We start from the raw sequence: 117722 nt of genomic DNA on the forward strand, positions 1-117722 counted from the left end.
AATACTGTCCAAACACAAGATATACAATACTTTGACGGTCCTACATCGGAAAAAAAATGTAACCTGGCTCTGGCCGGATCGTAAAGGAGGTCACCGCAACGCCACAACTTCATACCTGAAAATGGGTCTTGTGGTGCTTACTATTCCTAATGGACACAAAGGCACCACTCCAGCCTTCTCATTCATAGCAAACCTCCAAGTCATTACAGTCCCTCCATAAACTCATAATAATATTAATACAAAATAAAACATATAGAACCTGGTCCAGGGTGCTCTCCTCAGCTCAGACACACACAGAAGTATAGATTCAATGGACAGAGCAGGAAATCTGCAAAGCCTGACTCTGCTCACACCTCTAGAGTTTTCTGAAAAAACATATCAAAATGCATGAGGTGCTACTTCCGTCCCTTTTTTTAATCTTAGGCTACAACAAAATGGCCGCAACTCTTGTGAGCTGCGACCGTTCGCCAGCAGAGGGCAGTGAAAGCTTGTAGTATGCTGACATCCGCCATGTAGTATGCAGCGATAGCTTATAGTATGCGGACATCCGACGCCAGAGGGCGCCATTACACAGTGCCTTCTCATTTATGTCCCCGGAAGTGGAGCATAGTAGAGGCTAAACCCGGAAGTGGGGCATAGTAGAGGCTAAACCCGGAAGTGGGGCATAGTGGAGACTAAACCCGGAAGTGGGGAATAAGGAAGTAGATTTCAGACCAGGTAGGCAGGTGAGTGGTAGAATATTAATGAGAAGTAATGAATATTTATAGAGAGGAACTGTGGAAGATGGTTGAATCCCCATTGACTGCCTCTGTAGAAGGGAAAGCAGATACAGAAATGGTAGTATTATGAATACACTTGTAGAATCATTGATCAGAAATCATTGATCAGAATACATTATAACCATGAGGTTGTGACGTTATCGTGAGTTTTCCCTTTTTACGTAAGTCGCCCCGATGGGATTTTTCCTAGTGGTGAGTCCCTTGCGATGAGTCACCTCTACTGGAAACAAGGAAGGGGGGAGGGGGTGGTAGAACGAAGGTCCCATGATGGGGAGATCTTACCGCTGGGGTCTGCGGCTGATTCAGACCAGGAGCCATAAACCAATCATCAGTGAAATATACAGTTTGATTGGCGAGCCTCTTATCCTATCCAGAGGTTGGGTCAGATCCTTGGCTACACCGATCACCCATAACCCAGCCAGGCATGGACTCCACTAACTAATGTTTATACTCATACAATAAAAGTATGGGAATGCATGTAGACGTGTATTGGAAGGCTCTGGATGGAGCAGGGTGGTTGCGGGGGAGGGTTGTGGACTTTCCGCCTAAGTGGTCCTGTAGGGAATGAGCTTTGGGCTGGAGATCTCTTTAGGAGGCTGTGGGTTTTGCAGGGTAAATGTGAGACTGGAGGCCACTAAAGGGGCTGGGGGCACTTGTTGGAGGTTGGGGATGAGCCTTTTGAGGGAAGCTAGGGAGCTCTCTGGGGGATTGGGTGGCACTGTGGAGACTTTGGTCTCTCGGAGGGCCCCTATGAGAGGTTGGGGGTCATGGGAGCAAGGAGACGCTGTGTGAGTTTAAGGGATCTGCATCTGGCTGGAGGACCAGGAGAAGAGAGGCCATGGTGTGGCAGTGGGGCAAGGCCTGGTGGTTGAGACCACTGCCATAGAGCAATGTTTCTCAACTCCAGTCCTGAAGTACCCCCAATGGGTCATGTTTTCAGGAGAAACTGTGAGTTTAAGGGATCTTCATCTGGCTGGAGGACCAGGAGAAGAGAGGCCACGGTGTGGCACTGGGGCAAGGCCTGGTGGTGGAGACCACTGCCATAGAACAATGTCGTTCAACTCCAGTCCTGAAGTACCCCCAACGGGTCATGTTTTCAGGAGACACTGTGTGAGTTTAAGGGGTCTGCATCTGGCTGGAGGACCAGGAGAAGAGAGGCCATGGTGTGGCAGTGGGGCAAGGCCTGGTGGTTGAGACCACTGCCATAGAGCAATGTTTCTCAACTCCATGTTTTCAGGAGACACTGTGAGGTTAAGGGATCTGCATCTGGCTGGAGGACCAGGAGAAGAGAGGCCATGGTGTGGCATTGGGGCAAGGCCTGGTGGTTGAGACCACTGCCATAGAGCAATGCTTCTCAACTCCAGTCCTAAAGTACCCCCAACGGGTCATGTTTTCAGGAGACACTGCGAGGTTAAGGGATCTGCATCTGGCTGGAGGACCAGGAGAAGAGAGGCCGTGGTGTGGCAGTGGGGCAAGGCCTGGTGGTTTAGACCACTGCCATAGAGCAATGCTTCTCAACTCTAGTCCTCAAGTACCCTTAACGGGTCATTGCTTTCAGGAGACACTGTGAGGTTAAGGGATCTGCACCTGGTTGGAGGGCCAGGAGAAGAGAGGCTGGAGGACCAGGAGAAAAGAGGCCACGGTGTGGCAGTGGGGCAAGGCCTGGGGGTTGAGACCACTGCCATAGAGCAATGTCGTTCAACTCCAGTCCTGAAGTACCCCCAACGGGTCATGTTTTCAGCAGACACTGTGTGAGTTTAAGGGATCTGCATCTGGCTGGAGGACCAGGAGAAGAGAGACCACGGTGTGGCATTGGGGCAAGGCCTGGTGGTGGAGACCACTGCCATAGAGCAATGTTTCTCAACTCCAGTCCCCAAGTACCCCCAACGGATCATGTTTTCAGGATTTCCCTCAAATGAAACAGCTGTGGTAATTACTAAGGCAGTGAAACTGATCAAATCACCTGTGCAAAATAATGGCAAGCCTGAAAACATGACCTGTTGGGGGTACTTGAGGACTGGAGTTGAGAAACATTGTCCAAGAGACTACTCAGACATCTAGATATGAAAGAATGAGCAGAGGGCAGTCACTAGTTTTAAGCACTGTCACATGGGGAACCTAAAGGAATCTCCATTGTTTCTAGCTTTGATAAATTTTATATCTCTATTGCAGAGAGACAGGAGTCTGGCCTTCATCCCTAGCCACACCCCCTTCTATACACGACACACAGACATCAAACTGGGTAGCAGAACAGACACAAGGATCCATAGAAGGACGTCATGATGGAGAAGCGGCCGACCCTCACATCACCGGGTAAGAGGAGACTTTCATTTCTTGTAAAGGAGAGAAGAGTATTGAGGATCCCCCTAGATACACACATCCTCTGATATAAGGCCTGGTTCACACCTTTGCATTTTTTTAGTGCATTTTCAGTCATGTAGAAACACACTACCGTCTATGTAACATGGTTTTCTATGGGTCACGTTCACATCTGTGCATTGTATGGAAACGGCCAGGAACTATTTTCTGGTTTTCGGTTCTGTAGACTTCAATGGATTAAAAATGTGTATTGAAAAATGCAACTGGAAAATGCAAACTGCAACCTGCATAGGTGTGAGCCAGGCTTAAAGACAAAACAATGTATTCAGTCAGTGTGTGTGTTCCCTACAGATGGATCCAGTAACAGAAATCCCCCAGAGAGATGTCCCCGTCCTCTGTATTCCCGGGACTCCACACAGGAACATCAGGAGATCCCTCAGGAGGATCAGGTAATGGAAACAAAAGTTCTTAGCAATACTTTGGGGTTGTTTACTGAGAGCTGGTTCACACTAATCCAACTCAAAGTCGCCCCGACTTTGGGTGACTTTGAAATCGCCCGTGCAGCGCGACTTTATTGCGGCTTGCAAACGACTTCTCATAATAGAAGTCAATGCAAGTCGCTCCGACTTCGCCACAAAAATAGTGCAGGAACCTTTTTCTAAGTCGGAGCAACTTGAGTCGCTCTGATTAGAACGGTTCCATTGCACAGCATTGGGAGCTACTTTTCAGACGACCAAGTCGCCTTGACAAGTCGGAGTAGTGTGAACCGGCTCTAAAACTGAAGAGTGCAAAATCTGGTGCAGCTGTGCATGGTAGCCAATCAGCTTCTAACTTCAGGTTGTTCAATTAAAGCGGTTGTATACTGCAAAAAAAAAAAAAAAATCCTGCAAGAAAAAGGCATAATGAGCTAGTATACATCGCATACTAGCTCATGATGAAATACCTTAAAACGAAGCCCCAACAAGGACCCCCGGACACCGCTGTGGGAGCTGACATGCTACCTCGGCGTCTCTTCCTGGTTCGGTGGCTCCGGCGCTGTGACGCGATCACGTCACTCCCGCGCATGCGTGCGGGAGTCATTTTCTGGCAAGTGCAGAGTGCATGCGCCGCTAGCGTCAGCGGCTGCATGCAGGGCAAATATCTCCTAAACCGTGCAGGTTTAGGAGATAGTAATTGTACCTACAGGTAAGCCTTATTATAGGCCTTATTATAGGCTTACCTGTAGTTAAAAGTCACACAAAAATCAGTATACTACCACTTTAAGCCTTGACAAAAAATAAATAAAAAACTGGAAGCTGATTGGTTTATTTTCAGAGCTGCACCAGATTTTTCACTCTCTAGTTGAAGTAAATGAATCTCTTCATTTCATTTTGATTTTTGCTAAGTGGATCTCTCATAATAAATGTAATGGGCCTTTTGCATTTTAAGAGTGAAAGTCCAATTAAAGTTGAAGTTAAAGAAGAAGAAGACGAGGAAATTCCTCCAGAGATCAGCACAGGTGAGTAATAAACACTAAGGTGTACGTTTATTAAACTGAGGAGTTTTATTTAAGTTTCGTTCTCGGCCATTCACAGAGGAAAATGATCTCCTCTGCAGCCTGTTTATGAAGCCCAGAACTTCTGTTCTCACAGGGAGAAGTTTTTCCTCTGAAAATGGCTGAGATCTGAGTAGAGGGGGGGGGGTTAGGGGGGGGGGGGGGGTTGGCGTGCCTGTAATTTTGTGAGCTATTGTGAGATTACAGTGCAACCAAGTTTAAAAAGTGAATCCAAAGTTAAAAATAATACATTTTTACATGCACTGTGTGTAGATAACAAAAAAAAAAAAAAAAAAATATATATATATATATATATATATATATATATACATATATATATATACACACACACACTGTATATTTATATGTATATACTTACAAATACATATACAAAGTGTGTGTGTGTGTATATATATATATATATATATATATATATATATATATATATGTATGTATGTGTGTGTGTGTGTGTGTGTGTGTGTGTGTGTATAAATATATATATATATATATATATATATATACACACACACACACACTGCTCAAAAAAATTAAAGGAACACATTTTAATCAGAGTACAGCATCATGTCATTTTAACTCCTGGGATATTGATCTGGTCAGTTAAGTAGCAGAGGGGATTGTTATTCAGTTTCAGCTGCTTTGGAATTGATTAAATTACCAACAGGTGCACTCCATGGGCAACAATGAGACAACCTCCAAAACAGGAATGGTTTTACAGGTGGAGGCCACTGTTGTTTTTTTTTTTTCCCTATTCATCTTTTCTGAGTGTTTGTCACTAGTTTTGCATTTGGCTGGGGTCAGTGTCACTACTGGTAGCATGAGGCCATACCTGGACCCTATAGAGGTTGCACAGGCAGTCCAACTCCTCCTGGATGGCACATCAATACATCCCATTGCCAGAAGGTTTGCTGTGTCTCCCAGCACAGTCTCAGGAGCATGGAGGAGATTCCAGGAGACAGGCAGTTACTCTAGGAGAGCTGGACAGGGCGGTAGAAGGTCCTTAACCCATCAGCAGGACCGGTATCTGCTCCTTTGTGCATGGAGAACAGAATGAACACTGCCAGAGCCCTACAAAATGACCTCCAGCAGGACACTGGTGTGAATGTCTCTGACCAAACAATCAGAAACAGACTTCATGAGGGTGGCCTGAGGGCCCGACGTCCTCTAGTGGGTCCTGTGCTCACTGCCTGGAACCATGGAGCTCGATTGGCATTTGTCATTGAACACCAGAATTGGCAGGACCACCACTGGCACCCTGAGCTTTTCACAGATGAGAGCAGGTTCACCCTGAGCACATGTGACAGACGTGAAAGGGTCTGGAGAAGCCATGGAGAACATTATGCTGCCTGTAACATCGTTCAGCATGACCGGTTTGGTGGTGGGTCAGTGATGGTCTGGGGAGGCAAATCTATGGGGGGGGGACACACAGACCTCTACAGGCTGGACAATGACACCTTGACTGTCATTGGAGATCGGGATGAAAACCTTGGACCCATTTTCAGACCCTACACTGGTGCAGTGGGTCCTGGGTTTTTTCTGGTGCATGACAATGCCCGGCCTTATTTGGCGAGAGTATGCAGCCAGTTCCTGGAGGATGAAGGAATTGATGCCATTGAATGGCCCCCACACTTGCCTGACCTAAATCCAATAGAACACCTCTGGGACATTATGTTTCAGTCCATCCGACGCTGCCAGGTTGCACCTCAGTCTCTTCATGAGCTCAGTGATGCCCTGGTCCAGATCTGGGAGGAAATACCCCAGGGCACCATCCATCGCCTCATTAGGAGCATTCCCCGATGTCAGGCATGCATACAAGTATGTGGGGGCCATACAAACTACTGGGGACCATTTTGAGCTGCCGAAATGCATTTCAGCAAAATAGACTGCATCATTTTTTCACTTTGATTTTTGGGGTGTCTTTGAATTCAGCCCTCTGTAGGGTGATCGTTTTGATCTCCCTCAAACAATGTGGCATCCTTTCCTTCCTAACACATTACCCAGTCCATACCAGTATAGATCCTAACACATTACCCAGTCCATACCAGTATAGATCCTAACACCTTACCCAGTCCATACCAGTATAGATCCTAACACCTTACCCAGTCCATACCAGTATAGATCCTAACACCTTACCCAGTCCATACCAGTATAGATCCTAACACATTACGCAGTCCATACCAGTATAGATCCTAACACCATACCCAGTCCATACCAGTATAGATATCCAGCATGGGATTTTTCCCCATTGAGATCTGATGTGTTTTCAAAGTGTTCCCCTAATTTTTTTGAGCAGTGTGTGTGTGTATGTGTGTGTATATATATATATATATATATATACATATATATATATATATATATATATATATATATATATATATATATATATTATTTATATTAATGTTTAACCCGCTGGTGCTGATATGTAGGAAGAAAGAAGTCTTCTTCCTCTAATCACACCAGCTTCTCTCCCATATTCTCCGCCCCTGAATCTGGGAAGTAGATATTTCAGAGTAATGGCCAATGAGATCCTCAGATTTCACTTTCATAAACTGTTTATTTGTGACAGAACGGTCATGTACTGTGATGAGAAGCCAAGAACATGTTCTCCGCTCCACATATCAGCTACATAAACCGGTACCCATGAGGATCACAGCTTTTCTCTGCTTCATAAATGGACACCTAAATCCAGAGAAGAGTCCCAGATTCTCCTTGTTCAGTCACTACAACAATCTCTTCTCCTCCCCCCTCCTCTGTCAGTAGACAGTAATGGGGGGACAGTATGTGCCCAGTGGGGGAGTCAGGAGCCATCAGCCTCTATTAGACTCCGGTTCTCCTCCTCACATCATGTCATTGTGTGTTACCAGCCAAGAGAAGTGACCAGTCTCCCCCCACACACACCCTCTGGGGGTCTCTCATACATCTCAGTACAGGGGGCTTCACTCTCATCTTTATTCACAGACCCCGGAGACTCCAGAGACACTCCGAGAGATGTCAAACCTGAAAAGGAGGAAGAAGGTAATGCCAGGATTAAAGAGGAGGAAGTCCCTATAGAGATCAGCACAGGTAAGAAAAATGTATATATAAGACATTCATAGCTGGCCTTAGCTCAGATAACATTTATTAATGGTTATTTGGTTCTTTACGTTTGCCCTGTTGTGTCTCGCTTATCCAGGTTGTTGAGCTGGCCCTTTAAAACTGATCTAAACCTGTCAATTTAACAGTTTTCAGAAAACAGTTACGTTCCTGGCACGTGCCAGGAATGCTAACTGTCACATTGGTTGTTCTGTCAATCAAACCCGAGTTCCTTTTGTCAGAGTCCCTTTATTTAGTATGACTAAGCTGGCCATAGACTGGCAGTTTATTTTTTGTTCAGCCAGCGCTGATAGAGGAATCCCCCATCAGGATATTTTATTCAGACCGGGGGGAATCCCCCATCAGGATATTTTATTCAGATCGGGGGAATCCCCCATCAGGATATTTTATTCAGACCGGGGGAATCCCCCATCAGGATATTTTATTCAGACCGGGGGAATCCCCATCAGGATATTTAATTCGGACCGCGGGAATCCCCCCATCAGGATATTTTATTCAGACCGGGGGAATCCCCCATCAGGATATTTTATTCAGACCGGGGGAATCCCCCATCAGGATATTTTATTCAGACCGGGGGAATCCCCCATCAGGATATTTTATTCGACCGCGGGAATCCCCCATCAGGATATTTTATTCGGACCGCGGGAATCCCGCATCAGGATATTTTATTTGGAACGCGGGAATCCCCATCAGGATATTTATAGGGACCGCGGGAATCCCCCTTCAGGATATTTTATGCGGACCGCAGGAATCTCCCATCAGGATATTTTATTTGGACCGCGTGAATCCCCCATCAGAATATTTTATTCGGACCGCGGGAATCCCCCATCAGGATATTTTATTCGGACCGCGGGAATCCCCCATCAGGATATTTATAGGGACCGCGGGAATCCCCCATCAGGATATTTTATTCGGACTGGGGGAATCCCAGTATATTTTATTCGGACCGCGGGAATCCCCCATCAGAATATTTTATTTGGACCGCGGGAATCCCCATCAGGATATTTATAGGGACCGCGGGAATCCCCCATCAGGATATTTTATAGGGACCGCGGGAATATCTCCCATCAGGATATTTTATTCGGACCGCGGGAATCCCCCATCAGAATATTTTATTTGGACCGTGGGAATCCCCATCAGGGTATTTATAGGGACCGCGGGAATCCCCCATCAGGATATTTTATTCAGACCGCGGGAATCCCCATCAGGATATTTTATTCGGAACGCGGGATTCCCCCATCAGGATATTTTATTTTGACAGTGGGAATCCCCATCAGGGTATTTATAGGGACCGCGGGAATCCCCCATCAGGATATTTTATTCGGACCGCGGGAATATCTCCCATCATAATATTTTATTCGGACCGCGGGAATCCCCCATCAGGATATTTTATAGGGACCGCGGGAATCCCCCATCAGAATATTTTATTGGGACCGTGGGAATACCCATCAGGATATTTTATTCTGACCGCGGGAATCCCCCATCAGGATATTTAATTCGGACCGGGGGAATCCCCCATCAGGATATTTTATTCGGAACGCGGGATTCCCCCATCAGGATATTTTATTTTGACAGTGGGAATCCCCATCAGGGTATTTATAGGGACCGCGGAAATCCCCCATCAGGATATTTTATTCGGACCGCGGGAATCCCCATCAGGATATTTTATTCGGACCGCGGGAATCCCCCATCAGGATATTTTATAGGGACCGTGGGAATCTCCCATCAGGATATTTTATAGGGAACGCGGGAATCCCCCATCAGGATATTTTATTGGGACCGCGGGAATCCCCCATCAGAATATTTTATTCGGACCGCGGGAATCCCCATCAGGATATTTATAGGGACCGCAGGGATTCCCCATCAGAATATTTTATTTGGACCGCGGGAATCCCCCATCAGGATATTTTATAGGGAACGCGGGAATCTCCCATCAGGATATTTAATAGGGACCGCGGGAATCCCCCATCAGGATATTTTATTCGAACCGCGGGAATCCCCCATCAGAATATTTTATTCGGACCGCGGGAATCCCCATCAGGATATTTATAGGGACCGCGGGAATCCCCCATCAGGATATTTCATTCGGACTGCGGGAATCCCCCATCAGGATATTTCATTCTGACCGCGGAAATCCCCCATCAGAATATTTTATTTGGACAGCGGGATTCCCCCATCAGGATATTTTATTTTGACAGTGGGAATCCCCATCAGGGTATTTATAGGGACCGCGGGAATCCCCCATCAGGATATTTTATTCGGACCGCGGGAATCCCCATCAGGATATTTTATTCGGACCGCGGAAATCCCCCATCAGGATATTTTATAGGGACCGTGGGAATCTCCCATCAGGATATTTTATAGGGACCGCGGGAATCCCCCATCAGGATATTTTATTGGGACCGCGGGAATCCCCCATCAGAATATTTTATTCGGACCGCGGGAATCCCCATCAGGATATTTATAGGGACCGCGGGAATCCCCCCATCAGGATATTTTATTCGGACTGCGGGAATCCCCCATCAGGATATTTTATTCGGACTGGGGGAATCCCCCATCAGGATATTTTATTCGGACCGCGGGAATCCCCCATCAGAATATTTTATTTGGACCCCGGGAATCCCCCATCAGGATATTTTATAGGGACCGCGGGAATATCTCCCATCAGGATATTTTATTCGGACCGCGGGAATCCCCCATCAGAATATTTTATTTGGACCGTGGGAATCCCCATCAGGATATTTTATTCAGAACGCGGGAATCCCCATCAGGATATTTTATTCAGAACGCGGGATTCCCCATCAGGATATTTTATTCAGAACGCGGGATTCCCCCATCAGGATATTTTATTTTGACAGTGGGAATCCCCATCAGGGTATTTATAGGGACCGCGGGAATCCCCCATCAGGATATTTTATTCGGACCGCGGGAATCCCCATCAGGATATTTTATTGGGACCGCGGGAATCCCCCATCAGAATATTTTATTCGGACCGCAGGAATCCCCATCAGGATATTTATAGGGACCGCGGGAATCCCCCATCAGGATATTTCATTCGGACTGCGGGAATCCCCCATCAGGATATTTCATTCGGACCGCGGGAATCCCCCATCAGAATATTTTATTTGGACAGCGGGAATCCCCCTTTAGGATATTTTATAGGGACCGCGGGAATATCTCCCATCAGGATATTTTATAGGGACCGCGGGAATATCTCCCATCAGGATATTTTATTTGGACCGTGGGAATCCCCATCAGGGTATTTATAGGGACCGCGGGAATCCCCCATCAGGATATTTTATTCGGACCGTGGGAATCCCCATCAGGATATTTTATTCGGAACGCGGGATTCCCCCATCAGGATATTTTTATTTTGACAGTGGGAATCCCCATCAGGGTATTCATAGGGACCGCGGGAATCCCTCATCAGGATATTTTATTCGGACCGCGGGAATCCCCATCAGGATATTTTATTCAGACCGCGGGAATCCCCCATCAGAATATTTTATTTGGACCACGGGAATCCCCCATCAGGATATTTTATAGGGACCGTGGGAATCTCCCATCAGGATATTTTATAGGGACCGCGGGAATCCCCCATCACGATATTTTATAGGGACCGTGGGAATCTCCCATCAGGATATTTTATAGGGACCGTGGGAATCCCCCATCAGGATATTTTATAGGGACCGCAGGAATCCCCCATCAGGATATTTTATTGGGACCGCGGGAATCCCCCATCAGAATATTTTAGAGGAACCGCGGGAATCCATCAGGATATTTTATTGGGACCGCGGGAATCCCCCATGAGAATATTTTGTAGGGACCGCGGGAATCCCCCATCAGGATATTTTATTCGGACCGCGGGAATCCCCCATCAGGATATTTTATTCGGATCGTGAGAATCCCCCATCAGGATATTTTATTCAGACCGCGGGAATCCCCCATCAGAATATTTTATTTGGACCGCGGGAATCCCCCTTTAGGATATTTTATAGGGACCGCGGGAATATCTCCCATCAGGATATTTTATTCGGACCGCGGGAATCCCCCATCAGAATATTTTATTTGGACCGTGGGAATCTCCCATAAGGATATTTTATTCGGACCGCGGGAATCCCCCATCAGAATATTTTATTTGGACCGTGGGAATCCCCATCAGGGTATTTATAGGGACCGCGGGAATCCCCCATCAGGATATTTTATTTGGACCGTGGGAATCCCCATCAGGATATTTTATTCGGACCGCGGGATTCCCCCATCAGGATATTTTATTTTGACAGTGGGAATCCCCATCAGGGTATTTATAGGGACCGCGGGAATCCCCCATCAGGATATTTTATTCGGACCGCGGGAATCCCCCATCAGAATATTTTATTTGGACCGCGGGAATCCCCCATCAGGATATTTTATAGGGACCGCGGGAATCTCGCATCAGGATATTTTATAGGGACCGCGGGAATCCCCCATCAGGATATTTTATTCGGACCGCGGGAATCCCCCATCAGAATATTTTATTCGGACCGCGGGAATCCCCATCAGGATATTTATAGGGACCGCGGGAATCCCCCATCAGGATATTTCATTCGGACTGCGGGAATCCCCCATCAGAATATTTTATTTGGACCGTGGGAATCCCCATCAGGGTTATTATAGGGACCGCCGGAATCCCCCATCAGGATATTTTATTTGGACTGCGGGAATCCCCCATCAGGATATTTTATTCGGACCGCGGGAATCCCCATCAGGATATTTTATTCGGAACGCGGGATTCCCCCATCAGGATATTTTTATTTTGACAGTATCAGGGTATTCACATCAGGGTATTCATAGGGACCGTGGGATTCCCTCATCAGGATATTTTATTCAGACCGCGGGAATCCCCATCAGGATATTTTATTCAGACCGCGGGAATCCCCCCATCAGAATATTTTATTTGGACCGCGGGAATCCCCCATCAGGATATTTTATAGGGACCGCGGGAATCTCCCATCAGGATATTTTATAGGGACCGCGGGAATCCCCCATCAGAATATTTTATTTGGACCGCGGGATTCCCCCATCAGGATATTTTATAGGGACCACGGGAATCCCCCATCAGGATATTTTATTCGGACCATGGGAATCCCCATCAGGATATTTTATTCGGACTGCGGGAATGCCCCATCAGGATATTTTATTCGGACCGTGGGAATCCCCCATCAAGATATTTTTTATTAGGACTGCGGGAATCCCCCATCAGGATATTTTATTCGGACCGCGCGAATCCCCCATCAGGAGGTTTTATTCGGACCACGCGAATCCCCCATCAGGATATTTTATTCGGACCGCGGGAATCCCTCATCAGGATATTTAATTCGGACCGGGGGAATCCCCCATCAGGATATTTTATTCGGACTGCGGGAATGCCCCATCAGGATATTTTATTCGGACCGTGGGAATCCCCATCAGGATATTTTATTCGGACCGTGGGAATCCCACATCAGGATATTTTATTCGGCCCGCGGGAATCCCCCATCAGGATATTTAATTCGGACTGGGGGAATCCCCCATCAGGATATTTTATTCGGAACGTGGGATTCCCCCATCAGGATATTTTATTTTGACAGTGGGAATCCCCATCAGGGTATTTATAGGGACCGCGGGAATCCCCCATCAGGATATTTTATTCGGACCGCGGGAATATCTCCCATCATAATATTTTATTCGGACCGCGGGAATCCCCCATCAGGATATTTTATAGGGACCGCGGGAATCCCCCATCAGAATATTTTATTGGGACCGTGGGAATCCCCATCAGGATATTTTATTTGGACCGCGGGAATCCCCATCAGGATATTTTATTCGGCCCGCGGGAATCCCCCATCAGGATATTTAATTCGGACCGGGGGAATCCCCCATCAGGATATTTTATTCGGAACGCGGGAATCCCCCATCAGGATATTTTATAGGGACCGTGGGAATCTCCCATCAGGATATTTTATAGGGACCGCGGGAATCCCCCATCAGGATATTTTATTGGGACCGCGGGAATCCCCCATCAGAATATTTTATTCGGACCGCGGGAATCCCCATCAGGATATTTTATAGGGACCGCGGGAATCCCCCATCAGGATATTTTATTTTGACAGTGGGAATCCCCATCAGGGTATTTATAGGGACCGCGGGAATCCCCCATCAGGATATTTTATTCGGACCGCGGGAATCCCCATCAGGATATTTTATTCGGACCGCGGGAATCCCCCATCAGAATATTTTATTTGGACCGCGGGAATCCCCCATCAGGATATTTATAGGGACCGTGGGAATCCCCCATCAGGATATTTTATAGGGACCGCGGGAATCTCCCATCAGGATATTTTATAGGGACCGCGGGAATCCCCCATCAGAATATTTTATTTGGACCGCGGGATTCCCCCATCAGGATATTTTATAGGGACCGCGGGAATCCCCCATCAGGATATTTTATTCGGACCGTGGGAATCCCCATCAGGATATTTTATTCGGACTGCGGGAATGCCCCATCAGGATATTTTATTCGGACCGTGGGAATCCCCCATCAAGATATTTTTTATTAGGACTGCGGGAATCCCCCATCAGGATATTTTATTCGGACCGCGCGAATCCCCCATCAGGAGGTTTTATTCGGACCACGCGAATCCCCCATCAGGATATTTTATTCGGACCGCGGGAATCCCTCATCAGGATATTTAATTCGGACCGGGGGAATCCCCCATCAGGATATTTTATTCGGACTGCGGGAATGCCCCATCAGGATATTTTATTCGGACCGTGGGAATCCCCATCAGGATATTTTATTCGGACCGTGGGAATCCCACATCAGGATATTTTATTCGGCCCGCGGGAATCCCCCATCAGGATATTTAATTCGGACTGGGGGAATCCCCCATCAGGATATTTTATTCGGAACGTGGGATTCCCCCATCAGGATATTTTATTTTGACAGTGGGAATCCCCATCAGGGTATTTATAGGGACCGCGGGAATCCCCCATCAGGATATTTTATTCGGACCGCGGGAATATCTCCCATCATAATATTTTATTCGGACCGCGGGAATCCCCCATCAGGATATTTTATAGGGACCGCGGGAATCCCCCATCAGAATATTTTATTGGGACCGTGGGAATCCCCATCAGGATATTTTATTTGGACCGCGGGAATCCCCATCAGGATATTTTATTCGGCCCGCGGGAATCCCCCATCAGGATATTTAATTCGGACCGGGGGAATCCCCCATCAGGATATTTTATTCGGAACGCGGGAATCCCCCATCAGGATATTTTATAGGGACCGTGGGAATCTCCCATCAGGATATTTTATAGGGACCGCGGGAATCCCCCATCAGGATATTTTATTGGGACCGCGGGAATCCCCCATCAGAATATTTTATTCGGACCGCGGGAATCCCCATCAGGATATTTTATAGGGACCGCGGGAATCCCCCATCAGGATATTTTATTTTGACAGTGGGAATCCCCATCAGGGTATTTATAGGGACCGCGGGAATCCCCCATCAGGATATTTTATTCGGACCGCGGGAATCCCCATCAGGATATTTTATTCGGACCGCGGGAATCCCCCATCAGAATATTTTATTTGGACCGCGGGAATCCCCCATCAGGATATTTATAGGGACCGTGGGAATCCCCCATCAGGATATTTTATTCGGACTGGGGGAATCCCCCATCAAGATATTTTATTCGGACCGCGGGAATCCCCCATCAGAATATTTTATTTGGACCGCGGGAATCCCCCATCAGGATATTTTATAGGGACTGCGGGAATTTCTCCCATCAGGATATTTTATTCGGACCGCGGGAATCCCCCATCAGAATATTTTATTTGGACCGTGGGAATCCCCATCAGGGTATTTATAGGGACCGCGGGAATCCCCCATCAGGATATTTTATTTGGACCGTGGGAATCCCCATCAGGATATTTTATTCGGACCGCGGGATTCCCCCATCAGGATATTTTATTTTGACAGTGGGAATCCCCATCAGGGTATTTATAGGGACCGCGGGAATCCCCCATCAGGATATTTTATTCGGACCGCGGGAATCCCCCATCAGAATATTTTATTTGGACCGCGGGAATCCCCCATCAGGATATTTTATAGGGACCGCGGGAATCTCGCATCAGGATATTTTATAGGGACCGCGGGAATCCCCCATCAGGATATTTTATTCGGACCGCGGGAATCCCCCATCAGAATATTTTATTCGGACCGCGGGAATCCCCATCAGGATATTTATAGGGACCGCGGGAATCCCCCATCAGGATATTTCATTCGGACTGCTGGAATCCCCCATCAGAATATTTTATTTGGACCGTGGGAATCCCCATCAGGGTTATTATAGGGACCGCCGGAATCCCCCATCAGGATATTTTATTTGGACTGCGGGAATCCCCCATCAGGATATTTTATTCGGACCGCGGGAATCCCCATCAGGATATTTTATTCGGAACGCGGGATTCCCCCATCAGGATATTTTTATTTTGACAGTGGGAATCCCCATCAGGGTATTCATAGGGACCGCGGGATTCCCTCATCAGGATATTTTATTCAGACCGCGGGAATCCCCATCAGGATATTTTATTCAGACCGCGGGAATCCCCCATCAGGATATTTTATTCGGACCGCGGGAATCCCCCATCAGAATATTTTATTCGGACCGCGGGAATCCCCATCAGGATATTTATAGGGACCGCGGGAATCCCCCATCAGGATATTTCATTCGGACTGCGGGAATCCCCCATCAGAATATTTTATTTGGACCGTGGGAATCCCCATCAGGGTTATTATAGGGACCGCCGGAATCCCCCATCAGGATATTTTATTTGGACTGCGGGAATCCCCCATCAGGATATTTTATTCGGACCGCGGGAATCCCCATCAGGATATTTTATTCGGAACGCGGGATTCCCCCATCAGGATATTTTTATTTTGACAGTGGGAATCCCCATCAGGGTATTCATAGGGACCGCGGGATTCCCTCATCAGGATATTTTATTCAGACCGCGGGAATCCCCATCAGGATATTTTATTCAGACCGCGGGAATCCCCCCATCAGAATATTTTATTTGGACCGCGGGAATCCCCCATCAGGATATTTTATAGGGACCGCGGGAATCTCCCATCAGGATATTTTATAGGGACCGCGGGAATCCCCCATCAGAATATTTTAGAGGAACCGCGGGAATCCCCCATCAGGGTATTTTATTGGGACCGCGGGAATCCCCCATGAGAGTATTTTGTAGGGACCGCGGGAATCCCCCATCAGGATATTTTATTGGGACCGCGGGAATCCCCCATCAGAATATTTTATTTGGACCGCGGGATTCCCCCATCAGGATATTTTATAGGGACCGCGGGAATCCCCCATCAGGATATTTTATTCGGACCGTGGGAATCCCCATCAGGATATTTTATTCGGACTGCGGGAATGCCCCATCAGGATATTTTATTCGGACCGTGGGAATCCCCCATCAAGATATTTTTTATTAGGACTGCGGGAATCCCCCATCAGGATATTTTATTCGGACCGCGCGAATCCCCCATCAGGAGGTTTTATTCGGACCACGCGAATCCCCCATCAGGATATTTTATTCGGACCGCGGGAATCCCTCATCAGGATATTTAATTCGGACCGGGGGAATCCCCCATCAGGATATTTTATTCGGACTGCGGGAATGCCCCATCAGGATATTTTATTCGGACCGTGGGAATCCCCATCAGGATATTTTATTCGGACCGTGGGAATCCCCATCAGGATATTTTATTCGGACCGTGGGAATCCCACATCAGGATATTTTATTCGGCCCGCGGGAATCCCCCATCAGGATATTTAATTCGGACTGGGGGAATCCCCCATCAGGATATTTTATTCGGAACGTGGGATTCCCCCATCAGGATATTTTATTTTGACAGTGGGAATCCCCATCAGGGTATTTATAGGGACCGCGGGAATCCCCCATCAGGATATTTTATTCGGACCGCGGGAATATCTCCCATCATAATATTTTATTCGGACCGCGGGAATCCCCCATCAGGATATTTTATAGGGACCGCGGGAATCCCCCATCAGAATATTTTATTGGGACCGTGGGAATCCCCATCAGGATATTTTATTTGGACCGCGGGAATCCCCATCAGGATATTTTATTCGGCCCGCGGGAATCCCCCATCAGGATATTTAATTCGGACCGGGGGAATCCCCCATCAGGATATTTTATTCGGAACGCGGGAATCCCCCATCAGGATATTTTATAGGGACCGTGGGAATCTCCCATCAGGATATTTTATAGGGACCGCGGGAATCCCCCATCAGGATATTTTATTGGGACCGCGGGAATCCCCCATCAGAATATTTTATTCGGACCGCGGGAATCCCCATCAGGATATTTTATAGGGACCGCGGGAATCCCCCATCAGGATATTTTATTTTGACAGTGGGAATCCCCATCAGGGTATTTATAGGGACCGCGGGAATCCCCCATCAGGATATTTTATTCGGACCGCGGGAATCCCCATCAGGATATTTTATTCGGACCGCGGGAATCCCCCATCAGAATATTTTATTTGGACCGCGGGAATCCCCCATCAGGATATTTTATAGGGACCGTGGGAATCTCCCATCAGGATATTTTATAGGGACCGCAGGAATCCCCCATCAGGATATTTTATTGGGACCGCGGGAATCCCCCATCAGAATATTTTATTCGGACCGCGGGAATCCCCATCAGGATATTTATAGGGACCGTGGGAATCCCCCATCAGGATATTTTATTCGGACTGGGGGAATCCCCCATCAAGATATTTTATTCGGACCGCGGGAATCCCCCATCAGAATATTTTATTTGGACCGCGGGAATCCCCCATCAGGATATTTTATAGGGACTGCGGGAATTTCTCCCATCAGGATATTTTATTCGGACCACGGGAATCCCCCATCAGAATATTTTATTTGGACCGTGGGAATCCCCATCAGGGTATTTATGGGGACCGCGGGAATCCCCCATCAGGATATTTTATTTGGACCGTGGGAATCCCCATCAGGATATTTTATTCGGACCGCGGGATTCCCCCATCAGGATATTTTATTTTGACAGTGGGAATCCCCATCAGGGTATTTATAGGGACCGTGGGAATCCCCCATCAGGATATTTTATTCGGACCGCGGGAATCCCCCATCAGAATATTTTATTTGGACCGCGGGAATCCCCCATCAGGATATTTTATAGGGATCGCGGGAATCTCGCATCAGGATATTTTATAGGGACCGCGGGAATCCCCCATCAGGATATTTTATTCGGACCGCGGGAATCCCCCATCAGAATATTTTATTCGGACCGCGGGAATCCCCATCAGGATATTTATAGGGACCGCGGGAATCCCCCATCAGGATATTTCATTCGGACTGCGGGAATCCCCCATCAGAATATTTTATTTGGACCGTGGGAATCCCCATCAGGGTTATTATAGGGACCGCCGGAATCCCCCATCAGGATATTTTATTCGGACCGCGGGAATCCCCATCAGGATATTTTATTCGGAACGCGGGATTCCCCCATCAGGATATTTTTATTTTGACAGTGGGAATCCCCATCAGGGTATTCATAGGGACCACGGGAATCCCTCATCAGGATATTTTATTCGGACCGCGGGAATCCCCATCAGGATATTTTATTCAGACCGCGGGAATCCCCCATCAGAATATTTTATTTGGACCGCGGGAATCCCCCATCAGGATATTTTATAGGGACCGCGGGAATCTCCCATCAGGATATTTTATAGGGACCGCGCGAATCCCCCATCAGAATATTTTAGAGGAACCGCGGGAATCCCCCATCAGGGTATTTTATTGGGACCGCGGGAATCCCCCATGAGAATATTTTGTAGGGACCGCGGGAATCCCCCATCAGGATATTTTATTGGGACCGCGGGAATCCCCCATCAGAATATTTTATTTGGACCGCGGGATTCCCCCATCAGGATATTTTATAGGGACCGCGGGAATCCCCCATCAGGATATTTTATTCGGACCGTGGGAATCCCCATCAGGATATTTTATTCGGACTGCGGGAATGCCCCATCAGGATATTTTATTTGGACCGTGGGAATCCCCCATCAGGATATTTTATTCGGACCGTGGGAATCCCCCATCAAGATATTTTTTATTAGGACTGCGGGAATCCCCCATCAGGATATTTTATTCGGACCGCGCAAATCCCCCATCAGGATATTTTATTCGGACCACGCGAATCCCCCATCAGGATATTTTATTCGGACTGCGGGAATCCCTCATCAGGATATTTAATTCGGACGGGGGGAATCCACCATCAGGATATTTTATTCGGACTGCGGGAATGCCCCATCAGGATATTTTATTCGGACCGTGGGAATCCCCATCAGGATATTTTTTTCGGACCGTGGGAATCCCCCATCAGGATATTTTATTCGGACCGCGGGAATCCCCCATCAGGATATTTTATTCGGCCCGCGCGAATCCCCCATCAGGATATTTAATTCGGACTGGGGGAATCCCCCATCAGGATATTTTATTCGGAACGTGGGATTCCCCCATCAGGATATTTTATTTTGACAGTGGGAATCCCCATCAGGGTATTTATAGGGACCGCAGGAATCCCCCATCAGGATATTTTATTCGGACCGCGGGAATATCTCCCATCATAATATTTTATTCGGACCGCGGGAATCCCCCATCAGGATATTTTATAGGGACCGCGGGAATCCCCCATCAGAATATTTTATTGGGACCGTGGGAATCCCCATCAGGATATTTTATTCGGACCGCGGGAATCCCCATCAGGATATTTTATTCGGCCCGCGGGAATCCCCCATCAGGATATTTAATTCGGACCGGGGGAATCCCCCATCAGGATATTTTATTCGGAACGCGGGAATCCCCCCATCAGGATATTTTATAGGGACCGTGGGAATCTCCCATCAGGATATTTTATAGGGACCGCGGGAATCCCCCATCAGGATATTTTATTGGGACCGCGGGAATCCCCCATCAGAATATTTTATTCGGACCGCGGGAATCCCCATCAGGATATTTTATAGGGACCGCGGGAATCCCCCATCAGGATATTTTATTGGGACCGCGGGAATCCCCCATCAGAATATTTTATTTGGACCGCGGGAATCCCCCATCAGGATATTTTATAGGGACCATGGGAATCTCCCATCAGGATATTTTATAGGGACCGCAGGAATCCCCCATCAGGATATATTATTGGGACCGCGGGAATCCCCCATCAGAATATTTTATTCTGACCGCGGGAATCCCCATCAGGATATTTATAGGGACCGTGGGAATCCCCCATCAGGATATTTTATTCGGACTGAGGGAATCCCCCATCAGGATATTTTATTCGGACTGGGGGAATCCCCCATCAAGATATTTTATTCGGACCGCGGGAATCCCCCATCAGAATATTTTATTTGGACCGCGGGAATCCCCCATCAGGATATTTTATAGGGACCGTGGGAATTTCTCCCATCAGGATATTTTATTCGGACCGCGGGAATCCCCCATCAGAATATTTTATTTGGACCGTGGGAATCCCCATCAGGGTATTTATAGGGACCGCGGGAATCCCCCATCAGGATATTTTATTTGGACCGTGGGAATCCCCATCAGGATATTTTATTCGGACCGCGGGATTCCCCCATCAGGATATTTTATTTTGACAGTGGGAATCCCCATCAGGGTATTTATAGGGACCGCGGGAATCCCCCATCAGGATATTTTATTCGGACCGCGGGAATCCCCATCAGGATATTTTATTCGGACCGCGGGAATCCCCCATCAGAATATTTTATTTGGACCGCGGGAATCCCCCATCAGGATATTTTATTTTGACAGTGGGAATCCCCATCAGGGTATTTATAGGGACCGCGGGAATCCCCCATCAGGATATTTTATTCGGACCGCGGGAATCCTCCATCAGAATATTTTATTCGGACCGCGGGAATCCCCATCAGGATATTTATAGGGACCGCGGGAATCCCCCATCAGGATATTTTATTCGGACTGAGGGAATCCCCCATCAGGATATTTTATTCGGACTGGGGGAATCCCCCATCAGGATATTTTATTCAGACCGCGGGAATCCCCCATTAGAATATTTCATTTGGATCGCGGGAATCCCCCATCAGGATATTTTATAGGGACCGCGGGAATTTCTCCCATCAGGATATTTTATTCGGACCGCGGGAATCCCCCATCAGAATATTTTATTTGGACCGTGGGAATCCCCATCAGGGTATTTATAGGGACCGCGGGAATCCCCCATCAGGATATTTTATTCGGACCGCGGGAATCCCCATCAGGATATTTTATTCAGAACGCGGGATTCCCCCATCAGGATATTTTATTTTGACAGTGGGAATCCCCATCAGGGTATTTATAGGGACCGCGGGAATCCCCCATCAGGATATTTTATTCGGACCGCGGGAATCCCCATCAGGATATTTTATTCGGACCGCGGGAATCCCCCATCAGAATATTTTATTTGGACCGCGGGAATCCCCCATCAGGATATTTTATAGGGACCGCGGGAATCTCCCATCAGGATTTTTTATAGGGACCGTGTGAATCCCCCATCAGGATATTTTATTCGAACCGCGGGAATCCCCCATCAGGATATTTAATTCGGACCGCGGGAATCCCCCATCAGGATATTTTATTCGGACCGCGGGAATCCCCCATCAGAATATTTTATTTGGACCGTGGGAATCCCCATCAGGGTATTTATAGGGACCGCGGGAATCCCCCATCAGGATATTTTATTCGGACCGTTGGAATCCCCATCAGGATATTTTATTCGGAACGCGGGATTCCCCCATCAGGATATTTTTATTTTGACAGTGGGAATCCCCATCAGGGTATTCATAGGGACCACGGGAATCCCTCATTGGGATATTTTATTCAGACCGCGGGAATCGCCCATCAGAATATTTTATAGGGACCGTGGGAATCTCCCATCAGGATATTTTATAGGGACCGCGGGAATCCCCCATCAGGATATTTTATTGGGACTGCGGGAATCCCCCATCAGAATATTTTAGAGGAACCGCGGGAATCCCCCATCAGGATATTTTATTGGGACCGCGGGAATCCCCCATGAGAATATTTTGTAGGGACCGCGGGAATCCCCCATCAGGATATTTTATTCGGACCGCGGGAATCCCCCATCAGGATATTTTATTCGGATCGTGAGAATCCCCCATCAGGATATTTTATTCAGCCCGCGGGAATCCCCCATCAGGATATTTTATTCGGACCGCGGGAATCCCCCATCAGGATGTTTTATTCAGACCGCGGGAATCCCCCATCAGAATATTTTATTTGGACCGCGGGAATCCCCCTTTAGGATATTTTATAGGGACCGCGGGAATATCTCCCATCAGGATATTTTATTCGGACCGCGGGAATCCCCCATCAGAATATTTTATTTGGACCGTGGGAATCCCCATCAGGGTATTTATAGGGACCGCGGGAATCCCCCATCAGGATATTTTATTCGGACCGCGGGAATCCCCATCAGGATATTTTATTCGGAACGCGGGATTCCCCCATCAGGATATTTTTATTTTGACTGTGGGAATCCCCATCAGGGTATTCATAGGGACCGCGGGAATCCCTCATCAGGATATTTTATTTGGACCGCGGGAATCCCCATCAGGAGATTTTATTCAGACCGCGGGAATCCCCCATCAGAATATTTTATTTGGACCGCGGGAATCCCCCTATAGGATATTTTATAGGGACCGCGGAAATATCTCCCATCAGGATATTTTATTCGGACCGCGGGAATCCCCCCATCAGGATATTTTATTCGGACCGCGCGAATCCCCCATCAGGATATTTTATTCGGACCGCGCGAATCCCCCATCAGGATATTTTATTCGGACCGCGCGAATCCCCCATCAGGATATTTTATTCGGATCACGCAAATCCCCCATCAGGATATTTTATTCGAAACGCGGGAATCCCTCATCAGGATATTTAATTCGAACCGGGGGAATCCCCCATCAGGATATTTTATTCGGACTGCGGGAATGCCCCATCAGGATATTTTATTCGGACCGTGGGAATCCCCATCAGGATATTTTTTTCGGACCGTGGGAATCCCCCATCAAGATATTTTATTCGGACTGCAGTAATCCCCCATCAGGATATTTTATTCGGACCGCGGGAATCCCCCATCAGGATATTTTATTCGGACCGCCGGAATCCCACATCAGGATATTTTTTTCGGACTGCGGGAATGCCCCATCAGGATATTTTATTCGGACCGTGGGAATCCCCCATCAAGATATTTTTTATTAGGACTGCGGGAATCCCCCATCAGGATATTTTATTCGGACCGTGGGAATCCCCATCAGGATATTTTTTTCGGACTGCGGGAATGCCCCATCAGGATATTTTATTTGGACCGTGGGAATCTCCCATCAGGATATTTTATTCGGACTGCGGGAATGCCCCATCAGGATATTTTATTCGGACCGTGGGAATCCCCCATCAAGATATTTTTTTATTAGGACTGCGGGAATCCCCCATCAGGATATTTTATTCGGACCGTGGGAATCCCCATCAGGATATTTTATTCGGACTGCAGGAATGCCCCATCAGGATATTTTATTTGGACAGTGGGAATCCCCCATCAGGATATTTTTTATTAGGACTGCGGGAATCCCCCATCAGGATATTTTATTCGGACCACGCAAATCCCCCATCAGGATATTTTATTCGGACCGTGGGAATCCCTCATCAGGATATTTAATTCGGACCGGGGGAATCCCCCATCAGGATATTTTATTCGGACTGCGGGAATGCCCCATCAGGATATTTTATTCGGACCGTGGGAATCCCCATCAGGATATTTTTTTCGGACCGTGGGAATCCCCCATCAAGATATTTTATTCGGACTGCAGTAATCCCCCATCAGGATATTTTATTCGGACCGCGGGAATCCCCCATCAGGATATTTTATTCGGACCGCCGGAATCCCACATCAGGATATTTTATTCGGACCGCGGGAATCCCCCATCAGGATATTTTATTCGGACTGCGGGAATGCCCCATCAGGATATTTTATTCGGACCGTGGGAATCCCCCATCAAGATATTTTTTATTAGGACTGCGGGAATCCCCCATCAGGATATTTTATTCGGACCGTGGGAATCCCCATCAGGATATTTTATTCGGACTGCGGGAATGCCCCATCAGGATATTTTATTCGGACCGCGCGAATCCCCCATCAGGATATTTTATTCGGACCACGCGAATCCCCCATCAGGATATTTTATTCGGACCGCTGGAATCCCTCATCAGGATATTTTATTCGGACCGCCGGAATCCCACATCAGGATATTTTATTCGGACCGCGGGAATCCCCCATCAGGATATTTTATTCGGACTGCGGGAATGCCCCATCAGGATATTTTATTCGGACCGTGGGAATCCCCCATCAAGATATTTTTTATTAGGACTGCGGGAATCCCCCATCAGGATATTATATTCGGACTGCGCGAATCCCCCATCAGGATATTTTATTCGGACCACGGGAATCCCTCATCAGGATATTTCATTCGGACCGCTCCCTGTTGAACTGGTTGAATTAGTCCATGGCCAACCTTAAGGTTGAACTATAGGCAAAACTTTTTCGTTTTCATTGTGGATAGAGAAAGGAAGGGTTATAACCCCTGTCAGATTTTTTTTTTTTTTTCCTCCTCTGTATCCCATTGCGGAGGTTTCCCTGTCCCATAGGCAAACAGGAAATGAGAGGAAATCACTGCAAATTAAGGGAATTCTTCCCCTGACCTCTGCGTAGCGTATATGAACGCTGCACTTTGTATGAAGCGCACCCCCGAACTCTGCACTCTGTGTGTAACCTCTACCAAACTCCGAACTCTGTATGCAGCGCACCCCTGAACTCTGCACTCTGTGTAGCGTATATGAACGCTGCACTCTGTATGCAGCACACCCCTGAACTCTGCACTCTGTGTGTAACCTCTACCAAACTCCGCAATCTGTATGCAGCGCACCCCCGAACTCTGCACTCTGTGTGTAACCTCTACCAAACTCCGAACTCTGTATGCAGCGCACCCCTGAACTCTGCACTCTGTGTAGCGTATATGAACGCTGCACTCTGTATGCAGCACACCCCTGAACTCTGCACTCTGTGTGTAACCTCTACCAAACTCCGCAATCTGTATGCAGCGCACCCCCGAACTCTGCACTCTGTGTGTAACCTCTTCCAAACTCTGCACTCTGTATGCAGCGTACCCCGGAACTCTGTGTAGCGTATATGAACGCTGCACTCTGTATGCAGCACACCCCCGAACTCTGCACTCTGTGTGTAACCTCTACCAAACTCCGCACTCTGTATGCAGCGCACCCCTGAACTCTGTGTAGTGTATATGAACGCTGCACTCTGTATGCTGCGCACCCCCGAACTCTGCACTCTGTGTGTAACCTCTCCCAAACTCTGCATTCTGTACATAATTCACTCCTGGTAATACCCCTTTGAGACCCTCCCACTGTTAGTGAAATTTGGCCACACCCACTATTTGATGCGGTTTGTGTGTTTGGAGGCGGGGGGGGGGAGGGTTTTGGGGGGTCGTGGTTGAGTTCCTGTACCTATTTTCTGAGAACAAAAAGGCCTGGTTTTGCTGGTGTAGCATTAACAGGATCCTTCACATGACACTCAATCATTTGTAGGGGTGTACACATACTTGTGGCCATATACCAGTGATGGCTAACCATGGCACGCCAGATGTTTTGGAACTATATTTCCCATGATGCCCATGCACTCTGCAGTGTAGGGGAGCATCATGGGAAATGTAGTTCCAAAACCTCTGGGGTGCCAAGTTTTGCCATCACTGGTATATACAGTAGTGTTTGACACTCTGTGTGTTTCCTACAGATGGATCCAGTAACAGAAATCCCCCAGAGAGATGTCCCCGTCCTCTGTATTCCCGGGACTCCACACAGGAACATCAGAAGATCCCTCAGGAGGATCAGGTAGATTGAAGTTCTTGAAATGATACAGAAAGGAGAATTTGTAAAAACAAGAAATGGTGGCTCGGATTCTAACTAAGCGCCAAATGTCATTTATTTCTGGTGGGTTTTGAATTCATGGCTGGTGAGCCATTATTTTCGAACACGGCGGCAATATATTATCATTCTCTTTGTTGCGATTTTTTTTCCACTTCTAATAGACTGATATATCCAAGGGAGACACATGCAGACCTAAAGAGGATCTTCACTTTGTAAAAAAAAAATGTAAAAGTCGGCAACTACAAATACTGTAGCTGCTGACTTTAACCACTTGCCCACTGCTACTGCGGCAAAGTGGCTCGATAACGTCTGAGGACGTAGACCTACAACGCCAGACATTGCCCTCTGTGCCAATGGCTCCTGCTGCTATTAACCACTTTACGACCAGTCACTGTGCCTCTACTGCGGCACAGTGGCTCGTTCCTGTACAGCGACGTAGACCTACGTCTCTGGACTCCTCCCCTTGTGGGCGGTGCTCGCACGCCGCCGGAGGCTCGCTCCCGCTGTATTCAGTCACAGCGGGAGTCGGGCCAGGGGAGGAGTGGCGGTGATCACCGCCGCTCTTCCCCGATCGTCGGGGAATCGAGTGTGGAGATCCGCCCACTTGTGTAAACAGAGCGGGCGGATCTCCTAAGTGACAGGCAGGGTCAGATTGTAGTGTTCAGCATAGCTGAACCTGCGATCTGTCCCTGTGTCACTCAGTCACCTCCCCCACACACGTCAGTAAGCACCAGGCATACATTAACCCCTCCCTCTCCAATAAAAATTAACCCCTTCCCTGCCAGTGTCATTTTTACAGTAACAGTGCATATATATAGCACTGATTACTGTAGTAATGTCACTGGTACCCCCAAAAGTGTCAAAAATGTCAGTCAAGGGTCCGATCTGTCCGCCGCAATGTCGCAGTCCCGCAAAAAAAAATCGCAGATCGCCGCCATTACTCGTTAAAAAAAAAAAAAAAAAATGACAGAAATCTTTCCCTTAGTTAGTAAACGCAATAACTTTTGCGCAAACCAATCAAAATACGCTTATTGCGATTTTTTTTTTTACCAAAAATATGTAGCAGAAAAGAAATTGGCCTAAAATGATAAAAAATTTATATTTTTACATTTTTTTTGGGAGGAATTTCTTTTTAAAAATGTGAAAAATATTATTTTTTCAAAATTTACGCTCTTTTTTGTTTATAGCGCAAAAATTAAAAATTCGCACAGGTGATCAAATACCACCAAAAGAAAGCTCTGTTTGTGGGAAAAAAAGGACGTCAATTTCGTTTGGGTATGGCGTTGCATGACCGCGCAATTGTCAGTTAAAGTTGCACAGTGCCGAATCGCAAAAAGTGGCCTGGACGTAAGACAGCAAAATCCTCCGGTGGTAAAGTGGTTAATAAACACCTGTCCCAGAATCCAGCAAATTCTTTTCACCTTTTGGGTGAAGTTCTGCTTTAAAGTGATTGTAAAGTCTGTTTTTTTTTTTTTTCTTTAAAAATAATAAACATGTTCTAATAACCTCCCCTGGGCAGTTGGTTTTGCAAAGGGCAGCCCAGATCCTCCTCTTCTCAGGTCCCTCTTTGCTGCTCTTGGCTCCTCCCTCCTGTTCAGTGCCCTCACAGCAAGCAGTTTTCTATGGGGGCACCCCAGCCGAGCCACAGCTCCCTGTGTCCATTTAGACATGGAGCCTTGGCCCGCCCTCGCCCCCTCTCTCTCTGTTGGGTCACTAAATAAGACTGACAGCAGCGGGAGCCAATGGCGCCACGCTTCTCACTCTGGCCAATGAGGAGCAGCCAAGGCACTCCTGCAACATCGCTGGATCGAGATGGGCTCAAGTAAGTATTAGGGAGGCTGAGGGGGGTTGCTGCGCACAGAAGGCTTTTCATCTGAATGCATAGAATGCATTAAGATAAAAAAACCTTCTGACTTTACAACCCCTTTCACCGCTTTCGGACCACCCGCTGCAGAAATACTGCGGCAGGCTGGCACTCCTGCGCGAACCGCTGTAGGTATACGTCGGTACTCGTCGGTCGCGCGCCTGCAGCTAGGGGGCGAGCGCGCTACCGCCGGCGCTCTCCCGCCCCCACTCGGCAGCGGGGACTCCGATGCACGGGGCAGGCGGCTCCAATTGCTGCCTGACACCCGCGATCGCTCCCCGCTGAGAGAGAACGGCAAACACAGCTGACCATTCTTCTCTCTGGAATGATCACAGAGCGCCTGTGATCCTTCTATATAGGAACACAGGTCTCTATGGTCATTTCACAAGCTCAACCCCCATACAGTTAGAATCACTCCCCTAGGTACACATTTAACCCTTTGATCGCCCCTGAGTTAACCCCTTCCCTCCCAATGGCATTATTACAGTAACAGTGCATATATATAGCACTGATTACTGTAGTAATGTCACTGGTACCCCCAAAAGTGTCAAAAATGTAAGTTAGGGGTCCGATCTGTCCGCCGCAATGTCGCAGTGCCGCTAAAAATCGCAGATCGCCACCATTACTAGTTAAAAAAAAAAAACAATAAAAATGACATAAATCTTTCCCGTAGTTAGTAGACGCAATGTCTTTTGCGCAAACCAAAATACGCTTATTGCGATGGCAGATATGGCAGATATTCTATTTAGTCTCAGTTATTATTAAATATAATTTAATATTATTTTTTTTTTTTTAGGATGATAATGAGATCAGAGTTAAAGTTGAAGTGAAAGTGGAAAGAGAGGAGCCATATGTGAGGGGTAAAGAGCCATGTGAGGAGGAAATTCCTCCAGAGATCAGAACAGGTGAGTAATAAATAAAACATATACTGTAACATGAATATGAACATTAAAATGATATTAAAGCTTAATTTTTTAAATTTAAAACAAGAAACCTGTCTGTACAATTGTTTTGCACAGAGCAGCCCTGATTCTCCTCTTCTCAGGATCCCTGCCAGTGCTCTTGGCTCGCAAAGCCACTTTCTATGAGGGCACTCGTACGGGCTCGCTCCTGAGCCACCCTGTCTACATCTATTGACACATCATAGGATTGTATTGACAGGAGCAGGAGCCAATGGCTCCTGCTGCTATTAATCTGCTCTCAGTAAGTAGGGAAAAAGATCTGTGGGGAGCCACTGCTCTTGTACACAGCGCTGGATCAAGGCCGGACTCAGGTGTGCTGGGGGAATAAGGGGTGCTGGGGGGATCTTCTGCAACACAAGGTTTTATACCATAGAATGCATTAAAGCAAAAAGCCTTAAAGCTTTAGAAGCACTTTAATGCCTTCAGCAGCTCCTAAGGCTCGGTTCACACTGCTGCGACCCCCAAAGTCATGCGACTTGCTTGCAACTTTTGTGATTTAACAGCTGCCATAAACACGGTATTTCTGTAAGTGGTCGGTGGTCCTCCTTCACATAAAAGTGGTCTCAGCGGCGGATTCGCCATGGGATCACTTGTTTGGGTGGCAGGAGAGGTGCCCACCCCTCCTCTCGCCGCTTCCTGGTCATTTTTCCTGCTTACCAGAGCCGTCGATAGCAGGAAAAATGATCCGCTCCTTCCGGGTCCCAAGCAGGAAGTTGAGAGAGGGCAAGATGGCCCCCACTCTACTATATGGCCTTGGAGGACTGGAGCAACGTCATATGTCCCTTCCGCCCACCACCAGAGAGGGCAATTGTTTTTTTTTGTACTTAAAAAAATTACTTTTTTTTTTTTTTGCTTTTTAACATAGATGTGAGATCTGATGGGTTTTTGACCCCAGATCTCACATTAATGAGGACCTGTCCTGATTATTTCTATTACAAGTGATGTTTACATTCCTTGTAATAGCAATAAAAGTGATCAAAACATTTTTTTTTAAAGAGACAGTGTAAAAATAAAAAAAGAAGGTAAAATAAATAAGGAAAAACAATTTAAATTGCCCCGTTCCTCAGAGCTTGCGTGCAGAGAAGTGAATGCATACGCAAGTCGCGCCCACATATGTAAACAGTGTTCAGACCACAGATGTGAGGTATCACCACAATCGTTAGAGCGCGAGCAGTAATTTGAGCCCTAGACTTCCTCTGTAACTCTAAACTGGTAACCTGTAAAATTTTTTAAAGCATCGTCTATGGAGATTTTTAAGTAGCAATGTTTGTCGCTATTCCACGAGCGTGAGCAATTTTGAAGCCTGACAAGTTCAGTATCAATTTTTTTGTAACATTATCTTTCACATTATAAAAAAAAAATTGGGTTAACTTTACTGTTTGTTCTTTTTTTTTTAAATCCAAAAAGTGTATTTTTAAAAAAAAAAAAAATGCATTTGTAAGACCGCTGCGCAAATACGGTGTGACAAGGTATTGCAATGATCTCCATTTTATTCTCTACGGTCTCTGCTAAAAAAATATTTATAATGTTTGGGGATTCTAAGTAATTTTCTAGCAAAAAAATACTGATTTTAACTTGTAAACAACAAGTGTCAGAAATAGGCCTGGTCCTTAAAGTGGAAGTAAACCCTCCTATCATTTTCAGCCAAGGAAGCTGCCATCTTGGCCTCTGTTTGACCTTCAAATGCCATGGTGCTGCACATGTGATCAGTTATGACACCAGCCATTGGATAGTTACATTCACGGCACATACCGGGAATTTAACTGTTTTTTTAAACTGTCAAATTGAAGGGTTTACTTCCACTTTAAGTGGTTAAAAGGGTACCCATTGATATGAATGTGTTTTGACTTGCAAGATGACTTTGTGTCGCAAGTTGCATGATAAGGCGCAGCAGTGTAAATCGGGGCTAAACTTGAGAAATTATCCTGTATATTTAGACCAGGGGGTTAAACATTCTTATTTCCATTGACTTTTTATTTCATGCAGATGAACAATACAGATGTTGGAACACAAAGAAATGTACCAAGATCTCTCCAGATGGTGTAATAGAAGATAAGAACATCACATCTGATTCTTCAGAAGAAAACCATATTACCCCAAATCTCTGTCTAATAGCGTATAGGACAGATCCATCATCTGATCCCTCCACTCAGGGAGAGAGTCTTCTTGATCAACCGCCATCCGTAACAGCTTTTAGAGGGGCTGAAAAGTTCTTTAATTCTGAGTGTGGGAAAGGTGTTGCTGAGTTAACAGGCCTCGCCACACATCAGGGAACCCACACAGCAGAGAAGCCATATTCCTGTTGTGAGTGTGGGAAGCATTTTTCCTCTAAGAGGGTTCTTATTAAACACCAGAGGATTCACACCGGGGAGAAGCCATATTCATGTTCCAAATGTGGGAAATGTTTTACACAAAAGTCTTCACTTATCACACACAAAAGAGTTCACACGGGGGAGAAGCCATATCAGTGTTTGCAATGCGGGAAGTGCTTTTCTTTGTCTGCACATCTTATTTTACACGGGAGAACTCACACGGGAGAGAAGCCCTTTTCATGCCCTGAATGTGGGAAATGCTTTAAGCAAAAGTCAGCTGTACTCGTGCACCAGAGAACTCACACTGGAGTTAAGCTGTTTTCGTGTTCTGAATGCGGAAAATGTTTCTTACGGAAAACAGCCCTGATCACACATCAGCGGGTGCACACGGGAGAGAAGCCATATTCCTGCTTGGAATGCGGGAAATGTTTTGCAGATAGATCACACGTTATCCATCACGAGAAGACTCACATGTCTGAAAAGCCTTTTTCTTGTCTGGAATGTGGAAAGTCATATACTCAGAGAGGAAATCTTATATTACACCAGAGGACTCACTCGGGGGACAAACCATTTTCATGCCCCGAGTGTGGGAAATGTTTTTTTCAGAAGAACCATCTCATTAGGCACCAAAGATGCCACACGGGAGAGAAGCCATTTTCCTGTACTGAATGCGGGAAATGTTTTTCTGAGAAACGATATCTTCTTTCTCACCAGTCAGCTCACACAGGGTTGAAGCCGTATTCATGTTTGGAATGTGGCAAATGTTTTACTGACAAATCGTATCTTGTCAAACATGTGAGAGTTCACACCGGCGAAAGCCCGTATTCGTGTGCCGAGTGTGGGAGAAACTTTACCGATAAATCATCCCTGAATAAACACGAGCGAGGTCACACAGGCATCCTGCCGTACACATGTACTGATTGCGGGAAATGTTTTACCGAGAGGCGGTATCTCATTTCCCATCAGGCAGCTCATACCGGAGTTAAACCCTATTTGTGCTCAGTGTGCGGGAAGTGTTTTACTGATAGATCATATCTTGCCATACATCAGAATATTCACACCGGTGATCGCCCGTATTCCTGTTCGGAGTGCGGAAAAGGGTTTACACAAAGATCAAATCTGATTAGGCACGAGAGAGTCCACACTGGCGTTCAGCCATATTCATGTGCTGAGTGCGGGAGACGGTTTACCCAGAAAATTGATCTGGTTAGGCATGAAAAAGTCCACAAACGTGTCCGTCCTTACTAGTGTTCAGAATGGGTGGAGAGTTTTATCCACAGAAGAACTCTCATCTCACACCAGCTGATCCACATTGGGCAAAAATCATAGTACTGTTCCAGCTACAGGAAATGCTAACATTCTGGTTAGTACCCAAATGTAGGCAGAACTTCTGAAAGCGACTGCATTCTGTTATAGTGCAATTAGTAGCTGGCTGTTGCAGAGTGTGATCACTGGGTGCAGCGGAGTCCATTCAGATCAGACATTGTGGAGTAAACAGGAACTGGCTTCTTTATTGGAACATAACACAGAAAGCAAAGATGTCACCTCATTGTAATAAGAACAACAGACAGGAAGAGATAACCAACAAGTTCAGTACAGTGTACAGGATATTACAACACATCATAGAAATGCATAGCATATCACTGAGCATTAGCGACATCTAGTGTCCTATTTATGAACTGCAGTTAATCTAAGCTGAAAGTTGTTGTATCTCCAACACTGGCCACACATTCCTTAGTGCAGCTCTTCATCAGATAAAAGGACTATCTGTAATATAGAAGAGCAACACAAGAGGGCGCTTCCAAGGAACCAGTGTGAGTTGTGGGGGACTCGGGAGACTGGCACTTCCAGAAGTTTTGAGAAACACAAGAGAACACTTCTAAATTCAACATGTAGTCGAGTAAATTAGTGCATATCGTGTAAAAACAAAGCCTTTATCTATGATCACAGGCAGCACAGAGATGCATCCAAGCAATAGACACAGAACCGGCTGGTATGGAATGGAGTCATAGGAGCCGAACTGTCAGCAATCTGACAGCGTGGGAATCCCTATGATGACGTCAGGGGTATGAAGGGGTGTGGCTACACATTTCGAGGCGGTAATGCCTCTTTCGCAAGCCTGCCTACAGTTGGGGAAAAAAAATTATTTGATTCCCTGCAGATTTTGTAAGTTTGCCTACTTACAAAGACATGAAGGGTCTATAATTTTTATCATAGGTGTATTTTACATGATAGAGACAGAATATCAAGCAAAGATCCAGAAAAAACACATAAAACAAATGCTATAAATTAAGTTGCAGTTCAGTAAATAAAATAAGTTTGTGATCCCCAAGCAAAACATGACTTAGTACTTGGTGGAGAAACCCTTGTTGGCAAGCGCAGAGGTAAGACGTTTCTTGTAGTTGATTACCAGGTTTGCACACATCTCAGGAGGGATTTTGGTCCACTCTTCTTTACAGTTCATTTCTTAATCCTTAAGGTTTCTTGGCTTTCGCTTGGAAACTCGAGGTTTCAGCTCCCTTCATAAATTGTCTATAGAATTAAGGTCTGGAGATTGGCTAGGCCTCTACTGACATGGGTGGAAGTCAGGAGGAACCAGTGACAGCTTCCTGTCTATTTTACAGGTGTCGGGCAGAACAGGAAGTATAAGAAAATCTCCCAAACGGACATAGCAATAAAAAATAAATACACTTTTGTACATGAGCCTCAGATTTCAATGCAGGTTGAAAAAACAATATTTATATTTTAACCTCCCACTGCCCACATAACGAATTTGTGTGGTGGTAAAGAGGATGGGCTTTAACATCCACAAGTTGCACACATGCGTCAATGGGCGGCAGAGTTTTCTATGCCGAGAGCAAACTTCCAGCACAGAGACCAAGCTGGCAAAGACAGCTGTTGGTCCGTGCTAATGATTGGGAGCTGGCAGGACCGACTCCCAATCATGACAGCACTGTGGTCACGTGATTGGATGTTCCTTCCCCTGCCCCCCCCCCCCAGTGTACAGACCCTGTTAAAGGGCAGAAAGTGGTTATGTTTTGAGTTGATTTCAAATCACTTTTTGAGTTGTTTCTAAGACACTTTCAACATATCGACCAGCATGAGCAAGGAGAAAAATTCAGTAGCAGACAAACACTGTATACACAAATTCAAGTGCTGCTTGTACATCCCGAAAGAGCCGAACACTTTACCGCATTGCTAATGTTGATGCAATCATCACGTTATGTTTGTAAAAGTAGACATCGCTACAACTTTAGGCTGTAAACACATTTTTAATGGAATTTTGTTTTGGGGTAAAAACCTTTACCCAATTTTTTTTTTTTTTAGTGTAAAAATAATAATTAAAGTTCTATATACAAAAACAAGACAAAAGTAAATAAGCAGTTCATGGGAAATTTGACAAATTCACAAAGGCAAATCTATTCCACTTGCTGGCCTTTGGAAGTAGACCCTCCTGCACTTGTGCCTCCCCTGCTAGGCCTTCCCCTATTTCCCGTTGCCCTAGCAGTCTTGGGGGCACGCAATAACTGAGCAAAGACCTGGAGTTGGCTGGGTTCCTGTGAGCTCTCCCCTCCAAACATGGCAACCAGATGACGGACAGCGCAGGTCAGCCCAGCTGCTTCCTCTTCCATACGGGCATGGTGACGGATTGACTCCTGCTCTACATGAAGGTGATGGCGACGATTTTCCCGCTCAGTGGCGAGATGGTGGCGCCTCTGCTCCCTGTACAAGAGGTTGAGGGTGCGTCGTGCCCGACGGTGTTCCTGAATAAGCTGAGGTTGAGTTTCTATGCAGCACTGATGGAGGTCTTCCCCTTCCAGCTGCTGAGGCAGGGTCTGAGTTGGGGGAGCAGGGGAAAATATGGAGGCATCCTCCCTGCCATAGTTGGGAGAAAACACTGGAATTGGTTGTGAGGCTAGCTCTGGGATCGGTGGTGTCATATTCTGAGGCTCTAAACTTGATGAAGCCTGGCTCAGGTCCATCAAACCCTCCCCGGATGGGCTGGAGGATGAAGCCTCTCCAGGAGTCTGGACCGGAGCAAAATCCAGAACGGTCTCCTCATGGCCTAAATAAAAAATAAAAAAAGCCAAATTTACCTATGAACATTAACATATTTAACTAACATCTTATATATCCGTGTACTAGATAACCAGAGTTACTAGAGATTTATCATTTGAGATATATTTTTATATATAATCTTCCTTGGGGAAAACCCTCTTTTGAGAGTTAGGAAGAGTTTGGGGCAATCATTTTGTTTTATCAAACATCTTGAATTGGCCAAGGCAACAAGCATTTTAAGAATGGGGTCAGCAACAACAGACTACAGCTTTTAAGAGGTTCCCCTTAAAGCGAAGTTCCAGCCCCAAAATCATGCCTTCCGATATTATGGCATCTGCTTCCTTATCCTTTCCTGAGCCCAAATTGGATATTCCCGGCATTTTTATTTGTTTACTTACCTTTTTAGAGAGGATAATATACTCACCTTACCATCCACTTCCTCCTTCCGCGGCCCGCGCCGTCACTTCCTGTCCCGCAATGCGTCCTGGGAGCTCTTACTCGTGGCTCCCAGGATGCAATGGGCGGTGACTAAGGCGGCCGTCCGCTCCTCTCATCGCGTGATTTCCAAACAGGAAATGACGCAATGTTAGGCGGAGCACAGTACATAGTACTGGGCATGCGCTAAATTTCGCGCTGGATTCACCGGCCTCCGCCCACTACAACCAGGAAGCAGGGCAGGCATTTCTCCACAACAGACTCGGCGATCAAGGACAAAGATGGCGGCGCTCACAAGAATTTTTATAAAGTAAGATTTCATGCTTGCAAACATATTATTACAATGTATGAAACAGGATTAGCGGATGTATAGAGGTCTAAGGGTCACTGTTTGGGGGATATTAAAAAAAACAAAAAACGATTTTGTGGCTGGAACTCCGCTTTAAAGGGTCGGTCTTTAAAAGTTATATTTTAGTAATACTGTAGATGGAGCCTAGTGGGCTGATGCAGCCTCTGGCTTCTTATATGTCTGAAGCCCGCTACACATGGGCTAAAAATCAGCCAGTTCTACGCTCCCTGTTTTTTGACTGCTCAGACAGAACTTTGAATGGATGTAGACAAGAGAAGACTGCAGATAAAGAGGTACAACTTATGTATCACATGAGGCCAGTCACTTTCCTGGGTATGTGTAAGGGTTTACAACCACTTTAAAGTGTGTACCCAGCTTTAGATGTGAAATGTCCTTGCCATAATTCCTGGTTCTGTTTCTGCCCACTTGGAAGTTTTAGGTGCTCCCATCCCGTTTTGTGTGTTGCAGCTCCTCCTCCTGTTATATTCTCCATACAATGAATGCAACATTTGTGGACCTACCAGGATTTAGGACATCACCAGACTGTGTGGTGGATGAAAAGGTGTCTGCTACTCCCCTTTCATCTATCAGATGTTGAACTTAAAAAAAACAAAAAGAAAATGTTAATACATTATATTACTTGGCATAGTCTACCAAATTATGTGTTAAAGCGTGCATACTGTAAAAAAATATATTCACAAATAAAAATTAGGCTTTCTTTTCAAATATATATTCCACATGAATAGTTTCTATTTTCCTTTCACAGTGCTTAAGGCCCGACCTCTTTCCCCCTAGCTGAAAACAATCCTATTGTTTACGGAAGTCAATAGTTAAAGCTGATATTACAAATACATGTAAATGAGTAAGAGTAGTGACTCCCTTCCACCTCCCTTCCTTCAGATGGCTCTGTATGGCATTTCAATTAGAGAGAGATTTTCTAAAAGCTGATCTCCGTGAAAACCTATAAACCTCTGTAAATCTTGTACCTTACATTCAATGATCAATTTCTACTATTGATATTATATATTAAATACATATATAACAAATGCTTATACTGCAGTGCCATGTGTTTCTTTAATACATGACATGTATCCACATGTTAAAAAAAAAAAAGAAAAAAGAAAAAGGAAAACTATTTTTTTTTCTTTTTTTTGGCATGGGATTGCCCCTGACATCCATATCAGACCCTTATCAAGAATAAAGGACTTCTGTGTATTTTTAGGGGAAAGTCAAAACCTTACCAAACCTCAAACCATTCTTAAAACTATGTTTGCAGTGTGACAGGGTTCATTATCCTGCTGAAAGACCATTTCCATCAGGAAATACAGTTTCCAAAAAAGGGGTGTATATGGGCAGGAACAAAAGAGAGATGGGATAGAAAAGGGAGAGAGATGAAGAAGAGAAGGGAGAGAGATGGAGTAGAGAAATTAGAGATATCGAGTAGAGATGAGATAGAGAAGGGAAGGTATAACGCAGAGAAGTGAGGGGGATTGGGTAGAGAAGGGAGGGGGATGGAGTAGAGAAGGGAGATGGGGTAAAGAAGGGAGAGGGGATGAGGCAGGGAAGAGCAAGAGATGTGGTAGATAAGGGAGGGACATGAGATAGAGAAGGGAGATAAATGGGGTAGAGAAGGAAGAAAGATGGGGTAAAGAATGGAGAGAAATGGGATAGAGAAGAGAGAGAAATGTGGTAGAGAAGGGAGAGGGGATGGGGTAGAGAAGGGAGAGAGATGGGGTAGAGAAGGGAGAGGGGATGGGGTAGAGAAGGGAGAGGGGATGGGGTAGAGAAGGGAGAGAGATGGGGTAGAGAAGGGAGAGAGATGGGGTAGAGAAGGGATAGAGAAGGGAGAGAAATGGGGTAGAGAAGGGAGAGAGATGGGGTAGAGAAGGGAGAGAGATGGGGTAGAGAAGGGAGAGGGGATGGGGTAGAGAAGGGAGATAAATGGGGTAGAGAAGGAAGAAAGATGGGGTAGAGAAGGGAGAGAAATGGGGTAGAGAAGAGAGAGAAATGTGGTAGAGAAGGGAGAGGGGATGGGGTAGAGAAGGGAGAGAGATGGGGTAGAGAAGGGAGAGGGGATGGGGTAGAGAAGGGAGAGGGGATGGGGTAGAGAAGGGAGAGAGATGGGCTAGAGAAGGGAGAGGGGATGGGGTAGAGAAGGGAGAGAAATGGGGTAGAGAAGGGAGAGAGATGGGGTAGAGAAGGGAGAGAGATGGGGTAGAGAAGGGAGAGGGGATGGGGTAGAGAAGGGAGAGGGGATGGGGTAGAGAAGGGAGATAAATGGGGTAGAGAAGGAAGAAAGATGGGGTAGAGAAGGAAGAAAGATGGGGTAGAGAAGGGAGAGAAATGGGGTAGAGAAGAGAGAGAAATGTGGTAGAGAAGGGAGAGGGGATGGGGTAGAGAAGGGAGAGAGATGGGGTAGAGAAGGGAGAGGGGATGGGGTAGAGAAGGGAGAGGGGATGGGGTAGAGAAGGGAGAGAGATGGGCTAGAGAAGGGAGAGGGGATGGGGTAGAGAAGGGAGAGAAATGGGGTAGAGAAGGGAGAGAGATGGGGTAGAGAAGGGAGAGAGATGGGGTAGAGAAGGGAGAGGGGATGGGGTAGAGAAGGGAGAGGGGATGGGGTAGAGAAGGGAGAGGGGATGGGGTAGAGAAGGGAGAGAGATGGGATAGAGAAGGGAGAGAAATGGGGTAGAGAAGGGAGAGAGATGGGGTGAAGAAGAGAAAAATATACAGAGCTCAGCAAAGATCGTACTCTAAACTTGCAAAACTGCATTCCTTAAAGCTTTGAAAACACAATTACCTGGACGATCTGTGTCTAAATCGCCCCCTAATCCGGTAATAAGCTCCTCTCCTATGACGCTCATCATCTCCTTCTCATATGGGAGGAGGACCAGGGGTCTTGGAGGGTCTTCTCCTCCTGCCCTCTCAATGGCATCCCGATGTTGTATATATTTGAATCGGATTTGCCTGTCGTAAAAAAAAAGAACTATTTCAACTAGTTGTGGTGGCATGAGGAACAACTCAGACAAGTATGGATATACAGTATAGTGTATATACAGTATATAAAAAATTACACTATAAGAAACGTACAGATAGAGAGCACATTAAAACCAACCAAAACCATGATTACAGTCCCCTTCTCCCTTGCTGTCCTCTATACAAAAGTAACATTTAAACGAACCTTTTACCAACTTAAATGTGTGTATAAGACAGCAGTGTGATCCGGAGGAGGGGGGGGGGGCAGAGAGCCAGAGCATTGTGTGCATAAGGTATGTAAAATTCATGTTGGAGGGCCCACTAACAGGCCAGGTTTGCAAGATTACTGAAATACATCTCAGGTGATATCATTTGCTGCTCAGTGATTGCAGTATTCTAGTCTGCATCTCCCCAAGGTAATACTTAAAATCTGGCCTGTTAGTGGGCCCTGAGGACCGGAGTTGAGGACCACTGCTCTAGACCACCAGTTCTCTGCCACTCCCCTGTGATGATGTCAGTCCTCTTCTCGAGAGAGAGAAAGAGGACCCTCCCACCAGTCTTCCAATAGGAAGTGTCTACGCCACTCAGGCAGTGACGTGGACACCTTAAGTAGGACCCCATGCAGGAAATGAACAGAAGCAGAGAAGGCACGGGGCTGAAGTATCGATTTAGATAGGGCCTTATTTTAACACAGAAATCAGTTAGAGGAGATCCATGGTGTGCTGGTGACATTCTCTTGCCTTGCCAGTCAAAGGGTAATATGAAGGTGAACCCCCCCAACCTTTTAACTATAACATCCTCTGCTCTTCTGGGAAGGCTTTCCACAGGATGTTGAAGCTTGTCTTTGGGAACTTGTGCCCATTCAGCCAAAAGAGCATTTGTGAGGGCTGATGGTGGACGAGAAGACCTGGCTTATGATCGGTGTTCAAAGTCATCCCAAAGGTCCACCTGCTTTCGGCCATTTGATAGGTGTGATGCCAGGTGTCTAAAAACTTTTGGCCATATGCTGTACCTCTGCATTGTAGAACTAATAAATTAAGTGCAATCCTAAAATTCTTTACCGGACCTATCTCACTCCACATAGGCCCCACAGAATGAACCAGGATGTCTCCTCAGCCTGTTGGAGATGCACACACCCGACGGGACATTTATTGTATATATTCTGGACATGCCCAGCAATTGCTTTATACTGGACAAATGAGCTTGATGTTATCGCTTTCACGACTGAAATACAAATACCCAGTGAAGTTACTGGCCTCAGGTGATACACAGAGATGGAACACATCCTCCCGCATAAGATGTACCTGTTTATCTGCAGTTGTCTTTCTCCTACATCCATTCAAAGTGCAGAACTTACACAAGATCTCCGAGCTCTGAAAAGCAGGGGGCAGAAAGCTAAAGTTACATCAGTAAGGAGAGCTCTGATAGCTGACTGGAGGAAAGAAACACACCTCCCTTTACACAGCACATAGGAACAGAGCTGAGGCTGTCAATCTGCTTGAGGTCCCTCCCCTGTCACCATGTTTCTCTTGGTGTCAGGAAGTTTCTGCGTCGCTACTTTATTTAAAAGTCCTGAGGTTACCCTCCTGAAGGGTATGATCATTTTTTGCTTCCTTTACAATGTGTGCTCGAGCCATGAACTTTATAATTTTCTATTTTTATACTTTTAGATTTGGGCTCTGCCCCTGCGAGGGCCATGTGCCTGTGTCTTTTCTTGCATTGTAATACATTGCTGGCATTACAATGCCTTGAAAAAGTATTCATACCCCTTGACATTTTCCACATTTTGTCCAACCAAATGCGCAAATGTATTTTATTGAAATTTTATGTGCAATCTGTGCCACAAGATACATCATTTTTGGATAGCACAAAAAAAAAGATGCCCAAGGTCCAACGCTGCGTTGCTAAATTATACCAGGAAGAACCAACAACAATAAAACACAATAAAAGTGAACGATAATTACCTTTTGATGACCGACACCCGTTTGCGACAATGCTGAGCTGTCCTGATTTGGCGTGAAATACTGTTGACAGCTGCTGCCACTTGTTCCCACATGGCTGCCTTTTCGACAAAAGTGTGGTAGGGCGCCCGTTCTCCGTACAGATCGGGCCAGAAAGGCACCACCGCATGAATGAGCGCCATATTTTCCACAAACGAAAACGTCAGGTTTTTCTTGCGACTGCCTGCCCCTTTCCTTCTCCGCACCCAAGTAGAAGGCTGCTGGTGTGCTGCCGTTTTCCACAGCAAACTGCCGTCACTCTGGGGGACAACAACAAAGAAAATTTTAGGTGGGTAGTATAGGCCAGTGTTCCTCAACCTTTTTTCAGTCGAGGCACCTTTAACATTATGGACAATCTCAAAGCACCCTCTAAAATTATGGACACTCTCGAGACATCCTCTAAAATTATGGAAACTCTTGAGGCATCCAATAAAATTATGGACAATCTCAAAGCACCCTTCAAAATTATGGACACTCTCGAGGCACCCTCTAAAATTATGGACACTCTCAAGGCACCCTCTAAAATGATGGACAATCTCAAGGCACCCTCTAAAATGATGGACACTCTTGAGGCACCCTCTAAAATTATGGTATGGACAATCCTGAGACATCCTCTAAAATATGGACAATTCAAGGCACCCTCTAAAAATATGGACACCCTCGAGGCACCCTCTAAAAATATTGACACTCTCGAGACATCCTCTAAAATTTTGGACAATCTTGAGGCCCCCTCCGAAATTATGGACACTCGAGGCACCCTGTAAAATTATGGACAATCTCAAGGCACCCTCTAAAATTATGGACACTCTTGAGGCATCCAATAAAATTATGGAAACTCTTGAGGCATCCAATAAAATTATGGACAATCTCAAAGCACCCTTCAAAATTATGGACACTCTCGAGGCACCCTCTAAAATTATGGACAATCTCAAGGCACCCTCTAAAATTATGGACACTCTCAAGGCACCCTCTAAAATGATGGACAATCTCAAGGCACCCTCTAAAATGATGGACAATCTCAAGGCACCCTCTAAAATGATGGACAATCTCAAGGCACCCTCTAAAATTATGGACACTCTCGAGGCACCCTCTAAAATTATGGACAATCCTGAGACATCCTCTAAAATATGGACAATCTCAAGGCACCCTCTAAAAATATGGACACTCTCGAGGCACCCTCTAAAAGTATTGACACTCTCGAGACATCCTCTAAAATTTTGGACAATCTTGAGGCCCCCTCCAAAATTATGGACACTCGAGGCACCCTCTAAAATTATGGACACTCTCGAGGCACCCTCTAAAATTATGGACACTCTCGAGGCAAGAGAAAAATGGGGACAGGGGAGGGACCTCAAGCTGATTGACAGCCTCAATAGCCTCCTGTGTTCTGTGTGGAGGGGGGTGTGTCCCTTCCCTCCATTCAACTCTCAGAGCTCTCCTCACTGAGCTCTGCAGTGTGTAACTTTAGCGCTCCTTCCCCTTTTTTTCTCACAGCCCAGACAAGCTTTATAATTTCTGGACTTTGAATGGATGTAATGAAGAGAAGACTGCAGATAAACAGGTGCAACTTATGTAGGAGGATTTGTTTAATCTCTGTGTATCACCTGAGGCCAGTCACTTCACTAGGTATATGCAAAGGTTTACAACCACTTTAAAGTAAAACTATGTTTTACTCTGCAGTGCAAAGTAACAGCTTCTCTTTAATGCCTCTGTTCCCAGCAGCACATAGTCACCTTTCACTTTGCTTTCCATCACTCTTACTTACTGTTTTTAGTTTTTTATTGGAAACTTGACCAATGGGCACACAGGCTTTGATACAGTCCCAGTGATTGGCAGAGACCGGCTGTCTCTGTGCATTATGGAATACTGTATAAAAGCTAGCAGCACATGTGCTCGGGGTCTTTGGCTGGTGAGCAGAGTCCCGGAGGGAGCGTGGCAGCTGCCTCCTTCTCTGTAGTGGTGGCACGTGGTTGCAGGCGGTCGGCCTGGGGATCAAAGGAACGGAACTGAACCCAGAGGTCCAGGAGAACTGACTAAAGGGGGAGAGACACTGGAGACCCTCGAAAAACAGTATCGGGAGTAAAGGGATTCATATCAAGGGGCCTGACCTGAGGGGGGGGCTGCCCCAGGAGTAGGATAGTCAGAGGATGGGTGTCAGTGTGTCAAGTGAAAGGGGATACTAGGAGAGTATTCTGAAGAGAATTTAGTTCATCAAGTCTGGATAGAGACTTAACCCAAAATCACCTAGTAGCAGTGTGAATCAGAAGCCTGGCTGCATCATCAGACAGGAGTCCTCATATCTTGTGAATAGTTAATCTGGAGTATCCCACTATTCCCTTCTCCTATCCCTATTTAAAATAAAACACCAAAAAACAACTACAAACCCCTGGACTAGTCATTGACTGAGCCAAGAAGTGTTAAATTGTGAATACCAGAGATGCTAAGGGCAACCCAGGGGGACCCGAAAGTGTATTATCCAGCAGTCCTCTTGGGGGCAGTGCTACATTTAGAAATGCCAAACATTATATACTCCTGGAGTAAAAAATCTGTTTATTATTTCTGGTATTAAGATTTGAACATGCACTACAGACACAGAATTAGTCATTGTGATATAATACGCTTTTATAAATAAAACTGAGTTTCATAAACAAACGAAATTATTGCTTTTTGACAAAAAGAAGTACAACTTGAAAATATTAAAAACTCAAAAAACTTCAAACTTTATTGGCTGTAATGTCATTGCGCATATTACCTGAATATATTACCAACATTAAATATTAAGAAAAAACATAAGAAAAGCCTTTTTATTTTCTTTCAGCAGCTTAGTAGATAACCCCTTCATATTCGTAGTCATAGTCTTTTGACTAAAATGCCATTTTAGTTTTAGTCGTATTTTAGTCATCTGAATTGTTTTCGTTTTAGTCGTAATTTAGTCGACTAAAATAGTATTATTCAGCAGACGAAAATATTTTAGTCAACAAAATTAACACTGGTACCAAGAGACACAAAGTGAGTCCTTGCCTTGAGTACACTCCACATGGTGGGCTTCCTTCCCTCGATCCTAATGGTTAAGAGACGTGCTGGAAAAGGAAAGCAGAACTAAACCCTCCTATCCTTTACAGTTGCCATGATACTGCCAAGTGTGATTAGGCTGACAACATTTCCAAACTGCCATTCAGGGAAACCCCCCCCCCCCCGCGCGGTTAGTGACGTCACAAGGGGCGGTGCCACTGTGTGACGTCGCCGGATGGATCCGCCCCTTACCCAATTAAGAAATATCACTCGGCTTACAATGCAGTCGGCGGGTGCCCGTGCTCGAGAGCGGAGGGGGGTTTTTAAACAACTTTAGTGCCTTAGATAGAAAAAGCATTTGTTTGATGTATGCCTAACATTGCACTTGCAGGCAGCCACTCAGATTCAAAGAGTGTAATTGTTCTTTCAATGTTAGCCTAACATACATTAAACCAGTGGCGGCCCGTTCATTGGGGGCGCAGAGGCGCTGCCCCCCCCTGTCCGTGCGTCCAGCCCCCTAATCTACATGCAGGGTGCCGGACGCATGGATTCCAATATTCCAATGGGGGTTTTTTTTTTTTTTTTGAAGCACGTGATTAGAGCCAGAGGCTCTAATAGGCTTCAAAAAAAGGGTGGGCTCGGGGCGCAGAGCACTGCGCCCTGAGCCCACCCAGTTGGGTGACAATAGCGAATGAATATTCGCTATTGCCACACTGATTCTCCTCTTGGCCAATCAGGAAGCGGGTCCTGAGACCTGTTTCCCGATTGGCCGAAAGAAGAAGCCATGCTATTGGCCAAGGAGGAGGAGGGAGGAGACGCAGGGGAAGCCCACGGAGGAGACTGAGGGGGAAACTGCCGCCGCCGCTGCCTGCCCAGGGTGAGTGAGCCGGCGATCGGGGGTGTGGTTCGTCTGCCGCCCCCTCGGCCCATGGAGCACCAGCTGCCACTGCATTAAACAAATGCTCTTTAGATCTAAGGCACTAAAGTTGCATACAAAAAAAAATAAAAACATACTTTACACTACAAAAGGAATACAAATGACCTGAGGGATCTGGGGTAAAAATTGGAAAAAATGAAGCCTCAAGACAAATCTAAAATGAGCTTCCCCTACTTAATATGTACAAATTCATGCACAATGCAGTGAATGCACAAAACTAAATTCACCCATAGGGAACTACTAATACTTGATGTACCTGATGTATGTAACACACAGAGGAGGAGGATTGAGCACTGCAGAATCCAGTATTCCATCCGGGAGACGGGGCGCTCGGGGCTCCACAGCTGTAGGACACACCGAACACCGGCGGCTGGGGGTCAGGTCAGCGGTGGGAAAACAGGGCTGGCTAACGCCCACAGCTCCTCCTTTGTGAAAGCGCCCAACTAGGAAGAAGAGGGGGCTTTATCCACCTCTAGCTGTGTTTCTCTAGGAGAGGCAGGGTGGCACGAGCCGGGATGAGGTCATCGGCAATCAATGCAGCCATTCTCTGCATCAATGGAAAATCCCAAATGGCTGGATCAGCTTCATTCGGGGACACTGTATTGTCCTGGAATGAAAGTGCCGAAACCCAGGACAGACCTGCAAAATTCGAGACTGTCCCGGGTAATCCGGGACACGTGGTCACCCTATGGGTGATCAGTTGTGACACCAGCTGGCTGAGAGCATACATAAGCACACTGGTCATTTTGACCGTTATCAAGGCATTCCCTGAATGTAATTGTTTTGTGAAACAGCCTAAAGTGGAACTTTAGTCAGAAAATGAAGTCCCGCTAGATCACTTCAGGATGGCCCCTTTTGCAGGTTAAACATTAAAACGAAGTATCTATACTGTTTAAAATCCAGTAATACACTGTCTCACCCTGCTCTGCTCATGCTCAGTTGCTCTCTTTTTTTCCGGCACTGTGCCAAATCTGTAGAGGCCGATCTGCTGACAGCCTAAAGACTAAAGCGCAACTAAACCCATCGATTTAACGGTTTAAAAAAAAATTCACATTCCCGACATGCCAGGAATGCTAACTGTCACATTTGCTTGCGGTCTCAACCAAACTGCCAAACCATCAAATGGTTGGTGTCATAGCTGATCACATGTGCAGCACTATGGCCGTTGCCGATCAAACAGGAGCAGCTTCCTTGGTTAAAAAGGTTAGGTGGGTTTAGTTCTGCTTTAATTGCTGCTCAGTGCTCTGGGCTTCAACAAAATGGCAGCCTCCAGCAAGAACAAACAGGAATAATGCTTTATCAATTGTTCCACTTGAACTAGTAATGGTCCAAATATATAAACACACAATCTCATATATACTGTATAACAATACAACAACCGACAAATCTGGGACTTTTTAGGTTTCAAGTGTATTCACAATAATCTCCAAAAGATATTTTCATAAAAACAAGTGGTCTTGGGTCTGTTGATGGTTGTTCAGAGCTCAGGAAACATGGCGGGGGCGCACATGTAAGGAGAAACGGCAGTTACCACCAGCTCCACAGCCAACTCCCTCATTCCACCTGACAGCTGGCTTGTCAGATTTATACACACCCTTGGCAGCTGCTGCCAGAAATGTATGTAAAAGCCCCCTGCCACATGGCATACGGCAGTGGCGCTAAGAGTTCCATCTCAAAGAAATCTCAGCTGGTGATTGTGCAAGCTAAAACCTTCCCTTCTCCGCTTTTGTTTCTAAAACCCCCAACCACTATCATATGAGATCCCCCAATTCCGCTTACTTGATGTTGGTATGGGGTCCTGTGATCTTGTTGTGTAGAATCCCAGGAATACAGAGGATGGGGACATCTCCCTGGGGTACTTCTGTTACAGGATCCATCTGTAGGAAACACACAATAAAGTCTTATAATAAATAATGTTTAATTTCTTAAATAATATCTAAGCCAAAACGGACGGCAATAAAAACCTCCAGAGTTAGGGTCCTGAAATGTAGGACTTGAAGCTTGGCGGAGATTCCAAATACATTATTGCTATAGTGTACCAACTCTCAATGGCCCAATGGAGTCCCTGGGAGACTCAGTTTGGTCTGAGTTAAAGGATTAACGTGTTAGAAGCCTTCTTCAATCAATTATCTGCTTATTTAACAATACTAATAAAATTATACACTGCCTGGCCAAAAAAAAAAAAAGTTGCCATCTGGAATTAACTAAGCAACTAACTATACTAAGGGGAGAGGGGAAAAGTCTGGTGACGCCAGACCTTAACGAGCCACTTTGTCGCAGTAGCAGCCCAGTGACCAGTGGTAAAGTGGTTACAATGACAGCATTCTATAAGTACCTGTAATAATATTACTGACCTGTGTGGGTCTCTGGAAGAATGTCCTCCTTACAAAAGTCATCACCCCTCAAAGACGTCTCTTCCGCTTCCTCTTTCACTTCAGCTTTAACCACAATCAGATCTCCATTCTTAGAGACACAAAATGACAAAGATATTGCATTTATTAACTAAGGTCCACCAAGCCACTTTACAAATAATAGTATTGGTAAAGAGCAACTTTAGCAATTTCCAATCAGTGGTAGGCGACTAGAGGAAGCAAAGGAGCCACACATGTCGCAATGTAGAACTTTTTTTAAATGGCAGTCACTGGATTGGAGACATGGATCACCAGCCTATGATCCAGAGATTGAAACTTGCTCTTTTAATCCCTAAGTGCCATCTACCTGATCCTCCTGAGGGATCTCCTGATCTTCCTGTGTGGAATCCCGGGAATACAGAGGACGGGGACATCTCTCTGGGGGATTTCTGTTACTGGATCCATCTGTAGGAAACACACACACTGACTGAATACATTGTTTCTATGTCTTTATATCAGAGGATGTGTGTATCTAGGGGGATCCTCAATACAAGAAATGAATGTCTCCTCTTACCCGGTGATGTGAGGGGCGGCCGCTTCTCCATCATGATGTCCTTCCACAGGATCTTGTGTCCTTCTACATATTCCCTCTCCTCATTGGTGTAACACCTGCCCTGTAAAATGTGTTTGCAGTATGATAATCATTAAAGGTCAAATAATACTCAAAATGTACAGTGCATACGGAAAGAATTCACAGCGCCTCACTTCTTCCACATTTTGTTATGTTACAGCCTTATTTCAAAATGGATTAAATTCATTATTTTCCTCAAATTTCTACAAACAATACCCCATAATGACAATGTGAAAGAAGTTTGTTTGAAATCTTTCCAATTTTATTAAAAATAGAAAACAAATCACATGTATGTAGGCATTCACAGCCTTTGCTCAATACTTTGTTGAAGTACCTTTGGCACCAATTACAGCCTCAAGTATTTTTGAGTATGATGCTACAAGCTTGGCACACCTATTTTTGGGCAGTTTCCCCCATTCTTCTTTGTAGGACCTCCAAGCTCCATCAAGATAGATGGGGAGCGTCGGTGCACAGCCATTTTCAGATCTCTCCAGAGATGTTCAGTCGGGTTCAAGTCTGAGCTCTGGCTGGGCCACTCAAGGACATTCACAGAGTTGTCCCATAACCACTTGTTTGTTATCTTGGCTGTGTGTTTAGGGGCGTTGTCCTGTTGGAAGGTGACCCTTCGCTCCAGTCTGAGGTCCAGAGCACTCTGGTGCAGGTTTTCACCAAGGATGTCTCTGTACATTGCTTCATTCATTTTTCCATCAATCCTGACTAGTCTCCCAGTTCCTGCTGCTGAAAAACATCCCCATAGCAGGATGCTGCCACCACCATGATTCACTATAGGGACTGTATTAGCCAGGTGATGAGGGGTGCCTGGTTTCCTCCAGACATGATGCTTGCCATTCATGCCAAAGAGTTCAATCCTTGTTTCATCAGACCAGAGAATTGTATTTCTGGTGCCTTATGTCAAACTCCAGACATGCTGTCATGTGCCATTTACTAAGGAGTGGCTTCCGCCTGGCCACTCTACCATACAGGACTGATTGCTGCAGAGATGGTTGTTCTTCTGGAAGGTTCTACTCTCTCCACAGAGAAACGCTGGAGCTCTGTAAGAGTGACCGTCGGGTTCTTGGTCACCGCCCTGACTTAGGCCCTTCTCCCCCGATCACTCAGTTTGGCTGGGTGGCACGCTCTAGGAAGAGTCGTGGCTTTAAACTTCTTCCATTTATGGATGATGGAGGCCACTGTGTACATTGGGACCTTCAATGCTGCAGAAATGTTTTTGTACCTTTCCCCAGATCTGTGCCTCCATACAATCTTGTCTCAGAGGTCTACAGACAATTTCTTGTACTTCATTGCTTGGTTTGTGCGCTGACATGCACTGACAACTGTAGGACCTTATATAGACAGATGTGTGCCTTTCCAAATCATGTCCAAGCAACTGCATTTACCATAGGTGGACTCCAATCAATTGTAGAAACATCTCAAGGATGATCAGTGGAAACAGGATGCACCCGAGTTCGATTTTGAGTGTCGTGGCAAAGGCTGTAAAAACTTATGTACATTGGATTTTTTTCATTTTTTATTTTTAATAAATGTGCAAAAATTTCAAACAAACTTCTTTCACATTGTCATTATGGGGTACTTTTTGTAGAAATTTGAGGAAAATAATGAGCTGTATCCCCTGAGGACCTCAGACATAGGCGGATGCAACGGCGTTGGGTAGTGTTTGAGATACGTCATTTCCGGTCAGCTGGAACGCAGGTGGAGCGCAAATCGGCAATTCCTATACAATACATGCTGATCCCTATCTTCTTTGATGTAAGTGCAATACAACCTTATTTTTTAAATAAATGATTTGAAATACTGCACCATGAGAGTGTTTCCTCCTCTCCCTCGCTATATGTCAACACTGGAGCTTTGAATACACTATTTATATACAAATTAAAAGGATGACAGCAGCGGTTTGAATTCATTTCTGTGACCTCATGTATGACATCTTGGATTTTCCCATATGCATAATTTGACTCCCTGTAATAGGGGTCAATTAAGTCTGGTGAGTGCATAGTGTGTCTGCATGTTGGTGGAGAGGAACCTTTCCTATACTCACTGAGGATGTTGTTTTTTACATGTGGGATTATATATGGACTTCGCAATTTTTATGAATTTTCTATAATTTTAAATGAAGATGTATTTACAGTATTTATTTGTCTATTCACTATTGTTTATTCACTACAGTGATATGTATTTTATGGTATAAGAGCGCAGTCCTTTTGTTTCTGTTCACGGTATAGGGTTTTTTTACACTTTACAACAGGCAGCTCTTTATTGTAATTCGTTTTTTGGCTATTGATTTGCGCGGGTTTAGAACCTATTGGGTTCCTATATTTTCTTTTATAAGCTTTTTTTTCTCACTTTGGATGGAGTGGACTCCTGTCTGGTTTTATCGTTGTGTCTCCGATGACTCATTTGCCTGTCCTGGTAACAGATGGGGCAGGAAATAAGAGGTAATCCTCCCAACGGGGACAATGTTGTCTTGACCCCTCCATGAAACCTTTTATAGTCTGGTTTTGTTGGCCATTGCTCAACGGCACAACCATCTTCTGTGTTTAGGATCCTTCCGCTTTTTTTAGTGGAGCTCAGACACAGCTGGCAGGTGGAGATAATATGGTAAGTGGAGTGAAGGTAGGGTTGCCATCTGTCCGGGATTCACTCGGACAGTCCGGGTTTTGAATCAAGTGTCCGTTTGACAGTCTGCCTGAAAACCGGACACATAAGTCAGACTGGACTGTGGCTTTCTAAGATAGCTGGAGAGAGAATTGGGTGTTCTCCTCTCTCCAGCCTGCAGGAGGCGATACAGAGCGGGCGCAGCTCAGTGTCAGGGCGGCACTGCGGGGGAGTGAAGACTGGAGAGAGGAAGGAGGAGCTGTGTTGTTTTCAGTTTTTGATCCGTGAGTGCAGGGGGGAGTACAACTTTGATCTGTGGTGGGATACCTGGGGGTACCTGTCTGATGTAACAAGGGACTGTGATGTGTAGAAGGACTCTGATGGGGGCACCTGATGTAAGGGGGACTCTGATGGGGGCATTTGATGTAAGGGGACTCTGATGGGGGCACCTGATGTAAGGGGGACTCTGATGGGGGCATCTGATGTAAGGGGGGGCTCTGATGGGGACACCTGATGTAAGGGGGGGCTCTGATCAGGCACCTGATGTAAGGGGGGCTCTGATGGGGACACCTGATGTAAGAGGGGGCTCTGATGGGGACACCTGATGTAAGGAGGGACTGATGGGGGCACCTGATTTAAAGAAGTCAACGCCTACGGTGAGGCGCCGACGTCACGCGTATAGGGGGCGGAGCCTGCGTGCTGGATGCCGTCTCTTCCTGTATATGCTGACTGCTATGCGCTGTGGAAGCGCCACTCTTGTGAGTAATACTCTTCTTGTTTGAATAAAGTAGCTTGCTGAACTATACAGAGAGCACTAGATTCTTTCATTTGTTCCCTATATGTGGTAATCGCTGGTAATCGCTCTGGAGAAGACATGCTTCATATAGCCTATGTGATCCGAAGATCTCTGTGCTTTACTAACGCTGGTACTGACCCATGATTGGGTCTGTAGTGGAGGTGAGAGACTAATGCCTCGTACACACGCAAAGATTATCGGCCGTCTTTTGTCCAGTGTTGTTGTGTTGGTTGAAATGTGCTCTAGACTGCACACGAATTTTCTCGGCCAACAAAAACCAACTTCAGAAGTGATGTCATGTTCTGGTTTACTTTCCGTGTGTTTTTTCTTCTCTGAACATGCCCAGTCTTGCTCATCAGATTTTTGTCTGCCGAAATCTGTACTGACTGACGGAAAATCGGCCGTTGTGTTGACGGCCAACAAAAATTTTATAGCATGCACACCAGATTTTATTCGGCCGAAAAGTCGGAGTCGGTTGTCGAAAGCATCATACTAACAAGCCGAAAACCGGCCGATCGGACGTTGGCCGAAAATTCACGGCCAATAATCGATGCGTGTGTACGAGGCTTAAGTCACCTGGTGGTGGGATTGCACAACTCACAGAAGCACTTATTTAAGTTTGCACAAGATCATTTTTTTGGACACATGGGAGTGGATTTACCTTTTGATTGATTATATGGACACTTGGGATGATTGCATTATTCATGGACACGGACTTTTGAGTTTGTGAATCACCATTTGTGCACTTTTTGATTGGCGCATCAATATATTTTTTTGTTTATTTATGCTTGTTGTGAGGTGTAGGCACATTGAGTGTATGCTGCCGGTCTTGTTATTTATTTATTGGTTGCACTATTGAATTATTGCACAGTTTATTATATGCACTTTTATTAGTCACAATTTTTTTGCGCTGATAGTTTTTTGTTATAACTCTGATGGGGGCACCTGATGTAAGGGGGACTCTGATGGGGGCACCTGATGTAAGAAGGACTCTGATTGGGGCACCTGATGTAAGAAGGACTCTGATGGGGGCACCTGATGTAAGAAGGACTCTGATGGGGGCACCTGATGTAAGAAGGACTCTGATGGGGGCACCTAATGTAAGAAGGACTCTGATGGGGGCACCTAATGTAAGAGGGACTCTGATGGGGGCACCTAATGTAAGAGGGACTCTGATTAGGGCACCTAATGTAAGAGGGACTCTGATAAGGGCACCTAATGTAAGAGGGACTCTGATAGGGGCACCTAATGTAAGAGGGACTCTGATGGGGGCACCTGATGTAAGGGGGACTTTGATGGGGGCACCTAATGCAAGGAGGATTCTGATGGGGGCACCTGATGTAAGGGGGATTCTGATGGGGGCACCTGATGTAAGGGGGATTCTGATGGGGCACCTGATGTAAGGGGGACTCTGATGGGGACACCTGATGTAAGGGGGACTCTGATGGGGACACCTGATGTAAGGGGGACTCTGATGGGGACACCTGATGTAAGGGGGACTCTGATGGGGACACCTGATGTAAGGGGGATTCTGATGGGGGCACCTGATGTAAGGGGGACTTTGATGGGGACACCTGATGTAAGGGGGATTCTGATGGGGGCACCTGATGTAAGGGGGACTTTGATGGGGACACCTGATGTAAGGGGGATTCTGATGGGGGCACCTGATGTAAGGGGGACTTTGATGGGGACACCTGATGTAAGGGGGACTTTGATTGGGGCACCTGATGTAAGGGGGACTTTGATTGGGGCACCTGATGTAAGGGGGACTTTGATTGGGGCACCTGATGTAAGGGGGATTCTGATGGGGGCACCTGATGTAAGGGGGACTCTGATGGGGGCACCTGATGTAAGGGGGACTCTGATGGGGGCACCTGATGTAAGGGGGACTTTGATGGGGCACCTGATGTAAGGGGGATTCTGATGGGGCACCTAATGTAAGGGGGGTTCTAAAGGGGGCACCGGATGTAAGGGGGGTTCTAAAGGGGGCACCGGATGTAAGGGGGGTTCTGTTGGGGGCACCTGATGTAAGGGGGACTTTGATGGGGGCACCTGATGTAAGGGGGATTCTGATGAGGACACCTGATGTAAGGGGGATTCTGATGGGGGCACCTGATGTAAGGGGGATTCTGATGGGGGCACCTGATGTAAGGGGGACTTTGATGGGGACACCTGATGTAAGGGGGATTCTGATGGGGGCACCTGATGTAAGGGGGACTTTGATGGGGACACCTGATGTAAGGGGGATTCTGATGGGGGCACCTGATGTAAGGGGGACTTTGATGGGGACACCTGATGTAAGGGGGACTCTGCTGGGGGCACCTGATGTAAAAGGATTCTGATGGGGACACCTGATGTAAGGGGGACTTTGATGGGGGCACCTGATGTAAGGGGGCTTTGATGGGTACACCTGATGTAAGGGGGATTCTGATGGGGGCAACTGATGTAAGGGGGATTTTGATGGGGACACCTGATGTAAGGGGGACTTTGATGGGGACACCTGATGTAAGGGGGATTCTGATGGGGACACCTGATGTAAGGGGGACTTTGATGGGGGCACCTGATGTAAGGGGGATTCTGATGGGGACACCTGATGTAGGAGGGCTCTGCTGGGGGCACTTGATGTAAGGGGGATTCTGATGGGGGCACCTGATGTAAGAGGGACTTTGATGGGGGCACCTGATGCAAGGGGGATTCTGATGGGGACACCTGATGTAAGGGGGATTCTGATGGGGACACCTGATGTAAGGGGGATTCTGATGGGGGCACCTGATGTAAAATGATTCTGATGGGGACACCTGATGTAAGGGGGACTTTGATGGGGACACCTGATGTAAGGGGGACTTTGATGGGGACACCTGATGTAAGGGGGATTCTGACGGGGACACCTGATGTAAGGGGGGATTCTGATGGGGACACCTGATGTAAGGGGAAATCTGACGGGGGCACCTGATGTAAGGGGGATTCTGATGGGGACACCTGATGTAAGGGGGATTCTGATGAGGACACCTAGGGTTGCCACCTTTTTTTTTATATTAGTTTTGCATACTACAAAAAAGAATTGTTGTAAGCCGTGCAGCGGTGTCAAACTGGTGGCCCTCCAGCTGTTGCAGAACTACAAATCCCATGATGCCTCTGCCTGTGGGAGTCATGCTTGTAACTGTCAGCCTTGCAATGCCTTATGGGACTTGTAGTTCCACAACAGCAGGAGGGCCGCCAGTTTGACACCTGTGCGAGTGTTGGGGTCAGGGCCGGGACAAGGGTTGAGGGACGGCTTCCCTGGGTGCAATGGTTTATTTCAGGGATAGGGGGTGCCCTGACCCTAACCCTAAGGGGAAGGGGGGGTGCAGTTTGGCATCTTCGCCCTGGGCGCTGGATGACCTTGTCCCGGCACTGGTTGGGGTTCGGTTTTAAGAAAAGATGGCGCTCCTAAATTAAGAGGCTGGTGGCTGCCGAAAACTCCAACTCACCAAAATCTCCAACCACGTCACTCCTGGTGACTCTACAGCAGTAATAATGGGAGAATTCAACCAGTTGGTGTTTTCACACCGGGAGCATATAAACTCCGGTACACGCTATAATGAGTGGACATTGTTAGTCCGCCCGCTAGTTGTCACCACCTTGGAGGCGGCCATGTTGTTGGTTACGAGCGGGCAGTTTAACAATGTCCAGCGTGTACAGGAAGATATACGCTGCAGCCTGTTCCGTGAAAACCGCAACCGGTGGAAATCTCCAATCATTGCTGCTGGAGAGTCACCGGGAGCGACGTCATTGGAGATTTTGGTGAGTTCGGAGTTTTCGGCAGAACACCGCCATGATCTCTACAAACATTGGGAAAAACTTTGCTTTGTTTACATCGCTATAACCTTAGAAGCCCCGGTCTCTTCTCTATATCGGCAAACCTTCTTGTGCTGGGGGTAAACCCTGGTGCTCTTTGCATGCCGCCCACCATAGAGACTTAGGTGCCATCTTCCCTCTTCAAGGGGCACTTTGTACCATGTCGGGGGATGGGATAATATACAAATCAAACAGGATTGGAGAATAGGAGACATATTACAACTATTCAGCAGTGGGTGATGAGCAAAGGTTGCAGAGCTTCAAAGACAGACAAGGAAAAGGGTTACAAATTTAATTCCAGCCCCTCCCCTCCCCCTATTCCAATTAAAACAGGTTTAGTCTAATAATTAAAAATGGAATATTACCTCCTCCTCACTGGACACACACTCTCCAGGTCTGCCACCCCCTCCACACTGCTAGAGCTCCTCCTTACTGCCCCCAACTCTGGGCTACAACAAAATGGCCTCCCCCTTCCCCAGGCAAAGTGAAGATAAAAAAAAAAACCTCTATATAAAAATCACATTGTTTCTAAAACACAAATCAGGAACGCTTCTGATTTTTAAAAGGGTTTCTAAAACCTTTAAAAATAGGTTCTAAACGTGAGAAAAGCATACCCCGTGAGAAATCCATACTCACGTCACTTCCTGTTAGAAACGAAATGTGAAACCTATTGGAACGCATAGCGGTGAATTGTTCTAGTCCAACGTCACTTCCGGTTTCAGATTCCGCTAGTTAGCGGTAATCTGATAGAACACTGTATGAATGAGTGCAGTGGGGCGGGGATTTCTTTGGCGAGCGGAGGGAGGAGCCTCTCAGCTGTGGTTCTTGTGTGCGTTCCACGGCCGCACCGCCCAGCGGCTTCCTTGTGCGCAGCGCATGCGCAGTGTGAATAGTTGGTATATCTCATTGGGGACCAGTCTTTTAACGCTGAAGAAGTGGGAATTGAAGCTCCCTGTGTTTTATCGCGGCTGCTGGAGGGGGTGTGAGTGTGGAGAGTGTGTGCCCAGCGAGGAGGAGGTAATAATGTCTTCTTATTATGGGAGAAGGGGGTCCTCTCTCTGATATGTGGAACATTACACAGTGAGCTCCGCTGGGGCGGAGACTTTTTTTGGAGGCGTGTCTGGTTAGAGATAAGTGAACCTCCCTCTGCTGTTTTGCTGCTGGTGTGAGTGTGTGCCCAGTTAGGAGGAGGTAATAATGTCTTCTTAAGAGGGGGTGGACTGGATTGGGGGGGGGGGGGGGTTGTCACCCTATAAATGACAAAGTCCTCTCTCTGATGTGTGGAACATTACACAGTGAGCTCCGCTGGGGCGGAGACTTTTTTGGAGGTGGGTCTGGATATATTCTGTCACTGCCACTGTCTGATTCCTCCTGTATTGGATTGCATGGTAACGGTCCTGTCTGCCCCAATGTTGTAAAGTGCTGGGCTAACTGTTGGCGCTATATAAATCATGTATACTAATATAATATTAATTATTATTAGTAGTAGTATAAATCCTGTATACTAATATAATATTATTATTAGTAGTAGTAGTATAAATCCTGTATACTAATATAATATTATTATTAGTAGTAGTAGTAGTATAAATCCTGTATACTAATATAATATTAATTATTATTAGTAGTAGTATAAATCCTGTATAGTCATATAATATTATTATTAGTAGTAGTAGTAGTATAAATCCTGTATACTAATATAATATTATTATTATTAGTAGTAGTAGTAGTAGTAGTAGTAGTAGTAGTAGTAGTATAAATCTTGTATACTAATATAATATTATTATTATTATTAGTAGTAGTAGTATAAATCCTGTATACTAATATAATATTATTATTATTATTAGTAGTAGTAGTATAAATCCTGTATACTAATATATTATTATTATTATTAGTAGTAGTAGTAGTATAAATCCTGTATACTAATATATTATTATTATTATTAGTAGTAGTAGTAGTATAAATCCTGTATACTAATATATTATTATTATTATTAGTAGTAGTAGTAGTAGTAGTAGTAGTAGTAGTATAAATCTTGTATACTAATATAATATTATTATTATTATTAGTAGTAGTAGTATAAATCCTGTATACTAATATATTATTATTATTATTAGTAGTAGTAGTAGTAGTAGTAGTAGTAGTAGTAGTATAAATCTTGTATACTAATATAATATTATTATTATTATTAGTAGTAGTAGTATAAATCCTGTATACTAATATAATATTATTATTATTATTATTATTAGTAGTAGTAGTAGTAGTAGTAGTATAAATCTTGTATACTAATATAATATTATTATTAGTAGTAGTAGTATAAATCCTGTATACTAATATAATATTATTATTATTATTAGTAGTAGTAGTATAAATCCTGTATACTAATATATTATTATTATTATTAGTAGTAGTAGTAGTATAAATCCTGTATACTAATATATTATTATTATTATTAGTAGTAGTAGTAGTATAAATCCTGTATACTAATATATTATTATTATTATTAGTAGTAGTAGTAGTAGTAGTAGTAGTAGTAGTATAAATCTTGTATACTAATATAATATTATTATTATTATTAGTAGTAGTAGTATAAATCCTGTATACTAATATATTATTATTATTATTAGTAGTAGTAGTAGTAGTAGTAGTAGTAGTAGTATAAATCTTGTATACTAATATAATATTATTATTATTATTAGTAGTAGTAGTATAAATCCTGTATACTAATATAATATTATTATTATTATTATTATTAGTAGTAGTAGTAGTAGTAGTAGTAGTATAAATCTTGTATACTAATATAATATTATTATTATTATTAGTAGTAGTAGTATAAATCCTGTATACTAATATATTATTATTATTATTAGTAGTAGTAGTATAAATCTTGTATACTAATATATTATTATTATTATTATTATCAGTAGTAGTAGTATAAATCCTGTATACTAATATAATATTATTATTAGTAGTAGTAGTATAAATCTTGTATACTAATATATTATTATTATTATTATTAGTAGTAGTAGTAGTATAAATCCTGTATAGTAATATAATATTATTAGTAGTAGTAGTATAAATCCTGTATACTAATATATTATTATTAGTAGTAGTAGTAGTAGTAGAAGAAGAAATATATTATTGTTTGAACCTCTTCCCAACCACCCGCCGCCCGCCGACCTATTTGCCGCGGCAGTGCGACCCCCCCCCCCTGAGCAAACCGGTGTAGACCTACGTTGGTCGCACACCTGCAGCTAGGCGGCGCGCTCCCGCCCCCGCTTGGCAGCGGGGACTCCGATGCCCGGGGCAGAAGAGGCTCTGATTGCCGCCTGACACCCGCGATCGCTCCCCGATAAGAGAGAAGAACGGTCAGCTGTTGTAAACACATCCCGACCGTTCTTCTCTCTGGAATGATTATAGAGCCCATGTGATCCTTATATATAAGATCACATGTCTTTATCATCATTTCACAAGCCACGCCCCCCACAGCTAGAATCACTCCCCTAAGTACACATTTAATTCCTTGATCGCCCACAGGGTTAACCCCATCCCTGCCAGTGTCATTATTACAGTAGCAGTGCATATTTTTAGCACTGATTAGGCCCCGTTCACACTGGGGCGATCCGACTTCCAGGGGCGACCTCCGAGGTCGCGGTGCGAGCAGCGTGCCGCGACCTCGGAGCGGCCGGCACGGACTTCATAACATTGAAGTCTATGACGGTCGCTCCGGGTCGCCCCAAAGAAGCCCCGGACCCTTTTTCTAAGACGGTCGCTCCTATTAGAACGGGTCCGCAGCTTCCCTATGGAAGGCGACCTACGGCGACCTGTCAGGCGACCAGGTCGCCTGACAGGTCGCCCCAGTGTGAACAGGGACTTACTGTAGTTATTATTATTATTATACAGGATTTATTTAGCGCCAACAGTTTGCGCATCGCTTTACAATGTGGGGGAAGACAATACAGTTACAATACAATTCAAAACAGGAGGAACTAGAGGGCCCTGCTCGTTAGAGCTTACAATCTAGAATGTCACTGGTCCCCCCCAAAAGTGTCAAAAATGTCAGTTAGGGGTCCGATCTGTCCGCCGCAATGTCGCAGTCCCGCTAAAAATTGCAGATTACCGCCATTACTAGTAAAAAAAAAACAATAAAAATTACATAAATCTTTCCCGTAGTTATTAGAGGCGATAACTTTTGCGCAAACCAATCAGAATATGCTTATTGTGATTTTTTTTTTTTTTTTTACAAAAAATATGTAGCAGAAAACAAATTGGCCTAAAATGTTAAGAAAATTTTGATTTTTACATTTTTTTTTTTTTTTGGAGAATATTATAAAGCAGAAAATTAAAAATATTGTATTTTTGTACATTTGTATATTTTTGTATTTGTATATATTTTTTTTTTTAGAATTGTCGCTCTTTTTTTGTTTATAGCGCAAAAAAAAATAAAAATCGCAGAGGTGATCAAATACCACCAAAAGAAATCTCTATTTGTGGGAAAAAAGGACAACAATTTTATTTGGGTACAGCGTCGCATGACCGCGCAATTGTCCATTAAAGTAACGCAGTGCCGAATCGCAAAAAAATGGCCTGGGGAAAATCATCCGGTCCAGAAGTGGTAAAAAAAAAAGCAGTGATTCAGAAATCTATAAGCTTCTTGTCCCGCCTCTCTAAAATAATAATAAAATTATTAATAATAATAAAAAATTATTTTTATTATTTAGACAGAAACGCAGATGTTTAGCGCCCAATCATTTTTAAATAATCTATAATTATTATTTTTTAATTTGCAATCGTCTCCTCTCTTCACCCATAACTCTCTAATGACTTCCTTTCTTTGGCTCCCATTCTTCCGCTCTGTGCGTTCCACGGCTATCCAGCTGCTTCTTGATTTACATATATGGAGGTTGGGCAGCTAAGAAAACTGATGTTATTTGCTTGTGATGACAGTCCTATAGTTTGGTTACTAAAATGAAGAAAACTGAATTTTACCATAGCACTACAATCCTTTTTCTCTGGCTGAAAAAAAAAGATAGGGAAAATAAATTCAATGCTTATCTATTTTATCCTTGATGCAGGAGGATCGGCAGCCATTTTGTTGTAGCCCAGTGGAGGCTGAGGATTTCCAGCAGTGGGAAAATCCATATGGAGGGGGTGTAAAGCTGGAGAGTGAATGCCCAGTGAGGAAGAGGTAATAATGTCTTCTTATTGTGAGAGAAGGGGGTCCCAGCACTCTGTGTGGACTGGATGGAGGATTTATGTCACCGTAACAAATTATCATTTCCCTGCAAGTCCTCAGATGAACATTAGATGGGGGGGGGCTCTGCTGGATTAAATATGATTATACTAATATTGATTATATATGTTTTAGATGTTTGTAATGGCATAAATTTATGTGTGAGCAATATCCGCTTTTTTTAATCCAAGTATAGTTAACATTGGGAGCTGACGAAAAGAACGTCATGATGGAGAAGCGGCCGCCCCTCACATCACCGGGTAAGAGGAGACTTTCATTTCTTGTAACAGAGAGAAGAGTATTGATGACCCCACCTAGATCAGCCTTTCTCAACGTTTTCAAAACAGAGAAAAATGTAATCCCAGGATCTAGTACCCAGTACTAGTGGCCATCATCCCAATTGATATGTGGGCAGAGGCGGCCTTGTTCCAGTACGAGAAGACAGACAATCATACTTTTTGATACTCCAGATACTGGTCTGATACTCATACTTCACCTCGTATGACCCTCTGTCATCACAACTACTCACCCTTCACAGGTTGTTAATACTTACTTATACAAACCAGTAAGGTTTCCTTTGGAGTGGTCCTTACTGAGCAATTTTGGATCATCGTGGCACCCCTGTGGCCAGTGCAGCTACTCTTCCTTAATCTTCCTCTACATTTGCCCTTGACGGGTTCTATTGGAACTGGGCTTTCCTCTTTCATTGGTCATTTTTACAGTTTTTAACAACAGATCATTCCACTCTCCTATGAAGACTTCGAGGGCACATTGAGTGTTTGGAACTTTGGTTGACCCCTGAAGAAGGGTTTGATACCCGAAACGCGTAGGGTCATTTTCCGGTTCACTCCACCATGTGTACCTGAGTGTCTTCAATGTTGATTGGTATATGATCTGTCATTGCATGCAGTTTTTAACCAGCCTCTCCGTTTATGTACAATTGTTATATATATAGTTCTGTTTGTTTTTTTGTCTTTGTATAATAAAGTTTACTATTTTATTTTGACGTTCAGTGTCTAGTGGCATTCATAGTCCCACACCATTGGGGATTCTTTTTGTGTACATTTTCAAAACAGAGAAACCCTTAAAATAACTTTCCAGTTGCAGGGAACCCCTGTTAGTGACGGTTCACATTTGTGCAATGCGGGAACGCTGCGAATATACAGCGTGTTCCCGCACTGTTCACACTGTAATATGCGATACGCTGGGGGGTGTCAATTAAGAGTTAACGACACCCCCAGATCAGATCGCATATCGCAGTGCGATCTGCAAGTTCGCACAGAATCGGATCGCATTATTTTGAACCACCATGTGATCCGATTCTGCTGCGGACCACAAAAAGGGTCCTGTGCGAGTTTGATGCAAATTCAGCCATACAAACTGTATGGCTGATTTTGCACCGCACAGACATCACATGTAGTTTTAGGAGCAGTGCGCTCCGAATTAAATGCAATCTCTGTGATCGCACAAATGTGAACCGGCACTTAAAAAGGATTTTGTCTACAACTCATGATACATTAGTGTGATGGTCAGTGTGAAGAATGCTCCTTAAGCCTAGTACACACGCAACGATTATCGGCCGACCGATCGTCCGTCTTTTGTCCAGAGTGGTGTCTGTTGGTTGGAATGTGGCTAGACTGCACACAAATTTTCTCGCCCGACAAAATTCTACTTCAGAAGTGATGTCATGTGTTGGTTTGCTTTCTTTGTGTTCTTTCTTCTCTGAGCATGCCCAGTCTTGCTCATTAGATTTTTCCCTGTCGAAATCTGTACTGACTGCACGAAAATCGGACGTGTTTTGACGGCCAACAAAAATTTTATAGCCTGCACACCAGAATTTTTTTCGGCCCGAAAAGTCGGGAGTCAGTTGTCGGAAGCATCATACTAACAAGCCGAAAATCGGCAGATCGGTCGTCGGACAAATATTCCCTGCCGATTTTCGACGCGTGTGTACGAGGCTTTACTCTTGTGGTGATTGGGGAGAATTCCCACCTGACAGATATCTAAAATGATTAGTGGTGTCAGTGGGAACTTATCTAAAAGAAAAAAAATCTCCCATTGCTCAAGGAATCCCTAGCAACCTCTGGAGGAACCCTAGGATCCACAAAACCCTGGTTGAGAAACCCTGACCTACACACATCTTTTGATATAAAGACATAGAAACAATGTATTCAGTCAGTGTGTGTGTTTCCTACAGATGGATCCAGTAACAGAAAAACCCCAGAGAGATGTCCCCGTCCTCTGTATTCCCGGGACTCCACACAAGAAGATCAGGAGATCCCTCATGAAGATCAGGAGACCCCTCGCGAAGACAAGGAGACCCCTCGCGAAGACAAGGAGACCCCTCGCGAAGACAAGGAGACCCCTCGCGAAGACAAGGAGACCCCTCGCGAAGACAAGGAGACCCCTCGCGAAGAGCAGGTAATAAAATTAAGAGTTCTAGTTAAACCTGATTCTTCTGCTTTGTAAAAAAAATCATAATACCGAAGTTGGCAATAACAAAGTTACTCTACTACCTAGTATGAAGGCTTGATTGACATTAAAGTTGAAGATGAAGAAGATCGACATGTGAGGGGTAATGATCTTTGTAAGGAGGAGAAAGATCCTGCAGAGATCAGCACAGGTGAGTAATAATCAATAAATCCAGAGAAGAGTCCCAGATTCTCCTTGTTCAGTCACTACAACAATCTCTTCTCTCCCCTCCTCTGTCAGTAGACAGTAAGGCCTCGTTTACACTGTGCCCAAAGGGGGAGTCAGGATCCTCTATTGCAGTGCTCCCCAACCTTTTTATCGTCGCGGACCGGTCAACGTTTGATCATTTTTCCGTGACCCGCTGAGGGGGGGGGGGGGGACGTCAATGCAGAGTGCCACAGCGTGCCCCCAATCAATGCAGAGTGCCACAGCGTGCCCCCAATCAATGCAGAGTGCCACAGCATGCCCCCAATCAATGCACAGTGACCACAGCATGCCCCCAATCAATCCACAGTGACCACAGCTTGCCCCCAATCAATCCACAGTGACCACAGCATGCCCCCAATCAATGCACAGTGACCACAGCATGCCCCCAATCAATGCAGAGTGCCACAGCATGCTTCCAATCAATGCACAGTGACCAGTGCACTTACCTGATTTGCAGCGGCTTCTCCTGAGTCTCCCCGCGTCTCCTCGAGTCTTCCCTCCTCCTCCTTGGCCAATGGCATGGGTTCGCCTTTCGGCCAATCAGGAAACGTGTCTCGGACCCGCCTCCTGATTGGGCAGGAGGAGGATCCGTGTGACAATAGCGAACATTCATTCGCTATTGTCACACAAATTGGTGGGCTCAGGGCGCACTGCTCTGCGCCCCAGGTCCACCCTTTTCTGAAATTTTTTTTTTTCTAAAATGGAAATAATCAAATGTTCTTTGGGCGGACCGGTACCATTTGATCCACGGACCGGTACCGGTCCGCGGCCCGGGGGTTAGGGAACACTGCTCTATTGGACTCACATCATGTCATTGTGTGTTACCAGCCATGAGTTGTGACCAGTCTCCCCCCCACACACACTCTCTGGGGTCTCTCATACATCTCAGTACAGGGGGCTTCACTCTCATCTTTATTCACAGACCCCGGTCACACTCAGAGAGACATCAAAACTGAGGAGGAGGAAAAAGGACATGTGAGGATTAAAGAGGAGGAAGAGCCATATTTGAGTAGTAAGGAGCCATGTAAGGAGGAGAAAATTCCTGTAGAGATCAGCACAGGTAAGTAGTAAACCACTGGATATATTTTATTGAGAAAGGTCCATTTGTCCTGACAATAAGGAGAAAAAGTACTATAAAAATGTTCTGTCGACATCTTAAAGAGGATGATCGCCGCTCTGCGCGCCCCAGGGGGCGTGCGAGAGAGGCAGTTCTGGTCCACTGACATATGACGGCACCCCAGAACAATAGATGCACCGCTCTACCGTCATTTGACGGTGGGCGTGTAGCATGTGGTTAAAGAGGATTAATGCTGTGGAAGCATTGACCAAAAAGGGGAAGAGGGGGATAGAGGGTTTGGATTATGGCGTAGGTCTCATCCCTCAATGCATAAGAACATAAAAGACAGGTTCCTCACTAAATAGGACTAGATCAACCTACAGTTGGCATCAAGGAATAGGTATATAAGGGTAATATAAAAAGTATGCATTTATTGAATGGATCGTTTAAAATATCAAAATAAATTGAGACATAACAGCAAAACACAAAGAAAAACAATCTGGTTGTTGACATGGCAGAGTCATAATGCACATACAAAATTCATGTATAAAATACAGTGGCTCACAAATAGACAAGTGTAATACAAGGCGAAAAAGACCCAACGCTTTTCGCAATTAACTTCTTCACATCCGCGCTATAGCCGAAGTACGGCTACAGCGCGGACTCGAATTTCCGGGAGGCCGTCTTTAAACGGCCTCCCAGAGACAGGCTCCCTGCGCGCTCCCGCGAGCGCGCATCGGGGAAAATCTGTGTTGGCCGTGTCCCTTGGACACAGCCAATCACAGATCGTGGTAAATGGCCAATCACAGCGGCCATTTACCACGTGATCGGCCCATGCAATGAGAGATGATCTCCTATGTAAACATAGGAGATCATCTCTCATCGCCAGCACTCCTTACTCACACAGAGACTGCAGTGTGAGGAAGGAGCAGAGCCGATCAGCCGTCGGGGACACAGAGGAATGTAATCAGGGCACTGATCACCAGTGCCCTGATTACAAAAGGTAAATAAAACACACTAAGTGCCCACAGTGCCCACAATCAGTGCCCATAGTGCTGCCAGTCAGTGCCCATCAGTGCCGCTCATCAGTGCTCATCAGTGCCACCCGTCAGTGCCCATCAGTGCCACCCGTCAGTGCCCATCAGTGCCACCCATCAGTGCCCAGCAGTGCGGCATATTAGTACCTCCTCATCAGTGCCCCCTCATCAGTGCCCATCAGTGTCGCCTCATCAGCGCACATCAGTGAAGGAGAAAAATGTATTTATTTTCAAAATTTACTCGCAGAAAATAAGAAAAACTTTTTTTTTTCAAGATTTTTCTTTTTTTTTATAAAAAATAAAAAACCCAGAGATGATTAAATACCACCAAAAGAAAGCTCTATTTGTGTGAATAAAAGGACGAAAAATTCATATGGGTTCAGTGTTGCATGACCAAGCAATTGTCATTCAAAGTGTGAGAGCACTGAAAGCTAAAAATTGGTCTGGATGGGAAGGGGGTTTAAGTGCACAGAAGGCAAGTGGTTAATAAATATTCCTTCTTCAGGGGTAACATGCGTCTTGTAGTCCCATAATGAAAGCCAATAAAGATATACTTACCAGCCAGAATTTAAAAACAAGGACCAGATAGTTGCCAGCAGGGAGAAATGAACACACGAGAAGAGATTATCCCAGAGTTCCCCTCAATCAGCAGTTCCTCCAACAAGATCCAAAAGGCCCGAAACAGGATCAGCATGTGGGGATAAGCAAGACTAAATTTGAAGGTCTATATTTTGTCCAAGACTCCGATAGAATCCAAAAATAAGGAGTCAGAGTCTCCGTGGTTCGTGCTCACAGCCAAACACAACCGCATCCTCCAATGATTATCCCACCCTGCAACCACGTGCATTGCATAGCATTGTGGTGTGGGTCTTTTAAAGGTTATAATTCCTCTTCACTATCTGTGAAATGCCCAGTATGTGCCCAAAGGGGGAGTCAGGATCTTCTATTGGACTCCGGCTCTCCTCCTCACATCATGTCATTGTGTGTGACCAGTCTCCCCCCACACACACTCTCTGGGGTCTCTCATACATCTCAGTACAGGGGGCTTCACTCTCATCTTTATTCACAGATCCCGGAGAAACTCAGAGTGACATCAAAACTGAGAAAGGGAAAGAAGGACTTGAGAGGATTAAAGAGGAGGAAATCACTCCAGAGATCAGCACAGGTGAGGAATCAACAGTAAATCCAGAGAAGAGTCCCAGATTCTCCTTGTTCAGTCACTACAACAATCTCTTCTTCTCCCCCCTCCTCTGTCAGTAGGCAGTAATGGGGGGTCAGTATGTGCCCAGTGGGGGTGTCAGGAGCCATCAGCCTCTATTAGACTTCGGCTCTCCTCCTCACATCATGTCATTGTGTGTTACCAGCCAAGAGATGTGACCAGTCTCCCCCCACACACACTCTCTGGGGTCTCTCATACATCTCTGTACAGGGGGCTTCACTCTCATCTTTATTCACAGACACCAGAGCCACTCAGACAGAGGTCAAAAGTGAAGAGGAGGAACTACAAGTACTAATGAAAAAGGATGAAGAACAGGAAATTCCTCAATATATCAGCATAGTTGAGTATTAAACACTGAATTTAGAAAAGCTACTTTGGCGCCAAACACGTTTCGTCCCTTGGGTGTGCATGCAGTCTCAATCCAGAAAAGAGTCCCAGATTCTCCTTGTTCAGTCACTACAACAATCTCTTCTTCTCCCCCCTCCTCTGTCAGTAGACAGTAATGGGGGGGGACAGTATGTGCCCAGTGGGGGGGTCAGGAGACATCAGCCTCTATTAGACTCCGGCTCTCCTCCTCACATCATGTCATTGTGTGTTACCAGCCAAGAGAAGTGACCAGTTCTCACCCACACACACTCTCTGGGGTCTCTCATACATCTCAGTACAGGGGGCTTCACTCTCATCTTTATTCACAGACCCCGGTGACACTGAGAGAGAAATCAAAACCGAGGAGGAGGAAAAAGGACATGTGGGGATTAAAGAGGAGGAAGAGCCATATTTGAGAAGTAAGGAGCCGAAAATTCCTGTAGAGATCAGCACAGGTAAGTAGTAAACAATAAATGCACAAAGAATTTAAAGTGTCATTGTTTAGCTGGAAGAAGGAGGGCATGATATTAAAGCTGAGGAAGAAGAATGTGTGAGGATTAAAGATGAGGAAATTGCTATAGAGATCACCATAGGTGAGTAATAAACACTAAATTCAGTAAAGATCGACAAATTCTTCTTGTTCACTGGATATATTTTATTAAAAAAGGTCCATTTGTCCTGACAATAAGGAGAAAAAGTTCTACAAAAATGTTCTGTCATTATCTTTAAAGAGGACTAACGCTGTGAAAGTATTGTCCAAAAAAGAAAGGTAAAGGGCTAGTCACCAGTATTGCCTGTAGCGGTTGTTTTCCCCATTATGACTTACCATAATTTGTTCTACACTGTGTGCCCAAGTGGAGAGGTCCATCTTGGGTACAAAAGCAGGCCTTTGCATTCTCACATCAAACACCCCCCCCCCCTCCATGAATGGTGGAGGAAATAATCGGAAGGATGCAGGAAAGGTTGAGGATGAGTGAAGCAGAAGCTAGGAGATTCTTGCATTGCAGGTACAGCTTCCTCTCCAGCAAGGATAATAGTGATTAGCACAGTTAATGACAGCACCGATTCTCACTCGAAATCTGGTGAGACTAGCAGTCAGAATCAACAGTGCCTTAAATCCCATACAGCAGATATACAGCTATGAGGCTACAGAACAATAGGAAGTGCACTGCTATTTCGGGGACATTCAAGACAAAATGTACAGGCATTATTAACATGTGCTCAGGCATTATTAACATTTCTAGGTGTTCCTTTTACCATAGCAAATCTTCCATTTTTGAGTTCAGGTTCATTTAAAACCATAAAGTAACAAATTGATGTCTTTTCTTACTGATAAAAAATAGACTGTTAGAATAGTATACTTTAATCAAATGTGATACATGTCCTACAGATGAATCCAGTAACAGAAATACTCCAGAGAGATGTCCCTGTCCTACCAGAGATTCCACACAGGAACATCACAAGATCCCTCAGGATAAGCAGGTAGATGGATTTGGGGATCTTGTTGTGTGATACATTTGAGGAGAATTTGTAATCAGGCTGCTATGGTCTATGGCCGATGGCTTATGGCAGTGATGGTGAACCTTGGCACCCCAGATGCTTTGCAACTACATTTCCCATGATGCTCAACTACACTGCAGAGTCCATGAGCATCATGGGAAATGTAATTCCAAAACATCTGGAGTGCCAAGGTTCACCGTCACTGATCTAGGGTCTCTGCTTCTCTCCCTACAACTCCCCTCCCACGATCTCCAGCAGGTTGACCTGACCAGCAAGCCCAACCGTCATTGGTTGGTAGGATTGTTGGCATCATAGCAAACAATAGTGCGCTTGCCCCAGAATTAACAGGAGGATGGAACTTCCTCTGTCCAGACCTGCTTTGCTAACCAGCTCCCACCTACTCTGCAAACCTTAAAATGGTAAGAGGGAATCTGATGGTCACCTCAATGTAAGGGGGTACTTATTCATTTATATAACAGTTTTTTTTTTGGCCCGTAAAATTTTTGTAAAGCATATTATGTGGCCTTCGTACTGAAAAGTTTAGAGACCCCAACTGTAGAGTGTTGTCACTGCGCCTCAATGCCAGATCCCGCATAAGTTGTGGAGCTTTAATCCAGTGAGAAGATCCTCCAGCACTGTGCAGAATGACGTTCTCATAGGATCTTGGATTTTCATGATTCATAGGATCCTTCAAGAAGGTCCAGTGATGAGTTAGTTTTTTTCACATTTTTCTTCTGATGTTTATTTTAATTAGCTTTTTCTGAGTGTTTTTTTTATTCGGGGCACCGTGACCTAGGAAGACCTTACATTTTCATGCAGGGTCCCCTTAACCTTTTTTTATTTTATAACCCTTGCATTTTTGTATGCTGGTAACTTATTTGTTATATTTTTGAGATGATCTTATAATTGTGTTTGTGGCTTTTTTTTATATTAATTAAACAAGTACACAATTTAGACTAAGACTCGATTCACACTAGCGCGACTTGTTAGGCGACTTGTCAGCCTGACAAGTCGCGGTCCATTGACTGCTACAGGACCCGTTCTAATAGGAGCGACACGACTTAGAAAAAGGGTTCTGTACTACTTCGGGGCGACCTCGGAGCGACTTGCATAGACATTCATTATATGAAGTCCGTGCAAGTCACGCCAAAGTCGCGGTGCACTGGACTTCACAAGTCGCCCCCGAAGTAGTACAGAGTCGTGTCGCCATAGTGTGAACCGACTCTAAGACAGAAAGTGATATAAGGAAAAGCAACTCACATCTACCCAGATATGTTGGATAAGTATGGAGGATTGATGCTATGGCTAAAGTTCTGTAAGCTGTATACATGAAATGAAAGATGAAAGCCGGCACTCCACCAAGGAAAAGTCACAAAGACTTTATTAGAAACGGTAAAACTTCCACCAGTGCAGTCTGCTTACACGTTTCTCCCCATAGGGGCATACTGTAGAAACGTATAAGGCCCCATTCACACTAGTGCGACTTGTCCCGCGATTTTGGACCACAAAATCGCATGACAAGTCGTTTTCCATTATTTTCAATGAGCCCCATTCATATCAGTGCGTTTTGAAGTCGCACCGACTTCAAAGTAGTTCCTGCACTACTTTGCCATGATTTTAATGCGTTTTGAGGCATATAGCCTTGCCATTGCTTTCAAAATCGCTGCAAAATTGTGCCGCAAAATCGCGGCAAAATCGCTGTAAAATTGCGTCGCATAAGTGTGAAAGGGGCCTAAGCAGATTGCACTGTTGGATGTTTTACCGTTTCCAACAAAGTCCTCTGTAGAGTCCGGCGGTGGACTTCCAGCTTTCATCTTTCGAGACAGAAAGTGTAGTCAGTTGTTTCTTGAATGGCTCCCGCTGCTATTATTCTGCTCCGTGAAAAGGGAGAGAGCCAAGAAGGCTGCTGCTCTCGTAAAGAGCACTGGATCAAGATCGGGCTCAGGTAAGTATAAGCATAGGTGGGGCTCAGGTAAGTATAAGCATAGGTGGGGCGAGGGTAGGGGAGCTGCAAAGACTAGGTTTCTTGCCCGAATGCAGAGAATACGTTGGGATAAAAAAAAAAAAAACCTTCAGCCTTTAGAACCAGGTAAACGTAATTGTTTTTCATTGTATGTAAATCAGGATGAAGATCTGATGTATGGTAAAATTAAGGAGGAAGTAGAAGAGTCGTTTGCGATCGGTAATGAGCCATGTAAAGAGCAGGATATTCCTCCAGAGATCAGCACAGGTGAGATATCAACCCTGAATCCAGAAGAAATATCCCAGATTCTGCTTTCTCAATCACTGCAACGATCTCTTCTCTCTTTCGTCAAAATGACTTGGTTTCTAACCGCTAAGTTAATGCTTAGGGTTTTGGTGTTGATGATAGTCTTTGATGTTGAGGGTGTTGATATCTTCTACTGTCAGCTATGAATTAATAATCATATGCATACTGGAGGCTTCATGCATGAAATAAGTCTGCAGATGCTACTGCATTTTAAGGCCCCTTTCACACAGGTGATCCAATCAGGTCTGTCAGTTTTTTAGGTGGACCTGATCGGAAATGCCCATGCTTTCCTATAGACAGGCAGGTGTAAACAGACTTGTGTTCATTTACAGAAGCCTACCTCCGGATCTTATTCAGTACACTAAAAACAAAATGGAAAGGGGATCCCTCCTCCTTCATCTAGGAGGATTTGATCGGAGGGTACATGGACAGAGTAGTCGGTTTTCTCCTGGCTGCCCATAGAGCAGAGCAGGCTCTATCTGTGTTCAAACTGGAAAAAGACAACAAAAAAAGGGGCGCACCAACCTAGTGCATTACCACTAAAAACATTTATTAAAATAGTAAAATGCATAAAATATACTCACAAAAATGGTGTGAAAATACACACATCAATAAAACAGTCTCCAAGGTAGCCCGGCACTGCGTAAAGCTGGATGGCATGCAGCGAACCGCATGGAGCTGCTGTGGCTAGGCTGACGCGTTACGAGGGCGAACCCCCTTCCTCAGAGCCAAAACCTGCTGCAGCTTTACGCAGTGCCGGGCTACCTTGGAGACTGTTTTATTGATTTATTGATTTGTCGATATGTGTGTATTTTCACACCATTTTTGTGAGAATATTTTATGCATTTTACTATTTTAATAAATGTTTTTAGTGGTAATGCACTAGGTCGGTGCGCCCCTCTTTTTGTTGTCTTTTTCCAGCTTGTATCGGATACCCTTGGTCCTGAGGTGGCAGCAAGACCTTCAGTCATACCCATCCAAATTTGTTGGAAACTTTCCTCTTTCTTCCCATTATTGCACTTGTGCGCAGGAGAAGTGAACTACATTTTGGAGATTTTCTATCTGTATTCACTCTGCAGAAACTTAGTGGATACGTATGTGTCATCTGCCTGCTCTTCTCTGATCAGCAGGGGTTTAGCTGAAAAACCGTCACATGTTAAAAGGGCCTTAAGGCAGCAATGGGTCATAAGGTGGCTATCGCGTACCTGGTGAAGACTGGAATGCTGGACACTCCTGAAGGTGGGGACATAGAGTGTAAAGGAAAGGAGTGGCATGAGTGCCATAGCAGCTAGCTGGTGATGTCCACTCTGTAGGTGGGTAGAGCTGGTAGTCGCAATCCTCGGAACTGGATGCAGTAGCAGCTTGGCACCAGAGCGAAGGACGGGAGCAGAATTGGGAGACGAGCAGTAGTCAGCGGCAACTGGGCAGTGAGGTACCGAATCAGCAGGCAAGCAAGTCCAGGAGCTAGGCCAAGGTCGTTAACAGCCAGGCAATGCGGTACAAAGTCAGCAGGCAGATCAGATCCAGTAAACAAGCCAAGGTCGGAGTAGTAGGTAACAGAGCTAGAGAACGAGCACAGGCCAATTCTAAAGGCAAGCTGGGTCCTACACGGGTAAGCAGAAACAAATGATCAGATCTGAGGAACACAGGAATGAGCTGAAGACCATTCAGCAACTGCTCACAGTAATAGAGCAGTTTAAATAGGCCACTGGGTGCCAAGTGCTAATTGGTATGTGCACAATGAACTGGCAATGCAGAAGTGACATTGGTCTTTCGCTTATAAATATTAGCACATGTGCAATGTGCATGAGCATCAATCTGCACTGGCCTTTTGGTGGTAGAAATCCGGTTTACCTTACAGCGGCAGTGGGTCTCTAATTAAAATTCTAATTTTTCTGTTTTTTACCGGGCATCTAGGTTTCTTTGACCTCTGGTCACAAAAAGTTTAAAAATTTTTTCCATTGTCCTGTCTTTTTTTTTTTTTTTTTTTTATCTCCAGATGGACCATACAGAATGTCCATACAGCATCAATAAACTTAATACAGCATTGATACACATTAATACAGCATTAATTAATAATTAATTAATTATAATTAAATATATATATATATATATATATACATATATATATATATATATATATATATATATATATATATTTATAATATATATTATATATATATATATATATATATATATATATATATATATATATATATATATATATATATATATATATATATATATATATATATATATATATATATAATTTTTTTTTTTTTTTTTTTAATATATATATATATATATATATATATATATATATATATATATATATATATATATTTATTTATTTATTTATTATATATATATATATATTTATTATATATATATATATATATATATATATATATATATATATATATATATATATATATATATAAATATTTTATATATAATAATTAATTAATTGACACAGCATTAATACAGCATTGATACACATTAATACAGCATTAATGAATAATTAATTATAATATATATATATATATATATATATAGTTAATTAATTGACACAGCATTAATGCAGCATTGATAAACTTTCTGTTCTCTCTTCAGGTGGAGAAATAAAACATGGTATCCCATCCAGTGCTTCAGAAGAAGTCCCTGTGACTGGCAGTCTCCATTCAGTAGCCTTTCAGAGAGGAACCCTTACCCCACTCCAGAGACCTCAAAACCCATATTCGTGTTCCGAGTGTGGGAAATGCTTCTCCTGCAGAAAAATTCTTAACAGACACCAGAGAATTCATACAGGCGTGAAACCATATTCCTGTTCAGAGTGTGGGAAATGTTTTACTCAGAGATCAACTCTTATCAAACATGAAAGAGTTCATACAGGGGAGAAGCCCTATTCCTGTTCGGAGTGTGGGAGATGCTTTTCGCAGAAATCCGTCCGCGACAGACACCATAAAGTCCACACAGGCGAGCGCCCTTTTTCTTGTTCTGAGTGTGGGAAGTGTTTTGGAGAGAAATCGGACCTCGCCAAACATGGGAGACTTCACAGGGCTGAGAAGCCGTTTTTCTGCTCTAAATGTGGGAAGTTTTTTACGCAGAGAAGTCACTTTATATCGCATCAGAGTTCTCATATGGGAGAGAAGCCATTCTCCTGTTCTGAGTGCGGAGAGTGTTTTACCCAGGGAGAAACTCTTGTCGCTCACCAGAAAAGTCACACAGAGAAAACTTTTCCCTGTTCTGAATGTGGGGAATGTTTTGCTACTTTATCAGACCTTTTGGGGCATGAAAAAGTTCACACATTTCCCTGTCCTAAATGTAATGAATGTTTTTCCCAGATGGAGCTCCTTATTTCCCACCAGGCAGTTCACGCCCGCAAGAAGTCATTCTCGTGTGCTGAGTGTGGGAAAAGTTTTTCTAGAAATAAACTATTTATCCGGCATCAGAGAATTCACACGAATGAAAAGACTTTATCCTGTTCTGAGTGTGGGAAAAGTTTTTCTGGAAACAACCAATTTATCCGGCATCAGAGAATTCACACAAATGAAAAGACTTTATCCTGTTCTCAGTGCGGCAAAAACTTTTCTCGGAAGTCGTCTCTTATTCGGCACGAAAAAGTCCACACAGGGGAGAAGCCATACAAGTGTTTAGAGTGCGGGAAGTGTTTTAGTGAAAAGTCACACGTTGTTATCCATGAGAGATCTCATAGAGCTGAGAAGCCATATTCCTGCTCTGACTGTGGGAAGCAGTTCTCTGGGAAGGATAAGCTTGTCATACATCAGAGAATTCACACTGGGGAGAAGCCATTTCCATGTTCAGAGTGCGGGAAATGTTTTCGGCAGAAGTCCGATATGGCCAGACATAAAAGGACTCACACGGATGAAAAGCCGTATCCATGTTTGGAGTGTGGTAAGTGGTTTTCCTGGAAAGTAGTGCTTATTACTCACCAGAGAATTCACACAGGGGAGAAGCCATTTGCATGTACAGAGTGCGGGAAATGTTTTACTCAGAGGGGAACTCTTATTGCACATCAGAAGACTCACAGGGTCCAGAAGTAGTCATGAGGGAGATGCAGGAAATCTGTCTTTAGGGCCATTTATTGAGACAACACATAGGCATTGGGGACATGTGTCTGTTTTCAATAGGGTGCCTAGTTTTGCTAAAGTTTGGAACTTGTGACATAACAAAGAAATCAAAATGTGGAAATCCATATTGTTGTTCTTAAAACAGGATTTAAGTTCTTTCATAACCATTTAAGGACCGAGCCCATTTCTGACACGTGTTGTTTACAAGGTAATCAATCAAACCCAAAAACATTATATATAATTTTTTTTTTTAGCAAAGACTCTGGAGAATAAAATGGTGGTCATTGCAATATTTTTTGTCACGCGGTATTTGCGCAACGGTCTTTCAAACACCTTTTTTGGGGGAAAAATTAAATTTCACTGCATTTTAAAAAAAACTAAACAGTAAAGTTAGCCCATTTTTTTGTATATTGTGAAAGATGGTGTCACGCCAAGTAAATAGATACCCAACATGTTACGGTTTAAAATTGTGCACACCCGCACAATGGCGACAAACTACAGTCAATAAAAAGTCGCTTTAAAAGTTTTTAACGGTTAACAGTTTAGAGTTAGAGAGAAGCTCTTCTTCTTGTTCTTTTTTTTTTTTTTTTTTTTAATTATTGCTCTCGCTCTGGCGATCGCGGGGATACCTCACATGTGTGGTTTGAACAGCGATTTAATTTGCGGGCGCAACTTCCATATACGTTTTCTTTAGTATGCGAGCTCACGGCGACGGGGTCGGTTAATTTTTTTTTTTTTTTCCTATTTATATTATTTTTTTTTTTCATTTTAGCTCAGGTTAAAAATCTGATCACTTTTATTGCTGTCACAAGCAATGTAAACATCCCTTGTGACAGCAATAGGCAGTGACAGGTACTCTTTATGGAGGGAACGGGGGTGTAAAAGACCCCATATCTCTCCTCTGCACTTCAGTGTATTCAAAATGCCGAAAATGGCACCTCTGATTGGCGAAGCCCTCTCTAACCTCAACGTGCTGGACTCCTTCCAAAGACAGGCTCTCGCTCCTACCACACCGACGAAGGTGCCGAAAATGGCACATCTGCTTGGTGAAGCCCCCTCTAACCTCTAAACCTCTGGACTCCTTCCAAAGAAAGGCTTTCTCCTCTCCCTCCTACCACACCGACGAAGGTACCAAAATGCCGAAAATGGCATTTTTGAATATTGTCACTTTTTAAATTTGGCGCCTTTATCAGCCGTGTAACCCGGACGTGATGTCATGGACACCGCCTCCAGGTTACGTCATTGGAGACCCGATCAAAGCCGCATCCGGCTTTGATTGGGACTCCATCCAGCCGGTGGATGCGCCAGCTGGTTGCTCGGGTCCCCCGGTGGGACGGGAGACCCGGGCAGAGCCGCAGGAGGGAGGGGGAGTCCCCTCCTGCTCGCTGGGGTAACGATCGAGTGGCTCCCGAGCTGCATCGGTCATTACCCGCTGAAAGCCGACCACCGGCTCTAAAAAATGGTATCAGGATGAAGCCTCTAGCTGCAGGCATCACCCCGGTACAACCACTTATTGCAACCGACGTACAGCTACGGCGATTTGCGGTAAGTGGTTAAATCCCCCCTTCACCCTTGCCATATATAAAAAAAAATGTCAATGCACTACTCACTCCACATCCTCTTCAACTTCTAGTCTTCTTTAAGGTTGAATGACACCCAGCATGATTCAACACGCTTCCCGTGAGCCAGGCTGTCATGGACACCCTTTGGAAGTGCATCATTATGCTGACCTGAGCTCATAGAAGAATTCATCGGGGGGGGGCAATCACCGTTGGACACTGCAGGAGGAGAAGAAAAATTGACCCTTGTATGTCATGTGACTGACCAGAAGACTGATGGATTTCAGATATGTATGAAGTGTAGTTAAAACGTGTTAAAGGTGGAGATCTGCTTCAATGTAGATCGAAGTCTTAACCTCCAGTAACACCCCTCATCTCAAGTGTTCTTACACATGACCAGTGCAAGGGAAGGTATGGGGCATATTTGACCATGGAAGGGACTTGGAGAGGGGTGATTCTGGCTAGGTCTATTAGGGTACAGAATGCACTGGGCAGAGAGGTCCTAATCTGAACTCTGACAACTGCTAAAACAAAAAGGTGAAAATGAGGGCTGTCTGTACAATGACGATCTGACTGAGAATCTATTTCTGTGACTCCAAGTGGTTGTAAAACTCAGACATTAAATATGAACAAAGCATATCCCTCTGTAGTGCGTATGTTTCTCTATCTTTTGCACTAAATGTCATTTCTGTCTGCTGCCTCTTTCCTCTGCAATTAGCATGAATCACTTCCTGACACCAAGAGAAAAATGGTGACAGGGGAGGGACTTTCAGCTGATTGACAGCCTAAACTCTGCTCCTGTGAGCTGTGTGGAGGAGGGGGGGTTCTCATCCCTCCAGTCAGCTCTCAGAGCTCTATTGTGGGCCATCAGTCTTTCTGCATCAGCTATTGCCATTGCTTACTGCTGCCTGATGCCACCAGCCATGGGTTTGCTGTTCCTGCCAACATCCGCTGTCCAGCTATCCGGTCTATCCTGGTGAAGCACCCGCTACATGAAAGACTGTACAGGCACCCTTACATCACTGCACTCTCACGGTCACTGTTACAACTTCGGTGGTCTCTGAGTCGGGGCTGTACGAGAGGCATTCCCTCTGCTCATCAGGCTCACCCGTCGGGTACGTGACAACAGTACTCAAAATTAAATATTCAAAATATGCGGCACTAAGAAAAACACTCTATAATAGTACTTCTGTTAATGATAAATACAATGTCATATGAATTTACACATGTGAAAATAAGAGCCCGCTCACACTGAAGCGACCTGTCAGTCACCGTAGGTCGCCTTCAATAGAGAAGCTGTGGACCCGTTCTAATAGGAGCGACACAAGTTGCTCCGACTTAGAAAAAGGGTCCGGAGCTTCTTTGGGGCGACCTGGAGTGACCTGCATTGACTTCAATGATATGAAGTCCGTGCCGGCCGCTCCGAGGTCACGGTGCGAGCAGCGCGCCGCGACTTCACAGGTCGCCCCGGGAAGTAGCGTCGCCCCAGTGTGAACGGGGTCTTAAGGTGAGATACTCCACCACAAAGTATCACTGTAAAAATAAAATTAAAAAATATTTGAACTAATTAGATAAATTATTCAGTCCCAAAAAAGAGCCGAGAAGAAGAGTGATCTTCGTAAGAGATAGGAGAGAAATAAACTTGGTCCCAGAAGCCTTCATATTGCAAAGAAGACCGTACAGCACACCACCCTAGTGCAACAGGTCAACAGGTGAGGGGCTTACCTCATTGGAATGACCCCCAATCAAAAGTGGTGAAACAGCGCTTTATATATTCCACACCATATGGTGACTTAACTTCAGCAATAGTCCAGCTTGTAAAACCCCAACAGCATTATTTCTACAAACTGGCTCTTTCGTAATGGATCTGATTCATTAAATAACCAGATTTAAATACACAGGCATCATGGAAGAAACAAAAGACTGCCCATAGCGAAAAAACTGTAGGATACAAAACATTTATTTGGTATATACACTTACATAAGACAAAAGATAAGCCAGCAGTTGATAAGTGCAAAGGATTTCCTAATGTCAGAATCCAAAATGGCCACAGCAGTTCACGCATGCATGGAAGCGTGCATTTCAATTTCAATTTGCTCTGCCATACGCATTTCGTCATAGGTGACATCATCAGGGGCCAGGATGTTGAGCTGTAGGTGACAATGTTGCAGCTCAAAAGATACCGTGTGAATGTTGCCTCCTATGACAGGAAGTGTGTTACTGGCAGGGTTTCCAGGTAAAAATAAAGGAAACAAGCCTAAAAAAATCTAATGTATCCACATCTATGGACTAGTAAGCAGAAATGTTACATTTTTGTTCTTCAGTTTAGATACACTTTAATGAATGGCCAGGCAGATCTAGCTTCTTAGACCCATTATTTTGTTCTTTAGCATTGGCTTGAGAAAGAGATAATCAGAAGCCTCTGACCACCTAAAGCACTTATCACCACCCTAGTGGTCAGAAACAGCTTACAAGTGATGTTCAAAGTCAGTTGCATTGCTTATAATTATTATCTTATTGATGGCAACCCTAAACTGCATGTTTCATGATAGATCTACATAAGGATGCCTTTGCTGGATTCCTTCTAAAAATACTTTGTCTGGCTTCAGTACTTTTAGGTAATTTACCTAGACCAAGCATACAGCAACTGGGTGTCCAAAAGGTTTAGGAAATCCCTATCCATGTAACCATTCAGAGTCATTGAATGTTAAAGCGTTGAAACCATGTATCAACCCGGTCCCCCCTCCCCCAACCACCCATACTTACCTTGACCGTGGCTCATGGGAAGCCACGTGTAAGCTCCAAAACAGCTAAGGATTTTTTTTCCACCCCCATGTAACAGCACTGTGTGTCTGACTGGCCAATTGGAAAGCACCATCAATGTCATGTGGAAGGAAAGGGAGTGAGTTACATACCAATTATTTCTCTTCAACTTCCTGCAGCTGATTGGAGGGGCATGAAACCAAGGGAAGATAATCAAAAATTCCTGATGGGGCCACCATTAAAGAGAACCTGTTGCTTTGCCTTGCGTGGAGGAGACAAGTTTGGTTCTGTCATGTAATACTTACAGGGTGCTATTTATGCTTTTAATCATATATCAGATCCTCTTACAGCTCTGCTGGTGTTCAAATTATCTGTGACCTCTACAATGTATATTGGAGTCTACAATTTCCTTCCTACATTACCTCCAAAAGTTGTAAAAAAGACTGGGCAAGTTTCACTTCTTTTTCAACACGAAAATTACAAAAAGCGAGTGAGCGCCCCCAGCCTCATGAATCACCTTTGGCACCATTTTATTTTTAAAAATCCAATAAAATACAGAAGTGTTTGGCCTTGTTCACTTGGGTGTACTATAGGGTATGCCCATGCAAGGGATGAGTTTGCCCACACAAGAATGCAAAGGTGTTTGAACATCAGTAACAAAGAAATGGCCCCTGCCCCCATCTATAACTGGCCTTCACAGCAAGGAGCACGTGGATGGGCAAATGCATGAAAGACAAAAACAGAGAAAATTCCCAGCTCAACTCACCAACCAGTCTGCTTACCAATCGAATTAACCTGTCCAACCGTATGCGTTAAAAACTGGGGTTTATTTAGCACACATTTGCAAACGCATGTGTAAGCTGCAAGGCCCCTTCACGGCACCCTGTATTACTTGCAGTCCTAACCCTACTTATTTATGAGAGTCTCCACAATGGAAGCACATGCATTTAATAGATAGATGAGGGGCAGGTGGGCCTGGAGGTAGCCCAGTCCTTCCCAAAGGGGGAGGGGCACCATGGACACCCAGCACATAGCACAATGGCAGCCAGTGTGTCCGCCCACCACCAATATTACTCCAGTAACAAAAAAATGGCCCCTGCCCCCATCTATAACTGGCCTTCACAGCAAGGAGCACATGGATGAGCAAACGCATGAAAGACAAAACCAGAGAAAATTCCCAGCTCAACTCACCAACCAGCCCCTTCTCGGCACCCTGTGTTACTTGCAGTCTTAACCCTACTAATTTATGAGAGTCTCCACAATGGAAGCACATAGGGTTAGGACAGCAAGTAATACAGGGTGCCGTGAAGTGGCCTTGCAGCTTACGCATGTGTTTGCAAATGTGTGCTAACTAAACCCCTGTTTTTAAAGCATACTGTTGGACGGGGCAAACTGGTTGGTGAGTTGAGCTGGGAATTTCCTCGGTTTTTGTCTTTCATGCGTTTGCCCATCCATGTGCTCCGTGCTGTGAAGGCCAGTTATAAATGGGGGCAGGGGCCATTTCTTTGTTACTGGAGTAATATTGGTGGTGGGGGGACACACTGGACACCTTTGCTGCCATTGTTCTATGTGCTGGGTGTCCATGGTGCCCTTCCCCCTTTGGGGAGGACTGGGCTACCTCCAGGCCCGCCTGCCCCTCATCTATCCATTAAATGCATGTGCTTCCATTGTGGAGACTCTCAAAAAAAAGTAAGGGTAGGACTGCAAGTAATACAGGGTGCTGTGAAGGGGCCTTGCAACTTACACATGCATTTGCAATTGTGTGCTAACTAAACCCCTGTTTTTAACGCATACTGTTGGACAGGTTAATTTGGTTGGTAAGCAGACTGGTTGGTGAGTTGAGCTTGGGATTTCCTTTTCCTACTTGTCTTTCAAGTATTTGAACATCCCCATGCAGGCAGCCCTATTATTTCCATTGGGACACAGCGGCGGCATGGACACAGCCACAGCTCCCAATTTGACAGCTGTGAGAGTGCAAGTTCAGCAAATTGCAGCAGATACATGCTTTGACCGACAAGACTTATTTCAGTGCCTTATTTGCTTTAGGAGTATTTCCCTTGATCATTTTTTTAGATAGTTGTGTGCCTGTTATTTTGTGAGTTCTTTTTTAGATTTTTTTAAATAAAGTGGTGACAGTGGTGATGCAGGTGATTTTAGTACTTTAAAGATTTCCCCGATCTGAAGGGCGCTGCAAGGCTGTGACTGATTTCATGACTTCATGGGAACTGAACCAGCGTATGAGAAGAGTTTCCTATTTTGCACTTGACCTATGTTCTTTAACCACTTAAGCCCCGGAAGATTTGACCCCCTTCCTGACCAGGGGGTATTTTGCGATTCGGCACTGCGTGACTTTAACGGACAATTGCGCGGTCGTACGACGCTGTACCCTAAATGAAATCGATGACCTTTTTTCCCACAAACAGAGCTTTCTTTTGGTGGTATTTGATCACCTGTGCAATTTTTTGATCATACGCTATAAACAAAAAAAGAGCGACAATTTTGCAAAAATAACAATATTTTTCACATTTTTTCATATGAAATTCCCCCAAAAAAATGTAAAAATCAAAATTTTTTAACATTTTAGGCCAATTTGTTTTCTGCTACATATGTTTAGTAAAAAAATCCCAATAAGCGTATTTTGATTGGTTTGCGCAAAAGTCATTGTGTTTACTTACTAAGGGAAAGATTTTTGTCATTTTTATTGTTTTTTTTTTAATGAGTAATGGCGGCGATCTGCGATTTTTTTTTTTTGCGGACTGCGACATTGCGGCGGACAGATCGAACCCTTGACTGACATTTTTGACACTTTTGGGGCACAGCGGCGGCATGGACACAGCCACAGCTCCAGGTACCAGTGACATTACTACAGTAATCAGTGCTATACATATGCACTGTTACTGTAAAATTACACTGGCAGGGAAGGGGTTAACTTTATTGGAGAAGGAGGGGTTAAGTGTGTCCCTAGGGGCGTGCTTCTTACTGTGCAGGGATGTGGCTTTTCATGTAACAGCACAGATCTACGATCCTACATAGCAGGACCGTATGATCTCTGCTGATACACAAGGGAGGATGACAGGCGGCTTTGTTTACATTAGCCGCCTGCCTTTCTCCCTCTGTAACTGACGATCGCGAGTGACCGGCGGACATCGGGTCTGCCGGTCACACGCGGGGGGATCCCAGTGAGCAAGCGGGGGCGGGAGCGCGCCTCTGGCGGCGCGCGCTCGCCCCCTATTGGCTCACAGGCGAGTGATGTACGGGTACGTCACTTTGCCTGCACGGGGCTGACAAGCGGTTAACACTCGAGGGCTGGCAGTGTGTTTGTTTCATATCATCTTTTTGATCAAATTGTTACATAAAATTCTTTAATAAAAATGATTGACATGAAAATACATCTAATAATAATAAATACATAGCAGGTTTAGATTGATGATATTTTACATCTGCCTAGGGTTTAGCTTCACCCCTGACGAGAAAGGTTTAGGACTACAGGAGTGACAAAGTCCACAATAACATTTCCAAACCGTAAAATCTTGATTCTAAAATAGTGATAATTCAGAAACTGTACAGCAGTTGTTGAAAAGGTACAACCTGGTTTCAAGGTTCCCCTCCATTTGGATAGATTTTTTAAATTTGTGATATCTAGTTCACAGTCTTTTTATGCCAGTTCCACAAGGATTCTAAATGTTTGTGAAAAACATATCCATGCTATTGAAAAAATGAGAAAATCCAGCAGCGATAATGAAACAAGCGTACTTCTAATCGAATCAAGACTGAAACAATGGCAAGTAAGCCGCTTAGGTGGGAAGATGTAATCAGGTGCAGGTCAGATCCGTAGTCTCCAGCAGTATCCTCAAACACAAAATGATGACCGTACTCCGATGTGAGTGAACATGCGAAGTTTATTCACCACTGTAAATCTAAACTGGACATCAATACATCATGAACAAGGACAAAGGTTGACGCGTTTCACGAGTTTACACTCGCTTACTCATAACCATGGTTATGAGTAAGCGAGTGTAAACTCGTGAAACGCGTCAAGCTTTGTCCTTGTCCGTGATGTATTGATGTCCAGTTTGGATTTACAGTGGTGAATAAACTTCACATGTTCACTCACATCGGAGTGCGGTCATCACTTTGTGTTTGAAGCTCTAATCGGATCAGCCTGACGTTGTTTCAGTTGGATCTAAATATAAGCTCAGTGTTAGGCTATGGGCAGGCGGATGTAAACCAACGTGCATACCTTTACATCCAATTATGTCCTTCTATGGCCAAAAAAAAGAAGGAAAAAGGTTTTGCTTGCATTTTTTCATTTTTTTCTTCACACTTAAACGTGACAGATTGCAGATAAAGGGATGTGAATGGGCACACGTTTGTTTACATCCACCTGACCATAGACATGGGTCTATATAAAGCTCCATAAAGGCTAAACAAAAGTGACATCTGTTCTGTTTGGCTCCGACTCTGTCCTAGAGTCCCCTGCATATCGGAACAGAAGCCGCCTGTGTGAAAGGGCCCTTAGTCCAAAAGTTTGTATAAACCCGACCATCACAAATGTATGAGTTTGTTGGACACCCCATACCAAAACCATGAATATGCAGTCCACCCCACTTTTCAGCTACAAGAGCCTCCACTCTTCTAGGAATGCCTTCCACAAGAATTTGTGACCATTTCGCCATAAGAGCAATTGTGAGTTCAGGTACTGATGTTGGACTAGAAGACCCTTGGTGTTTCAATTAAGAGGTATGGACTGCAGAGAGAGAGATATCATTTGCCCTGTACAAATCATTAGTAAGACCTCATCTGGAATATGCAGTTCAGTTTTAGGCACAAGTTCATACAAAGGATATCAGGGAACTGGAGAAAGTGCAGAGAAGGACAACCAAACTGATAAGAGGCATTAATGAGCTCAGCTATGAGGAAAGATTAGAGGAACTATTCTCTCTTGAGAAGAGGAGATTAAAGGAGGAAATGATCAACATCTATAAATACAAAAGTGGTCCATATAGCGAACTCGGTGTTGAGTTATTCACGCTAAGGTCATCACAGAGAACAAGGGGGCACTCTTTAGGTCTGAAGAAAAAGAGATTTAACCTCCAAATACGAAAAGGTTTCTTCACAGTAGGAGATGTGAAAATGTAGAATAGACTCCCTCCAGAGGTGGTTCTGGCCAGCTCAGCAGATTGCTTTAAAAAAGGCCTGTATTCTTTCCTGTGTGTACATAGGTAATATAAGTGGATACTAATATTTATAGGTAAAGTTGATCCAGGGAATATCCCATTGCCTCTCAGTGGATCAAAAACGAATCCCCCCCCGCTGCAGCAAATTGGATCATGCTTTATTGGAGGTTTTTTTTTGCCTTTCTCTGGATTAACTGTGGGTATAGGATAGTGTAAATGGAGGTTTTCTATTTGTGGGTGTTTTTTTTTTTTTTTTCGTCGATATTGGTTGAACTGGATGGACTTGGAACTGGACTTGAACTGGATGTATCTGTTTTCAACCAGATTAAATATGTAACTATGTAATTCATCCCCTAGGTGTTCAGTAGGGCAGAGGTCTGTGCTCTGTGCAGGCCACCCCAGTTTCTTCTCACCAAACTAGTCAAACTATGTCTTTTTGGATCTAGCTTTATAAGTGCAACCATGCTGGAACAGAAAAGAACCTTCCCCAAACTGTTGTCACAAGTTTGTATGTGCAATTGTTTTAAATGTCTTTTTATGCTGTGGTATTAGCATTTCCCTTTACTGGAAATATCAGGTGTGAACATGACTTTGGTTACATGGTAGATGCAGGGGCGCAACTACAGGGGTTGCAATTGCAACCGGGCCCCATTCTCCAGGGGGCCTGTGCAGCTCCCCTGAACACCTGGATAGGAGGGGCAGCGGGGGCAGCATGTAGAGAAATCACTGTCCTCCTTTTTCCTCCTGCAGCTGCAGGAGGAAAATGGAGGAGATTGGTTCCTCTGTATGTTGCCCCCGCCACTCCTCCTATCCTGTTCACTTGTGTTCTGCTGCCTCTGGGCCCCTTTGTGCTCCCCTGGTCCCCCGCCGCCCCTCTGTGCTCCCTCCCCTCTCCTGCCGGCTGCTGCAGGGGATGTGTCACAATAGAGAACCAGGAAGGGGTCAGTAAATATGTAAATTACCAGCTCCTTCCTTTTCTGAATGGACAGAGTCATAGTCAGTGACATTGTAAAAAAAAAAAAAAATGCATTTTAAATGATAAAAAATAATACAATTAAAATACCAAAAAATAAAAACTGACACCAGTGGGTGCCCTTCAAGGTTTCTTGCACCAGGGCTCTGAAGGTTCTAGTTATGCCTCTGGATATATGTGTGTGTGATCCATTGTACACAAATATTTGCCCATGTATAATCATGGGCGTCCGCAGAACCTTTTTCAGGGTGAGGCAACATTTTAAGGTCACCCATGCTCCGCGTCCTTTTCAGCAATGTCATGCAGGGGAGGGGCTTAGTCATTATTCTATTTTTGAGCATTTATTTTTAAAGAGCAAACAGCAGCATTTATTTTTAAAGCATTCGTTAACCTAAAAAAGAAAATTGATCTTGTTCCCTTAAAGCATGTTATACAACACAGTGCTTTGCTGTAAAATTTGGCCCCTTCTATCACCTAAAATTCCTGGCTGATCCTGCCTGGCTATGTCCTACCCTCTGTAAACTGACCATGGTATACCATGGGTGCTGAGCCCTGACACTGAGGTCAGTTTAAGTGCCTCCATCATCTGCAGCCCTCCTGTCCTCTCTCCCCCCTCCCTCCCTGCCTGTCTTCTCCTGTGTCAGTCCCCCCCCCCCCCTCCTGCTGCTGTAAATTTAAAGTTTCCTATCCTGTCTACTGTCTGTTTAATAATTCTGTGCGCTCCTGTGTCTGTGTATTATAAAAATAATCCATTCTTTACAAGTTTTCAGGGCTCCAATCCCTGCTCACGTGACCCGCCGCCTCTCTGCTCCTCTCCCCCTCCAATCCAGACTGACATCAGTGAGGAATCCTCGGCCCCGCCCGCTGCAGGCAGCTGTCAATGGGGAGAGGAGAGAGCCAACAGGTCACGTGAGCCCTCTGAAAACTGGTAAAGAATGGCTTATTTTTTTAAAACACATACACAGGCACACAGGATTATTAAACAGACCAGACAGGATGGTATAAAGTGGCTTAACAATCACTTGAAAGGGGGAAGTTGAGATTTCAGGGGGGGGGGGGGGTTTGCCCCTACCTGCGGACGCCCATGTGTATAATATGTCTGCTGTACATCCCAACTTAATTCATAAGATATTTTCAAGAATTTTAAAACCTTTCCCATACTCAAGGAACTGGCTTCTCAGTTATGTGGGTCCTTTTATGAGCCACAAAAACCGACCTCTGTCTAAAGCATTTCCCACATGTGGAGCATGAATATGGCTTCACCCCTGTGTGAGTTCTCTGGTGCTGAACAAGAGCAGACTTATGAACAAAACACTTTGCACATTCGGAACATGGAAATGGTCTATCCCCAGTGTGGCTTTTTTGATGTCTCCTGAGGCTACTTCTGTCAGCAAAACACTTCCCACACTCAGAACATGGAAAAGGCTTCTCCCCAGTGTGACTCATCCGGTGCCTTGTAAGCCTGTCCTTTACAGGAAAACACTTCCCACATTCTGAACAGGAAAATGGCCTCTCCCCAGTATGAATTTTTCTGTGAGAAATAAGATACCATTTATGGGAAAAACATTTACCACATTCGGAACAAGAATATGGCTTTTTCCTCGTGTGAACCACTTCATGCCGAATGAGGGTGGATTTGTCCGAAAAACATTTCCCGCAATCAGAACAGGAGTAGGGCTTCTCCCCCGTGTGAACTCTTTCGTGAGTGATAAGTGTTGATCGCTGCTTAAAACATCTGCCGCATTCTGAACATGAAAATGGCTTCTCCCCCGTGTGAACTCTTTCGTGTGTGATAAGAGTTGACTTCTGTTTAAAGCATTTTCCGCATTCGACACATGAGTACTGCCTCCTCCAAGTACGACGCTTCTGGATTGGGTTGCCTTCTGCTTTTTTGGTAGATCGTTTAACTGAGGCAGAATGTATGAGTACTTTATTCCCTTTGTGATGAGTGTCAGGACTGGGGGTGATCCCTCTGTATGTAAAGGGATTGTATGATGGCTCTACATGGTGAGGTGCTGGATGGATATTTGGGGTAATGAAGATTTCTTCTGAAGAATCAGAGGTGGCTTCATTGTCTTGCATTTCATCATCTGGTGAGTCAACTGTTTCTTGTTCCATGTCAAACCTAATGTATTGTCCACCTGAAAGAAACAAGCCGTAGAGGGAGAAAAGGACTTACTGAACTGATTTTCAGGAATGGAAAATTGCATGATCCTATATGGAATACAGAAAAACGTTATTCTTCTAGTTCAAGAAAAAATTTTGTTTTAACCACTTTACCACCGGAGGATTTTGCTGTCTTACATCCAGGCCACTTTTTGCGATTCGGCACTGTGCGACTTTAACTGACAATTCCGCAGTCATGCAACGCTGTACCTAAACGAAATTTACGTCCTTTTTTTCCCACAAACAGAGCTTTCTTTTGGTGGTATTTGATCACCTGTACGATTTTCATTTTTTGCGATATTAATTAAAAAATGCCACAATTTTGAAAAAATAACAATATTTTTCTACTTTGACAGTTAAAAAATATCCAATATATTCAATTTTTGTCATATATTTAGGCCAACATGTATTTAGCTACATGTCTTTGACAAAAAAATTCTCAATGAGCGTATTTTTAACCGCTTTATGACCGGAAGGTTTTACCCCATTCCTGACCAGGCCATATTTTGCGATTCGGCACTGCGTTACTTTAACGGACAATTGCGCGGTACCCAAATTAAATTTATGTCCTTTTTTTCCCCACAAATAGAGATTTCTTTTGGTGGTATTTGATCACCTGTGCAATTTTTACTTTTTGCGCTATAAACAAAAAAAGAGCGACAATTTTGAAAAAATAACAATATTTTTCATGTTTTTTTATATGAAATTCCCCCCCAAAAAATGTAAAAATCAAAATGTTTTATCATTTTAGGCCAATTTGTTTTCTGCTACATATTTTTGGTAAAAAAAATTGCAATAAGCGTATTTTGATTGGTTTGCGCAAAAGTTATTGCGTTTACTAACTAAGGGAAAGATTTCTGTCATTTTTGGTGTTTTTTTTTAACGAGTAATGGCGGCGATCTGCGTTTTTTTTTTGCGGGACTGCGACATTGCGGCGGACAGATCGGACCCTTGACTGACATTTTTGACACTTTTGGGGGTACCAGTGACATTACTACAGTAATCAGTTCTATACATATGCACTGTTACTGTAAAAATAACACTGGTAGGGAAGGGGTTAATTTTTATTGGAGAGGGAGGGGTTAATATATGCCTGGTGCTTACTGACGTGTGTGGGGGGAGGTGACTGAGTGACACAGGGACAGATCGCAGGTTCAGCTATGCTGAACCCTGCAATCTGACCCTGCCTGTCACTTAGGAAATCCGCCCGCTTTGTTTACACAAGCGGGCGGATTTCCACACTAGATCCCCGACGATCTGGGAAGAGCAGCGGTGATCACCGCCGCTCCTCCCCTGGCCCGACTCCCGCTGTAACTGAATACAGCGGGAGCGAGCCTCCGGTGGCGCACACGCGCCGCCGAGAGAGGGGATTGTCTGGTGACATAGGTCTACGTTGCCAGACAATAACGAACCACTTTGCCGCAGTACAGTCAACGTGACTGGTCGGCAAGTGGTTAAAGAATATGCACAGCGAGGGAAAAAAGTATTTGATTATTTGATCCCCTGCTGATTTTGTACGTTTGCCCACTGGCAAAGAAATGATCGGTCCAATAATTTTAATGGTCGGTTTATTTTAACAGTAAGAGACAGAATAACAACAAAAATATCCAGAAAAACGCATTTTAAAAAAGTTATAAATTGATTTTATTTTAATGAGTGAAAAACGTATTTGATCCCCTATCAATCAGCAAGATTTCTGACTCCCAGGTGCCTTTTATGATCTGAGATTAGAAGCACTCTCTGAAAGGGAGTGCTCCTAATTTCAGCTTGTTACCTGTATAAAAGACACTTGTTCACAGAAGCAATCAATCAGATTCCAATCTCTCCACCATGGCCAAGACCAAAGAGCTGTCCAAGGATGTCAGGTACAAGATTGTCGACCTACACAAGGCTGGAATGGGCTACCAGATCATTGCCAAGCAGCTTGGTGAGCGAGTGACAACAGTTGGTATGATTATTCGCAAATGGAAGAAACACAAAATAACTGTCAATCTCCCTCGTTCTGGGGCTCCATGCAAGATCTCACTGCGTGGAGTTTCAATGATAATGAGAACGGTGAGGAATCAGCCCAGAACTACACGGGAGAATCTTATCAATGACCTCAAGGCAGCTGGGTACATAGTCACCAAGAAAACAATTGGTAACACACTACGCCATGAAGGACTGAAATCCTGCAGCATCCGCAAGGTCCCCCTGCTCAAAAAAGCACAGTACAGGCCCGTCTGACATTTTCTAATGAACATCTTAATCATTCAGAGGAGAAATGGGTGAAAGTGTTGTGGTCAGATGAGACCAAAATCAAGCTCTTTGGCATCAACTCAACTAGCCATGTTTGGAGGAGGAAGAGGAATGCTGCCTTTGACCCCAAGAACACCATTCCAGCTGTCAAACATGGAGGTGTGATCCACCTGTGGTGGAAGGAAAGAAAATGTAATCTATAGCTTGCCTCACTCTGCTCTTTTCCCCTATCAGCATCTCCCTTGCAGCATATTTAACACTTGATTGACTCCTGGGCATGCCCTCCTTCTTCCAGCTAAACAATGACACTTTCAATTCTTTGTGCATTTATTGTTTACTACTTACCTGTGCTGATCTCTACAGGAATTTTCTCCTCCTTACATGGCTCCTTACTACTCAAATATGACTCTTCCTCCTCTTTAATCCTCACATGTCCTTTTTCCTCCTCCTCAGTTTTGATGTCTCTCTGAGTGTCTCCGGGGTCTGTGAATAAAGATGAGAGTGAAGCCCCCTGTACTGAGATGTATGAGAGACCCCAGAGAGTGTGTGTGGGGGAGACTGGTCACGTCTCTTGGCTGGTAACACACAATGACATGATGTGAGGAGGAGAGCCAGAGTCTAATAGAGGCTGATGGCTCCTAAATCCCCCATTGGCCACATACTGTCCCCCCATTACTGTCTACTGACAGAGGAGGGGGAAGAAGAAGAGATTGTTGTAGTGACTGAAGAAGGAGAATCTGGGACTCTTCTCTGAATCTAGTATTTATTACTCACCTGTGCTGATCTCTGGAGGGATTTCCTCCTCCTTACATGAATCACCACCCTTCCCATACAACTCTTCTGCTTCCTGTTTCATTTCAGCTTTAACGGCAATCATATTTTCATCCTAAATATTAAAAACATACATCGGCTACTATATATTGCCTGGGGTGGGCCTGTATAAAATTTTGGTTAAATATATTAAGACAATAAGTAGATCAGATCATATACAATAGATTAGTTACCATACCAATTAACCACTTAAGCCCCGGAAGATTTTACCCCCTTCCTGACCAAGGCCTATTTTGCGATTCGGCACTGCGTTACTTTAACGGACCATTGCGCGGTCGTGCGATGCTGTACCTAAACAAATTTGACGTCCTTTTTTCCCCACAAACAGAGCTTTCTTTTGGTGGTATTTGATCACCTGTGCGTTTTTTTGATCATGCGCTATAAACAAAAAAATAGCGACAATTTTTCAAAAATAACAAGATTTTTCACATTTTTTATATGAAATTCCCCAAAAAAAAAAAATGTAAAAATCAAATTTTTTAACATTTTAGGCCAATTTGTTTTAGGCTACATATGTTTGGTAAAAAAAAAAAAATCGCAAAAAGTGTATTTGTTAGTTTGCACAAAAGTTATTGTGTTTACTAACTAAGGGAAATATTTTTGTCATTTTTGTTGTTTTTTTTTTAGTAATGGCGGCGATCTGCGATTTTTTTTTTGCGGGACTGCGACATTGCGGCAGACAGATCGGACCCTTGACTGACATTTTTGACACTTTTGGGGTTACCAGTGACATTACTACAGTAATCAGTGCTATACATATGCACTGTTACTGTAAAAATGACACTGGGAGGGAAGGGGTTAACTTTATTGGAGAGGGAGGGGTTAAGTGTGTCCCTAGGGGCGTGCTTCTAACTGTGATTGGATGTGGCTTGAGGTGTAAGAACAGAGATCAACGGTCCTACATAGCAGAACCGTATGATCTCCATTCTTACACAGGGAAGAATGACATGACTGTTAGCCGCCTGCCTTTCTCCCGCTGTAACGGACAATCGCGAGTGACCGGCGGACATGGGGTCCGCCGGGCACACGCGCGGGGGGGTCCGTGAGCAAGCGTGAACACTTCCTACTCTTACAAGGAAGACGGCCTCCGGCGGCGCGCGCTCCCTAGAGCCTCACAGGCTAGCGACGTAGTCCTACATCGCTTTGCCTGTGAGGGGCTGACCGCCGCAGTAAATAGTCGTGCGGCGGTCGGCAAGTGGTTAATAAGACCCCTTGTACTATCTACCTGATTATCCTGAAGGAAGTTGTGATCCTCCTGTGTCATGTCCAGTTCTCCACAAGGTCCACCTGGACGGTAACCTTGTCGGGGGAAAACTGTATAAAAGTATGTTTCTTGTTCAATAAAGAGTTATACTTCACCCTCAATCTAGAGTCCTGTCTTGCATTGGGGGAACCTGCTACAAGGAATTGCTATGTCCTTCATACTCCCCTGGATAATCACTAAGCTCTTGTAAGAGCTTGTGTAAGAGCTTGTTCTGCTGCACTCTCTGGGGAAAAAGAGGTTCATCCATGGGAACCTGGAGCCTTCTCGTAGGTCCAGGGTGGGTAGGAGACGGCGAGACTCCAACCAAGCTGCAGCAGTTCATGGGGTCTGACGTGGTTATGGTGTCAGGTGGAGTGCTTGGAACCCTCGGGAAGCACTAGAAGCATCTGTCAACGGGGGTGCCCGGTCGGGGTGCCGGTTGATCTGTTACAAATTGTACCTAGAGGTAAGCCTTATTATAGGCTTATCTGTAGGTAAAAATTAAAAAGCAGACTATACTACCGCTTTAAGGGGGTAAAACCTTCCGGGGCTGAAATGGTTAAGTTGGGCATGTCCTGCCCCTATGGGACCCCCCCACTTTGTGTTGTCCGAGTGTCAAACTTCCATTCGAGAAGAACAAATACCAATCTGCATTTTAAGATGACCAACCATCAAGCCCAGAACCTCTACTTTATTTTAAAGCAGAATTAAACCCATCCATTTACCAGTTCAAAAAGAAAAATCTGTTACATTGCCAGCATGCCGGGAATGCTAACTGTCACATTTGCTTGTGCTCCCAACCAAACTCTTAAACCATCAACAGGCAAATATCATAAATGATCACATGTGCAGTACCATGACAACTGAAGATCAACAGAGGCTAAGATGGCAGCTTCCTTGGCTGAAAAGGATAGGAGGGTTTAGTTCCACTTTAAGCCATGAAATGGCTGGTGTCATAGCTGATCACATGTGCAACACTATGGTAATGGCAGATCAAACAGAAGCTACGATGGCAGCTTCCTTGGCTGTAAAGGAGAGGAGGGTTTAGTTCTACCACATTCCTAAAAAGCAAAAACTATGCATAGTAGAAGACCTCACGTTATTAGATCAAGATTAAAAAAGACTACCATACAATCCAAATGTAAAATGTGAGACCACTATAAGCCCCCCATGAGAAGAAATTAACTGTTTGCCTATATCATTAGGTCAATCTATAAAACATGGGTTGTGGCTTTCTAATAAAGTCTCCATCTGACCATCTAATGTTCTACACATCAGAGGACTTGCAGGTAGATGATGGTTTTTGGAGGTGACATGATCACCCCCCCCCCCATCCAGTTCACACAGAGTGTTGGGATCCCCTTCTCTTAACCTACTTTCATAATAATAAGAAATTATTCTTATTACCTCTTCCTTACTGGGGAACACACTCTCCAGTCTCACACCCCAACCAGGAGGATTCTTGAGCTGAAATTCCCCCTCCTTCCCCCATCTATGGTCTACAAGAAAATGGCCGCTGCCTCTTCCAGCACTGAGAACACTTCCTACTCTTACAAGGACGACGGCCGCCCTCTAGTGGTGGATTTGGCTCTACATTGAAAAAACAGCTTTTCATCACCAACGGTGCTCTGACGAAAACTCCCAACTTGCTAAAAATCTCCAACCACGTTACTTTCGGGCGACTCTACAGCAGGAATAATTGGAGATTTCGACATGTTGCTATTTTCACAGACCACAGGCACGCTTATTTTGTGTGGCCACCAGTGTTGCCAACCGTCAGTATTTTTACTGGCAGTCAGTAAAAAAATGGGCACTTTTCTCCTGCCAGTAAATGCCAGTGACAGGAAAAGGTTGCCATTAAACAAATATCTCTGTGATGCTCGGCCCAGAACTGCGCATGTTCAGCTCCGGTACAGGGCTGACCAAGACCATCCGTGTGCCTGCTATGGTTGCCACCTCATCCCTTTAAACAAAGGACACATATTAATTACACAGGTTCTGTGGCTGATTAAGCTGGTAATTAAACTCACTTGGTGCCTTATGTGCATATATATCAGCCTCAGAACCGGTGTAATTCATATGTGTCCGGGATTAAAGGGATGAGGTGGCAACCCTAGTGCCTGCTCTAGTGTCCTCAGGCGGCACCGGTGGGGCGCAGGTCTGGCGTAGACAGTACCTTAGCATGTCGTGTGATGTCATGGTGCAAGGGAGCTGAGGGCAGCGGCCGGAGCCTCATGTGTGGGTCTGTGGGATGGAAGAAAGGCAAGCTGGGAGCAGGACTGTCAGTGCTTATTGGACTGGAGTGGACTGAAAGGACCACCTAGCGTGGAGAGAGACTGTCAATGTGACTCAGCAGGGGACATGTCGTGTCGGTGAGGTGTCATCATCATCTGTGCTGCTGCACACTGCTGTCAGTGTCATTGTGACAGTCAATTGCATATACAGTGCATTGCGAAAGTATTCGGCCCCGTTGAACTTTTCGACCTTTTGCCACATTTCAGGCTTCAAACACAAAGATATAAAACTGTAATTTTTTTTTGAAGAATCAACAACAAGTGGGACACAATCATGAAGTGGAACTATATTTTTGGGATATTTCAAACTTTGTTAACAAATAAAAAACTGAAAAATTGGGCGTGCAAAATGATTCAGCCCCTTTACTTTCAGTGCAGCAAACTCTCTCCGGAAGTTCAGTGAGGATCTCTGAATGATCCAATATTGACCTAAATGACTAATGATGATAAATAGAATCCACCTGTGTGTAATCAAGTCTCCGTATAAATGCACCTGCACTGTGATAGTCTCAGAGGTCCGTTTAAAGCGCAGAGAGCATCATGAAGAACAAGGAACACACCAGGCAGGTCCAGGATACTGTTGTGGAGAAGTTTAAAGCCGGATTTGGATACAAAAAGATTTCCCAAGCCTTAAACATCCCAAGGAGCACTGTGCAAGCGATAATATTGAAATGGAAGGAGTATCAGACCACTGCAAATCTACGAAGACCTGGCCGTCCCTCTAAACTTTCAGCTCATACAAGGAGAAGACTGATCAGAGATGGAGCCAAGAGGCCCATGATCACTCTGGATGAACTGCAGAGATCTACAGCTGAGGTGGGAGACTCTGTCCATAGGACAACAATCAGTCGTATACTGCACAAATCTGGCCTTTATGGAAGAGTGGCAAGAAGAAAGCCATTTCTTAAAGATATCCATAAAAAGTGCCGTTTAAAGTTTGCCACAAGCCACCTGGGAGACCCACCAAACATGTGGAAGAAGGTGCTCTGGTCAGATGAAACCAAAATCGAACTTTTTGGCAACAATGCAAAACGTTATGTTTGGCGTAAAAGCAACACAGCTCATCACCCTGAACACACCATCCCCACTGTCAAACATGGTGGTGGCAGCACCATGGTTTGGGCCTGCTTTTCTTCAGCAGGGACAGGGAAGATGGTTAAAATTGATGGGAAGATGGATGGAGCCAAATACAGGACCATTCTGGAAGAAAACCTGATGGAGTCTCAGTCTGCAAAAGACCTGAGACTGAGACGGAGATTTGTCTTCCAACAAGACAATGATCCAAAACATAAAGCAAAATCTACAATGGAATGGTTCACAAATAAACATATCCAGGTGTTAGAATGGCCAAGTCAAAGTCCAGACCTGAATCCAATCGAGAATCTGTGGAAAGAACTGAAAACTGCTGTTCACAAACGCTCTCCATCCAACCTCACTGAGCTCAAGCTGTTTTGCAAGGAGGAATGGGCAAAAATTTCAGTCTCTCGATGTGCAGAACTGATAGAGACATACCCCAAGCGACTTACAACTGTAATCGCAGCAAAAGGTGGCGCTACAAAGTATTAACTTAAGGGGGCTGAATAATTTTACACGCCCAATTTTTCAGTTTTTTATTTGTTAAAAAAGTTTGAAATATCCAATACATTTCGTTCCACTTCATGATTGTGTCCCACTTGTTGATTCTTCAAAAAAAAAATTGCAGTTTTATATCTTTAGGTTTGAAGCCTGAAATGTGGCAAAAGGTCGAAAAGTTCAAGGGGGCCGAATACTTTCGCAATGCACTGCATGTGCCGCTCATTCTTGCCCTCTTGAGACCTGTCCTTGAGCTACTTACAAAAATAAGAAATATGTTTTTTTGCCTTAATATCTACCTTAAATCACAATTATGTATTGTACTTGTTTGTAGCCTAAATTCTGAAATTTGCACTTAAAACTGTAATTCAGTAACTTTTGGAAATGCCAGTAAATTTTGGGTGTCGTGTCAGTAAATTTCAATTTAGTAGGTTGGCAACGCTGGTGGCCACCATTATTTTCCAACACTGCCTTAACCTTCTTGGGCATGGAGTTCACCAAAGCTTCACAGGTTGCCACTGCAGTCCTCTTCCACTCCTCCATGACGGAGCTGGTGGATGTTAGAGACCTTGCGCTCCTCCACCTTCCATTTGAGGATGCCCACAGATGCTCACTAAGATTTTGTTCTGGAGACATACTTGACTAGTTCATTATCTTTACCCTCAGCTTCTTTAGCAAGGTAGTGGTTGTCTTGGAGGTGTGCTTGGGGTCGCTATCTTGGAATACTGCCCTGCAGTCCAGTGTCCGAAGGGAGGGGATCATGCTCTGCTTCAGTATGTCACAGTACATGTTGGCATTTATGGTTCCCTCAACGAACTGTAGCTCTCCAGTGCCGGCAGCACTCATGCAGCCCCAGACCATGAAACTCCGCTTTACTGTAGGCAAGACACACTTGTCTTTGTACTCCTCACCTGGTTGCCGCCACACACGCTTGACACCATCTGAACCAAATACATTTATCTTGGTCTCATCAGACCACAGGACATGGTTCCAATAACCCACATCCTTAAGCTGGATACACATTATTCAACTTTTGTGGTTAGATCTCCTTCAGATTTACCTTTTCTATGTAGTGCAAGGGCCTGCCAGATTGCATACAAATTGAAAGTGTTTAGGTTTGACCTCATATTATATGGTTTTGGTAAGTCTAAAGGAAAAAGTCTTCAGAAAATCTTATAGTGTGTATGGCCCATTAGTCTGCTTGTCTTCAGAAAACTGTTTGCGGGCTTTCTTGTGCATCATCTTTAGAAGAAGCTTCCTTCTGGGATGACAGCCATGCAGACCAATTTGATGCAGGGTGCGGTGTACGGTCTGAGCACTGACAGGCTGAACCCCCACCCCTTCAACCTCTGCAGCAATGCTGGGACCACTCATATGTCTATTTCCCAAAGACAACCTCTGGATATGACACTGAGCACGTGCACTGAACCTCTTTGGTCGACCATGGCGAGACCTGTTCTGTAATCACTTATGGACAATGATAGGCAAAACGGATAGGCGGGACTGATTGGCAGCACTTATGGGCAATGATGGGCGGCACTGAAAGGCATCACTGATAATTAGGGGTCTCTCCTGTGAGAACAACATTTTCTGACAAACTTTTTTTTTTCTTCAAAATTTTCAGTCTTTTTTTATTTTTTTAGCAAAAAATAAAAACCCAGTGGTGATTAAATACCACCAAAAGAAAGCTCTTGTAACAGCGTTGCATGACAGAGCAATTGTCAAAGTGTGACAGCGCTGAAAGCTGAAAATTGGCCAGGGCAGGAGGGGATAAAAGTGCTCTGTATTGAAGCAGTTAATATCAATAAAGGTTTCTTAGGGGTTGAATAGAAACATGTTTTCTAACTGAAGACGTTGGGTGACGAAACACGTACAGCGCCGTCGCATCACTTCCGGTTCTGGTAGTCGTGTGGAACGCATTGCGTTCCAGAGGTTTATACCACGCTTGTTTTATATCTGATCTTTGCGAGTACCTATTCATCTGTTTATATGCAAATAAAAAGGTTTTAGCAATATTACACTATTGGCCTTTTCTTCCATCTAACCACACTTTGTCCCGCTATACCTGGCTGTTACCGGAGTATACACCTTATATGAGAGCGGACCCCCCTGACTCCTGGGCTTACCTGTAGGAACCATTCCAGAGCCCTACTGGGCACTCCAGAGATACCCCTACCCCAGGACCCCCGGAGAGGATCAGGATCCAACTGAGGGATTACCTGCCATATCCATATACCCACTCTATACCCCTGTGTGGGGTGGGTATTTCTGGTGAGTGGGATACCTTCCTTAGGGGTCACTGAGAACCTCACCTACCACCCACCACGGGGTTGAATTCAGCATTTTTTATATACAGTGGGTATGAAAAGTATTCAGACCCCCTTAAATTTTTCACTCTTTGTTATATTGCAGCCATTTGCTAAAATCATTTAAGTTAATTCTTCTTCCTCATGAATGTACACATAGCACCCCATACTGACAGAAAAACACAGAATTGTTGACATTGTTGCAGATTTATTAAAAAAGAAAAACTGAAATATCACATGGTCCTAAGTATTCAGACCCTTTGCTCAGTATTTAGTAGAAGCCCCCTTTTGATCTAATACAGCCAGGAGTCTTTTTGGGAAAGATGCAACAAGTCTTTCACACCTGGATTTGGGGATCCTCTGCCATTCCTCCTTGCAGATCCTCTCCAGTTCTGTCAGGTTGGATGGTAAACGTTGGTGGACAGCCATTTTTAGGTCTCTCCAGAGATGCTCAATTGGGTTTAAGTCAGGGCTCTGGCTGGGCCATTCAAGAACAGTCACGGAGTTGTTGTGAAGCCACTCCTTCGTTATTTTAGCTGTGTGCTTAGGGTCATTGTCTTGTTGGAAGGTAAACCTTCGGCCCAGTCTGAGGTCCAGAGCACTCTGGAGAAGGTTTTTGTCCAGGATATCCCTGTACTTGGCCGCATTCATCTTTCCCTCGATTGCAACCAGTCGTCCTGTCCCTGCAGCTGAAAAACACCCCCACAGCATGATGCTGCCACCACCATGCTTCACTGTTGGGACTGTATTGGACAGGTGATGAGCAGTGCCTGGTTTTCTCCACACATACTGCTTAGAATTAAGGCCAAAAAGTTCTATTTTGGTCTCATCAGACCAGAGAATCTTATTTCTCACCATCTTGGAGTCCTTCAGGTGTTTTTTTAGCAAACTCCATGCGGGTTTTCATGTGTCTTACACTGAGGAGAGGCTTCCGTCGGGCCACTCTGCCATAAAGCCCCGACTGGTGGAGGGCTGCAGTGATGGTTGACTTTCTACAACTTTCTCCCATCTCCTGACTGCATCTCTGGAGCTCAGCCACAGTGATCTTTGAGCTCTTCTTTACCTCTCTCACCAAGGCTCTTCTCCCCCGATAGCTCAGTTTGACCGGACGGCCAGCTCTAGGAAGGGTTCTGGTCGTCCCAAACGTCTTCCATTTGAGGATTATGGAGGCCACTGTGCTCTTAGGAACCTTAAGTGCAGCAGAAATCTTTTTGTAACCTTGGCCAGATCTGTGCCTTGCCACAATTCTGTCTCTGAGCTCTTCAGGCAGTTCCTTTGACCTCATGATTCTCATTTGCTCTGACATGCATTGTGATCTGGAAGGTCTTATATAGACAGGTGTGTGGCTTTCCTAATCAAGTTCAATCAGTATAATCAAACACAGCTGGACTCAAATGAAGGTGTAGAACCATCTCAAGGATGATCAGAAGAAATGGAAAGCACCTGAGTTAAATATATGAGTGTCACAGCAAAGGGTCTGAATACTTAGGACCATGTGATATTTCAGTTTTTCTTTTTTAATAAATCTGCAACAATGTCAACAATTCTGTGTTTTTCTGTCAGTATGGGGTGCTATGTGTACATTCATGAGGAAGAAGAAGGAACTTAATTGATTTTAGCAAATGGCTGCAATATAACAAAGAGTGAAAAATTTAAGGGGGTCTGAATACTTTCTGTACCCACTGTATGAATAATTTTTTATATATGAAGAATTTTGTCACATGGACTAAATACCTCACCCTGTCTCCACCTTATTGTTGGACCACCAGCTTTTTTTGTCACTTAGTTATATTGTTTGATGCACTTGTTATATACAGCACTTTATATATGCTGTCACTGAGACATCTCCTCTGACACCCGCTGCTATCCGATCTTGTCTGTGAAATCCAGACGGATGGAAACCCTATTTTCCATCCGTCTGTCAGATCGGATCGGATGAGAATGGACAGGCGGTCCATTCTCATCCGATCTCCCCATAGAAGACAGCGGGGATCTGATAGCTCCGTCTCTGCACACAGAGTGGAGACTTAAGCCCCGTACACATGTACCGATTGTCGGCCGTAAATATTCGGCTGACAACCGATCGGCCGATTGTAGGCTTGTTAGTATGATGCTTCCGACAGCCGACAGCGCATTTTCGGCCGAACAGAATCTGTTGTGCAGGCATTAAAATTTTGGTATGCCAACACCAGAACGGCCGATTGTTCGCCAGTCAGTACAGAATTCGGCCGACAAACAGCCGATTAGCAAGACTGGGCATGCTCAGAAAAGAAAAAAGACAAGGAAAGTTAACCATCACATGACATCACTTCTGCAGTCGGCTGTTGTTGGCCGACAAAATTCGTGTGCAGTCTTTAGCAGTTTTCAACAGACACGACAGCCCTGGACAAAAGACGGCCGATCGTTCGGCCGACGATCGGTACGTGTGTACGGGGCTTTAGCTGTCATCCACCTGCTCAGCGGGGATCAGAGGATTGATCCCCCCGCTGAGCAGAATAGACCTCGTCGGGCGCACCGCCCGTGTGACAGGAACCTAACAGAGCGCTGCTTAGACCGAAAATTTTGGAAAAAGGAGGAGACAGAGCCTTTGAAAAAGTTCACCTTAATGAAAAAAAAAAAAAAAAAAGATTGAGGGCCAGTTCTCACCACATGCAGTCAAATGCATTTTTTATGCATCAAAAACGCATGGATAGTAGGTTATATGGTTTTCAATGGCATAGTTCACACTAGTGCTTGCAGATCCAGAAAAAAAAAAAAAAGTAGAACATGCTGCTTTTTCCTGCACTGGACTGTACTGGAACGCTGTAAAATGCATCAGAATGCACCAAAACACACGTCCTTTAAGGTTAAGAGAAAAGAGGGGGTAAAATGTACTGGAACGCATCAAAACCGCGCACGCAGAAAAGCATATGGAACGCACCTGGACTGTGTTTCTATGGTGTGAACTGGCCCTAAAAAAAAGGAAAATAATAAAAAAAATAAAAATAAATAAATAATAAAACTAATAATAAAATAAATAAATAATAAAAAAATATATATTATATTATATATATATATATATATATATATATATATATATATATATATATATATATATATATATATATAATATATATTGTTGGAGATTAGCTCGGTGGCGGGCGTGGATGACCCCTTGGGGGGATTCGTTATACAGGGAGATAGCCAAGAAGTGGTTGCAAACAACAGTTTGGTTTATTCTTGCAGTTTACTTCACACAAGTGCAAGCCTCAAAAACAGCAAAATAAAAATAAAACACAAAATAAATCCTTGCCACTGTGGGCGGCTACCTTCACACATACAGGAACCTATCTAATGAAGTCTGTCCCCAACCTACTGTTGGGCAGACTTGGCTGATCATACAGCAGACTCTCAATAGTCCATGTTTTATCTCTTCACACAACAAATGTCCATTGAACATGTCCCTTTTCCTCTTCACATAGCAAACAGTTCATTTATTTCTTCCACATAGAAATAGTTCATTTTCTCACCTTGAGAAGTCTTCACACTTTTTTACCCTCCTCGGCGCCCATCGCTTCAGGAGGTCTTCCCCTCCCATGCTCACACAGCTTCAGGGGGCATTCCTTCTCCCCTGCCCACATGGCATCGGGAGGTACACATCTGACTGTCCTCCTCTCCCCAGCTTCACACAGTGTCAGGAGGCAGCAATCCTTAGATTTCCTTTGGAAAAATTATAGAGGCCTTCATTTCCTCATTCTGAACAGCTGGATGGTTTTCAACTTCCTGCTGGCTATCTCTGCAGCCGACACCCTATAGTAATTGGTGAATTTTCTAAACCAGGTGGAAATGTATCTCCTGTCTGTGACTACATCCACAGATTTACCTGACTATATATATATATATATATATATATATAGGGATTTCCTTAGTGTGTTGTGCTATGTGTGGAGGGAGGGAGCGTTCCTTAGTGTGTTGTGCTATGCGTGTACAAAACTCATGTTATACGTGGATGAAGTAATATCGCAATCATAGAACAATGTGCACAAGTATTGTAACATATACTGTATACATGATCACCCCCATTTTGAAATCGAATATTAGAAGGATAATATACAGAACTACGAGCTCATGATAATAACACAAAGAGTCGTACTATTTTTTCTCTCCTGCTTCCATCCTCCTGGAACAAATTAAAATTCCAAAAGTTTATCACGTTTGTTGTTTTCTTACACAGGTTTAAAAAATGCACAGTGTGCATTAAAAGCTGCGACAAGTCCGATAAAGTCCACCTGATTTCCTAGCTGGAGCTCCTTCCTCCCCAGCCTGACTGTCCCTGGCCTTTCATTGGTTGGATTCCAGTTCTTTCAATCATGAAGGCTCAGCGTCACATGTTGGGGTTACCTGGGATGCTCTGCATGCAAATACAGTCCTACCCAGAAACGCCGACTCCTCACGACTGACACCGCCCATCAAGACATTTTCAGATTTGCAAAACTCCTCCCAACAGCCAGCCCTGCGCTTGAACCCGAGAGAAGGCTGCATTCACACCTGAGTGTTTTTACGGCATTTTTTAATACGTTTTTATGCGCAACTTGCGTATTTTTATACAGCGTTTTTAGCTTATTAGCCAATACAGAGAACTATTATCTATTGCATCATTTGTTGCTAGGTATTTCAGCTTTTATTTCTTTTTATGCATTTATTTTTTCATTAGTGTAAGGGGTTAGAGTTAAAGCGGAGTTCCACCCAAAAGTGGAACTTCTGCTCATTTGCTTCCCCCCCCCCCCATCAGTGCCACATTTGGCACCTTTCAGGGGGGAGGGGGGAACGGGTACCTGTTTTTTTTTTTTTTACAGATACCCTTCCCCACTTCCGGGAGACGGCGCCATGGCACTGTCCCACGGAATTTTGGTCCCCTCCTCCTTCCCCCCGCCGCCGAGCCAATCCGAATGCACAGCTTCACGCTGCGCAGTAGGGACCCGCCCGCCAGGTTCCCTTGCCGGCACTGGCGGCGGCAGCACCCGACAGCCGATGGAAACATCCAGGACAGGTAAGTATCCTAATATTAAAAGTCAGCAGCTACAGTATGTGTACAGTATGTGTAGCTGCTGACTTTTCATTTTTGGAGGGGGAGGCTGGAACACCACTTTAAGGTCAGGTTAGGGATGGAATTAGGAGTTGGGGGTTATCTACTTATTTATTTTTTGTTAGGGTGTTACAACTCCAAATAATACCACATGAACAAAAATGTATGTGGTGTGAATGGGGCCTCAGGGCTCTGGAGAGGATTACGGAGGGCGGGGGAGCACCTTGTTGGCCCCTCTCAAAAGTCATGATCCAACATAGACCCAATGATGACAGGCAGACTGGGATCAGCAGTGGTGGGACTCATAAGTGTTAGAGCTGCACGATTCTGGATAAAATGAGAATCACTATTTTTTTGCTTAGAATAAAGATCACGATTCTAAAGAATTTTTTTTATTTTAAAGATTCACAACCCCTGAACATCAAACAGGATGGCAATAAAATAAGACATAATACTCTTTGCTTCAATCAAACAAGATGGCTGAAAAGATAATAATAATGTGGCAGTTAACACACACAAAGGCCAATAATATCCAACATTCAATTACAAACACTTGCACCCAAAGTGTTAATGGTAAGCTATTCAAGCCTTGAGCTATTTCCATAGAACCTGGTGACATCATACCCAGAACTGTAGGGGGTTAAGAGGACTTCACGAGGAACCTGCGATAGATGGCCACCGCTCCTGCCACGAGGTTGCGGTGGCAATGATGTCACCATGTAGGCCCCTCCTGACACGTTTTGTGCGCATGCATGTTCTCAAGGGATCCCGCCAAACAGGCCATCTATTGCTGGTTCCTCATGAAGTCCTTTTAACCTCCTACAGTCCTGGATATGAGATCACCAGATACTATGGCAATGGCTTATGGTCTGTTGAGTGTAGAGAATGGTGGAGGGTTATCACGGATAAGGAGCACCGTGCAACACTTTAGGCGCAGTAACCGGTGGCTCATGGAAAGTTGGGCAAGCAGCCATCGGGACTTTTCCAATCATGTGAGCACCGTGATTGGCTGACCATAAGCCCCGCCCTAACTCCTATCATAGCAAACCGATTAAAGGGCTAGTGGCAGCCGGCGCCAAGGGGTTACCCAGAGCTGTGGTTGATTGGGACTGTCATGGGGTGAAGTCCCATGTTCATGGGAATTCGTTTCTTCATCTTAGGGCCCGTCTCCCGACACTTCTTTCAGACCACCCCTAAAGAGCCTCTTCTCCCTTTCCTTTTCTTGTTTTTTTTTTTTTTTCCTCTTCTACTGAAGTTACAAATAGTTTGTATCCTTAGGAGGACAAGTAGGCACAACTGAACTGTGGAAACCCAGTCCGACTGTCCATTTCAGGAGAAAGCAAGAGAGGGTGGCTATGTTCCAACATACAGAAGGACCATAAAGAATGAATGTAGCCATCCTCTAACAGAAGGTCAGATCACAGAAGCACACATAAAAAGGAATTTGGAGATTTAGAGGAGGCTGAAAGCAAGAGAAGAAACTTTTCTGAGTTTGGAATACATACTTCAGAATAGATTTTTAGGTTTTTAAACCAGAGTTAATGTCCCTTTTTAACCACTTTATTAAAGTCAGCCATTGCCATCCACTGCATTCATAAACCCGTGCTTTTTCGAGAGCAGTAGGCCAGTCCTATTCAGAGCTCTTGATATTGTTGTCTTGTGCACCCTCACTCCGGACTCAATCATCGTCTTTTGTAGCTCCTCCAAAGTAACAGATGGTCTCTCGATGACTTCCCTCACAAGCCTTCTTCTGGTTTGCTCTGACAGTTTCGAGGGGCGACCTTTTCTAGGTAGCGTCTCAGTGGTCTGATGGACCTTCCACTTCTTTATGATGGAACGAACGCTATACACTGGAACATCCAGACACTTGGATATTGCTTTGTACCCTCTTCCTGAAGTATGCAATTCTATTACTTTGTCTCTTAGTTCTCTGGAATATTCCTTGGGTTTTCTTTTCACAGCTACAAGACAGTAATGCTCTTGTCAGACAATTGCTTTTACTTTTGCACTAATAAATATTTAAAATAAAAAAAATGATATATATATATATTATATATATATATACATACATACACACACACACCCTAGTGACACTCACATTTTTGTAAATATTTTATATTATTTTCATGTGACAACACTGAAGAAATGACACTTTGCTACAATGTAAGGTAGTGAGTGTACAGCTTGTATAACAGTGTAAATTTTCTGTCTCCTCAAAATAATTCAACACACAGCCATTAATGTCTAAACCGCTGGCAACAAAAGTGAGTACACCCCTAAGTGACAATGTCCAAATTAGGCCCCAAGTGTCAGTGTTTTGCGTGGCCACCATTATTTTCCAGCACTGCCTTTACCCTCTTGGGCATGGAGTTCATCAGAGCTTCACAGGTTGCCACTGGAGTCCTCTTCCACTCCTCCATGATGACATCACAGAGCTGGTGGATGTTAGAGACCTTGCACTCCTCCATCTTCTGTTTGAGGATGCCCCACAGATGCTTTATAGGGTTTAGGTCTGGAGACATGCTTGGCCAGTCCATCACCTTTACCCTCAGCTTTCTTAGCAAGGCAGTGGTCATCTTAGAGGTGTGTTTGGGGTCGTTATCATGTTGGAATACTGTCCTGTGGCCCAGTCTCTGAAGGGAGAGGATCATGTTCTGCTTTAGTATGTCACAGTACATGTTGGCATTCATGGTTCCCTCAATGAACTGTAGCTCCCCAGTGCCGGCAGCACTCATGAAGTCCCAGGCCATGACACTCCCACCACCATGCTTGACTGTAGGCAAGACACACTTGTCTTTGTACTCCTCACCTGGTTGCCTCCACACATGTTTGACACCATCTGAACCTAAAAGGTTTATCTTGATCTCATCAGACTACAGGAGATGGTTCCAGTAATCCATGTCCTCAGTCTGCTTGTCTTTAGCAAACTTCTTGTGGGCTTTCTTGTACATCATCTTTAGAAGAGCCTTCCATGCAGACCAATTTGATGCAGTGTGCGGCGTATGGTCTGAGCACTGACAGGCTGACCTCCCACCTCTTCAACCTCTGCAGCAATGCTGACAGCACTCATACGTCTATTTCCCAAAGACAACCTCTGGATATGATGCTAAGTACGTGCACTCAACTTCTTTGGTCAACCATGGCGAGGCCTGTTCTGAGTGGAACCTGTCCTATTAAACCCCTGCATGGTCTTGGGCACCATGCTGCAGCTCAGTTTCAGGGTCCTGACAATCTTCTTATAGCCTAGGCCATCTTTATGTAGAGCAACAATTCTTTTTTTCAGATCCTCAGAGAGTTCTTTGCCATGAGGTGCCATGTTGAACTTCCAGTGACCAGTATTAGAGAGTGAGAGTGATAACACCAAATTTACCACACCTGCTCCCCATTCACATATGAGACCTTGTAACACTAACGAGTCACATGACACCAGGGAGGAAAAATTGCTAATTGGGCCCAATTTGGACAATTTCACTTAGGGGTGTACTCACTTTTGTTGCCAGTGGTTTAGACATTAATGGCTGTGTGTTGAGTTATTTTGAGGGGACAGCAAATTTACACTGTTATACAAGCTGTACACTCACTACTTTACATTGTAGCAAAGTGTCATTTCTTCAGTGTATTCACATGAAAGATATAATAAAATATTTACAAAAATGTGAGGGGTGTACTCACTTTTGTGGGATACTGTACTAATATATATATACACACACCCTATTACCAAAAGGGTTGGGACACCTGCCTTTACTCACACGTGAACGTGTAATTGCACCTGAGTCTTAGTCCATAGGGTTCAATATTGAGTTGGCCCACCCTTTTGCAGCTATAACAGCTTCAAGTCTTCTGGGAAGGCTATCTACAAGGTTTAGAAGTGTGTGTATGGTAATGTTTGACTATTCTTCCAGAAGCCCATTTGTGAGGTCAGGCACTGATGTTGGACGAGAAGGCCTGGCTCGAACTAACGGAGGGCAGAAAGTGGGACTTTAAATGGAGCACCGAATATAGTGCCCCCATCCCTGGTTACATGAAAAAAGGAAGGCATGGGACTTTGAATGAGGTGGAGACCAGAACGCTGGGAGACATGGGTAATAAAAACAATTTATTACTGTACAACCTCAATAAACACAGTACAACATGTAAAATAGCAATTAATGTAATAACAGCGTATTACAAACATCATATTACAAACATATCGGTCAGTTTGATGCATTTGCAGGTACACACATATACATAAAGAATATAAGGACTATGGCACTTCGTCTTGGCCACACAGTCCAAAGTTGCTACATTATTGTTGTACTGTAGGCGGTCTGCAGGGTGCACCATGGTAATGAATGTTAAATCAAAACCTACTGCAGCATTCATGGACCTAATATATATCATGTGTTGAATCACACAGAATTGCAATAAGCGTTCAATAGGTAAGTAACTGTTTAAAATTGATAAAGTAGCGATTATTATCTGTAATGTAGAAAAATTGATGACATCCTTGTAGCTCTACGCGTTTCATGGCTAAATACCACTCTTCAGGAGCGGATGCCAAACAACTCTGTAAAAAAGTATAAATGTAAAAAAGTATAATTGTAACTATCGATCGACTAAAATCACATGTATGAAAATACGAAAGGAGGAAAGGGTTATCCAATCCTATGGTTACTTACAAGATGGCTGTCATTAACAAAGTGCGGCACTGTGGGCACAGGGCATCACATGCGCCTCCCCCGGGAGCTGTGGTGGTAATCCCCGCAGTCCCGCACAACACATATCACCATAAAAACGAAGTGCAGAGTAATGAAAAAATGTGGGTTGCGGCTGTGTTGCTGTGAAAAAGCAAAAAAACAACTAAGAGTCTGAAATAACAAAAGTATGGAAAAAATGGCATGTGTAAAAGTGGTGGACCAAAAAAGAAGAACTCTTGTGGCAGAAGGTTTGCCACAATTGGGAGACACATTTTACCAATTAGCAATCAACGTGACGCTGGGAGGCACCCGTAGTTGTGCTGATGCACATATATATCCCCCAGTTTGCCACAGATCATTCAGACTCAGGATTTGAAAGACTACACATGTCTATTACTATAACACTTGATGCAGTCATTTAAGGTAACCACATTTTTAATACTTTGCAGTATACTTTTTATTCTTGGATATACTGCACCTACTTACTATTTGGTTATTCTGACTGATTCTCTTGGAGTATTTTCTATCGCTACCTATATTTTATTCATTTTGCAATTTAATTTTTTTTTTTTTTTCCTCCTTTTTATTTCTTTTGGGCTGTGGAGAGTTCTTCTTTTTTGGTCCACCACTTTTACACATGCCATTTTTTCCATACTTTTGTTATTTCAGACCCTTAGTTGTTTTTTTGCTTTTTCACAGCAACACAGCCGCAACCCACATTTTTTTCATTACTCTGCACTTCGTTTTTATGGTGATATGTGTTGTGCGGGACTGCGGGGATTACCACCACAGCTCCCGGGGGAGGCGCATGCGATGCCCTGCGCCCACAGTGCCGCACTTTGTTAATGACAGCCATCTTGTAAGTAACCATAGGATTGGATAACCCTTTCCTCCTTTTGTATTTTCATACATGCGATTTTAGTCGATCGATAGTTACAATTATACTTTTTTACATTTATACTTTTTTTACAGAGTTGTTTGGCATCCGCTCCTGAAGAGTGGTATTTAGCCATGAAACGCGTAGAGCTACAAGGATGTCATCAATTTTTCTACTATACAGATAATAATCGCTACTTTATCAATTTTAAACAGTTACTTACCTATTGAACGCTTATTGCAATTCTGTGTGATTCAACACATGATATATATTAGGTCCATGAATGCTGCAGATGGTTTTGATTTAACATTCATTACCATGGTGCACCCTGCAGACCGCCTACAGTACGGCAATAATGTAGCAACTTTGGACTGTGTGGCCAAAACGAAGTGCCATAGTCCTTATATTCTTTATGTATATGTGTGTACCTGCAAATGCATCAAACTGACCGATATGTTTGTAATATGATGTTATTACATGAATTGCTATTTTACATGTTGTACTGTGTTTATTGAAGTTGTACAGTAATAAATTGTTTTTATTACCCATGTCTCCCAGCGTTCTGGTCTCCACCTCATTCAAAGTCCCATGCCTTCCTTTTTTCAAGGCCTGGCTCGAAGTCTGCACTCCAATTTATCCCAAAGGTGTTCTATCAAGTTCAGGACAGGACTCTGTGCAGGCCAGTCAAGTTCCTACACCCCAAACTCACTCATCCATGTCTTTATGGACCTTGCTTTGTGCACTGGTGCGCAGTCATGTTGAAACAGGAGGGGCCATCCCCAAACTGTTCCCACAAAGTTGGGAGCATGAAATTGTCCAAAATTTCTTGATATGCTGACACCTTAAGAGTTCCCTTCACTGGAACTAATATTGCAGGAGATCAAGGATCTCAAAAATCTATCTGACATACTGGTGGATGGATGTCTAACACAGATTGAAGAGTATTTTATGCTTTTATCCTGCAATATGACTGGTGGTCTCTGCATGCACTTGAGGGTCCCGGTGAATTGGGAGTTTACTTGCATGGATCCGGACTTTCAGTTTTCCATATAGGACTGGTGCCACAAATTATAGTGGTATCTTATCCCTGAAGAAGATAATGGTTATAAATATTTCGAAAAGGGGTTGGGAGTCCCTAAGCGGAGTAAGCCAACCAGTAATCCAATACCTGAAAGCTAAATCATCAGCTGTGGGGGGATACCCTTTGGATTACACTTATGGATGTTGTAACCCACTTTTGTACAATATTTTTATACTATGTGACATGTGATGTAATATATGTGGCTCAGACCTTTTAAATCAAGAAAATAAAATGGTATTATACCTTATTTTTATTTTTTTAACAAGCTATAAGCTTTATTAAAGTGACCTCTACTATTAATGACGGTCAGTTTTAAATTTAAATAAGCAGCCCGATCCCTCCATAATATGTGGGCCCATTCAACATATTGGTCACGAAAACATATTCAAAAGGCTAATGGTCATGCTCGTGCTCTTCATAGCTGTCTGGAAGAGGATTTAAGTGAGCGTTGTGGAAAAGACTCTTTGTTCCATCTCTCCAGGGAAATTTCTTGGTCCGGATCCTCAGGTGCTCATAGGCCACAAGTTCAGGTCTCTCCTCCTCGTGATGTTGCTTGGCCTTCAGAATGGCGTTCAGCATGCAGGCGGCTACACCGGGCACCGCTACCACAAAGTTGAGGATCTTCCATGTCCGGGCTGCATCTCCGTGCTCGGCGTGAGCATCTGCAGAATACAAGCAGCCCCGGCGGACCAGGGAGCGGCCAAGAACACCGGAGAGCCTGCCGAACTAAGCCATCATGTCCTATCTATGGGCAGCTGTGGACGTGACCTCATACCTTATTTTTTAGTTCCAAGTTCCCTTTAACCACTTTGCCGCTGCTCACTAGAGCTCTACTGCGGCAAAGTGGTTCGTTATCGTCTGACGACGTAGACCTACGTCGCCAGACACTCCCCCCTTCTCGGCGGCGCGCGCGCGCCGCCGGAGGCTCGCTCCCGCAGTATTCAGTCACAGCGGGAGTCGGGCCAGGGGAGGAGCCGCTGCTCTTCCCCTGATCGTCGGGGAATCGAGTCTGGAGATCCGCCCGCTTGTATAAACAAAGCGGGCAGATCTCCTAATTGACAGGCAGGGTCAGATTGCAGGGTTCAGCATAGCTGAACCTGCGATCTGTCCCTGTGTCACTCAGTCACCTCCCCCCACACACGTCAGTAAGCACCAGGCATACATTAACCCCTCCCTCTCCAATAAAATTAACCCCTTCCCTGCCAGTGCCATTTTTACAGTGACAGTGCATATTTATAGCACTGATTACTGTAGTAATGTCACTGGTAACCCCAAAAGTGTCAAATGTCAGTCAAGGGTCCGATCTGTCCGCCGCAATGTCGCAGTCCTGCAAAAAAAAAAAAAAAAACACCAAAAACGACAGAAATCTTTCCCTTAGTTAGTAAACTCAATAACTTTTGCGCAAACTGATCAAAATACGCTTATTGCGATTTTTTTTTTTTACCACAAATATGTAGCAGAAAACAAATTGGCCAAAAATGATAAAAAAAAATTTGATTTTTACATTTTTTTGGGGGGGAATTTCATATAAAAAAAAATGTGAAAAATATTGTTATTTTTTCAAAATTATCGCTCTTTTTTTGTTTATAGCGCAAAAAGTAAAAATCGCACAGGTGATCAAATACCACCAAAAGAAAGCTCTGTTTGTGGGAAAAAAAGGACGTCAACTTTGTTTGGGTACGGCGTTGCATGACCGTGCAATTGTCAGTTAAAGTCGCACAGTGCCGAACCGCAAAAAGTGGCTCAGACGTAAGACAGCAAAATCCTCCGGTGGTTAAAGCCCTATAAAGAGCATTTGTGGTTTTTCAGCTATAATTAATAGGGATGGTGGAACCACACCCATAGTCACAAACAATAACTGTAAGGTTGGTCTCTCTGGGTGCCTAATGTTTATGACTTCTACCAGTGGGCTGAAAGCAGAATGCTGCCCAAACAAGTGCTAAAAATGCTCTTCTTGCAATGAAGTGTGAACAAAGTAGATAAGTTGATTGTGGCTGAACAAGGAAACTGGGACTTATTTCAGCATTAGTATTTATTACTCACCTGTGCTGATATCTGGAAGAATTTCCTCCTCCGTACACGGATGACCCACTACATACGTCTCTTCTGCTTCCTCTTGGATCCTCACACGTCCTTCTTCCTCATCCTCAGGTTTGAGGTCTCCTTGAGTGTCTCTGGTGTCTCCGGGGTCTGTGAATAAAAATGAGAGTGAAGCCTCCTGTACTGAGATGTATGAGACCCCAGAGTGTGTGTGTGGGGGGAGACTGGTCACACACAATGACATGATGTGAGGAGGAAGTCTAATAGAGGCTGATGGCTCCTGACTCCCCACTGGGCACACATTGTCTTCCTATTTCATCACAGATACGTGATACTTTACATTTTTGGGGTTCTATTCGATATGTTACATAGCTAGTCTAGTTGAAAAAGACACAAGTCCATCTAGTTGAAAAAGAGTGCAAAGAGAGAGCACACAAATACTTATATAAGTATAACATTTATTAAAAGTAATGACAGATACAGATAATATTAGAAAATGTAACTAAAGATGCTGTTTTTACCATGGGTCCCTCCCATTATATGGCATGGCACACAGATGATCACAGACGCATGCCTGATGGCAGCTCTGGGGTGTCACATACACATGCCTGATGGCAGCTCTGGGGTGTCACATACACATGCTGATGGCATCTCTGGGGTGTCACATACACATGCCTGATGGCATCTCTGGGGTGAGGTAGTTATTACAAGCTGTGTGAGTGTTATATAGAGGAATTGAATGTAAAGGAAATGGGCAAAACCCATCCCCCTTGGAGCAATATGACCTTTTAAGCAAAATGGCACATTCCTGAAAGGATAGTGGGCTGGCTTGTCCATATAGTCAGTTTATAATCACATTCCTATACCATGAAGTCATTTAAGTTAACCAGGATATTAGAGACTTTTAGATATTTGTGAGGCTAACATTAATAAGGAATATTAAATATGCAATTTCCCCAAAACTTCCCATTACTGTCTACTGACAGAGGAGGGGGAGAAGAAGAGATTGTTGTAGTGACTGAACAAGGAGAATCTGGGACTCTTCTCTGGATTGAGACTGCATGCACACCAGAGGGACGCAACGCGTTTGGCACCAAAGTATCTTATGTACCTTTTTTGGCACTGAGCCAAGTGCGTTTTTGCAGGTTTTTGTGGGGTTCCATTAGGTGCCATCAAAAAATAAGAGATTGTTGTAGTGACTGAACAAGGACAATCTGGGACTCTTCTCTGGATTCATGTTTTTTTTTTCTCACCTGTGCTAATTTCCGGAGACATGGCCTCCTCCTGACATGGCTCACCACCCATCACAGAAGGACCTTCTGTCTCCTCTTTCACCTCAACTTTAACGGTATTCAGATTTTCATCCTAAATAATAATAAAAAAAATGGGAGAATGTGGGAGACTGAAGGGTGCTGGGTGCACTGTGGCAGGTTTCAGGGCAGTATGGGGCACTGTAGGAGATTGGGGGCACTATGGAAGCTCTGCAATAGACTGGGGGACACTGAAGAGGACTGAGGTGGGTTGGTCTGATCTGCAACTGAAAGATTGGAAAAAGGGAAGTTGTGGCCATGGCCAGAGGGTTTAGAACAGGGATCCTCAAACGACGGCCCTTAAGCTGTTGTGGAACCACACATCCCATGAGGCATTGTAAAACTCTGACATTCACAGACATGACTAGGCATGATGGGAATTGTAGTTCCTGAACAACTGGAGGGCCATAGTTTGAAGACCCCTGGTTTAGAACCACTGATATTTACTGTATTATTCAAAAGACTTATATTCCATCTACCTGATAACAATGAAAGACATTGTGACGTTCCTCCTCACATGGATCATCTCCCCTCACGTACGGCTCTTCTGCTTCCTCTTTAACTTCAACTTTGATTACATATTCATTCTTATAAATACAATACATATATTATATTTATTATGTGAGATCCACTAAGCAAATGTATATAATTTATTCAAAGAATTGCTTAGTCCCACCCACCTGATCCTCCTGATGGATCTCCTGATCTTCCTGTGTGGAGTCCCGGGAATACAGAGGACGGGGACATCTCTCTGGGGGATTTCTGTTACTGGATCCATCTGTAGGGACACACACACTGACTGAATACATTGTTTCTATGTCTTTATATCAGAGGATGTGTGTATCTAGGGGGATCCTCAATATTCTTCTCTTACCGAATGATGTGAGGAATGGACGGTTCTCCATCATTCCTTTCTTATGTCCTTCTAAACACTCCAATGTATCTCCAAGTCTGTACTTAGAAGAACGGCTGCTTCATAATGTTTAAACTGCAATTGACTGATGACATAAAATCAGTGAAAGTCAATATTGAAAAAAATAAAAAAATAAAACACATTTCTAAAACATCTGCCTAAGTGCCGGTTCACACTGAAGCGGCACGACTTAGGGGGCGAACTGTGAAGTCGCGTGCACCGCGACTTCGGCGCAACTTGCACGGACTTCATAGAATGAATGTCTATGCAAGTCGCTCCAGGTCGCCCCAAAGTAGTACAGGAACCTTTTTCTAAGTCGGAGCGACTTGTGTCGCTCCTATTAGAACCGTTCCTGTACTACACTATGGACCGCGACGGTGCGCGACTTGTCAGGCTGATCAAGTCGCCTGACAAGTCGTACTAGTGTGAACCGGCCCTAAGACCACACAGAGCTGCTAGGACATGTGCAATTAGTTTCAGTCCGAATACAAATTCGGCCACATTTTTGGTTATTTGGAGATTCAAATGTATCCGAATCTCTGAATAGTTACATAGTAGTTGAGGTTGAATAAAGACAATAGTCCATCCAGTTCAACCGGTGTAGGTGTGTGTGGCTGTAATCATCTCACATACCCCTGAATGTTCTGATCCTTGAGATGTACATCTAAGAGTCTTTTAACCACTTAAGCCCCGGAGGATTTGGCTGCTCAAAGACCAGAGCCTATTTTACGATTCGGCACTGCGTGACTTTAACGGACAATTGCCCGGTCGTGCGACGCTGTACCCAAATTAAATTGATGTCCTTTTTTTCCACCACAAACAGAGCTTTCTTTTGGTGGTATTTGATCACCTGTGCCATTTTTACTTTTTGCGCTATAAACAAAAAAAGAGTGAAAATTTTGAAAAAACAACAATATTTTTCACATTTTTTTGTATGAAATTCTCCCCCCCAAAAAAATGTAACTATCAAAATTGTTTAACATTTTAGGCCAATTTGTTTTCTGCTACATATTTTTGGTAAAAAAAAAAATAGCAATAAGCGTATTTTGATTGGTTTGCACAAAAGTTATTGCGTTTACTAACTAAGGGAAAGATTTATGTCATTTTTATTGTTTTTTTTTTTTTTAAACGAGTAATGGCGGCGATCTGCGTTTTTTTTTGCAGGACTGCGACATTGCGGTGGACAGATCCGACCGCTGACTGACATTTGACACTTTTGGGGGTACCAGTGACATTACTACAGTAATCAGTGCTATACATATGCACTATTACTGTAAAAATGACACTGGCAGAGAAGGGGTTAATTTTATTAGTGATCAAGGGGTTACGTGTGTCCCTAGGGGCGTGATTCTAACTGTAGAGGGGTGTGGCTTTTGATGTAACCACAGAGACATACAATCCTACATAGCAGGATCGTATGATCTCTGCTGTTACACCAGGGAGAATGACAGGCGGCTTTGTTTACATCACCTGCCTGCCTTTCTCCCTCTCCATCGGGAGATCGCGAGTGACCGGCGGACCCGCGCACGGGGATGTGCAGGAACGAGCGGGGGCGGGAGCGTGCCTCCGACGGCGCGTGCTCGCCCCCTGCAGGCTCCTGGGCAAGCGACGTTGTACTACGTTGCTTTGCCCAGAAGGGGCTGACCGCCGCAGTAAATATACTGTGGGCGTTCGGCAAGTAGTTAAATGTAGCCATACTCCCCGCAGTTACTACCATTTGTGGTAGAGAATTCCACAATCTTGAAGCCCTTACAGTAAATAACCCCCTGTGTAGCCTGTGGCTAAAACGCTTCTCCTCTAATCGCATTGTATGGCCTAGTGTCTTCATGCATTCCTTGCGACTGAATAGTTTTTTTTTCTATGCTCTGATCACCGTTGAGGTATTTGTAAATTGCTATCATGTCCCCTCTCAGGCGTCTCCTCTCCAGGGAGAATAAATCAAGCGCTTGTAAGCACTCTTCATAATTAGGGTCCTCCAATCCCCTAATTAGTTCAGTTGCCCTTCTCTGGACTCTCTCCAGCTCCAACACATCCCTTCTGAGGACTGGCAACCAGAACTGGACAGAATACTTCAGATGTGGTTGGACCAGAGTTATATAAAGTGGAAGGATTATAGTCTTATCTCTGGAATACATCCCCTTCCTTATGCATGCTAATATTCTGCCGGCTTTGGCAGCTGCAGCTTGACATTGCATGCTATTGCTAAGTCTATCCTCTACCAGGACTCCCAGATCTTTCTCCATTTTTGATTCCCCCAGGGGTTCCCCCCCCCCCTAAAGTGTATTGTGCTTTTATGTTTTTAGTCCCCAAGTGCAAAACCTTACACTTCTACACATTAAACCTCATTTGCCATGTAGCTGCCCACTCTGTTATTTTGTTCAGGTCATTCTGCCTCTCGATGTGAAGTTATTGCCCTACTTAATTTTGGGTCATCTGCAAAAACCGAGATCGAGCTAATGAATGAAATAGTAACGAATTTAGTTGAAATCCATTAAAATCAGTTTATTCCTTTTCTAACGAATTCAAAATTTTCAGAACGATTAGAAATCTTATCGGTCAAAAAAACGATCAACCGATCCAAAATTTTTGTGAAGAAATAGCTGGTTGTTAAGCAGCGGGCCGTAAAGACGGCCGACCACGTCCTTGCCAACCATGAGTCATCATCTGTCAGCGGGCTTCCCCACTGACGGATGAATGTAGAGATAAAGAATGCTGTTAAAAAAATGAAGAATGCCAGCAATTGCCTGGAAATAGAAAAATGTTTAAAAAAAAAAAAAACGGCGTAGGGTTCCCCCAACCCCTTCAGTCCATACCAGGCCCTTTGGGACTGCTATGGATTTTAAGAAGAACCTTGCCAAAATTAAAAAAAAAAAAAAGTGGCATTTTTTTTTTACCATTTTAGGCCAATTTGTTTTCTGCTACATATTTTTGGTAAAAAAAAAAAAAAAAAAAAAAATCACAATAAGCGTATTTTGATTGGTTTGTGCAAAAGTTATCGTGTCGACTAACTATGGGAAAGAATTATGTCATTTCTATTGTTTTTTTTTTTTTTTACTAGTAATAGTGGCGATCTGCGATTTTTTTGCGGGACTGCGACATTGCGGCGGACAGATCGGACCCCTAACTGACATTTTTGGGGGGACCAGTGACATTACTACAGTAATCAGTGCTAAAAATATGCAGTTACTGTAATATTG

The 117722-nt window shown here is 44.5% G+C and overlaps 2 protein-coding genes across 2 annotated transcripts in view; one reads left to right on the forward strand and one right to left on the reverse strand.

Moving 5' to 3' along the window:
- Positions 1-1829: 1829 nt before the first annotated feature.
- On the forward strand, positions 1830-75429 carry LOC309564351 (uncharacterized protein; the record flags this gene model as incomplete). The annotated part of the gene is made up of 13 exons (XM_082268977.1): positions 1830-1889; positions 4527-4596; positions 7609-7713; positions 26729-26826; positions 29523-29631; positions 31675-33237; positions 63493-63644; positions 63744-63846; positions 64825-64962; positions 67066-67161; positions 67911-68036; positions 68972-69063; positions 74047-75429. The coding sequence occupies 13 exons, from the start codon at positions 1830-1832 to the stop codon at positions 75412-75414; spliced, it is 4080 nt and encodes a 1359-aa protein (XP_082125103.1). The 3' UTR covers positions 75415-75429.
- Positions 75430-105086: 29657 nt separating this feature from the next.
- LOC309564353 (uncharacterized protein) overlaps positions 105087-117722 on the reverse strand; it is a gene marked incomplete at its 5' end in the record, with an annotated part of 16930 nt that continues 4294 nt past the window's right edge. The window contains 4 exons of the mRNA XM_082268981.1: positions 105087-105589; positions 112306-112443; positions 113556-113667; positions 114092-114180. Coding sequence (XP_082125107.1) covers positions 105198-105589; positions 112306-112443; positions 113556-113667; positions 114092-114180 — 731 coding nt within the window. The 3' untranslated portion in view covers positions 105087-105197. The remainder of the gene's footprint in view (positions 105590-112305; positions 112444-113555; positions 113668-114091; positions 114181-117722) is intronic.

This window comes from Pelophylax lessonae (genome assembly GCF_965119305.1).
Source record: "Pelophylax lessonae genome assembly, chromosome: 9".
NCBI classification, from domain to species: Eukaryota; Metazoa; Chordata; class Amphibia; order Anura; family Ranidae; genus Pelophylax; species Pelophylax lessonae.